This window comes from Liolophura sinensis, chromosome 9, assembly GCF_032854445.1.
Source record: "Liolophura sinensis isolate JHLJ2023 chromosome 9, CUHK_Ljap_v2, whole genome shotgun sequence".
Taxonomy (NCBI): Eukaryota; Metazoa; Mollusca; class Polyplacophora; order Chitonida; family Chitonidae; genus Liolophura; species Liolophura sinensis.
In genome coordinates this window covers 8,371,455-8,476,317 of record NC_088303.1, presented here as the reverse complement: position 1 = coordinate 8,476,317, position 104,863 = coordinate 8,371,455, and the positions used below count along the sequence as shown (strand labels likewise).

General features: G+C 39.5%; 4 protein-coding genes and 1 long non-coding RNA gene across 8 annotated transcripts; 3 read left to right on the top strand and 2 right to left on the bottom strand.

Moving 5' to 3' along the window:
* Positions 1 to 2,658: 2,658 nt before the first annotated feature.
* Positions 2,659 to 12,708, bottom strand: LOC135475376 (cytochrome P450 2E1-like). 3 transcript variants are annotated; one of them, XM_064755244.1, is made up of 7 exons: positions 12,601 to 12,708; positions 8,313 to 8,973; positions 7,057 to 7,269; positions 5,763 to 5,892; positions 4,428 to 4,693; positions 3,862 to 3,989; positions 2,659 to 3,463 (listed from the first exon to the last, which is right to left on the bottom strand). In XM_064755244.1, exons 2-7 carry the CDS (start codon positions 8,463 to 8,465, stop codon positions 3,244 to 3,246), a joined length of 1,110 nt encoding a protein of 369 aa, XP_064611314.1. In that variant the 5' UTR covers positions 8,466 to 8,973; positions 12,601 to 12,708; the 3' UTR covers positions 2,659 to 3,243. The 3 variants fall into 3 exon arrangements, with proteins under 3 accessions (XP_064611314.1, XP_064611316.1, XP_064611315.1); XM_064755246.1 differs by having other exon boundaries at positions 12,622 to 12,664; XM_064755245.1 differs by lacking the exon at positions 12,601 to 12,708 and adding an exon at positions 12,059 to 12,112.
* A 13,593-nt stretch (positions 12,709 to 26,301) lies between these two features.
* LOC135474807 (uncharacterized) lies at positions 26,302 to 27,359 on the top strand. Its single transcript, XR_010445010.1, has 3 exons — positions 26,302 to 26,376; positions 26,727 to 27,068; positions 27,311 to 27,359. It is a non-coding gene; the product is annotated as an uncharacterized LOC135474807 (long non-coding RNA).
* A 9,335-nt stretch (positions 27,360 to 36,694) lies between these two features.
* Positions 36,695 to 93,333, bottom strand: LOC135474759 (uncharacterized). Of its 2 annotated transcripts, none has more exons than XM_064754347.1 (32): positions 93,242 to 93,333; positions 79,586 to 81,058; positions 78,641 to 79,121; positions 78,349 to 78,530; positions 77,838 to 77,966; positions 77,223 to 77,389; positions 75,399 to 75,601; positions 71,756 to 72,016; positions 70,993 to 71,096; positions 70,225 to 70,446; positions 67,652 to 67,793; positions 66,401 to 66,883; positions 65,906 to 66,056; positions 65,230 to 65,362; positions 62,296 to 62,427; positions 61,390 to 61,473; positions 60,676 to 60,748; positions 59,952 to 60,064; positions 58,812 to 58,968; positions 58,030 to 58,269; positions 55,700 to 55,909; positions 54,824 to 55,005; positions 53,290 to 53,491; positions 51,788 to 51,939; positions 48,866 to 50,108; positions 47,934 to 48,184; positions 46,911 to 47,107; positions 44,630 to 44,793; positions 43,912 to 44,019; positions 42,309 to 42,428; positions 39,356 to 39,808; positions 36,695 to 37,984 (listed from the first exon to the last, which is right to left on the bottom strand). In XM_064754347.1, the coding sequence occupies exons 2-32, from the start codon at positions 81,002 to 81,004 to the stop codon at positions 37,494 to 37,496; spliced, it is 8,649 nt and encodes a 2,882-aa protein (XP_064610417.1). In that variant the 5' UTR covers positions 81,005 to 81,058; positions 93,242 to 93,333; the 3' UTR covers positions 36,695 to 37,493. The 2 variants fall into 2 exon arrangements, with proteins under 2 accessions (XP_064610417.1, XP_064610418.1); XM_064754348.1 differs by lacking the exon at positions 93,242 to 93,333 and adding an exon at positions 86,651 to 86,718.
* LOC135474920 (coiled-coil domain-containing protein 8-like) lies at positions 75,616 to 76,355 on the top strand. Its single transcript, XM_064754610.1, is given in 4 exon segments — positions 75,616 to 75,633; positions 75,694 to 75,849; positions 76,058 to 76,188; positions 76,190 to 76,355. Coding segments are annotated over 4 exon segments (471 nt in total).
* A 1,293-nt stretch (positions 93,334 to 94,626) lies between the features above and the next one.
* Positions 94,627 to 103,784, top strand: LOC135475858 (CBY1-interacting BAR domain-containing protein 1-A-like). The gene is made up of 9 exons (XM_064755803.1): positions 94,627 to 94,731; positions 96,831 to 96,946; positions 97,694 to 97,818; positions 98,235 to 98,303; positions 99,058 to 99,159; positions 100,223 to 100,327; positions 101,050 to 101,163; positions 101,880 to 102,035; positions 103,344 to 103,784. The coding sequence occupies exons 1-9, from the start codon at positions 94,700 to 94,702 to the stop codon at positions 103,431 to 103,433; spliced, it is 909 nt and encodes a 302-aa protein (XP_064611873.1). The 5' UTR covers positions 94,627 to 94,699; the 3' UTR covers positions 103,434 to 103,784.
* Positions 103,785 to 104,863: the final 1,079 nt, after the last annotated feature.

Below are 104,863 nucleotides of genomic sequence, written 5' to 3'. Positions count from 1 at the left end.
TAGAATTGATGGAAGCAATGCGGCAGCACACAGTACCTGCCGTGGGTGTATTCAGCCTATGGAGTGTGTATTTACTTCGGGCATCGGGGTATCGTTCACGCAGCTTCTCACATCCATGCATGCATGCTTGTATTTACTGTCCTACATACGTCGACAGAAATAGACGGGCGTCGTCATATCAACACCCGCGTACAACCAACACAGTATAGTACATGTATATATCCATCCACACCTTCATCGCATACACGTGTGTTAACTACGCTGAGTTGTCCCTCGCCATTCAGATGTTAAAGAAACGGACACGGACTACGCTAGAATACAGAACAGCATCTCTCCTTCATCAAAGGCTGATAGACGAAGAGTGAAAGCTAACGAAAATGGCCATGTAACGTAGCCTTTAGACAGGATCCTTGGCTAATGCGAAAATTAAGTAAGGGTCTACCGTTCAATAAAGATGCCTATCATTAATAAAGCTATGTCTTCCGCCGCCTTTAGAGGTATTATGCACAGATTACTAATATTTGTGCTTCACACTTGGCATCCCCTCTCCAATTGAAGATATCAGCTTGTTTGGGATTGGACTGGAGCCACTTTGCCAAAGGTTACCCATGATAAGTTATAGCGCAAACTGGTTCACAAACAAAACTTGATACTGAACACAGACAGAACAAGAATCATGCCCTGGAGTCTGTGGATTGTCCCTCAGAACCTCTGTCAGTTGTTGTCTCGTCAACACACAGAGGGTAACCTTCTTATTTCCCAGGGATCCATATTTCTCTATGTACAGACGAGGCCATAATTTGGACGGCGATCGGATTTCGTGTGAACCTACTGATGATTGTACCGGTACCACACGATCTTTGCTTGGGTGTTGATCGTCGCAGCAATCACATTCCTGAGATAAAGTTTTATCAAATGTGGTCTACTCTTTTAAAAAAACACAGTAGATTCCGTGCCTCTACACTGTACACCACATTCATAAGCACACCACCACCGGCGACGTATCGCTGTCGGCTTCTTCTGTAAGTTTGGTGGACATAATTTCCCTCACTCTTTGTGGTGTGAGCTCTCATACCCGTAAACGTATTTATAAAGGTACATGTAGGTTTATGCGCGACATTCTAAAAATTCACGTACCTATTCAGTAAAATAAGACAAAGTAAAATGCTGGGGTCAAATTTCAGTGAAGACAGTAATGTAAACAGTGGACCAAAAGTAATTTCCCTCTAAAATAATGTTAGACATTTACCAAGATATTTGGCCAATCGTTGTGAAAGTTTGCACACAGCATCTCAGCAATCAAGTCAACACACTGTAGCAAGGATTACCCTGTAGATACAGATGTGCCTAAATGAGTATAAACGCCCTGCGGGTCGGATTTTTAATATTTTATAACAGATTGAAGACAATTTTGACCACCTGTACGACCAGATAATGTTAAAACCTGGAATCACGAATGGACGTGACCGTACAAATGTTGAAATTACAAACTCCCGTATTAGATCACGTGTTCCAATTCAGCTCGTTCTGGTTCCACTGGAATACAGAATCGATTCTGATTGGCTGGTATGAGAGATAGGCATGTCCGGGCTATTCCTAACCTAAGTCGTCTCAATCCACAATTAATTACCCATTTACCGATTAATTTTTTCCCCAAATTAACACCTGATAGGGGTTTAACCCACCAGGTCAGAAGCCGGTAAACCAGGACTTTTCACTACTTTTGCCTAGTGTGCACCCGTCTCGATTTCGTGAAAAAACATGAAAGCTGATACCTAGAATGAAACTTACACAATGATGCCTCTTCACCAGCAGAAAAAAGAAAAAAGGACAGCCCAAAGGAGCAAAAGGAAATATAGCTACAAATATCAGGGCATTACATTCGTAATTTGCATCGATTCCGAATTTTAGGTAGGCCCATGGAAGATGTATTCAAGCGTGACCAAAGCTGAACGATTTAACCCTAGAAACCCTTGCTACACTTAGCCAGTCAATGTCTATTCTGTATCACTTAAAGGCAAGTGATTGGCGAGGTGTCTGACTAGGTTCCCAGGCGTATCGGTGAAATAAAGTACGACCTAAAACCCATCAATTAAATAAGAAATAAGTAAATGAATTTTTAAGATGCTGTACACCAGTCGCGTGATTGTGCCGATCTCCGAAAGTTAAAAAGTGTATTACATTACATGAAGCCGTGCATGATGTCAAACGCTGAACTGCCAGCTCTCAAAGTTCGAGCAATCAGACAAAAGTCTGAGATAAATATACTAAGTGACCGGATGTCTTCACTGGATATATTTGACCAGATACCCGATGTCACCTGTCATCGCTCCTTTGGTCTTTGGCTCACTTTTGGTGCACATTTTATGGGAACAGGCCTTTTTATGCTTCTGTCTTCTTATGCAACATAATATGCAAACCGTGAATATACAAACCAGGTTTGAATCACAGAGGATTTATCAAGGCAAAATACGAACCCAGCGGAAGATAGCAGTGTGGATCTAGGCATATGAAAACACATTCGTACATCAAAATGGACTTTTTGGGTCAATAATGGCAAGACTAATTTCCCAAAAATCGTTCAACACAAACCACCCAAAAACTAAGCAAGTATATATTCCTGGAATCGATGATGATACAAGACGCAAGTAATGAAATAAATTACTATCCAAAACGTGTGCCATGCTAGATGTCGTTAATCAAGACATGTATCTCATCTGCGCTTTGATTGCAACTGTTCATATAACCCCTAGCCACGGAACACTCAGCTGCTGGCAATATTAGGAAATATTGGAAATAGATATTACCGTACGGTGATTATGTACGATCATACTGGGTTTAAATCTACTTATTATGTGGTGTATACAGACTATTGTACGTTTGTTGGGCATTTCAGAGATTTAAGCGTTTTCTAAAAATTCATACAAAGCCCAAGAAAAAATATATTAAAGGAACAGACTGGTTCAGTTTATTGATCTGTTCAAGCCACAATGAACCGATAAGTACTTCTCGGTATCTCGAACCCATGCTTTTGCGCACTTCATCACTTGTATTCCAGAGACATCCACTCTTTGACATCACAGTTATAACTGCCAATCACACATTTCTCCTGCATATGTATAATGAATAATGAGTAAACAATCCCACATGTCACATTCTAAAACCCGTCTGAACCGCCTTTCCATTTTTCCGCCATGAATAACTTATAATCATCTAATTATCAATCAGGTATTTTGAGATTGGTCACGTTTCCGTCTCCCTGGGTACAGCCCTTAAACGGAATCTCTTAGGATGCAATACCAGGCCAAAGTCGAAACCCCTCGGGTCCATATCTGGCAAAGCACTATCCACTTCCGGCTTGAAGCGGAACTTCTGCAAGATGGAGGCGGCAAACAGGAACATCCGGTTCTTGGCCAAGGTTTCTCCCAGACAAACTCGACGGCCTGCACTAAACGCCATCAATCTGTCAACAAACAGATAACTCAGAGAAATGGAACAATGATCCCGTTAGAAATATCAAACTGATATTCTTATTCTGAGGTTTAACAAAATGTGAAAAGCTTTTTCTAACACGTGCCGTTTGCACAAAGATTTGTAAGATAATTCGCAAGCGTGAAATGCATAATGGCCAGATATGTTAAGTTTATCTCAGACGAAGGAATTAGTGGACCAAGGTCTAAACGTTTCCCACGCCAACTACTTTCTCTAGCACTATTGATCTCAGGGTAGTGACAAAGTTTGAGTCAACTCTGCTAGCAACGGCTGGAAATCTTGTGAAAACCATGGTTCATAGTTGAACATTTTCCCTGTTTGCTATCCGTTGATGACATTGTACTTGTCTCTATATCATTAAAGACGTACCTGCGTCTGTTAGGATGATCTGGCGATATCAATTTCCCTGATGAATTTAAGAATCGCTCAGGTATAAATTGCCATGGATCTTTCCAATAAGACTCACTATGGTGAAGCGACCACAGATTAATATATACCTGTGGAAAAAAATCAATAAATACCGATTAGAATTTCATGACGTCCATTTTGCTGTATTTACCTTTGTCCTGATTTCTTTGGAAGTGGTTTGATGTTTTGCCGTGTTAAGATTCGTACAAATTCTACATCCGAAAAGTTAAAGAACCCAAGCGTGTAACTGGTACATGGAAAGGTGATGCTTCGTATCACGAGGATACCATATCTTCACATAAGGCGTTTCTCACGCAGAATCGAGAGTGGATTATAAGGAATTATGAGTGAAATTAGTATTCAAATCGTGTGCCACACTATATGTAGTATATAAGTTGCCGATAATAAACTAGCATACGGATGTCCGAAATACTCGATGAATAGACTGCCCCTAGCCCCGGGTTAAGCCGAATTAGACCATAAACCATGAAGCCGAGCGCAAGGTACTTTAAGATCCATGGACTTACAGTTGTATTAGCTCGCACTGGATATCCACACACTTCGGTGTCTCGCGTAGTGGAGTGCGGCACTGCAAGCGGCACGTGGCTTATAAACCTACACAGTTCCATCAGCACTGCATCCAAATATGGCATCCTCTGTTTGTCAGACAATGTCGGCAGACAGCGCTCTGATAACACGTGATCCATCTCCTTATGCAAGCTGTCTTGTACATCCGGGTAGTGGAGCAAAATTAGCAGAAGACATGCCAGAGCAGTTGCTGTGGTGTCAGTACCTGGAAATTAAAGTGCAAAGAGTTGCTGATATCCTGGATTATAATAAATAGACCATAACGCATTTTTCATTTTGTATGGTTCAGGTTATGTGAAAAGGCTAAAGAAAAGACAACTCTGTATAAAGTATCCCACATACAATTTGAAAAAGCGTCCCTTTTATTTCTGTTATGTCGAATATATAACCGAGATATCGCAGTTGAAAGAAAGGAAAATCGTGTAAATTGAGAAAATCGAAAGCGCCTCGATGTTATCAATTTTAACCAAAGAGGAACGAAGTACTTTTATAACCTCAGAAGCAGTTTCCGCTGACGTCACTCGAACATTGTTTTGCGTGTTAGCCATATGGTCTTGAGGTACACGTGACGCGACATCATGGTTTAGGTTCTGGTTTCTCTAACACGGCGTATACTAAGCTGGTTCCCTCCCCCTGACGTCAGATGGCGCTAATGGCTCCAACGTACGCAGAATACCCAAGGGAACCAGACTAGGCGTATAACAGTCCATGGTCCAGATTAAAAGGTGAATTATTGAATTTACCGATAGCGCGTCAGCCTGTGTCCACCCCTCTATCTGTTGTCCTTTTTTTTTTTTAAAAAATTCAGTGCAGGTTATTCGGTTATATTTACCATGATGGGCTTCAGATTCGATGACAAAGGTTTGGCGGTGTCATTTAGTAGATGTGCGACAAAAGTTTCAACTGGATTTGATCGACGAAATTTAGTCAATAACATTAATGGTCTATGATTATTTTCTGTGATCACGCTGATGAAAGCATTTTGATAATGCTGCGCAATGGTGATTAATTTTAGTTGAAAAGGTTAAGCCTTTTCTGGAACGTATATATATACCTGGGTCATTGAAAACCTTTCCATTTATCCTATGAGCAGACGGTTTCCATTTCCGAGTAAACTAATTCATGGAGCCACTATTCATAGCCTCTTGTAACAAAGCGTACAAGAACTAAATCTGTGACAACTGTCTATTATGCCCTTAAAATGACTTAAATTACACTATCTGACTCTTGAATTATGACAGTAATGTAGACAAACAAAATATTCTGATGTGTACCTGCCAGCAAGAGGTTGGTGAAGACTTCCTTCACGGTATCGTTCGTGATGTCAACATCAGAATCTGTGGCTAGGTCTGTGTACTCCAACAAACTCTTCAAGATGCAATCATCCGCGCTACAATCTGCTGCCTGGATGAAAAAACCTGATCTATTAGAGCACAGTTACAGAAACATTTCAATATGAACAGATTTCATTCTGATTACTGGTGGACAATGGTCAGTACTTTGGGCAAACTAGATATTCATCAAGACGTGTTTTCTAGTCCCAACGACGGAACAGGCACACTGCATGTACATATTATAATGCATTTGTAGAGTTATAATTTTGATTGTGCTCATTTGTAAGGACATGATTTTTGCGTAACCTCCACCACTTATAAAAGTCCAGCCCATACTGGCCTCCTGTCCGGTTGTAAGTGGGAAAGCCAACCTGCGGATGGCCGTGGGTTTTTCCATATATATATATTTTTTAATATAATGCTGGCTACCATCGTATAAATGAAATATTCTTGAGTACTTCGTTAAACTTCCATCAAGTAAACAAACTAATCGAGCACTTACAAGATTTGTTCGCCCTTTGCAGGAACGAGCTGCTCACATACTTATGTAGCCTATATGCCAAGGCCCCTCAATCATGCCACACCCACTTTGTCGACTAACAGATTTTGCCTTCGCACTTCCCTGAAGTAATCTAATTACCCTAATTTTTGTCTTGTCTGAACTTGTTTTACCGTCCATCTGACTGACATTCTAACTACCTTGTACATTTACACATCCTTAGTCGTAGTATTCTAACCTTCTCCTAGAACAAAACTTTATCACCAACTACTTAATGTTCTGTCCATTGTGACTATCTTGCACATCGAAATGCTCTACATCATCATGCCTCTAACACTATAGGCTCATTATTTCAATTTCGATAGACGAAACAAATTTGTCGTTCTATTATTAAAAATCATCTAGTCCAAATGAATGGAACAAATTTCCGCTGCATCTGAAGAAAATTGAATCTCTTTCATAATTTAAGTCAGTTGAAATCCCACTTAATATCACCATTATTCATCACGTTTCGTTTCGGCATCAAAAATTAGCATTTTTATCTGACGAAATACATATAATCCACACCAGTTTTTTATAAGTATGTCAAAAAGTCAAAAATATCATATACGGGCATAGAAACAGATAGTCTTTTCCCGTCCATTTACTGTAGTTTTGTACTTTTCTGTTCTCAACAATGTATATACCAGGTGAATTAATCACAAAATCAAATCAAACAATTTCGAATGCGCTCACTTGTAAAGGTACAATTTGCTCCTGGAAGAATTTGTCGCGTAGACGCAGTGCACTGTGTAGTCGCTCTTGAGACTGAGTATTGTGAAGAGAGGCCCATGGGCGATAATCCAGTTCCAGGCTTTCCCCAGGACTGAAGAGTTGGTTAAAAAGTTTATTTATCTCCAAGACTTTCTGAAAATCTGGGTGGGAATGGCTTAACCGCTTCCCAAGAAGCTGTAAAAGGAAATGGAATTCGAATAGACCTTTAGTGTTGTTCAACTGCAAGGAATACCGGATAAGTTTTAATATCTAACCGGTTAAATCTATAATATACCTGTACGTTTAATCAAACCACGTTTCTTGTTTACTTATTTGATCGCGTTGTTCTCGACGACATTTGATAGAATGTTTCACATACATGGTACTTGTGGTTGTGAAACGGGACAAAATCTATGCGTCGCATCAGACATTCGTATACCAGTCGTCAACCTAGATGGACGTTCCAGGTCAATTCATAAAAAAGGTATAAAACTAGCCACCAAACTTGTAGCTTGCATCTTCAAACTATAATAGGTAAACTAATTCAAGTTTGAATTCACAAGTTACAACTTGTAACTTCTAACCAAAGGTCTCTATTGTCAAAGGTCTAACGCGTAAGCATTTCCATAAGATTTGGAGAACCTCCTACATACACGTCCTCACTCAAATTATTCACGAAATTGGTTGATAGTTCCTGAACCTTTGGTTGTAAGTTTTGTATCGCGCAGACGACTTTTACATAACCATATGGGATCGACCATATGTTATACTGCATGTTATAGGCCCTTATAGTGGTTTTGTACAAGAATTATCTGTTAATCAAACACCATCATACACAGGGGGTGAAGTACTATTGTAATTTGTTTGGTGGATGCGGAATGATCCAAATGCTGCCATGTGTATAGTGCTGGAACGTCATGTCGAAAACGCCTGACATGACACCCCACCCAGACATATTATACTGACACCAGACATGACACACCACCCAACCACATTACACTGATACCAGACACGACGCCCCATCCAGCCACAATACACTTGACACCAGGCCGTTCAGTACTTGGTTTTTCTTACGATATAGTCAGCAGCAGTTGGGTATACGCACCAACACTGGCATTTTTCAGACAGTGAAAAGGTCATTGATAAAGAGTGGATAATGCATGGTTTGTAGAAGATCTATTCTCAGTTCCGTTCTCTGTTCCGTTGCTAAGATAAACGTAATAAATTTGCGGGCTCACCAGTAAAATCATTACATTGCAAACAGCTGGATAAATACTATCCCAAGGGTCGAAGGCAGATCCGTTCGTATCCCTGAATTTTTTTAGTAGAAGTTCTATCTCTGGTTTACAACGCCCTTCCAAAATCCCCATTCCAGTCCCATAAACTTTCATATATTTCTGAACGTGCTTCCGCAGTAGTTGCAGTTTTGGAGTGTACGTCTGCCAGACAATGGAATGCTTACTCCTTCCAGAGTGTTCCGTGCGATACGTGCTCGGTCTTCCCGCGAAATCTCGTGCTTCTCAATCAAGGCTTCGTAGATAGCCTCGTAACTGCTAAGCACAACGATTTCTTTTTGAAAACTTTAAAACTGAAAACACCGCCGAGCTTCTCCGACCAGCTGTGCAGGACATGATGGAGTCCGCGATTGTCCACTTGTGTCGAATTTCCGATGACGGATATTTCCCTGGAAAAACAGATGTCTGAGCGTGTCCTTTTGGGCAAGGGATCTTGCCGTAGGTACAGTTCAGAGCGTTCGTCACCACGACAGTGAAGCCTAGCACCAACACCATCAACGCTATCACCGGCAGAGAAAACTCCTCCAGCATTGTCAATGACTGCACCTTTATCACTTTGGAGTTGTATTCGCCGTTGACTTCTCAAGGTAATGTTTTCTCAAATCTGTAACATTAAAACAGAGATATACAGGTCACAGTCACCTGTGTGGAAAAGCTGAACGCTACCGTGGCATCAGAGATCCCAAATGGTGTTCTTTTTTTTTAGTAGGCTTACATCGCGCTCACGTTTCAAAATATACTTATAAAATCATTGGAAGCACAGGTATCTTGCTTCCTTTTCGTTTTCTTTCTGATTGGGATAAAACGTCGTTTTCAGGGTGATTTCCATATAGATCATCACCACGATATATGATCATCACCACAATATATGATCATCACCACGATATATGATCGTCAACACAATATATGATCTCCCAGTAAAAGACCCATCATAAAGTCGGCTTACTGAGCGATGCCTCAGCGGAAGTCAGGCTGACGATTCTTAACATGAAACCCCTTATTGTTACAGATACACGATGCCGTTTCGACCTATACGCCCCTATACCTATATACTGCCCGAAAAGGAAAGACTGTCCATTTCAAAGCCTAAACCATGACCAACCTCGGGTTTGAGTCCCAAAGGCTGCAATTTTGTTCTTTCGGCAACCACAGAGTGGTTGAGAAGAGTACAGATAATCCCTTGTCCGTCACATTATTTGACAGTATTTCAGCTTTCGTTTATAAGACGACTTTAGTACCAACCTTCCCGAATTAAACAACGTCATCCGTTGAATTAAACATTTATCCACAATGCAATGATGTTATATTTGACCGCATCGTTTATTTCTTTAGATTAAAACGTCTGTGTCAGCTACAGGCCTCACCACACTCTGCCCTAGCATAAAGTCTCGTCCAGAACTTTTGTTGACTCAACAAGTCAAAGAATTGAGCCGTGATGTGTAGTCTGTACGGGTTCTTCAGCTCCATTCATAAATGTGTATTTTTTGTTGTCAAGTTGAGAGAATGAAGCCAATCAGTTGGCGTGTAGAAATGACGTGACCGTCTTAAGACACGTGACCTTGGCGAAACGGCGGCGACAAAGGCGAAAGAGAGAAATTCACGATGAGACGGTTCCGTTGATACATGAATATGAAAAAAAAAGCCCGCTTGTACAACACTCTCTCTAAAGACTACACAGACTGGGACCTGGTATGGTAAGGCGGGGAATCGGCCCCAGTGCCAGAAACTGTGAACCTCGAGTGGCGAAACAGACCATAGCTGTGAGTGGCAGCTGCTGACACACTCCTAAGGCTACTTCTTTCAATTCTGTTTTACTCTTCTTTTCCTGTTGTATGGCAAGCATACGACGTATAACGCTCTAAACATTCACTGAAGCGATGTATAGGTCATAAAATCGAAAAATTGTAGCTGGCTCCAGTCACACTGAAATACTTTTTGCATTAGAGACTGTAGAGTTATGAAAATCACCGCACTACAAATGTAACTTCTGAAAAACTCTTGAGCACGCAGTTATGCACCAATCAATTAAATAAATACATAACAAATGTAACTTTCAGCCTTATGCTTTCTCTACGCATAACATGTTAATGATAACTAGTGGACCACATGTGCTCTCAAACAAGATTCACGTATGATGTCGCCATAGTAGCCAAATGTAACGTAAAACCATTGCTTACCCAATCTAATTCACGATAATACCTATTTATTGCAATATGGCCTTTATCTTTACCCACACAAAAGTATGCTTCCTAAGAAAAGTGCCACGAAGATTCGAACTCTTCCCCATTTACAACCTTTTCTCCGCAGTCACTTCGTTATTCCACTGTACTGTGCTGGGTTGAACCAGGCAGAAATACTGGTTTTAAACGTGCTAAAATTGGACAAAACTCGTGGCTTAACGAAGATGCGTGCCGCCGCGTGTACGAAAAATGGCATTAGCGCAGTGAGAACGCCTACAGCGTGTTGACAACCCAGTGCATAGAATCTTTCACGGACGTAGCATGCATGGTGTATATATAATGGTTTTATAATATATAATGTGTTGACACATCTAACGCAGTGAGGGCTTGTTCATGCAAAGGAAATCAGCACATCCAGATGCTCACATGAATTTCATATTTTGCGCTCTTTTCAGAAAAAATGGTAATAGTTGCAATGTCATTTTTCTGGTACTACCACGGAGTGTGATGGGGACTTATTGGAAAATGATAGGGCCGGCGTCTTAGCTGAGGAAGTAGGATCTGTCTTACTTTAGGATGTCTTTGCCACCCCGTAAATCAGCAATGGCTCACTCATATAGAAACTGATCGCCATGCATTGCGTCCTCCTTACGATGTTACTACTAAATGACTGCCGCCACAGACATTTGAGAACATTCACAGTGAAGGCGTCCCCGGCCATTTAAGTGATTTCATCTCCATTATATTATATCTGTTATTTTTGACAATCGGTCTGGTTTGTGATTCACATGTGCAGTTATGAAACGCATCCAAGCGAAGAGGGTAACCTAACGGCTTTAAAATTATTATCGCAATATGCTGTGTATACCTGAATGCCATTACTTGCACCAGCACAAACGGCTACTACAACGCAGGCCTCGCTAATTACATGGTATACATAACACATTATTTACCATTTGAACTGAATATTTATTTATCTGATTGGTGTTTTACCCCGTACTCACGAATATTTCACTTACACAACAGGTTGCTGGCCGACCTTCCCACTCACAACAACCGAAGAATATGTTAAACCAGTTAATAATAATTAAGTACCGTTAAAATATGAAGTATATATATTGGGTGGGCATAAAAATCGAATGTCCGGAACATGCGTTTTTGACTATTTTGATTTTGGTCTCATGAACAGAAATCTTACAAGATGAAATTGAAATTTGGTCTGTTTACTTAGGACATAATGGCTTTTTTTCTTACACGTAGGTCTTTATGCGTGACGATAATATGGATTTCACAGTCAATACAGGCCACACTAAATACAGGCAAAGTACAACATGGAAAAGTATGTCAGTGTGTCCGTGAGCGCCATGAAAACATTAAGCCTGTATCGATTCCGCGGTAAACTACCGCGGCCGGATTGGACATGCTGTATAATTCTGTTCTATCAGTACTGAATCAGGCGTTATGATATGAAATATTACCGCGATCTTGTAGCCTTACTACATTATTTACCTGGATATCCGTGGAGTCGTCCATCTGTGTACGTAATTCGTGCATGTGAGGTGCTCATGCTACATGGCGACTCCATAATAATTAGCTGGCGTTAACATAGGAAATAATACCTTTGCACTCTGCCCCTGGTTGAATGCATGCGTAATACTGATACACTGTAACAGTCTGCTGTGAGCAGAGATATGGCCCAATGACCTAATGCTAAACAAACACATTAACTATACCTGCACACACGGCAAGACATTATGCACGTAGCCGCATGTATATAGGACCTACCGCCTTTCAGCTGGTCTTTTACACATACAATACCCCAGTTACCCTATTTCTTCTATTTTTTGGGACACCTGGTCCGCTCATTTTAGCCAACATATTTGTAATTCTAGAAGGAATATTGAGTTTATTTTTTTCTCACATGGTTAGACCATCTGATGAACTACATACTCATATCTTTACTTTTCTAAACGGCTGGTAAAGAAATGTAATATTCCACTATCAACACTACTAATACCTGTCCCCAAAATTAGAAGAATTAGGCTACGTACACTGTCCTCTCTCTCTCTCACCCGCGTGTACTGTATTCCGTCGCCCAGGTCATTGCCATGTGAGTCTATGGTTCCACGCACGATTCCTCACAGAGGTAGCCCGCCATTTCCAGCAGCTTTGCTATCCTGTCTGACGGCAGCGTCAGTGAAGGGCGGACTGCACAGATACAGCCTCAGCAAAATTCCGCATAGCCTGCCTTTTCCGGGCTGCACCGTGCGCAGGCCAGGCTGTCTGCTCCAGTCACCTTGAGCCGCTGTCACAGGACGTTCGATATACTGGGTACAAGCCCATTAAAACATTCAGGCACGTAGTCATTCTGACTCCGGACATGCAGCTCTCAAAAGAGCGTGCTTTACAACTCTATGACAGTTTGGGGCCTCCGTGGCTCAGTGTAGTGACCCAGAAGCCTCTCCCCAATGCGGTCGCCGTGAGTTCAAGACCAGCTCATGCTGCCTTCCTCTCCGGCCGTACGTGGGAAGGTCTGCCAGCAACCTGCAGATGGTCGTGGGTTTCGCCCAGGCTCTGCCCGGTTTCCACCCACCATAATGCTGGCCGCCATCATATAAGTGAAATATTCTTGAGTACGGCGTGAAACACCAATCAAAAAAAAAAAAAATCTATGACAGTTATTCATTGTATATTACCAAGTTGAGGCTAATATGCAAGACGTGTGGGGAAATAGCCATGTTTTCTGCAACTTAACCCCAGGTCAATCTCACGGTGGTCCATGCGTAATCTGCCTGAAGGGACTCTTGATGTTACATTTGTCAGCAAATGTACATATCTTTACTTGTCTGTGTCTATATCCCTATTTTACATCGCACAATAATCAACCCATGGAAATAATCCTCTTAGCACAGAGTAGCAGATCATGTCAAGCCTATGCACTAACTAAATCTTTCTAATTATATGGCATTATCTTGTAAGACAATGGCATATGGACTAGAACATGCAGAATTTTTTAAATTTTCATCTTAATAACCCAGAATATCACACAAAATAAGCCTTGTGTATCCCTCCAGGGCACCCTACCCGTATTTATGTAAATTTCTGACAATAGTTTACCTGTTTAGTGCTATAAAATATGATTATCATCAAAAATGACACGAGGATTGTTTTGCATTACATTTTATACATCTACATGGGAAACAGAAAGAGATATGCACATTTTACTCCATGCCATTCTCTTGGATGATAATTAGACTAATCTTAATTACTGATGGTTTCATATATGTTGCATATTGTCACTTGACACCAGGAGACCATTAATATTATTCGATACTGGACAGGTACTGATTTTCCTGTCCTAATTCACAACTTTCAGTTTTTAGTGCAGGTAAATGACAACAGCCTCTATATCTTCTTCCTATCCATCTCAAAGACGTAAACACGCAAATGTGCTCAGAGACAGGTGGCGAATCAAACCATAAACAAATAAATGATCCATTATATACCTAACCATTGTAGGATTCACAACTGAACGAAAATGTATTTGTGAAACCAAGGCATGCATGTTCCACATAACACCCAAAATCTTAAACAACGCCAGGGTCACTGGGATCACTGTGACGAGGCAGGAAGTGATGTCAGAAAACAGAAGAACTTTTTCTCAGCCTTTGTTTCTAATAATAGTTTGTACACATGCATTCTTTTTATCTTTATTTTTTATGCACAACATTATTCTAACCAACTCGCGAAACAATTTTATTGCTGAATGTTTAGTAAATAGTTCTACTGGAGGACACCAGTTGTGAAGCTAAGCCTAAAGAAGCCTACATGGGTTGCTCATGCGGACTCCAAAAGTCACGCTTGCGTAATGGTGTCAGTGATGTAAAGCGAGGGAAGGTGTTAAACTACAGTTACATAAATAGATAAAGGGCAAAAATTTTCTAAGGGGTCTGCCTTTTTAAGTCTGTTACACCAACATGAAAATACCGCAGTTTTACATCGAAGCACCCCTAAAGAGAATTTGGTCTGGCTTCAAAGCACATACTCCTGACAATTACTATACCATTACAATATTCTGGATCCATTATTATGAACTCCTGGTATTCAGCGCATTTCCTCTAACCTACCTGGACTAAATTCAATCACAATGCAAACTGGATGTATTAGCTGCTGCATGTGTGTATTACAAAATCAATTTGCTACATTCAACATATGATTAGAGACAGATTAATAAGTAAATTACATCGTTTTCACAGGAGAATATTGTAAGAGATTATCCACAACTTTTAATGTGCATGACTATGAAATAACATTTCAATTAGAAATAATACAAACAACTTAAAAGCCTTTTAAGCTTGTATCCAGATGGGATTTTTGGACTCTGTGCAACTAATTAAGATGAATGTAAATTAATTCCGTGTACATTTCAAAATGTCTTGGCTCAACATGCATTTTTGCATCATGAGCAGATGCAAAATTTGTTTTGATGACTGAAATTTGTTAATAAAATGCCAATGATATTAATGTTTTACGGGTAGAAGTCTTTTTAGCAAGATTACATTAGTTCTAGAGAAGCGAAATTAATATCTGATTATCATCTTATTCTAATATACCCAGCACTGCCTAATGAGGTTTTCGTAAATGGATCAGAATGCTTCCCCTTGAACAAGAGTTAGTCCCCTTTCTTGAATCCAGACTTGAGGGTACGCTGACTGATGTGTAAGTACATGGGCCCATACGGTCACAGATCCCCATTAATTTTCCATAAACGACAATGTTAACGTCTAGCGCTGTAGCTCAGTCCCAAACTGTTCAAGAAATATCCGCTATATTAATAACTAGACCCAGAAAAGCCCAATAGAACAACAGAAAAAAAAAACGCTTATTTTACTGAATAATGAAGACTTTGTGTTAAAAATGTCAAAAGAAATGTTCTCTACATTTTCTATGTAGTCACAGCTCAATTCCATGAAACTTCACTCTGACTGTATGGCCACAGACCCCTATTAATTTCCCATAAGCGACAATGTTAACGTTTAGCGCTGTAACTCAGTCTCAGGCATTCTGTGGCCAATAAGCTTTGGTGCATACCTGCCCCAGTCTGTGAGAAACAAACCATAACAATCTTGACGCAGCTTGACGCAAGTTTAGGCAGTTTCCAGCATTTTAATACCAAGCATGCACCTGTTCACCAAAAATGGCTGCCTGGGAGCAAAAAAAAGACTTTATACCCTAAAATACACAGAATTACGTTCGTCCCTACCGAAAGACGGAAGTTGTAATGGGGGTCTGTGTCCTATCACACCAGCCAACTTTTACGAAAATCAATAATTTTTGCACCACATAATTCCTGACACTTCTGATCCTCACAGACAAAATTAGGGCTTGATACATGCAAAAACTATGGAGTTGGATGATTTCAAGTTTGGGTACACCCATCTTGGACATTGGTCTTTTTCTCAGGGTAAAAAAACTCTAAAGGGTAAACTTTGAAGCTTTGCAGTGCATATACCGTTTAAGATATATCCTTAAGGTCAACTGGTTTGGAAAGACAAGAGTGAGTGAGAGCTTGGGGTTTAACGTCGTACTCAACAATTTTTCAGTCATATGACGACGAAGGAATCGTTAGCGTGCATGTACGTGTAATGTGCCTCCTTGTAGCAGGACGGATTTCCACCGCTCTTTTATTTAGTGCTGCTTCACTGAGACGACTTACCAAAGGCAAGTAAGCCGCCCCGCCTGAGCCATTATACTGATACGGGTCAACCAGTCGTTGCACTATCCCCTTCATGCTGAACGCCAAGCGAGGAAGTTACAACTTCCTCTTTTAAAGTCTTAGGTGTGACTCGATCAAGGATTGATCCTGGATCTACCGGTCCCGAAGCGGACGCTCTACCAACTGTGCTATCCGGGCCGGTTAGGGAAAGACAAGATGTTTATCTTCAAGAAAAAATAAAAAATCCCATTGACAGAGCAATTTAGACTTTTCAAAAGCAACCATTTAGAAAAATATGCATTTTTAAAAAGACTTTTCTACTCAGAGCAGCTTTAAAAACCAAAGTTACAAGCCAAAAGTGTCAAAGCATACATCAAAATATCGGCAGTTTATCTGACAAGGTCAAAATATAAGACATTTACTTGAGCAACTTTGTGAAAAAATTTGACTGACAGTGTGGTTATGGGGTATCAAAGCGGATTGTCACAATTTCCAAAAAATCATTTGTGACCAACATCAAGGCAAAAATACTGCCTCAAGGTGATGAAGACCTGCTCACAAGCAGTTTTTCAGTCGATAGGACTTAAGAAAAGACTAGTAGCCCTGTTCCCCACTGATTTACAGGATGAAACCCTTAAAAAGACCACCCAGCCAGGCCCCCCACCTCCCCCATGACTGCTGATTGGCTGACCAGCTCACCATGCAAAAGCATTCCTGGACCATTGCTGTTGTCTCACAGCAGGTTATTACTCTGCAGTCACATCAAAGGGTGTCACACTGGCATCTGCAAGAGATAAATAGAAAGAACAACATGAGTTTAACATTTCCAATCAGGCTCTCACCAAGTACACCTACATCTATGTGGGCCAGTCTGACAATTAACAAGGCAAACAATCTATCTTAAAACACCATGAAGGGAGACAGAAAGAGGAATCAGTCTAGATTTCAAGATGGAAAGACCCAGGAGTGCTAAAATAACCTGTCTGCAGTTACAGACATGCTGAATCCTCTGCCTGGGTGTTCCTGGATGGACACAGATTTCCAGCCCAATCAGGGGGGCAAAGAGGAGAGGATGACAGCACAACAGATCTGGCCACAGATGCTCGCTACAACAGCATTACCATAACCAGCCCCAAGAAACCAGGCCAGAATGTTTCACAGGCCATTTCTGTGGCTGTGGAGACATCAACAGACAAGTAATACATTGTCTCCGCTGCTCTGAAAAATAAATTTGTTGGACTGGGTCCTGGCTGAAAGGGAAAGGCTTCCAGGTAAATTGCCCTGGAGAACACGAGGAGTGCACGGCGGACACAAACCCACATGCCCCCTGGTCCAAGTATAATATGGGGAGCAAGACTGGCGAGGGATTGGCGAGGCAAGGTGTTTTAGCCAAGCACGTAACAAAGAATAGCGAGTCCTGGTCAGCCAAGGGAGTGGAAGTCAGCATCCGACTGGTCGAGCCATTCTGGGAGGTCGAACGGTCAGCTGACCCCACTAGCCTAGGTAGATCCCAGTTCAAGAAATGTAACCAGGCTAAGTTCAGCGATGCCATGTTCGAGGGACAGGGCCGAACGAGGGAAGCCAGGTAGAAAAGCACAGAAGGTGTTGAGCCAGGATGTTAAGGCCAGGTGTAGCTTGATATTTTCTCAACTTATGTCTGAGCACAGTGGTGACATGAAGAAAATAAAAACTCATCTACCCAGGGTTGTAGATCCAACGGTCAGGTGTTACGGTGGGGACTGTTCCAAGTGCCGCAGGAACAGTGGGTTTGCTCCGGAGGAGAAACCAGCAGCTGGTGGTAGAACTCCCTGTTTTTATCCAGCAATAAACTCTGCCCTTTCAACATTAATGACGACGACAGGAAACTATTGACCGAAGTACTGCACATGAATTTGATCGAGACATCCGTCGCCAGTCTCTAGATGAACAGCAGCACTCAATAGTGCGAAGCTGTCAAAAGGTCACTCAGTGTCTCCTTGCCCAAGAATGTAATCCACAGCAGAAGTATGGAGGGAAGGGCAGCGTCCACAATCCACAGACTTAACAATGGTCAGGACAAGTCCACTGCTGCCAAACTCTGAGCTGTCGGCGCCAGAATTTCGCCTAGGAGGGAGAAAACAGTACAGCAGATTGAAAGGGTGAACCAGTACCACAAGGTTTATATGAGACAACATACAGTTAAGGGGAGATCACTCCGCAACACAGCCAGAAAACTCCAACAGCACATTCAGTACAGGCTTTCAAATCCAGAAGAGAAAACTGACCATGTTAAGGGACAACTGGACAACACCCCAACAGATCACACATGATAGATATTTGTAACTGCCAGGTTTGTATATAATTTGTCAGTGCTGTTGTCGGTTATAAAAGAAATTAATAAATAAATACAGAAATTGAGCAAAACCTGACACATGTTTGTTTATTATTTTTAATGAGGGGAAACCAACCTGCTCAATCTTAAATACAGCATGCACCTTGCATAATGCCCATGGCCAAGACAGCGCCCTACGTTACAGCAGCGCTGCCTGTTATTGTTAATACCATGGGGTTCCAAGCTTATGTGGTCCACATTTACACAGCCTGTGTTGTGGCACACGTGTGCGCAATCAAGCTTGTAATCTAAATGTAACACTCCCTGCCTGGCCATATAAACAAGTCTACTAATGTGTTTTTTCTTCTATCAATGTGTGGTGGGGTCTTTGTAGGAGGTGAGGCCATATCGGCCATCCTTCGTCACTGGTTCAGTCCACAGTCGACAGGCTCCGTTTTCACTATAAACACTGCAACTTTCAATTTTTGCAGCAATTTCTGCTCTGAACTTCTCCATTTTCAAGCGTAGGAATACTAGAACATTGCATGTTGTTCATTTCAGAATGCCTATACACATGTTACCCTACAATGAACAGCATTTTACCAATTTTTCATCAAAATGGATATTTTCAGAAAATAAATAACCCGATGAAGCTATAAAATGGCTCAATCAATGCAAAACACATCCCAGACATACCCACCAAAAACCATCAGGCTGCTGCAATATCTGAGCGCATAGTGACACTTTTGGTGACTTTGTCAGTATACACCAGCCAACATTTATCAAAATCAATAATTTTTGCATCACATAATTCCTGACACTTCTGAACCTCACAGGCAAAATTAGGGCTTGATACATGCAGAAACTATGGAGTTGGATGATTTCAAGTTTGAGTACCCCCATCTTGGACACTGGTCTTTTTCTCAGGGTAAAAAAACTCTAAAGGGTAAACTTTGAAGCTTTGCAGTGCATATACCATTCAAGATATCTCCATCAGGTCAACTGGTTTGGAAAGACAAAATGTTTTTCTGCAAGAAAAATTAAAAAACCACATTTACAGAGCACTTTAGACTTTTCAAAAGCAACCATTTAGAAAAATATGCATTTTTAAGAAGATTTTTCTACTCAGAGTGGTTTTAAAAAAACCAAAGTTACAAGCCAAAAGTGTCAAAGCATACATGAAAATGTAGGCAATTTATCTGACAATTAAATGTCAAAATATTACACATTTAGAGTTGGGACACTTAGATACTCTGGAAGATTGGAAAGTCTCCTTCAGGAGACAAAACTTGACCTAGCTATCCTACACACTTATGATCCGGACTCCCACAAATCAGCATCAGCAATTTGCGCTGATATTTTAGACTATGATGGTGCACTTGAATCGAAATTCCAAATTCCAATGATCTACATCAGCCAGCTTCTTTCCTGTCAGGTAACGCTGCGAATTTGGGTCCACATTTATAACACAAAAATCCATGAAATTAACATGAAGCTGCCAAACAACCAATTGGACACTGCTGGAGACATGTGGGACTGATCTGACCACAAAAGCAAACTCCAACAAACAACGGAATGCACCTAAACACTCTAGGCCAGGAACTGTTCTACGTGCTGTCTGCACCGCCATGGGAGGCCACGAATAAAAACTGGAAAAGATAAGGAAATGAACTAACAAGGAAGACAGGAAAACAATAAGAAGACCCATGGGATGAAAGAAAATTAACACCAAGGAAAAAAAGACCAGAAACATGAAAGACATCGTAACAATAGGACCATCTCTTGCTTCAACTAAGTGGATGAGGCCCGACATCCTTGCTCCTTAATTATACTTAACACACCTTGTTACAGGTACAGGTTTCCAGTATGCTGGTTTTCCTGGATGGTGTCCGGTATAAGTGGAGGGAGCCCCTGAAATCCACGTCACTGAGGAGGAAGCAAGAGAACAAAACTGTTAACTAATAAATAAAAGCACTACTGTTGTTTTCTGTCTGTGTATATTTCTGTAGAGGCAACTCATTGTAATTCTGTAACGTAGATCTGTGTATTTCTAATGTAAAGATAACGCAAATCTCTGTAAATAGCTTACTATTATCCTCGCCCTACATTGCGGCAGCGCTGTCTGTTATTGTTAATACCATGCGGTTCCAAGCCTATGTCCATACGCACACAGACCTTCATTACAACTTCCGTTTTTCGGTAGAACGAATGTAATTCTGTGTATTTTGGGTATAAAGTATTCTTTGGCTCCCATGCGGCCATTTTTTGTGTACAGGTGTATGCTTGGTATTAAAATGCTGGAAATTGTCTAAACTTTGAGGAGGTATGAGCTTTAATGATGAAACTTTGAAATTCTGGGCAAGAGGACTTTTTATGGCTTGTTTCTCACAGGCTGGGTCAGGTATGCACCAAAGGTTATTGGCCACGGAATGTTTGGGACTGAGCCACAGCGCTAAACGTTAACATTGTCACTTATGGAAAATTAATAGGGGTATGTGGCCATACAGTCAGACTGAAGTTTCATGGAATTGAGCTGTGACTACATAGAAAATGTAGAGAACATTTCTTTTGACATTTTTAACACAAAGTCTTCATTATTCAGTAAAATAATCTTTTTTTCCCCCTTTTCTTCTATTGGGCTTTTCTGGGTCTAGTTATTAATATAACGGATATTTCTTGAATGTTCCTTTATTCAGTTCATTTCGCACACGAAACGTGAGTTCGTTCCCGATTTTAGGCCTAGATTTTTGTAAGGACCTGGTCGTTATAGCGCCCTAACAAAATTTGGTACAGACGTGCCAGACCCAAAAATGGGACATAACTCGAGGACAGCGAATTTCTAGATTTCTCTGCTCTCATGCACCGTCATGAAGATTTGGTGACAAAAAACGATCGGCGGCTCTCGTATTTAGGGCCATTTACTTAGTCTACCATTAACTGTATGGTGAACACACAGGGGGATGTGTGTTTAGGCTTTTAGGCTTTTTAGGCACTTTAGGCTGCCTGATGATCTGTCTGTATTTACGCGAGAATTCGTAGCAGTTCTTTTTTTTTGTCCATTTTCGACCTCTTAGAGTAGTAACTTTTTATGACTAGGTTGTGCTGTTCAGCCAATCAAGAATTTTGTGTGACAGAGTGCATCACCGATTCTCTGTGAAGTTCTCTTGCTGATATCTAATTTGTTTTCATGAGGAGTTCGTGGCATCGTGTAATCGCTTCGTGTCATCGTGCCATTTCTTCACATTATCGTGGCATTGTCATCATCGTACCATGGCTTCATGCCAGGGCCGGGCGATGGGACGATGGTACAATGGTGCGTTGATGGCCTTATCCGGCTTTCATATATGTTCTTTTCCAGGATTCTTTCAGGAATATGTCCATGATTGATTAAATTTACACCCTACACGACTATGTGATCATTGCGAAGTGAAGGAATCTTTGGAGCATTTTTTTTTTACTTCGTTGCAGTAAATTCAGGCCGTTTCGTTTTAAGCTGCAACAGTGGGTATCCCCACTTGGTGTTAAGAATCTTACAATGCACGGCTTGTTTGTTGATGTTGAACAACTGGACTAGAATTAAGCAGGCAGTTTTAGAATTTGTTGTAGCCTCTCCGGAAGATTTAATTTATTTCCTTTCCTTTTTTTATTCATGAAATATACTGAATGTGGTTGACATCCATGTGGTTGTGGAGTAAATCAGTCCCATTGGATGACTGGCACACGACAATATCCCAAACACATAATCCACTGGTACATAAAACATAAAACATAAAACACATAATACATGTCTCGAAGACTAATTTTTAATACGGGAATTAAGGGAGAGCTGTGGCCGTTGTAGTACATGTGATACATCGGAAACAGAATGTCCAGTGAACAAAAAATAGAGGTATTCTACAATTTAAGGATAGTTATGAAATTCTAAACACGTACACGGTCATTATACAGGGTGTTCCAGAAGTCGCGCACCATCCAGGTTGAGGTTGAATGCTTGAACTACTTACCGGTGTGTTGCTACATCTCTTCCAAATATTAAAACCAATTCAACTCTTTCTTGTAGGCCTACTGTTAGTTTATTAGCTATAATTAACTCTGTAAGAGAAAAAAAATTAAATCAGTATTAAATCTAAAACACAGAAGAAAAAAAAAAAAAATCAGGATGGTGCACGGCCTCTGGGACACCCTGTATGTATCATTATTGCCACAGACAACAAGTAAGACGGTCATTTTACCAGGGTGTATGTTCTATTTGTTTTTCCACAAAGGGAAAACAAAGCAACATCTAAAATTTATTAGGCATACTAAAAAAATCACAAAATTCTGAACGTAAGATTAGAGAGCAATTGAGAGCAGTATACAACCATAACAACGAAAATAGAAAGGTTGGTGGGGGGGGGGGATGCTGTAAAAAAAAAACAAAAAAAAAAACGAAATACAACATCAACAAGCACTTGCCTAAGGAAACATTTTTTTAAAAAATGTCGGTGTACAGTGACGTACAGGCTAGGAATGGAGCTGACCTCTGTAATTCGCATAATGAAGACGATTATAATGCGTAGGATACTAGTGTGTATCAGTCCCAATGAGCACTCATTCAAACCAGAACCAATATAACAGGTCATCACTGAATGCGAAATAGATATACATGTATATATTTAAAAAAATCAGTTTAAGAAAGCAATTAGTTCTTCATGCACCACAATATCCCTGTTTATATAAATACATAAATAAATAAATAAATAAGTAAATATTCAGCTACAAAGTTAATTTTGGGTCTCTATGGACGCTTAACTAACACCAATACACAGAGGTGATGAAATAATGAAGTTTTTACAATTAACAGGGTCTTACATATGGAAATATTGAAGTATAATTTAGAGGTGTTTTTAAAGTTGGGGTCACGGTGGCGTCCCTTTTTTTTCACAATATCGTTTTTTTGTCTATTACAGCTTTTTTCTCAATTTACCTTTTACAGACGTAAGTCATAAATTTTTAGAAGTGTCCTCAGTGTACCGAAGCGTGCAAATTTTCCTTAATTGATGTGTAAATCTCTCTAACACGGGTAAAACTGCCTTTGGGTAACTTGAGGTAGGTATGTTGAATGACTTCAGGTCACAGCTTACTATAATGTCTGATTCAGCTATTGTTTATTCAGCAGCACAGAATATCACAACCTCAGCATGATATTGAATATGACGAGCTAATCAACACTGAGCCGGGGAATATGCCCCCTTCACAACCACTTATAGCATTGTCGTACCACTGTATTACTTAGCCCAGGCAGTTCACGTTATCTGACAAGCCTGTCTCTGGTCTTATTTTTTTCTTCTTCTGCGAACTGACAGTAATTCGCCTTAGTTTCTAGCTGACCCCCGTCTTCCTGTGTATGCAGTCTTATTCTCTGTTTATCTGAGTGTTTACGAGTTACCCATGTATTAAACACTTAATGGGGAGAGCAGACAGTTCTTAATCTTTACACAATATTTATTTGGTTGGTGCTTTACGCCGTACTCAAGAACTGTCGACACGATATGCCTGCAATCCTGCAGAAGTCACATTAAGACACGATCATTCATTCATTCATATTATTTAAGTTTTATATATTTTTTTTGGACGATACGGTGTGTTTTGCTTAGGATAGATACCTGCACTTGTCGCTATTATCTGTAATAACTGGATTACCTGTTAGCCATGACAGCGAGTTCCTTTAAGTTAAACGGTTGTCTTTGATAATAATGAGTAAATTTTTTTAACAATACCGGTATCCTGTGTACTAAAGGCCACGTAATTAATAAAACAGAATTTTGACAACCGTAAAAATTTGCGAGCAACAAATGCTTACTCAACGGAAAAGAGGAATTTGTGTACATTAAAATTTATTGTGCTGAGCAGAATATGCTTAGCACGCTAGCCTAGCTACTGCTCACATTTTTAGCTAGTATTTTAGAGAGAAAAATTACGAAAAAATACAACGTAATCTTAGTCCAACTTTAAGATATGGAAAAAATATTTAGCAAACTGTGGAAATTTTTTCTGTCCACATGGCTGAACACACAAGGCTATTAATGTTCTGAGATGTCATACATCAGCGAAATTTTGCGACTTTCATAAAAATATTCATTCATCTATATAAACAGTAGAAACAAACGAGTAACTGTACAATTGCAGTTTCGGAGAGGCAGACGAGTTAAGAAGACACTGTGAGAAGCACTTTAATTAAGGTATGTCTATGTTAAGTTGCAATCATAACATTATGTCTTTATGACTTTACGAATATAGGTATATGTCTACTAGTATATAGCCTACCTGGCCTTGGCTGCCCAAATGCATGTTGGAGGGCTCATTCCCGGCCTGCTATCCTCTCACCAATGAGGTTTGTGTTGAAATTCAGCTACTGCTACATGGGTGTGTTTAGCGGCTTTTATATCGGAATGTTTCTCCCTTATACTTCGCTACATGTGTTTGCGGCTGTTTTGTTATGTAATATTCTCTGTGCTCTGTGATCCCCATTCATCACCCTGACCACTGTCTAGGGATTGATGGATTGCTTAAAAGACATAAAATTACGTTGAAATAAAGTCAGTTAATTATAATAAATAAATTCAGCTAATCTCATGCAGTAAGGTGCACCGTAAGGAAGCGGAGACGCGAGTTCAATTCCGGCCATAGGCAGAGAATCCATAGATAGAACCGCTGCTATTGTTCGTGGGTATTGGAGCCAAGGTACCATGTACATGAGCAGTTAAAATAAAACGCTAACTGAGGTAAATAGTTAACCGAATTTCATCGGTTTGGTGTGAACATTTGTCAAGTTCATATTGCACTGTCTTTGCTGCTGCGGTTTTACTCACTATTTATTTATTTATTTTATTTGATTGGTGTTTTACGCCGTACTCAAGAATGTTTCACTTATACGACGGCCGCCAGCATTATGGTGGGAGGTAAACGGGCAGAGCCCCGGGGAAACCCACGACCATCCGCAGGTTGCAGGCAGTCCTTCCCACGTACGGCCGGAGAGAAAGCCAGCATGAGTTGGACTTGAACTCACATCGACCACAATGGTGAGCGACTCCTGGTTCATTACGCTGCGCTAGCGCGCTAGCGCGCTAACAGCTGAGCCACGGAGGCCCCGGTTTTACTCACTATGATGTAGTCTTTCATGTTGGTGACTTTATCTCGGTGCATTGTTAACGTGATCCTTTGGTGACACCAGCACGCCACCAAACCACGTCAAGCGAGTCGCAATGACCAAGAGGCTTCCAGCTCATTCTGGCTTTCTCTCCGGTCGTACGTGGGAAGGTCTACCAGCAACTTGCAAATGGTTGTGGGTTTCCCCTTGTGCTATGCCCGGTTTCCTCCCGCCATAACGCTGGTCACCATAATGTGGTATACGTGAAACATTCCGGAGTACGGCGTAAAACACCAATCAAATAAACAAACAAATAAGTAAATAACATCGGTTGATTAAGACCACTTGTTTTGCACCAGTGTTGGGTGCAACTCTGTATGTCACTCGCGGAAGACCTTGAAAGTAACTTATCAACTGGGCACTGGGGTTTCCGCAAACATGAAAACTAACCACCGTCATGCCACTACCACTATAGCAAATTCTCGAATATGCCCTTAAATAAGAAAGAAATATTAAATATTTTCTTTTAAAATTTCGCAAAGGGTCATGAAATTTCTGCAGTATATACTTTTAAACTGTGGACTTATACATGTGTTATTTTTTTAGGTCCCAGCCATGAAATCCGAAACCTGTTTCATCGCGAGTTTGGCGGTTATCTTATGTGTTATACAGTAAGTTACATTAGCAAACCAATTATACATAGCAAAATTTATAACGCATCTAAATCATTCATAAAGGGCTCAAAACTGACTGTAACTGTACAGTTTATGACACACGTGACAAGCTATTTATTATAAATTGCTAGCAAGCTAAGAGTAGCTTGACTTTCATCTGATGGACAGCCAAAAACAACGCAGCTGTTTTTCATTTATTAATTTTATTATACTTTATTTACATATTAATGTATTTAAACGTTGCTTAAACAAGGGTCCACAAAAATGTCTTTTGATGGTGAGTAAAAAGAAGATTTTCTGTTTAATGGTAATGGTAATTTAAAAAAAAATGTAACCTTCTGTTTCAGAGTTACACTTGCAAAGGCAAAGGCAAAGTCTTCTGCTGCTAACCATCCGATAAGGCCTCCTTACCCTGACCCAGCATATTTTCCACAGCCACAACACCATTTTCCACACTTTCCCTATCCTCAGCCACCGACTTACCACCCGTACCCATATCCACCGCACCCACAGCCTCGGCCACCAACTTACCCACCGTACCCACCGCACCCACAGCCTCGGCCACCAACGTACCCACCGTACCCACCGCACCCACAGCCTCGGCCACCAACGTACCCACCGTACCCACCGCACCCACAGCCTCAGCCACCTCCTCATCCCAAAAAACCGTCATGTAATCTCTGTACCGAGTAAGTTGATTTCGTATAGTAAATTATTGGCGAAGGGACATAGATTTTTTTACAAAAGGTAGATACTTTTAACCGTTGTGAACAAAACTTCTCTTTCATGTTATATATGTATCATAGTAGACAAGTATTTCATACCGCATGTCTGCTAAAGGTCTCTTTTCTTAAGCATTGGAAGTTAGGGTTGATACTGGCATAACAATTCATAATTCTGTATACTTAAGGTTGTCGTTGTTGTCTTACAGAGTGAAAGATGGGCTGGAGGAGATCTTGGATACCTTACAAATGATAGAGGATCAGGTGACTCCGACGAATGACTGTCAATCAGGTCAGATATTTTTCTACATAACACGATTCCAATTAGCTGCAGAAAATAAATAGTTTAAATCATCTCCCAGTTCAGAAAAAATACACCAATCCTTCAGTATTTGTTTCGTATGGGGTGTTTGATGGCTTCTCTGTCTACATGACGCTATCACTTTATACAGCCCATGCATACAAGACAAGTTCACATTTGAGGTAAATCAGTTTGTATGTATCATTATAACAAACACATTTCGTCGTTCTTGAATGTTGGACATGGAGGCGGAGGGGCATGTCAGTCCCTTCTCACATAATATGCATCTGTACTAATCATAGTGTGAAAATGATTATTAAATTTATTACCGATTTTGATCAGTAACCCGTCCACAGACCAGACTGATATTTGTGAAAAGTAATTAATGCGGTTGTTCTGAAATAAAAACAAAAGTTCTCTCTAAATTAAAAGAGGTTCCATTGCGATTGCCCCTAACGGATGCGTGTTATCTTCTCATCTTTAATTGGTCCACTGGAAATCATCACAATACAACTTTTCATCTCCTGTTAATGTCCTGACCATCCCCATGATTTGTCAGCTGCCGCGCAATAGATGCTTATCCAAATGTTTTTATACACATCCAGTATTTACAAACAATCTTCACAGTACAATCAATGTTTGTCATCTAATGAGTTAATAGTCAGTGTTATTCACAAATCATCCTTGCAACATACGAATTATGGTCTCCGGTTTTAACGCGGATCCCTTCTTCGCCAATCCTTTACTGCCCTGTGCCTAGGATGGCAAATGGTAAAACTAACACCTGCATGGTACTGACAATAGAATAAGAAAACTCGGCTATTAATATAAGCAACCAATCAAAAACAAAATAGTAACTGAACTAAAAGAGCTTTTATTGCGACTATTTGTATTGAGTCTGTCAGGTGTATATTAATATTAATACGGTCCAATACCGTCCATAATTAATAGGAATTTAATCCATAATGCAAAAGCCATTATGTTCACAATTTAAACTGGATTGGGGAGAATCGAAAATTTCAGAGGGTGAGAAATCAATTCCAATATAACCAGTACAGAAAAACGCAGCCATCACAAACTAAAACATAAATTATCCTGTTTTTATCCTGCTGCACCTTTGAAGCCCTGCGTCTTTAACATGAAGGCGGCTGAGACTTTTATCACTTAAATTCTGATAAAATGTTTTAATTTGTTAGATTTCGTCTCTTTGACTGGTGAGGCCAGTAATAGCCCTACCTCCCCGTCGGAAGCGACGTGTCCAGCGGATTTTGATGTGATCGACTGCAGATGTGATGTAGAAAATAACGACTGCGACGGAACGACAGTCACCGGAAAAACGTGCTCAGCCACAAAGGCCGCCTCCGGTGGAGGAATTAGAGTGAGAATTTTTCTCTAGTATCTGAATTGAATTTTCCACTAGCTTAGAAACAGTTTACGTCAAAAAGCCTGTCAGGGACATTCAAGTGCCACGTTTGTCTCTGGGCTCTGTCAGTTTTCTTCAATTAAACCATACATCTGATATTAAAAAAAATGTGGTAAAAAAAAACTCATTTTCTTGAATATAAATATCTAAAAGTCAGGGAACATGATGGTTCAAAAACACAGATATATTTTTAATCGTATCGCTTAAAACATAGCGATACTGGGAATCCTTCATTTTACTTCCCGATTTAAGTATCCACTGAGTATCGACCATGCTTTCATTTATCATCTTATATCTTTACCTCTGACAAATATTTCTTTTATTTCCTTCAAATGCAGGCTCAAGTCACTTGTGTACCCAGCTGTGCCGGAACATTCACCTACAAAACATCACCATCTGATGGAACTTTTGCCCAAAATCCACAAGTCGCGTGTGACCCAGGCACTGAAATCGTTAGCTGCTGGGCTCTGTGAGTAGCAATAATTTTCTTTGGCGTGAAACTAAGCATGAGCTTAGTTATAACTTCGAGAAGAAAACTGACAAAAATACATGTATAAATCCGTGAATTGCTAATTATCATGGGCTGTCGCTCATGTTTGCATTGTTGTAAGAGGCCATGTGCTTTTGTTTGTCTATCGAATGGTGCGTGCTGTGATGCGTAATCGAAACAGCTGAAGTATACACTCAAGGCTTATCGAGTATACTAAAATTTCGCTTCCCTCACCTGATGATGTCAGTTTTATTCGCTCGTTTATTTTATTTTTGTAATGTTGCGCAACGGAGAAAAATCAGAATAGGCTAAATCGCGCGGCACATGGAGACATCGAAATTATCACCTTGTGTCCTATTTGGACCAATCATCTTACGTTTTGCAGGGCGGAAGATTATCTCTGAGTGATGCTAGAATGTATTATGTTACTATATCACCATATTTTGTGGTATTTTACATAATATCGTGTGAATCTTATAGAGTATCTATGTTGAATTAACAGAATATGCGTGTTATATTTAACAGAATGATCTGTGGAAATAGCAGAATACATTCTAGCATCACTCAGACCACAAACTTTGTGTTAATGCAAATGGATTAATTTGTTTATTACATGTCTCTCGTTGTGAGCTATGTGGGATGTTGGAAGCCATCACTGCTATCTCGAGTTAGATTGTGGACGTGAATCACTCTGCCGTGCTCTCCAGTACAGCGCGGATCACGCATTATGGTTTAGAGATGCACAGGGTCATAGTATTTCAGTATTACCTTCGTGGCTTGAGACCCACTCTTGTAAAAACTGCTTAACTGTTGAATCAATCAGCTTTGATCAGTTGAATCAAAAAAGCAGTGTACAAAAAGGTTATCACCTCTGCACGATCACACCTCTCCCTCAATACACAATGTCAAACTCTCAAACCATTTTATGTCGCATTGGGAAACGCTGACAAAACAATGTAATTATACTGATTTCTTATGTAACATGACCTGTCAAAATGCAGGCCCCAATTCAACTGGCCAGATTTCTCGATTGCTAGGCATCTATTCAAACAACGACATGTAAGGTCAGAATTCTCGATTGCTAGGACTCAATTTAAACACCAACGTGTAAGGCTAGAATTTTCAATTGCTAGGACTCAATTTAAACACCAACGTGTAAGGCTAAAATTTTCAATTGCTAGGACTCAATTTAAACACCAACGTGTAAGGCTAGAATTTTCGATTGCTAGGACTCAATTTAAACACCAACGTGTAAGGCTAGAATTTTCGATTGCTAGGACTCAATTTAAACACCAACGTGTAAGGCTAGAATTTTCGATTGCCACGGTCCCATTCAAGCAACAACGTGCAAGTCCAGAAGTTTAGATTTCCAGGGTTTCCCTTCAAACAACTACGTGTAAAACACTGTCAATGATTCCTAAAACCTTTGCTTCTTCGCATTGCCAGTTAGTTATTACCTTCTTGTGATTTTTTTTTCTTAAAGGTTGACATCATAAATAATTTTTTCCTAACTCGAATAGCATGGTCCCGAATTTCATTAGTCAGTTGAAAAATTAAAAGGTCGTACACAAGGAAAATGGAGTACTGTCAAACTTTCACTTTAGACGCTTGACTTGTTAGGCTTCCGAGTGCTGTATGTACTAAAACACATTGGAAGCTAAGGGCGACACCTGTCTTGTCTAATGAAAACTACACAACAGCATATATAGTGTTCTTATCCATCAACGTTGCAGTTTAACGTTGTGGAACATGGGCTGTTGTTATCGCTCTTCACCAGAACTACGGAAACAGATATGATCAGACATAGATACAACAGCAGAAAAAAACCGTTAAAGCTTGATATTTAAAACATTTTGAATTGTTTGTATTTTGCAGTGATAGAACCAGTATCTTCGTTGGAACAGACATAGATGTAGCAATGAACAGATGTACAGCAGCACGGGATTGTGGTGACCCCAATAGCGCTGAAGGGTGTCAAGTCCAAATCGTCTGCCAGGCCAGCACACCGTAATCATCGGACAAGAGTGATGGTTCCCAGAGCCTATGCTCCAATTTGTACATTGTAGGTGGAAGGTGTGAGCATTATTGGCTCAAAAATGATGTTTGAGAAAATAAGTAAAACACCATTTGGACGTAGCCCTTGTTTTCATGTTCTTCAAATTAAATAGGCACATATTTGAACAACGTTTTCAAGGCCTGTATATTCTGTTACCTATAGTGCTATTGGTGATTTTTACAAGACATCAGACCTAGCATTTTGTCAATAGGCTTGGAAGAAAAAAATCGGCGAGTCGTATAATTTAAATGTAAAGAAAGTCTTGAAAAAATGTGTGCGAAATATATGGTTATCGAGTGGAAAGTAACGAAACAAACCCGCTGTATTATCATTTCTTGTGTTCTCAAAAATAAACAATAGAAAACTAAATATTTCCCTGTCTTCCATACTTGTATTTTCGTGTTTGTTGTGTTGATTTATTGAAGCCGAATAAAACACGTCCATGATTAACATCTTGAAAGCTGTAAAATATTAAAAGCTGTATTCGAACAGTTGACCTCAGTACCCAACGCAATTCCTCTTGCATCAGAACCCTGACTCAAGAATCAGCGTGTAAGTGAAACATTCTTAAACAATAACGAAGTAAGTAAAAAATTCACGAAATGTAACTGTTATATTATGAGTGCAAGCTGTCAGTGTTAAGGTAATAGTGCACAATACCGAAATAAGTGAACATTGTTAGGTTTCAATTCTGTGGCCTATTTATTACAAAGTGAAATAAAATATGGAGTACAAAGATATTAGTTTCTTGAAGCCATTAAGATAGCCGAAATTCGCCGTATTTCGGTTGGCATACGTGCTTTTAAGTAAACGAAGAAATTGTATAAGTTATAAGAATCTGGAGATGGAGCAGCGTACCACCCCTAACGTATCACCTCCACAATTTCGGACACTTGTTAACATTCAGACATCGTGCATGGAGCAAGGGGAAAGATGCAGATCTACAGCTGGTTACTTTACCGAAACAATTTGATCAACTTAAGATTATGTTCACCAATTCAGTTACGTATGCACAATAGAATAGGAATTAGTTATGTGCCAGCACTAAAAACTGACATGTGTATGCGTTTATTTATTTATTTATTTGACTGGAGTTTTACGCCGTACTCAAGAATATTTAACTTATACGACGGTGACCAGCATTAAGGTAGGAGGAAACCGGGCAGAGCCCGGTGAAAACCCACGACCATCCGCAGGTTTTTGACAGGCCTTCCCACGTTACCGCCGGAGAGGAAGTCAGTCTGAGCTGGACTTGAACTCACAGCGACCGCTAGCGGGCTAACGAACTGAGCGACGGAGGCTCCCTGACATGTATAGTAGATGGAAATGGTGGTGTCGGGTATTTCGGTACACATTGCAAGTATATTTGTTAATTTATTTGACTTGTGCATAGGGCCGTATTCGAGAATATTTCACTTGTACGACGTCGGTCAAGATAGCTGGAGAAAACTCGATTGCTAAGAGTTAACCACTACTGGTAACCAAATATAAATAACGAACTTCAGCACCAGTGATGCACGTAGGTTTTATCCGCACATGCCAGACTGGTAGGGAGTGATCACGGCGGCTTGCTATCACTGTAACTGACGAATCTCGAAAATTCCCTGGCTGGATTTAATTAGCCTTAACAAGCTGGATTACTGTTAAAGGATGGTATTTCATGCTGGCTTCGACACATCTACACTTCGGATGACTCAGGGAAGAATGAGTGCATACCAACTTTAAAGACAAGTACAAGTTGTTATTTTAAGTGAGTTTTCCGCGTGGAGGGAAGTTGGACCGATGCTGATCATGTCCTAGAATTGACCCTTGGTATACTCATAATATCAGCGAGTATATCTAATCATTGGTCTATCTTTGAGTAATGAGATAATTGTACACCCTCTGATATTATATGCGTTTATGTAAGGCACAATATGGTGCCTCAAACTGCTACAACATGAAGGCCCGCTGCCGGGCAAAAACGCATGAGGGCATACACACTTCTGCAAGAGGGAGACAAACGTCCGGCTAAATCGTCTTAGTATATGATCCTCACCAGCATAATACAAACACACAAAAACTAATAAGTTAATATTATTCTTTTATAATAGCTTAAGGCTGTCATATTCAACATAATATAATGTTGGTCTATTACATGATCTTCATTTTGAATTAATAAAATATGTGTGGCTTATTTGATACAATAACCTTCTGCAATGACAGAATAAACTGCTGTTATTAAATGACATTTTAACATCACCCAGACAACGGACTTTCTGTTAAGTTTAACAAAACATCATCAGTTGATGAAACCCGCGGGTCATCCAGGATCAAAATCGAAAGATTTTGAAAAATGTTTTTTGACTTTACCCGGATTCCATTACCATTGCTCCAAATATAAGCAAATGTTTTGTCATTCATAACTTTGATGGACAGGAAACAGTACTTAGTCAAAGGAAGCATCGTTTTGTTTGAGTATATTATTCCGATATTATATGTGATCACATTCAAATAACTTCACGTATACTGTGTTACAACATACCAGTTCGTTTCACCTTAATTAAACTGGATGTCAACGATTTTTGTCGGAGTTTCAACGAAAGAAAACAGAACGCGATGATAAGTCAATACACAACGTTAGACGGAAAGGCGGGACAATATTGACGTATGAATGCATTTAAAACTATGAAAGCTGTGAAAATATCTGTGGGCTCACTTTGTCAATTATCGTGATATTTATTATTTATTTACATAATTGTTGCTTATACTGTTGTTTAACTCCAGTATTGAACTGGAATGTAAAAATTACCATTTTTAATTAGAATATCTCAAGGAATCTGTTGGTTAAACAATTTCCTCATACGCGATATAGCCGATAAAAGTCATAATTAGCGTTAATTAGGTCGTTCTTAAATGGATTGAAGCATGGGCTGTGAACTTACAAATTGACTTTTAATGATTAAGTTGTCGTGAGGAATGTATCAAATGAGTTTGATTCTCGCACAAAATTCGTTCAGGGGTACTTTTAACCTCTGCTAGCTGGCCACAGACCCCCATCAGTTTTCCATAAGCGACAATGTTAACGTTTAGTGCTGTAGCTCAGTCTCAAACATTCCGTAGTCAATAAACTTTGGTGCATAACAGGCCCAGACTGTGAGAAAGAAGCCAAAAAAATCTTGACATAGGTTGACCGTCAAAATCTGGACCTTCTATGCCACCAGCTGGGAGGGGTGCCTGGCGACGCCAAGGGGACGTCACTCGCAGCCTCATCACCACCGGTCTCCTTGTGTCCTCTTGTCCAGAATTTCAAACTTTCATCATTAAAACTCATATCTGCCCAAAGCTCAGACAATTTCCATCATTTTGATACCAAGCATGCACCTGTTCACCAAAAACTGCAGGCTGGCAGCAAAAACAGACTTTACACCCTAAAATACACAAAATTACATTCGTCCCTACCGAAAAACGGAAGTTGTAATGGGGGTCTGTAACTTGAGCTTCAGTATTGTTACCGACGCACAACAGCAGCAACAAATTCCTCAACCGTCCTTGCAGAAGTGTGTATGCCCTCATCCATGAGTTTGTCACGAAACAGGACGTTTTCCAATACGGTTTCTCGTATTGAATTGAAATATATAGCGTTTGCGACTTCAAGATTTTCGCAGGTTTAATTTCGACAAACCTTGTCCTTTTGTGGACTCAAAACGATTTAAAAAACAGTTGGTTAATATTTATTTAAATGTTGTTTTACGCCATACTGTGCTTAAGAATATTTTATCCATATGACGACGGCTAACATCATGCATGGTGAAGATGAAAAAATGAAGATCTGTACTTGATCAATCTAATGACCAGTTTTCAGCTTCATGGCTATGACTGTTTCCCCTCACGTGACATTTGAAAAATGACACTGAAATGAGCTACAATTGCAGTTTGAAGAAAAATTATACATCGTAAGAAAAATTTAAAACCATGATTGTATTCAGCAGGCCAAACTACATCTAACTGCTATCTTGTTTTTTTTTTCAAAATTCATCCACAGGCCATCATTTGACTGAAATGACCAATAATACCAAGCTTCCACATATCTCGACCAATTTTCAAAAAAATCTCAATCCTGATACTCCCAGTAGTCTTGTACATGCATATGAATTTTCAATGGAATCGGATCAGCGGTTCTGAAGAAGAAGCTTTTCCAGATTTCCATACTGCTCTAATATGGCTGAAAAGTAGGTAACAGGTGAATACAGTTTTATGCTCCAGCAGGTAGCCCAAGCGATTTTTAATGAACATGTGTAGAAAACTAAGAATTGTGACACGCAGTTTTCTCACAAAACGAAAAAAAAATAGTTGTCAGAGAAGAAAAATAATCTGTGTGAAAACAATAGTCTTCCAAGCCTAATAAATAATCTTGGATTAACTCTCTTGCTTTAGGGTTGATAACCAAATTACTAGGATGAATGATGTTGGTTCATTGGTTAATTGATTGATTTATTGCTGTTAAACATCGTAATCAAGAATTTTACACTTCATATGATGGTGGTCAGTTTTATCCGAGGAGTAAACCAAGGTGCACCAAGCAAACCACCGACTTAAGCAAATTACAGATCAACTTTTCCACCTGTGACGTACAGATATGCACACAAAAGTTAGTGGAAGAAAAGTGCTCTACAGCGGATTCAAGACCATGCAAACACCTGATGAACGTTGTCGAACATTATTGTCACCAAGGTCACAACAAAAAGTGGGAAAGAGAAGAATCTGCAAAGTCCCTTTCCATGGCCAGGATAGAACTAGCATCAACTGTGCCTTGTGGTTATGTGCTATATGGAAGCAGGAGTCAGAGGTGGAGCTTAATTACTTACGGAGGATTGAAATCATTCGTGAACTTCCCAATTTCCCCTTTTTACACTTCCTTTGGACTGATGATCCTGAAACGCAGTACCTTACGAGATACAAACAGAATTACATGGCAATTTAAGGTAACCAGTCGAACAAGATCGACAAATGGTTTGTACTGTACTTTTCAGTACAACTGTACAATCGTGCGGTATAGCGTTCTCCTCATCCAGGAAGTGTGAGAATTTCATAAAAACATTCTTCTATTTTCACTTAAATTGACAAGCCTTTTAGATTAAAAACACAGCAGTATCTTAGGTTAATATAACTCAGTATCTTAAGGGATTTAAACCACATGTGCCTACATTACCCGTTTACTTTCATGGGTGAGGTCGACTAAAAACGGTATGGGATTAAACAGTAATGGAATTTATCCCACGGGTAATGGCTATTGAGCTGTCTGAAGAATAAGTAGGGGCCAGGGCTATGCTCTGAAGAGAAACACAGAACAAAAACAACGTAGACCAAACAGAGTACTCTTACATCACAGGTACATGTATTCACCATGAGCAGCCTTGTTGATCGACATGCATACAAAACACCAGTAATGGTACCCAAATTCAGTAACATCAAAGATATATTAAAGATAAACATATAAAAGTACACAGAAATACTGGTTGCCATTTTCTGTATGGTCATGTCTAAAGCCTAAAGAGACAAACGAAAAATCAACAAAGTTTATTAAAATGGAATGTTTACATTTGTTACTCAACACTCACATAAAAAAGTCATTAACAGCTCAGAGAAAAGGACCGAAAGAAATATTTTATGCCACAAAGAGTGGCATGTAAGAGACATGATGTAAGAGTGTTTAAAATTTTAATAAAAAATTCTTCATTCATTCAACCTGTAAAAGAACCATGTATATTACCTGAATATGAGTTCATCTTAAAGTAAGACTTGTGTTCCAGTATGTTCCTTCTGTAAATTCCTCCCAATGACATCTCTCAAATGTTGTATTAATACAAACACATGTTTGTAAGTATTTCCCAATATTTAGGGACACAAAAAGGCATGATTAGGTGATGAGTATATTTAACATTGTAAGTCAGATTCAGCAAAAAAAAAAAAAAAAATAGAGCATAGAGTCATGTGTAAAAAAAAATTTGCTACATTTTCTCATTAAATTACAAGATGTTGACAAAATTATACTTGTGAAAATTAAAAAAAAACAAACAATACACTAGACATACACAAGCCATTACTGGATGAGGAAGTCCTAAACACAGCATCAATAAGCCTCAAATCACCATATAGAGTCGTAGTTTTTTCTTGTCCAACTGCCATGGCACATTTGTGATACGCACTAGGCGAATCTGTTCCTTGCTGCCAGCACTGTAGATACGGTAAAGGTGAAAATTTTCCTTGTGATCAAGAGCAAAGCGTAGTTCTTGTGCAGAAATTTCAAAAGTTCCCTTGTCACTAGACAGTGTTGTTTTAACTTCAATGAAGATTGACTTTTGACCGTCAGGGGTCTGAAATATGACCTCAAAGTCGTAAGGATTCCCTTCATTTCCAGTCTCTTTTGACCAAATCACGTACTGTATCGATCTGTCTGTCTTCTGCAGCTGTAACAAATAGTTCCTCACCAGACGCTCTCCCCAGTCACCAATTTCCTTCTCTGGTGCACCGGCATCTATCTCCATTTCCTCGGGTAACTGTAAGTCACTTCCCGTGCCAATCTCTTCAAAACTCATCTCAGACATGGTCTGCTCATTCCACACTGGTGCATCTGTTACAACAGTTGCCACATTACATACATTTGTGGTTACTGGAGATATAACATCCCTCTTGCCATATTCAAATCAAATGCGTCCCCTTCGAGCTATGAAACACCTGACAACTTTCAGTAGCATTATGATATCTAGGTGCCTTGATTTTATTTAAATGACTGGTGTTTTACCCAGTACTCATGAATATTTCATGAATACCACATTATGGTGGGAGGAAACTGGGCAGAGCACAGGGGGAAGCCCACAACCTTGTTGCTGGTAGACCTTCCCACGTGCGATCGGAGAGAAAGCCAGCATGAGCTGGAAGCTCCTTAGTCTGCGTCTCGCTTGACGTGCTTTGGTGGCGTGCTGAAGGATCACGTTAACAATGCACTCAGATAAAGTCACCAACATGAAAGACTACATCATAGTGAGTAAAACCACAGCAGCAAAGACAGTGCGATATCAACTTGACAAATGGTCACACTAAACTGAAGACATTTGGTTAAATATTTACCTCAGTTAGACATTAATCAGAAGCCAACATGCGGTTGTCTCTGCTTTTCTTTCACTTTACCTGCATACTGAAGACTGATCAAACCAATGATGAATAAACTCTCGCTTTATTTTATACCCACCGAGCCCTATCACCAGAGTTTACATACAAATATTTAAAACCTAATTTTTCCTCCCTGCTGTTAAAATTTGGCTGTCTGCCAGCATTTCTTATCCCAACTCCCGCCAGCCCAGCAAAGATTTGCCTGTGTTTGGTCGGCATAAAACCTGCCCCTCTTGTGCCATGAATCCATGCCTTCCTGAGGGCAAAATAGTCTAGAAAAGCTAACTTCAGGGTTATTCGATGACCTGTTTTTACAACCGTATGCAGAATAGCAAAGCACTTCATGGAGAAATTTGATATACTTCTAAAATCACTTGTGTGGCTTTTTAACACTGAACTAAATGGGGAAGCCCTGACAGCTTGTAAAGCTTGGACTTGTACTATGATGTTTGGCGGTGAGCACCAAGTGTATAAATCCAGACTCACCATCTAGTGATTTTAATGCCATATTACTGCGCTTTTTCCAGTATTTTTTTTACACTCAATTTAACAATATATACAGTGGCAACTAATTATGAATTACCAGTCTGGACATTAATCCTTTAATGGCAATATTGGTGGTACATGTAACAGATTACGTAGTACATTTACATACAAATCCTTCTATCCCATGTTTCTGACATCTTATCTGAATCTGTGCACATATCTCACAGAACTTATTCTTAAATGACACATAATCTGAATTATCTGAAAATATTATCAGACATTATCTGAAATATTTAATCATGAGGATAAGCAGAACATAACTGATAATTTTATATTTAAAACATACCTAGTTGGAGAGATGGCTTCTTGGGGCTGGGTGTAGCTATTTCATCGGGTGGAAACCGCTTTCTTCCCATTCCGTCCCTGTTTGGGGAAGCCTCCTTATCCTGACTTCCTCCTGGTGCAGTTGCCTCCCCTGCTTCCATCATACCCTCTTGGGTTTTACAGCTCCCTGGCACTGAATCACTCTCCATTTGCTTCTTCCCCTCTGAGTTCTCTGCCCTTGCCTCATTGCTGACCCCTGCCCTTGTTTGACCAGTACTTTCACTGTCTTGTTGTGCCTGTACTGACTTTTCTGCAGGGTATTCATCACTTCCTCTACTCTGCTGACCTCCCCTCTGACCAGCACGGGTCTGTGACACTGCACCATCCCCTGGCCTCTCTCTTGGATCAACCTCTGCATTATCTCCTCTTTTCTTCTCATGCAATTCCTCAATCTTTTCGGATTTTGCCTCATCCACTGGATGGAATAAAACAATACATATAAAATCAGTCTCTCATCTGACACGCCTGACAGCACCACCCCGATAATCAAATGAAAAAAATGTGAGTATCTGTCTGCTCTTTTAAACAATGTTTCATTTGCACCAAACTTCACATTACAAGCACAACTAAGGACCCTCACTGGTCCACTGTTCAACACTACCTTGAGATCAGAAATTATGATCAATAAAGTGGCTTGTTTAAATAGCATTCTTTCTGGCTTTCGTACAACTTTAATATGTCCCCTGGTTTATTAGGGCACACTTGTGGACCTGGTTAAAACATACAGGGAGAAACTGCACAGTGAAGGTTGAACACTTTAAATATTCCTCGAGATCAAATATTTATATTCTCTTCTCTTTGCTGCTAATATTTTGACAATATGATGATTTTGTGCATCTGAAAGTTTTTAGCTGTAGTCTTGTTGCATGACAAGGGAATGTTAAAGTTAATTAAACTTATACTATGATGTTATCCGGCTGAGCATAGATTGGAATGCAATAAATGAAAATCATGGTTTGAAACGCCAAAATACCAAAAGGTAAAAACAGAGGTGATATCTGTCATGTGAATTAACAGTTTTATCGATGAAGGAAATCCTGACATTTCACTTATATGTACATAATAAAATGGTTTCCTCCTGGTTTTACCACACTGCCTTCTGGCTCCATGAAGTTTCCATTTCCAGCTCTACCAAGTTGCCCCATGGCTCTCTGAAGTTTACCTTGCAGGCTCTACCAAGTTGCCCCATGGCTCTCTGAAGTTTACCTTGCAGGTTCTACCAAGTTGCCCCATGGCTCTCTGAAGTTTACCTTGCAGGCTCTACCATGTTGCCCTCAAGTTTTCTTTGGGTTCTACCAAGTTGCCCTCAGTCTCCTTCGGGATCTGTCTAGTTTCTTTAATGCTCTATCAAGTTTCTCAAAGGGTCTACTGAGTTGTTATCGTGCTCTAACAAGCTCTACCAAGTTTCCATCAGGCTCTACCAAGTTGCCCTCAGGCTGTAACAAGATTACTTTTCAGGTTCTAACATGCTGTCCTAAGGCTATATGAAGTTTACTTTTCAGGCTTGACGAAGTTGTACTCAAGCTCTATGAAGTCTCTTTCAAGTTCTACCAAGTATCCTTCAGGATCTACCAGGCTCTACCAAATCTCCTTCAGGCTCTACGAAGTTTCTGTCAGGCTCTACAAAGTTTCCTGCAGGCTCTACCAAGTTTCCTGCAGGCTCTACCAAGATACCTGCAGGCACTACCAATTTTCCTGCAGGCTCTACCACGTCTCCTTCACCTACACGGCTGACATGAATCACACTGTATCTTCTGCATATAAACATCAATCAAGAGACAGCTATAAAGACCATAGCTTATTGGAATGGGACACATTCTGAGATACCGGGAGAATTGCGCCTACCCTGTCCAACAACATGAGCCCACAAACACTAATCACAGAGAGCAAGCGATAAACCAGACATATATTGAAAACATAAACTCAGAAAAAAGCTTCTTTACAAACTGAGTCCCCAACACACCCTGTAAGAGACCTGCCTACAGTTAGTGAATGTAAGGTGTACAAAAATGTGTACATATACAAATTAGACTTTATGTGTACAATACTGCGACAACCAGTGTGGCACATATATTTTAACACTATAAGCCTTTGAAATTATTTCAAACAGAAACACCTAAACAAACTAAAATTTTACTTAACCGTTATACTTGTGTCACTAAAACTGAGATGTTAGGAATTTCAAAAAAACCAGAGTAAGGTGCCATGGAGGGAAACAGAAGACATGTTTTGTATCTTAGTTTGGGTCACTGAGAGGAAAATTCTGCATGTTCTTGTCCATGCTTGTGTATTTAAAGATAATGACGCAGAATTAGCGATTCTTCAGCATGTTTAAGCATGTATAATGTATAATCTTCCCTCTGTTCTGTATACTTTCTGAGGCTTATTTCGACGGGTTGCTTTCTGTAGTGTAAAAAGAATTTGCACAAATGTCACTTTAAATAATTGTGACACTATCAATCTTGAGTTCATTGAGTTGAAGTAACTTGAACAGTGTACAAGGCTGGCAGAAACAATTCTGAGAATTAAAGCACATTTGTTCAAGAATTTTTGTTGGGGAAAAGCATGCTCAACGACAATTGTGGAAATAAAGACAGAATAAACAAGTTGCTCTCCAGAAAACCTTGATGACCGACATTTAAGCCATATTAATTCACAAGTCGGTGGGTCCTACTGCATCTTCACTGTAACGGGAATACTAAAATAGTGGATCAGATACTAAAATGGACTTGCAGAAAAATAAAAAATGAAATCGGACTTGATTTTATTTCCCTCCATGTATGGCGGCTAAGCATATTTTCTACATCTTTGGGGTAAAATCATATTTTCTACATCTGTGGAGTTCAAAATACGTCAAAATCATACAAGTGGCTGCGTCTGCCATAATGGCTTGCCACTGAACATTGATATCGTACCATTTTCAACTCCATCCATGGGTGGTAAGTTCTGGAATCTGGGTGGAAGTTCTCGAGTCTCCATGTAACTTGGTGGTTTGGGTGGGGGCCAAACTTTGGAAGTCGGACGATCTGTGGACCCTGGAAACATAAGGTGAAAAACACTGACTAAAGTCACACTGACCTTCCTAAAGTTGATTAGTGGAATGGATATCTGTCCCATCAAATACCACTTTTCGGCGACTACAGGTCAGCATAAGGCTAGCAGAAAAAAAGTTGACTACTGTATAGATGTTATGCATAAGCAGAAAAAATGGCATTGTGGTATTCACTACTGTGATGTAAACAGAATGTTGTATACAGAAAAAACATTAACCAAATATTGAGGGCTTTACCAGATGATCATCTGTCATATATACACTAATTCTCCTATTTTTTAGGACAAATTTTAGTAGCGCTGAAAGCAAACAATTACGATTCTCTCCTAGTGTTTTCGAAAAGTAAAGGTATGCCTGTAAATACATGTATGCTGTTCATTAAATGGACTAACAATGTGAGAAAAAAAAAAAGAAACTAAATATTTCTGCTACATATACATGTATGTTGGCAGATCAGGTGTCACAAAAATTAGAAGAATTAGGTACATGTTGTCATATTTTTTTTTTCACCACTATGTGAATGCAGTAGGTGTTCCTCGATTTTGATTTATTTTGGTACAGTAAATTTGCTGCCAACATGTATCATGTCCAGCTCTTCACATGTTTCTTAAGAGCAGGGAATCTGTAGATTTGTGAAGTAATATGTCTTACGATCATTGTGTGACAATGTCATACAAAAGGCTGCGTTTCATTCTGTTTAGCCAGAAAAGTTATCAAAATGAAATGACCTGAACAAAAAATGAGCATGAACCGCAACTTTGACTCTTTGAGAACTGAAGTACTGCTGTAGTATTACTTAAAGGATACATGAAATGATAGTTTTTTTATTTCTTAATACGAAGTATGTGATGTGGTCTAACATAGGAAAGTACAAAAAAAGCTTTTCAGCATTCTTTTTGGTGCATCAAATGGATGTAGACTTAAGTTTTCTTAGGGCCGCCGAAATCAGTCCGGAAATCAAGTAGCCTGTTGTGGTGATCTCAATGGGGAAAGCTTTCAAATAACTTTGTTGGGGGGAGAACCTGAATTGGGGTGCTAAAGCTGGTCCTGAATTCTCTTAATGTTCATCAGGGATGAAAAATATGCATAAAATAGAGGGGTTATTAAGAAACCTAAAATATGACCCAAAAATGAAATACTTTTTTTCTCATTTTTTTTCACCATCTCTCTTTTCATTTTTCTTAAAATTATTCTTTTTGTTTCATAGTACCTTTTTACCTACTGTTACACTTCATATACTGTAATTCTTCAACCTTTTCATATGTTTGCAAGCTGTTTATTCAAGGATATTCTGAAGGCATTATTCTCTTGACTGATAAAGTTATACTTTTGTGAAGCCCTAAAACTGGCCAATCCAACCAATGTAGTTTTGTCTCCAAATTAAAAATAAATTCAAAAATGTGCATATATTGCACTGAAAGTTTGTCTGTCATATGAGAAAAGATCGAGGAATTAGGGTAACTGACCTTTCTTCACAGTGCTTGTGGCCTCCTTTGAAACCAATGAAGATCTTGGTGGCCAAGCTCTTAGTTCATCATCATTTGAAGCTGAGCCTTCTTTCTCTGGTTTAGATTCTGCAAAACATTTCACAGAAGGTAACAAACAGTCGCTAAACTTTGTGAACTAGAATAAAGAACATCCTGACAAGTCACATGTACGTACATGATTCAACACAAAACGGTAAATGGTACATGTAACATAAATGTAATCTCAGGCTGGCTCAACTTGGAAACTTGTGGACAGACAAGCATCACGGTCTGAATGTACATGTAAGACAATAAGACACCATAGGCTCCTACGCCGACTTCAAGAATATTTCACTTATGTGATGGCGGCCAGCATTATGGTGGCAGGGAACCGAGCTGAGCCTGGAAGAAACCCACAACCATTCACAGGTTGGCTCAGATATAACACTGTAACATAATGTACATTTAATGTAATAAAATCTGATCGCCTGAAAAACTACAGATACTATGTTACACCAAAATCCTTCAGCTCAATACATCACTGAGAAATCCACTTCAAATAAAACATGTACACATACATGTTCAGAGGCTCAAGTTACATGCCAAGGCCACACAAGCAGTAAGAGCAGGGGTGCTACAAATTCCCTGAGCAAGGTTGGGTTTTGAACCCTCACCTCAATAACAAAGCTATGAATAAAGTTTCCTACAGCGCATGTACCTTTGACCTCTTCTTTCACGGGCTGAGGTGCCATCTGAATCTCAGGCTTGGCAACATGCCATGGCGCATCCTCCAATGGAACAGACATCAGATCATGACGATCTAGCAACTCCTGAACATCACCAGAGGTCTGAAATATCGAGGTCAGCTCAGCAAGGAAACCTCTGAAGTAAAAGAAATTCCCTTATGAAGTTGTTACTAAATTTGTCATGCTTAACAAGAAACTATGTGAACATGCATATGGGAAGTGTTGCCATTGTAATACATGTTCCCTACCAGTTCAAACCGTAAGGATTATAGCCATGTCAAAGTCCAGAGCAGAGCAAGAACGCCTAGAATTTTGTCACTGTGAATGAAGGGAAATTTTGCATGTTACAAAGTTGCATGTTTTGTCTGATTCTGACCGTTCTGTTCATCTTAGAACGGTATTCATACAGTGTTGTAGGACAGGTCTGTATCATTTATGGACCATCACAGATGTAAATTCAGTTGATTTACAATATAATGTTTAACAAGAGTATCAAAAATTACGTCACATACCACCAGTATACCTACTCTTAACAGTAGCATATCATCTCGGCCCAAACCGCAATCATTTCCCCAATAGTCCCTATTTAGTCACTCTCTTCAAATTATACAAATACATTTTTGTTGTTCAACTTAGCATTTAGTCAGCAGTTTCTAAATAACAAATATCAGACAGTGCTAAATTCATTAGGGATGCCGAAGGTTTATGGGAATGAAAAGACTGCATCTCATCGGACAAAACTTAAAATTAATTAAATCTTATAATATCATTTTTTTTCTGAATTTATTAGAACTGAAGAATTTAAATTTTGCTCCTTTGTCTTTCTTACATACAAGAGATGTTTTTTCTGTTTTCTTTTATATAATACAGTAAAGTTATTCTAACGCTGTAATCAAACCGAGGGAATCCAGGGGCAGTTGAATGCCTAGATCAGCCTCATTGGTGCTTAGATTTATTTCCATTTGTTTCACAACTGAGCATGAATCTAGTTGTATACCAATCCTGTTGTAATTTTGAAAACATTTAACAGGGTCAGATTTAGTGAGACCAGCACAACCCCTCCACAGGTTGAGCCCTGAACAAGGAATACCCTGGCAGGCTATTTTAAACAGGGTCGCTGAAGTTCCTTGTGAATGAAATAGTAGGCCTACTTTATCAACAGTTCAAGAAGTGGAAGAAATATTCTTCCAGTATGTCTAATTTCCAAGAAAGATATTTATCACTTGGGCCTTCATTGATACTATGTTTCAACACAATACAACGAACCATTTTGAAAGGAAATCTGGAAAAGTAATTGTTGAAAGAAAGTCAGACAAAATAATTTGTGACAGGCCGACAAATGGTTTGTAAAGTTAATATCAGAATTACAACAAAAGATTACCATTTACAACTTTTGTGGAGCACGCAGACCTGATGTATTTTATCTTTCACAGGGTAAGATACTCCACTTACACATAAATGATACCGTTAGAACTGGGATGAGGAGACCAGGTTGAGCGATGGATATTGTACATTTAATATAAATGACAGCAGTGGAACTGGGATAAGGAGACCAGGTTGCATGATGGGTACTCTACACTAACATATAAATGACAGCAGTGGAACTGGGATAAGGAGACCAGGTTACGTGATGGGTATTCTACACTAACATATAAATGACAACAGTGCAACTGGGATGAGGAGACCAGGTTGCATGATGGGTACTCTACACTAACATATAAATGACAACAGTGCAACTGGGATGAGGAGACCAGGTTGAGTGATGGATATTGTACGTTTACATATAAATGACAGCACGGGAACCGGGATAAGGAGACCAGGTTGCATGATGGGTATTCTACACTTACATATAAATGACAGCAGTGGAACTGGGTTAAGGAGACCAGGTTGCATGATGGGTACTCTACACTAACATATAAATGACAGCAGTGCAACCGGGATAAGGAGACCAGGTTGAGCGATGGATATTGTACGTTTACATATAAATGACAGCACGGGAACCGGGATAAGGAGACCAGGTTGCATGATGGGTACTCTACACTTACATATAAATGACAGCAGTGGAACTGGGATAAGGAGACCAGGTTGCATGATGGGTACTCTACACTAACATATAAATGACAACAGTGCAACTGGGAAGAGGAGACCAGGTTTGATTCTCCATAAGGATTTATAAGAAAAGCAAATTTTACATGGCAGGGATCTTCCTGGAAATAAAACTAGGGTTAAACAAAGTTTAATACACAAACTGACCTCAAATCTTTCATACACTGTGCATCATTGTCGCTGAAACACTTGGCAATTTCCCGGTTGATATCCGGGTACTTGTTGACATGTTCCTTATGAAAGAAGAATGTGTTGTTCTCTTGGTCATACGTGCAGGCCTCTTTATTCCTCTTAATGGTTTCGGGGCTATGTCTCAATGAGTACACAACCTCTAGTGTGCCAACCTACAGATGAGGACGAGATAGATATTGTATAAATCAAAATGTTCTCACGACAACCATTTATACACCTAGGAATAGGAATAATGCATATTCAGGTCGTGGGTTTCCCAGGCCCTGCCAGGTTTCGTCCCACCCCACTGCTGGCCATTGTGGTATAAATGAAATGTTCATGAGAATAAAATACCAATCCAATAAATAAATACATAATTCTGCCTGTACAGAATATTTTGTACCTTCATGTAAATGTTTCGGTTCAACAGATCATTACCTGGTAGATATACTTCCACATGTTGTTCCTGCTTAGTTACAGATCTATTGTCACCTTCCATTTCAGAAAAATCTCACATGTATAACAGCTTCCGGTCATGCTAATTTGTGTATATCTGTACGGTACATGTAATTTGGGTGAATCCCAAACTTAAAGGCACAAAGCCAATACAGTGAAAAATGTCAGTCATTTCAGACAGCTAAGACGGGCATATTGTATTTGGGGCACATCCATTACCATCTGTGGCTGAGTAGTATGCTATTAAACGTAGCATAATGACTCGGCAGCCACTCAATGCGGTCATTGTGAGTTCAAGACCAGCTCATGCTGGCTTATACTGGCATCTATAGTCGTGCATGGGAAAGTCTGCCAGCTAGCTGTGGATAGTCCTGGGTAAAATTACATGAGCCCCTGGTGCTTGACTTCATCCCAGTGCTGACTGCAGTTGTGAAAAATTCTTGAGTACAGCATGAAACAATAATCAAATAAGTAAATAATAAACTATCAATGAAAAGGAGTAATCTGAGGCCCAATAACAATTCATCAACCATTGCAACCAACCTGCATAAAAGACATGGTGAGTAGCCTGGCAGCCATGTTGGCAGTAATCAGTCTTTGGTAAACATCAGGAAAGTGGTTGTAGAGATACTGCTGAAGGAAGGGGACTACTTTATGCATGTACATCATCAGCACTGGACAAGGCTGCGATAACTCTGTTACCTCCATCCTGTCCACACTGGAGCTCAGAGGTGCAACACCACACAACAATAACAACGGCTTTATTGCTTCGCTTCGTCTTTGGTCAGTATGGTCTGTATGGACAGACAGACAAGCAGACAGACAAATGCCCACAGTTATATGGCCTGGCCAAACTAGTATTCAGCAATCAGGGCAATGCAATGTGGCCTTGACAACCACACCACAGAGGAAAAGAACATATATTACACTATCAAAATAAGACATAATAAAAGGGCATATAATGATCACCATGTATATAGTGAGTACTGAATATACAGTTGTTGGGTTTCCATGCCAGTCTCCTCCTACCGTAAGGATGGCTCATATACATGAATCTGAAATATTCCTGAGAATGGCATAAAACTCAAATCAAACAAAGACAGAAAAAAAGGAAAGTAGTTGTGGTTGTAACATCTGCTCATGCTTATCATTAGGTGAAAAATAGTGTGTAGCCTTTAGACTCACTGAACTATCTGTACATGGCCAAACATTTTTCCTCTATATAAATGTCTAGAGCATGTTTTACTCATGAAATCACATCACAAACATTCCCAATTTGTCTGTTCTGAATTTGTCCGTTCTGAATTTGTCCGTTCTGAATTTGTCTGTTCTGAATTGGTCTGTGCTTTTGTCTGTTCTAATCTCTTTTTTATTGCCATGTACCTTAGCTTTATCAAATGCTACACTACCCTGATCCCCCTTCCCTCCATCTACTGAACCTACAGCCTCACATCATCAACATTCCCAGTTATTACCTCCTCTCCTTCTTCTCCTGTCGGTTGTATTAACTGCTTCTTCCAGGTTTAGGAAATGTACAACTTTATTCTCCTCAAACATCAGTTCCAGTTGCCGGTCGTCTGGGATCATTGGGTGTTGGGACAGGCTGACCCAAATGTTCCGTTTTGATGGGAAGATCTTTTCGTTTGAAATCAGATTTTTCAATTGTTTTTTTTCCTCTTCAAGAAGCAGTTTGTTAGTTGCGTTACCAGAATCTTCCTGCAGTAAACAATTTCCAATCTGTGCCATAAGGCACAAAACATCGTGATGAGTATGGTTTTCCCGAGATAAAATCTCTGTACTGGCGATATGGATCCAAAGTTTGGCGTACTCAGTCATGGATGGGCGAAGTTGAATTCGACCATACCTGCCTGTGAAGAATTCCTCCATGTCAGCATAAATGGCCCGAATAGTTCGCTTGCAAGATATATCAGCGTGATATTCTTTCAGGCTGGCTTTATGTTTGGAGAACAGTCCCGTCGGATCCTCCCACCACACGTCATCTCTCTTAACCATGTGACCAGCTACAATCTGTTCAATGCCCGCATTGTCCTCAACTGGAACGAATATCACTGGATGTTCATGTAGCAAGTCCTGCGCTTCTTTTGCCGATAAACGGTCAAACAAAAACTGGTAAACAGTTTTGATGTGCTTAATAGTTGTACAGAACACAGCAGGTTCTTTGTGGTCCTCTCGTTTGGCCCAGGATACCAGAGAACCTAGGACTGTTTTTGTATCCACTGATGCCCGAACTTTCAAGAATTTTCCAAATGAACTGTTACCTGCCAAGCCCACAGCCATGTATGGTACTGTGTGGCTGAGAAGAGTTTTGATTTCTGGAACGCTGTTGTACAATAAAAATGGCTGAGAAATCATCAAGTTTTCCTCCAATCCAACAAAGGCATTGTCTTTGACAACTGGTTTTATCAGGAGACAAGGAAACCAAGACGTGGCATGCAGATGGATGCTGAACGAGGACTCTGTGTCAAAAAGCCTCTCACCAGATGTGTTGGAGACGGATGCAATTTGGTACTGAGAGTAATATCTGTCCCATTCTTGATCCAGCAATGTTGCCAAGGCTTTCATCTGAGAAACAATGCTCTCTGGTTGCACATTTTCCATTAGCAGCTTATGGAACTCTTCACAGCAGTAATCACTGACTACATATCCATCAGGCAAGGGAGGCCATGTTTCCTTGAGAGGAGACCATGGGCTGGAACCCTGTGTAACCATGAACAACAAACTGATACAGTAAGATATCTTTTCAGTTCAAGCAGATTCTACAACATGACAGCTATAATAAAGTGAAAAAACAAAACAAATAAATCAAAATATACACTGCAACACAAAGAACAAAACTGAATGCAATGCAGACAGGGTGAAATTCAGAGAGCAAACATGCCAGTGAATCTGATATACATGTACATACATATACAAGTTTCACAGTGGCATCAAATGACGAATTCTACCAACGTTTGCCGTATTTCCCACCCCCTTATGTGCATCTGCCAAAAATACTAAGGCAATGCATTAATTACCCCTCAAGCAGAAGCTCTTTGGCTTCTGTAGTAGTTATTGCTCAATAATTTTAACAAAAGTGGACAAGGTCACAAAAAATGAACCGGCCAGGGTTCTTTGCAATGCCTAAGTGTACATGTGATGTAACTTTGATAGACGTGGCTACAAGCATGACAAGCGTTCAAGAGATAGTGTGTTCACAAAGACATGGACAGAAGAACAGCCAACTGATGGCTGCCAGCTAGGTTGATGACTGTCACACTGACCTCTATGACAGGAGAACAGCCAACTGACAGCTGCCAGCCAAGTAGATGACAGTCACACTGACCTCTATGACAGAAGAACAGCCAACTGACAGCTGCTAGCCAAGCAGATGACAGTCACACTGACCTCTATGACAGAAGAACAGCCAACTGACGGCTGCTAGCCAAGCAGATGACAGTCACACTGACCTCTATGACAGAAGAACAGCCAACTGATGGCTGCCAGCCAAGCAGATGACAGTCACACTGACCTCTATGACAGAAGAACAGCCACTTGACGGCTGCCAGCCAAGCAGATGACAGTCACACTGACCTCTATGACAGAAGAACAGCCACTTGACGGCTGCCAGCCAGGCTGATGACGGTCATTTTACAGGTTATTTTACTAAATTATCACCATATTAATGTGCTGAACATATCAAACAGTGGAGGATAGGTAAAATGAGAAAAACGTTTTGTAAGAGCTTGGATCTGCCTATAGTATCAGGCAGTAGCTGTACTTCTAGCTTAGTGTACCATAATCTAGATGAAAAGGATTCCACTCTGCTGCCAGACACAACTGAAATTTCAGTGCTGTTTAAGGTCATGTTCACTTACAGTACATCATGGCTTCTAACTACACCTCACTCTTCAAATTTCAACCAGTCAGATGTTAATGACAAGTGTACAGGTAAATACAGGTACAGAAATCGGGAATTCAGTAATTTACAGTATGCTGGCTTCCTCTCCGGCCATACAAGGGAAGACCGTGGTTTTGTTCCTCCATAATGCTGACAGTCGTCAAACAAGTGAAATATTCTTCAGTACAACATAAATAAATAAATCAATAAATAAATCAAAAATTTTAATTACGTGGCAAAAAATATGAAAACAAACAAATGAAATACATCTCCAATGTCATTTTTGTTAATTTACTTGATAGTTGTTTTAATACTGCCATGCATAATTTTAAGAGAGGAAACTGGTATGCTTGAACTAATAAACAACACACCACTTTGCCCTTTGGAAGAAAAGCTCACTACAATTTAATCTGTAGAAAACATGCAAAAAGGTACCAAAATACTTTGCCAAAAGACAAATGAGACTCCTGATAAAAAGCTAGAATCCCAAATAACTCACAATATTCTCTGCAGTGAGGTGTATCTTGCGTGGCTTAACGGACAGGAAATCCACCACTCCTAGTTTTGTGAAAAATTCACGCCAGCTCTGCAAGTCTGAGGCTCCGTGCGCAAAATTAAGGTAGACAGGGTCCAGGAACACCCAGTCATAGCCTGGAGGGAAAGAAAACAGTAAACCATATTAACAGACTGCTGTGTGGTCAAGGGAAGGAAGAAAACAAGAATCACTCCCCTGCACTTATTATCAAGTGCTCTCCAGTGTAACTCCTTTCACTAAAGGAGGATGCCAATGTTTTTATTTTCATACTAAATGTGCCCTAGACACAATCTGTTTGCCATCTTAGTATGTAAACTGCATTTCAAAAATTATTATTTCAGCTAGTTCACTAGTTAAAAAAAAACCCACTAAAGTTGGAAGGCCTTCCTATCTTGTCTGCCATGGAGCCCTGGTCGGGAGATGTTGTGCCGTGAAGACCTGCTGGGATTATGTATTGAAAAGCCCTGCGAAGCATTGACAAATCCAAGCACTGGTCGTGCCCACTGAGTGCTTTTCCTGAAGCGATTTTATGACTTAATCTATAATTACCCCGGTGTGTACACCTCTTAATTAGCACCCTGAAAATCATACCATTTTTCTATCTTCACATCTTTTTTATCTTCACATGGCAATTTGAAGTTACACACTGTGGGAGGAGTTGCATTGACAACTTAAAACGGACAAACTGAGGTCAGACTGCCAATATAAACTCCACCCCCCCCCCACTCCATCTCATAATAGGCCAGGGGGAGGGGTACAAAACTTCACAGTAATCCAATGCCAAGTACATGTATTTCTTCAAAGAATACATGTTCGATGGATTTCAGGTACAGTGAGATTTAAGGATAGGAATTGGCCCAAACGATATAATGTTACAACCACACCTCCAGTTGTTTATTCACAAGGTTACCTCCAGGTCCTTGCTTGGATTCAAACCCATTTGGTTGGATTCAAACCCATCTGGTTGGATTCAAACCCATCTGGTTGGATTCCAACCCATTTGGTTGGATTCAAACCCATTTGCTTTCATACTTTATTTCACCTAAAGCCGAGCTTTTTTCAAGTGACCCATTTTGCTTGAATCTGATTGATTTACGCACCTCAAACTGTGGAGTAATAGTTCTTTGTAAAGTTGAATTAAATTTCAGATCAGAAGAATCAAAAGTATCATTTTAACACCATTATGTGCTTTTGAAAGTGCATCTGGCTGGGTCAAACTTTAGAAGAATACAGTTATTCCCTACAGATACCAATCCGCATGGTATAAAATTCTTAAAAGCAGCCACTTATGGGTGCTTAAAATTTTCAGGAAAGACAGATCATAAATTCACTCAACAGATTACATGACAATAATGATGAAAATCTCAATGTGATTAGCCAGGCTAGTCTGCCGACACCTGTGCTTCCATGCAATCATACGTGTGTGGCCAATGTTTTGGGGTTCATAATTCCCGCTGCACACCCACCTGGCAGGGCATCCCTCAGGGAAATCTTATTTCCGTACTGCGGAGGAAAATGGATGGCATCAGCAAATGGGTTTTTGATGCCATGGCTTGTCACAATCTTCACTGCATCTCTTAGCTCATTCCAGTTCACAATGTTTGGATTTTTCTCCATTTCTTGCTTGATGTATACGACGTAACAGATCAGCAAATCTTTAGACTTTTGCTGGAAAAAAGAATAGAATCACTTCTATTATTTGCGAGATATAAATGAGACATACATTGTCAAGGGTAGACATTACCTTATGTAAAGTACCAATCTGATTAACACAAGGTATCAGTAAACAATACAAATCCCTTCCCTGCCTTCTCTGTCACTACTAGTGGTGCATGTATATTAGAGCAGACCATAAAATTTGACATTTTTACCTACTCCCTGCAACTTGCCATAAATCAGTCCAATGAATTAATCAATATGCATAGTTTTACTTAAACTGCACATTTTATTTATTTATTTATTTGATTGGTGTTTTACCCCGTGCTCAAGAATATTTCACTTATACCACAGCAGCCAGCATTGGGCAGAGCCAGGGGGAAACCCACAACCATCCGCAGGTTGCAAGCAGACCTTCCCACGTACGGCCGGAGAGGAAGCCAGCATGAGCTGGACTTCAGCTCACAACGACCGCATTGGTGAGAGACTCCTGGGTCATTACGCTGCACTAGCGCGCTAACCAACTGAGCCACACAGGTCCCCAACTGCACATTTTAATAAGGTAATTGTTATACATGTACACTCCCGAATTTATAATATTTCCTCTGTTACAAGTTGGGTGAGCTGTGCACTAAAAAAAATGTGCCAGCAGGTCAAAGAAAAATAAGGTTATGTCACAGTTCCTGATTAGCCTGTAATTAAGGTGAATAGTATGCGTAAATGATGAATTTGCAACACCCTCACCTTACAGGTCTGGTGAAGTGTATAAATAATGTCATATCATTTCAAGCAGTAAACTTCTATAAAAGTGAAATCTTCCGAATATTACAATATTACATGGCTGGATGTTAAGCGTTAACTGTTCACAAAGTTTCATGATAATTGGGTGAGTAGATTGGGGTATGAACTGATGATTTTTAAAATAAAGCAAGCACCATGTCTTAGATACTGATGCAAGAATAACAGAAAGTCTGGAAAATATTACCATAAATGATCTAATCTTGGGGCAAGGGAGTATCTTTAAGTGAATGGGAAGGTATGATTTAATTATTCAGACCGTCGTGTACTGAACAAGAATTTTTCACCTATATTAAGGCCAGTGCCTGCCTACAACCAGCGTTTGGCAAATCATTGGCAAACTTTCTCACATGTGATGTACAGATAAGAACACCATATTGGTGGTAATGAAGTGGTTATCAATCCACATTAGATTGAGCAGCGAGAACATCATGGGCTACTTATTATCACCAAATCTTCAGAGGCATGAGGGACCCTCTGGCGGCGTATCCAAGGTACACAAATACCTGGAGCAAATTCTGTTATGAGTAAAATCTGATTCTTTACCTCCCAAGCCGGTGACTTAAGAACTGGCATGATGTGATGACCTATGACCTCTACAGGTGACAGATCTTTGACCCCTAGTTCCTGGAGTAGCCGTTTCACCTGGGAGTTGACCACATTATCAGGTGTGTTAATGAAGTCAGGGTGGACAGCAAACAGGTCAGTCTGCAGGGCCATGAACGGATCTGTAAAAATGAACGCACATGACATAGTACATGTTACATTTACATGAAAATTACATGTAGTCCAAATATTTCATCTTGGCTGCTCACTTTATTTCTTTTATTTAGACATCGAACGAATTTGATTAACGAAATTACAGGTGGCCAACTGTAGAGTTTAAAAGTGATGGGGGTAATAATTATACCATGGTACTGTTACTAACATCACTTTCTGAATATTAACATCAACTAATTTGCCAAACATATACCAGATTTTTGGTTTTGGGCTTTAAATGAGTAACAAGTCCGTCCTAATCATACTGAATTTTTACCATTGCTTTAGTTGAATGCCTAACATGGAGTCCACCAGAGTCACCGAGAAGACAAATACACACATGAGCCAAACTCGAATTACAGAGAAGTGTAACTTGAAGTTTTAGGGATGCTCCACTTCGCACTTAAACCCAAGATTCCCAGCAATAAAGCAGATGATCTAAGCCCTGGGGCAGGTGTTTAGTCCAAATGACTGATCCTGAACAATTGACAGAATGACAACAAAACTTCACGCCTACCAGACAAGGACTTTACCCAAATTCCTCAACCTTTTCACATATGAAAGAGCAACTTTCGGTCCAATATATGCACATTTTGAAGTTGGTTTTGGAGACAAAACTACATTGGTTGGATTGGCCAATTTCAGGGCTTCAAAAACACTTACCAGAGGATTTTTGTTTCTTTGCTGATGTTGTTGTCTCTGCCACAGGAAAAAACACTGTGGTGGAATCCAGGGAGACAAATTTCCCTTCACTCAGAGGTATTATGTTCATGGCTTTTAGAGATGAGAACACCTCTGCATCCTGGAGCTCCTCCATACTTCTGTAGACACACGCCATCCACCGAGCCATCAATACTACGTTTGTCTGGTAATCTGGTCAAAGTTTATTAAATCTGCTGATTAATTTGACTGTTGTTTAACACCATACTCAAGATTTTTTCATTTCTACTCAGTTTCATGGTTGGTGGTAACCAGAGTGCCCAAGGAAATTTACGAGCATCTGTTACTGATGACCTTTCTCACATGTGATGTACAAATATGCAAACCTTATTGGTCATGTTGCTGGAAGACAAGTGATCTAAAACCCAGGTTAAACTTCACAAATGTCCACATGAGTGTCCACTGTATATTGTCACCAAAGCCTACTGAACAGTGTCCAGGACTGGGTTTGAGCCAGCATCCCATGTGCCTTTGCGACTGAAAGGTATGCACCTTAACCACTTGGCCGCAGCTGGCCCCCCAACAAGAGCAAAGCACTCTGATAAATCCATCACGTGCTCACTCAGAGAAGTATGTATGAACATGTATTCTGGGGACTCTTTTTTTTTTTTCCCTTCTGAATACCACATTTGCAGGTCTAAGTGGTGCATTTGTTTATCAACTCAAGCTCTGGAAAGCCCTGGACCAGTTCAATACATGAATTTTCTACTCAGTCAAGAACGTATGAAAGTTCAGTCAATTATGTTTGTCTTTAATCATTATCTGTAAAACAATTCCAACAAAATGCACGAGTGAAGCAAGGCTAAGTAGGCTTTTTTAACCATGTGTCCATGACACATGCTTTCGTAAAACAAAATGAAGACACTATGAGACACTATCAAGGAAAATAACCTGCTAATCCAGGTGGATTTTTCCTGGTTTTCAACACTTAAACTACTTCTGCGCCGTATTTCACCTGAAGCATTTTTCACGTTATACATTTTGATTCTGATTTATTCACCTGCCTTACATGAGCAAGTGTTTTGTAAAATGTGATTAATTTCTTGTCACAAAACCTTAAGTGTTGACATTAAAAGTAGGATTTTAAGGCTTTGATGTGCTGAAAGTGCATATTTTAATACTAAACAGGGCCCCTGTGGCTCTGTTCGTTAGCACGCTAGTGCAGCATAATGACCCAGGAGCCTCTCACCAATGCGGCTGCTGTGAGTTCAAGTCCAGCTTATGCTGGCTTCCTCTCCAGCCGTTCGTGGGAAGGTCTACCAGCAGCCAAGAGATGGTCGTAGGTTTCTGCCATGCTCTGGTTTCTTTCCACCATAATGTGAAATATTCTTGAGTACAACATAGAACACCAATCAAATAAATAAATAAATAAATACTAAACTTTAGGCGAAATACAGCAACATATGTGAAATGAGACAATCTAGAGCTTTACTATCATTTGAATCTACAAAAGATGCATGTATCTGACACACAGTGAATATTTTAGGACACAAAACAGAACTACTGCTCAAGCCTAACAATATACATGTCCTCTACGACTATCATCCGACCATCCTGATCCCATCTTGATCGGATGCGGTGTGGATCCTATGACCATGATGGGCAGCCCATGTACTGATACTGGCACCGTCCTGATCGCATCTTGATCGGATGGGGTGCAGATCCTATGACCATGATGGGCAGCCCATGTACTGATACTGGCACCGTCCTGATCGCATCTTGATCGGATGCGGTGTGGATCCTATGACCATGATGGGCAGCCCATGTACTGATACTGGCACCATCCTAATCCCATCTTGATCGGATGCGGTGCAGATCCTATGACCATGATGGGCAGCCCATGTACTGATACTGGCACCATCCTGATCGCATCTTGATCGGATGGGGTGCAGATCCTATGACCATGATGGGCAGCCCATGTACTGATACTGGCACCATCCTGATCGCATCTTGATCGGATGCAGTGCGGATCCTATGACCATGATGGGCAGCCCATGTACTGATACTGGCACCATCCTGATCGCATCTTGATCGGATGTGGTGCGGATCCTATGACCATGATGGGCAGACCATGTACTGATACTGGCACCGTCTTGATCGTATCTATCATACTTGAATCTTATGCCCATCATATGCGTCTTGGTTCTATGATCTGTGTTTGATGTGAACATCTTCCATCAGATATTCCGATCCACATCCACGCCAGATACATCACTTGACTCGAGCAGTACTGTATTTCAGAAATTTAACCTGCAAATATAATCAAAACTAACCTGCATCTCCTCCAGATTGCAAACCAAGGGCGATCGCTTTTCCCACATGTAACAAATGTTGTGTTGTGACTGTTTCAATTCCCAAAGTCAGTGTCAGGCTGGGATTCAACATGGCTGCCAGATCACCATGGAGATAGAAGAGGTTCAAATGCTTATGAAGCATATCAGGGTTTACTACCTCCTTCACAAGAGAGTCTCGTGTCGTTATCACCTGAGATGGCTTCTTCATGTACACTTCACCTGATCAACACAATGTGATAATGAAATAATGAGTTCAGTTTGCAGCTGATACTGACTAGCACAACAACAACAACATTTTTTCCCACTCATGAACAGACCATACTTGGCATCAGCAGATACACGTTACTTATTTACTGAATACTTTGCTGCCCTTGAGAGTGTTTAGATGAAAATATGTCAGCTTTATGGGTGGAGCAAACTTAGCCAGGCAGCTGACCTAAAGTTGCAACCAAACCAGTCAAAATTGGGGCGGAGCATGTAAGCTCACTGGTCATGGCCAATCTGTTGTGGTGAGAATTAACTCAATTGCTTTATTATCATTTAAGCATTTGAGTTACGACTGACTTGTGAACTACAAACAATAAAATCAGCCAGAATGAGTGCTAATGGCTTAAGCACCTCAATGACAGCATTACAGTCATTCTGTAGCAAAAAAAACTTGGCAGTTAAGGTATGTACTGGTTTTTCTCAAGTTAAGAAACCTCATTATGTAAGCAGTCATTGTTTTTTTACATTTTACATTTAAATTTTATATTTCTGACCTTTAGAGTTAGGGTGGGTCGGTATGCAGTTCTTGCCCCGGAGTTTCTGTAAGATGTGGGTAGCCACAGGTTGGAAGAAGCCCAGAATCTCGTCCTCGGTGGGAACCATCTGCAGGTAGCTGCAAATCGCTTCCATCAGCGTAAAGTCTTTGTGTGCCTACAAACAAACAAACAAATATATGAAATACACAGAGAGGCTGTCCATTTTAACAAAGTGGCTGCTTAACTCTGATATGGTGATTAACTTCATATTTCTCTTCAAAAAGTGTTTTGTCAGGGAGGAAGAAATGTCATAAATTATTACTTTCTCTGTTAAACTTTATTTTTTCTGGTAGAGTATCATCCATCCTTCTGTCTAAAACATCTGTCTAATATGAATACAACTCCCAGAATCCATCAACACATGCAACTCCGTTGTGGCGAAATGTTGTGCCATTTACCCCATCATATGAAATAGCTGTCTTAATTAACACAGCTTTACACTTATGGTAATAATTCATGATAGCAGGTCTCACGTGAGGTAAGGTATGCCCTTTGACCTAGCAGGAAACTTTTTAAATCAGGTGTTTGGTATACAACTAGCACTTTTATATCCTGAAGTTCACACACCATACACATAATTTACATGAATTTCTCACCAGATTTACAAAAAAACAAGAAAATGATCAATGCAATGTCATCAGTACAAACAACAGTACCTGTATCTGTTTATTTATTGGGTGAAAATGTCATAAAGAATCAAAAAAAAAAAAATTGGTCATTCATCTTTCTTTTCAAAAATCTGATTATTGATCAAGTCAAAAAGTAATTAAATATCACACAAAAAAAGAAACAAAAGTGTATCATCATTGGTTTTTCAGAGATCTACCAGAAATGAATGATAAACAAAGGTGTTTCAGAAAGGGCTTTGGTAGTCTATCAGAAAAAAAGAGCATAATGTGTTTCAAGTGGGTTAGTACATGTAGAATTCTACCAGAAAAAAAAGTTTCATGACTGCGTTTTAGCAGTCTATCCAAAACAAAAAAAAACATGAAACAAAAAGGGATCTTAAATTGGGTGTTTTTATTCGTCCATCAGATGCCTATTACATGTACGTCTATACTGAGTTTCCTTTTTTGTAACATTAGTATGTGTACATACTTTGAATGCCTCGTATGCTTCAATGAACAGAGTGGGGATCTCGGTCCTCAACCACTGATTCCAGGCACTGTCTTTGTCCACGTCTTCACGTGATGATGGCACATCAAAGTCACCTAAACATAACCCACACATCCAGTATACTGTTAGTTACAGTGCTACTCCTTGACAGGATACATATATGGTGTTATACTGGACGAAGTGGCAGCAGAGCCTAACCAGTTTAAACTAATAACTCATCCCCCAACAGAAAATCTACTCTGGTTTTCATTGGACAATATCAGTCATGTGGGGGAGGTGCACTGCACTTTCATACCCAGGAGGCAATGTCATGCATTTAGATGTACGTGTCTGCTGACTAGGTTATCTCCCTTCCTTCAGCTTATGTGACTGTATGAAGTCTGATGTCTCTGAAGTAATTCAATGGCACAACAGCAAGTGTTTTAGTGGAATGAATGGATTTACAGCAGGATAATTTCCTTACACAGTCACTCTGTGACAGGATAGGAAAATATGGGGGATTAAACAACAGTCAAACGTATAAATAAATAAATACATAAATAAATACAGTCTTAACGGCCTTTGGGTGATGATACGGGAGCATTAACTCGAACTGAGGATCTCCCATTTCTCAAGTGCTGGCCAATCAATGACAAGTCTGTCAGCCTTCAATCTCTTCTCACTTCTCACGCTGAACTGTTTTCTAGTCTATAACAACCCACCATACCTTGTATAATGAACCTGAAGCCATAGCTGTGCAAAGGGAGGAAGGCAAAGACTTCCTGCTTGGGGGGTAACATCTAAAATATAAATATAAAAATATGGTCATGTGCAAATCACCAATATGATCCACATACTTTCACAAAATATAAATTTAGATAAGATGTGCCATGAAAACAATTTTAATCCAATCCTTTTTAAAGATGTACATGTATCAATCCAATATCTGTCTAAAAATCGGTTTTATGCTCAAGGTGAAAAATACAGTGTAATTCATTTCCCTATCTCACTTAGTGAGATTTAGTCAATTCCAGTAGTGATTTCATTCCTGCATGTTAACCTTACATGTACCTGCAAATATCAGGTACAAAACATACCTAATACATGAAAGACAAACAACCAGTGGAACTGGAAAGTGTTTATTGTGAAAGAGAAACAGGTTTATCAGTAACCAAACCACAGAAGAAGACCAGTCACAAATGTTTTAACTGTCACAATATGTCTTTTGCCTCTATCATTTCAAAATTCCCCCAATTCTATGCTTTGCATTTTCAATGTGTGTCGGTGCAGAATTCATCCCAACGCCGTTTGATTCAGCCACGGAGGTTTTGCAAAGCTGCACAAATGCACCCAAGTACCAGTGAAATACAGGGTTTAAAATGATGATTATCCGGCCACAGGTGTGGGAGAAAATTTATTAGTGTAATTTCTGCACGTTTACCTGTGACAGTGATGTCTGGCCAGGTGGTTTCAGTGGAAAGGCCAGCGCTATTTCTGTTGATTCCACTTCCACACCTGACTTAGCCTGGAATTACCAAAACAAAATTAACTTTTCTGTCAGTTGCAGATTTTTGAACTTAAACAAAAAGAATTAATTTTCTAAACAAAATGCCAACAAGATGGTGATTAATAGAAGTCTTTCCACCAGAGGAATGTTGAGAACTTTCTTATTTTCTACAGACACAGAAATAACTCTGATATAACAAATGACATGACATGATTACATATACTAAAAATCTTTAATATCTCCCAGAAACAAATGCGATCTGTAAGGGCAATACTCTGGGAGCAACAAAACAAATACACCCGACATTAAAGTTGAGAATTTAATCATCATACTGTCCAACAATGGAAATAGAAGTTTTCACAAAGAAACTAAGTTCTGTGTAAGTAAGGAACTACAGAGTTTAAAGGATTATATCAGGTGTATATTTCCATGTAAGAAACTTGAGCCTATAAAGTGCACCCAAAGTGCAAACGTTCAAGGTCTAGCCTCTGTGTGTCCAGATATGTGTACCTTTCCTACACACTATCCATAATCCTACATCACATCACTCATATTATACACTCGCTTTTTCACAATGACTCTTCGTAAAATGAACAATATTTTAAAAAACTGTGAGGGTATTGTTCAATTTACAAGTGTTGTGAAGTGGGTTAATATCTGACTTATATCTAATTCTGAGAGGTTTTAATATTACTATTAAACTTTATAAACTTTGGACACTAATTTATCAAATATCGCGAAACCTGTGGAGTGGAAAAATGAAATATTTTGTTGTCTCTGGAGAGTCTGGAAAGTAAATACCAGAGCTTGTTATGCTCCACCCTACATGAAAAGTCTTACCTGTAAGGAAATCTGGGATGCATCCAATGCTTTTCTGACCACCAGCCACAGGTCTGTGGTTTCGTTATGCTCTATTTCCACTACATTATTATCAAGATCTCGTCTTTTCATTGACACAATGCGATTCTCAACCTAAAACAACAACAAAATTGCGGGTTATTAATATACAGTACACTTCAAACAAATAAGGATTAATTAGGTATTAGGATTAATATGAAAGTTTGTGTTAGTGTAAGAGATCTTTTATTGTCAGAAATCTAAGGCCACTGTTTTTGAAGACATCAACTACAACAAGATTCAACAAAATGTTATTTAGAGCAGAACATCTTGCTTCGTTGACCAATGGTCTGGGAACAGAGTAGGCTATTCCATATCCAAAAGAAAAAGCAGTAAGAGCACCAGGAAGTCACTTACAACAGATTTACTGTCCTGAACATGGGTAAGGAGAGCACCAGGAAGTCACTTACACCAGATTTACCGGCCTGAACAAGGGTAAGGAGAGCACCAGGAAGTCACTTACAACAGATTTACCGTCCTGAACAAGGGTAAGGAGAGCACCAGGAAGTCACTTACACCAGATTTACCGGCCTGAACAAGGGTAAGGAGAGCACCAGGAAGTCACTTACAACAGATTTACCGGCCTGAACAAGGGTAAGGAGAGCACCAGGAAGTCACTTACAACAGATTTACTGTCCTGAACAAGGGTAAGGAGAGCACCAGGAAGTCACTTACAACAGATTTACCGGCCTGCACAAGGGTATGGAGAGCACCAGGAAGTCACTTGCAACAGATTTACCGGCCTGAACAAGGATAAGGAGAGCACCAGGAAGTCACTTACAACAGATTTACTGTCCTGAACATGGGTAAGGAGAGCACCAGGAAGTCACTTACACCAGATTTACCGGCCTGAACAAGGGTAAGGAGAGCACCAGGAAGTCACTTACAACAGATTTACCGGCCTGAACAAGGGTAAGGAGAGCACCAGGGAGTCACTTACACCAGATTTACCGGCCTGAACAAGGGTAAGGAGAGCACCAGGAAGTCACTTACAACAGATTTACCGGCCTGAACAAGGGTAAGGAGAGCACCAGGAAGTCACTTACAACAGATTTACTGTCCTGAACAAGGGTAAGGAGAGCACCAGGAAGTCACTTACAACAGATTTCCCGGCCTGCACAAGGGTATGGAGAGCACCAGGAAGTCACTTACAACAGATTTACCGGCCTGAACAAGGATAAGGAGAGCACCAGGAAGTCACTTACAACAGATTTACTGTCCTGAACAAGGGTAAGGAGAGCACCAGGAAGTCACTTACACCAGATTTACCAGCCTGAATAAGGGTATGAAGAGCACCAGGAAGTCACTTACACCAGATTCACCGGCCTGAACAAGGGTAAGGAGAGCACCAGGAAGTCACTTACAACAGATTTACCGGCCTGAACAAGGATAAGGAGAGCACCAGGAAGTCACTTACAACAGATTTACCAGCCTGAACAAGGGTAAGGAGAGCACCAGGAAGTCACTTACAACAGATTTACCGGCCTGAACAAGGGTATGGAGAGCACCAGGAAGTCACTTACAGCAGATTTACCAGCCTGAACAAGGGTAAGGAGAGCACCAGGAAGTCACTTACAACAGATTTACCAGCCTGAACAAGGGTAAGGAGAGCACCAGGAAGTCACTTACAACAGATTTACCGGCCTGAACAAGGGTAAGGAGAGCACAAGGAAGTCACTTACAACAGATTTACCGGCCTGAACAAGGGTAAGGAGAGCACCAGGAAGTCACTTACAGCAGATTTACCGGCCTGAACAAGGGTAAGGACAGCACCAGGAAGTCACTTACAACAGATTTACTGGCCAGTTGTCAAAGTTTGTCCTTTTTAGTCAATGAACCCCTTCTCAGATGCTCATTGTGAAAAGCTTGCTCCTCCATGAATTGATATCACCTAACTATGTGATTAGTGCCTATTATAAAGTTGACTGAACATTTGATTCATGTAGAAACAGAGTTGCGAACATTAACAAAAAGGCTTACTGACACCACTTTCACACACACTCACAATATCTCACCTTACTTCATAATGACAAGCTAAAACAGTGCATTACTCTCTCTTCAGCCAAAAAGCTGGGAAAAAAATGCCTCAGTTCCAAAGGTGAAAGGCTTTGTGAGGTGATTCTACCTCAGGTACCAGGAACCAGTAACCTTAACTTGTCAAGAATGTTAATGTGTCGTGTTTTCAGCTGATTTGATTACCCGGCAGCTTAGATGTACATGTAGATGGATAGACTGGTGGCCTGTGGGGTTTCAATACAGTAGAGACGGATCCTAATCTCACACCCATCTGATGGCCCGTGTCTGTTCACGAACCATCAACCAATCGGGTTACCCTTCCCATGCGGATATTGACACAGTCCGCTGGAGATCATATGCGAATGGCCCACGTATCTTGATCAGAGTTCATTATCATCACAAGGTCAAATGGCTATAAGTTCCAGCATGTGTTCACCTTTCTGAACATTTGCCCAGCTGTACTGTATATCACTGATCATTTTCATCATTAGAGAGACTACTAAAATCACATGTGTTGACATATGTTACCTGTATTGTATATTACAAGCTTACTTATAAACCTTGCACTGGGGTCCCTGAAGCTAAGTGGCTAGCGTGTTAGTACAATACAATGACTCAGGAGTCTTCACCATTGTAGTCACCGTGAGTTCAAGTCCAGCTCATGTTGGCTACCTCTCTGGTCAATCTTGGGAAGACCCATCAGTAATCTGCGGTCTTGGGTTTCCCCCTTGGCTCTGCCTGGTTTAATTTTATCATAATGCTGGTTGCCGTTGTACAAGTGATATATTCTTAAGTACAGCATAAAATATCAATCCAAAAAAAATAATAATAAATAAACCGTGCAAGACGTAGAAGGCTTGCCTTGTTAATCACAGACAGCTGACGAAGTCGATGGAGAAAAAGCAAGAGGGATGGATGGATGTCATTGAACCTGGCTGCCAATGTTCGAGTTTGGGCTTCCTTCTTGAATGGGAGTATAATCTGAGTCATCCACCTGAAATTGATAACAAAATTGATTAGGAAAACACACATGTAACAGCAACAAATTTTATAGGTGGCATAATTTAAGAAATGAACAGCTTTCTGTTATGAATGTCACACATCAAATTTTTCATATTAATTTTCTTTTTTAAATGCAAGTTTATTTTTCCTAATTGGTGTTTTAAGTTGTATTTGACTACTAATTGATGACTGTGTTCTAATCTAAAAAAGAAAAATATCTAAAAAAATTTTTTTTCCCTTTTCACAGTCTCTATAGAGATAAATTCATAAAATTATAATAAAGTTAATCCAATGAGTAACCACTTGTCATTTGTAAATTCAATTATAAATCAATTGAAGGATGTTTAAAATGTACAAGAAGTTGTTCAAACAAGTTATAACCAAGACAACTACACTTTCAATCATTCAAAGAAATTGCTGATCTTGCAAATATTGAAATAAATCCACACTTTACTAATTTCTTATATAAAGTGGCAAATTAAGGTAACCATTTTAACATAAACATATATTTCCCATCAAAAATCATGTGACTGACTTATCCATTTCGGGAGATTCTTCCATCCAATGAGGAAGAATATAGCCAGTTGGTCCACTGTTGACATCAAACTTTATGTGGAATCCATTTGAGTGAACTTCTGGACAATCTGTCACTCGGAAAACAGATTTAAATCCTATTCCCTTTTGGCCTGAAAGTACGCATGTGAAAGCTAGAGCAAATCTGATATAATCATTTATATGCTTTGGAAGAAAACAGATAAAGCACAACAACAATAAGTAGTCCACTGCATAACAAAATAAAATTCATTAGTATTCAGAATTGCTTAAAATAACATTTAAAGAAATAAATCAATTCAAGCAGATTTCATAAAAAAAAGTTCTTCTGATAGTGCTTGTAGAAACTAATGATCAAAAAAAGGTTTGCAAATTTTTTTTGGGAAAGAATAATAACATCAGTTTCCAATTTCCATTCTACATAAGAAATTTTAAATAAAGATTACAGTCAAACATATTCCATCACACAAAAACATACCAATATAGCCAAACTTGTGCTTGCCCTTTGTGCTTCGTCCCACATCACAGATTGCACGAATGTTACGTTCCTCAAATCCGGATTCATTGTTGCTAACAACAACTTTTGTGGCATCTACAACAAACTCGACAGCAGGGCAAAAGTCTTTGCTTTGATCTGTATCCACTGGATACTCATTGTCATCCGCATTTTGTACCAGCTCCAGAACGAAATGGGTATCCTTGCTATAGAGATCCTTGGAAAGGCGATCTAAACTGCGGCCAAGCCTCTCTTGCTGTACTTTCATCAGTTTTTGTCCATCTTCACTCAGCTCTACCCCAATACCAAACTCTTCCTTTCGAATCTGGTTGATCAACTCTTTACACTTATCAGTATCAGAAGTTTCAGAGTATGTGATGTCTGATGATGATGAGGCGTCAGTTGTCTCCCCTGATTCGTCCTCTTCTTCCACAGAAGTGGATTTTGCCCGTTCCTCTGAAACATCTGAATAGAGATGCCGGATAATTTGTAACACATCTTTATATATATTAGTGTCAAAACTTTCATAGTGTAAACAAACACCTAGTCTATACAATAAAAACTTCTGAAGTGCTAGTTATTTACTTTTTGTGTCAAATTTCTTAGACAGGCATGTGAAAAAAATTTTCCTCAGAAAAGTAGTCTGAAGTATAAATAGAATTACAATCTATTTAGTGTTGAAATATCACCACATCAAAGATGATGAGAAATGAATACAACACTGGTATGAATATTTATACCACGACAGTCACATATATTTATAACTATTTTTACTGTGAAGAGACCTAAAGTACCATACACACCAGCTACAGTACATCTGTATATGGTTCATACAGTCCAATACAGAACTGAGACATTTAAATACATTTAATTATCATCAAAAAATAAAAAAAGGAAATAAATGAAAATCAACTGTTCGAATTATACTTCTAAGGTAGGATTTATAGACTGCCAGGCGAAGAGTACACGATGTCAAATCACCTCCCATTCTTTATATCCACCTACAGATAAAAGTTTTGTCAGGAATTTAGAGTGGGACAACTTCACTGGTTATATGGTCCATAAAGCCCACCATAGAAATCACACGTCTGAATGCATCTTTCTAAAAATTAAAATAAATGACAGTATTCTCATGCATAGTTTTCCGTTGTCAGTCAGGATACCCTTTAATATTTCAGTTTTTAGATTTCTTCCACTTTAACAGCTTTGTTTAAAACCTGGCCCTGGCAATACCTGTCTCCCCAATATTTGTGGTACTGCTGGGCTCTTCCTTGTCAGCTTCTTCAGGGTCTGACTCAGACGAGGAAGACTCATCAGAGCTATCCTCAAGGTCACTTTGCTCAAGGTCTTCCTCCATCTCCATTTCTCCTGCAAGCTACAAGACAGAACAACACATTATTGATCAGATTTCATTAGCTCTTAGTTGAATTATTATTGGACAGCAATGGTCTGGTGGTTTATGGGTGTAGACTCAGCAGTGCCTTCAACATCAGCAGGTACATGACAAAATTTGACATAAAACAGAAACAGAACAGTACTCTTAAGCGATAAGGGTGTAAAGCTACATCTAGAATGGGGAATACAAGGAGTCTTTTGTTTTATTAATGAAAGATAATTCAACAGTGCACTCTGAAAGGACCTTGCCAGTGTGGCTGTAATATATATGTCTGAATTCACATTATGCACTTTCACTTAATTACTTATCCAACTGTTGTGAAACATCATATAATAGATTATTTTACTTCTATAATGACAGTTTTAGGGCCTAAATGTCATTGTAGATTATTTCACTTCCATAATGACAATTTTAGGACCTGAATGTCATTGTAGATTATTTCACTTCTATAATGACAGTTTCAGGACCTAAATGTCATTGTAGATTATTTCACTTCAATGATGACAGTTTTAGGACCTGAATGTCATAGCAGGTTATTTCACTTCTATAATGACAGTTTTAGGACCTAAATGTCATTGTAGATTATTTCACTTCTATAATGACAGTTTTAGGACCTAAATGTCATTGTAGATTATTTCACTTCAATGATGACAATTTTAGGACCTGAATGTCATAGCAGGTTATTTCACTTCTAGTTTCATGACCTAAATGTCATTGTAGATTATCTCACTTCTATAATGACAGTTTTAGGACCTAACTGTCTTTGTGGATTATTTCACTTCAATGATGACAATTTTAGGACCTGAATGTCATAGCAGGTTATTTCACTTCTATAATGACAGTCTTATGATCTAACTGTCATTGTAGATTATTTCACTTCTATAATGACAGTTTTAGGACCTAAATGTCATTGCAGATTATTTCACTGCTATAATGACAGTTTTATGACCTATCATTGTAGAAGAAACCAGGCAGGGATTGGGGAATTTTTTTCAAATAACTATTTTTTTAATTGACAGAAATAATATAAAAAAAAAAGGAAAAAAGTTACTGACCAACTGATCCCAATTTTTTGGATAGGCTCAAACCCAACAAAGAATACAACTCTTTTTTGAAGGACAACTCAGGCAGAGGCCATTAATTCAGCCAGTGAGCCCTTGAATCTGGGCATAATCCACACATTTTGGGACAGGGAACACACAAGAAGACACAGTACATGTACTAACATCTAATGACTCCTCATCATCATATGACTGAAAAATTGTTAAGTACGACGTTAAACCCCAAGTATTCATTCATTCATTCATTCTATATAAATTATACCTTGCACAAAAGGTGTGCCATCGACAGGTGAAGATAACAGGACAAAGTGTGCACATCATAAGGTACCTCACCGATTACCAAAATACTGGGCTTGGATAACAGAGAACAATGGGGTGAAGAGAAATAACTTGCATAGGTTCATGAAGCTTGCATCTTTTTGCACTAAAAAAAAATCATTTTAGCTGTTTTTTTATAATAACTGTATGTATAAATTTCTCTGAAAAAAAAAAAAGTGCTGTAGAGGTCCAAAAAGTTGGAGTGAGTGAGTGCTTGGGGTTTAACGTTGTACTTGACAATTTTTCAGTCATATGACGACGAAAGAATCCTTACAGTGCATGTAATGTGCCTCCTTGTTGCAGGACGGATTTCCACCGCTCTTTTATCTGGTGCTGCTTCACTGAGACACCTTACTGAAGGCAAGTAAGCCGCTTCTCCCAAGCCATTATACTGATATGTGTCAAGCAGTCGTTGCTCTATCCCCTTCATGCTGAATGCCAAATAAGGAAGTTACAACTTCCTCTTTTCTGGGTGACTCGGCCCAGAATTGACCTTGGATCTAGCGCAAAAAAGTTGGAGATTACAGTAAGAATCACACCTTATCATATTAACGTCAGACAAGACCGATAATCACACCTTGTCATATTAGCGTCAGACAAGACCGATAATTACACCTTATCATATTAGCGTCAGACAAGACCGATAATTACACCTTCTCATATTAGCGTCAGACAAGACCGATAATTACACCTTATCATATTAGCGTCAGACAAGACCGATAATTACACCTTGTCATATTAGCGTCAGACAAGACTGATAATTACACCTTGTCATATTAGCGTCAGACAAGACCGATAATTACACCTTGTCATATTAGCGTCAGACAAGACCGATAATTACACCTTGTCATATTAGCGTCAGACAAGACCAATAATCACACCTTGTCATATTAACGTCAGACAAGACCGATAATCACACCTTGTCATATTAGCGTCAGACAAGACCTGGTTGAATACATCTGCAAAATCCTTCCAGGCACACCTACATGTATGTGTGAAACATGTTTTGATTCCATGACAACACGACTCACCTCTTCCACTTGATCCTCCTTGTTGAACTCTGTTGCCAAGGTGACAGCCTGAGCTGGAAGGCGGAGTTTGGTGTGAAACTGTTCTGTCCACTCTCTTATCCCCAAGAAACAACCCAGCTTCAGCAAATGAGACATATAGTCTGTGTTCTCCTCAGCAGCCTTCAGTAACTGAATCTTGGAGTGGCGTGACCCTAGCACTTCACCAAGAGGGGTCAGGAAAATCTGGGTGAAAAAAAAAATAATATACAAAGCCAATGAAATGTAACACAGTACACCTCCTTACTGTCATTTTGGTTTCAAACATATATGTTTGCAACTAAACTATTCTTGTTGTCTGCAGGGCTCTTTAAACATCTGAAATAAGTAAAATAAATTTGACTTATTTGTTATTCTTGCAAGCCACATCTACAATATGGATAGGGTGATATTAAAGCTGTCTACAAAGGAACAAACTCAAAAAACAAACATATGTACCTCTAGTAGCAATGTACAGTTTCAAGTATCTCTCCTAGTCTTTTATCTTATCAAAAATCATTCAAACAATACCTGATCTTTACCAAAATCTAATCACCTATATCTAGTTTCAATGAAACTGATGAATAATTTGCCAAATACAATTAACAAACATATACATGTATAAGGATAAAAACATAAAATTCTTCCTGGGCAATGTAACAAAACAACTGGTGTCAATTATTACGAAAGAAACTAAAGGGCAACACCAGCTGAATATTTTCACAGAAGAAATCCACCATATAAATATCTTACCTGATTTGCCACAGAACAACAGATCCTGATGGGCAGGGTATTCAGACAACGAAGGACAAACTCTATGGCTCTGTTTGTAACACCTGTCCTCTGTGGAGGACCACCTGCATTATCATACACAAAAAATATCAAAGCAGAGTTAACATACTTATTTGTTTGACTGGAATTTTGTTGTCATGCTCAACATTTTTTTACCTTTACAACTGCAGCCAGCACTATTGCGAGAGGAAACAATGCAGAGCCTTGGGGATTTCCATTATTTCCATGACCATTTGAAGGTTGAGAGGAAACCATCATGACCTGGGCTTGAACTCACAGCAACCAGTGAGAGGCTCCTCGGTGACTGTGATGTCCTAGCATGCTATACCATTTATTCAGAGAGGCCCCTAATTTCACCATATGTACTTGGGTATCCATAAATGTAATGAACAGGAAAGCGTATACAAAATATATTTCCAACCATAAGGTTATGTGCAGCATTTCTGTTGAACCAAAAAGACTAGGTTCAACATAGGTTCCTGTGAATCTGTAGGAAATATAAAAAATGGACATCAAATTGTGGCAATAAGGTGATGAGAACAATTTTTCTTTCTCAATTTCGCCAGAAATTAGCAAAGCCAATCAGTTTGACCATTAGTCATTGAGTATCTTTATTCAATACACCTTGCTTATTTAACACACATTGTCAGATAAAATGAGAGATCATCTATATGCAGAAGATTGATTTTGACACAAGCATAGACCTAGATTTTAAGTTTCGTACCTGGAGTTTCAGTATCCACAGAACTGGCATTCATGGCGTAGAGTGCTGATTTCACATGATTTGCCAACAGGGCTACAGAGGTTTTAGCTACACCTTTATTGGCAACAATCTGCGACACAAGATGGCCACAGCTCTCTCGTGGATCCCCGCTTTGAACGGCCTTTTCAAACTCTTTAACCGATGTCTGGGATATAAGTTTAATCAGCTGACCTGGTCTTGTTTCCATGGCAACAAAATCAGTGATTGCCATTTTGTTTTCACCTGTATCAAAGACAATGGTCAAAAAAGCATTCAACGAAACTCATAAATAATCCTTTGTGTCTACAGGTGCATGATGTGTCAATGCGGAGGAGCTCTAGTGTGAAGCATGACATTGAGCCATTGTTACATAAACAATGGATTGTAGCACAACACCTCTATGTTACAATGGTTCATTTTCTGCTGTAACGTTGTTCTGTCTTTAAAAGATTAGTGTCCAGATTTAGCTACTGGCCCTAATTATAAAGATAATAACCTGTTTAAACAGTTTGCTATCGCGAGCACTTCTGAGAAACATAATAATGACTTTAAATCCACCAAAAACAATAGATTTACTGCCCTAACTCATGGCGCTCAGTGGGTGACGTCATAGATGGCCAACTCAAGCCTAGCTGGCCTAAATAACCTGGGGATTCATGTCAAACTGGTGTCATTTTCGAGATGGATTTTAGCTACTCAGAAGCAAATATATTACTGTATCAATTTGAACCCATAGTGGACGACACTGAAGTTCCGATTTATGACACTGACATCGCTGGCCAGATTCTGAGTTTTCACACTTTGAATGATCTTTGTCCAGGCGTTTCCAACCACATTGGCAACATATACGGACTGGTAAGCTATAGCTTTACCCTGTGCTACACTGTGCATTTCGTGTGTTTATTTTAAGATTTAATACTTATTTACTATTCTTTCCCTCTTTCCACTTTACAATCATTCTGTTCAATGAGGGGTTCAAAATTCATTCCTATATGCGAGGACAACTACCGGTACATGTTATTGTCAGCATTTTGAATAGAGTAGTGTACAATATAAATACAGATAGGATGTGGACGGCGGCAATATAGTGTACAGAGCTTTCTTATCCACCAGTTTTCAGTTCAGTTAATAGTATTCCTGTGTAGAGGTGGGGGTGTAGAAATTCAGCCGGATTCCTGTCGTAGCTTTCAGGTGTAAAATGGCGAGAGCAGATACGGCTGTTTTCGGTGGGTACAAAATCTTTCCTTTCCTTCTTGTGCTGTAAATCCACCCCTTCGTTAGGGCCAAATCGTCTGGAAACTTGAAAAATCTCCAGGGTCCTATGATGACCTGTTTTTACAAACGTATGCAGAACGGTAATCCATTTGAGGTATTTGCTGTCACTCTTGTAGCATGGCGACGCTCTGACAGCTCGCAAAGGGCTTATAGGATGTAATTCTGACGAGACTACTGAGTGCTTGCCGAAAAAATGTTCACAACCTGCCTCATTATCTAGTGATTGTAAGTGCCATATTACTCAGATTAATGTACCCTTTTTCAATATTTTTTTACACTGAATTTAACAATATATACAGGGGTAGCTACTTATGAATAAATAATGAATATGGACACTAATCCTTTAATATGATGACTTTATGCCGGGAAAGGAACATTTGAAGTCAGTTTGATCTTTGACGGGTTCTCATTAAATAAAAGGCAGATGCCCATAAGTTTTGCTTTTTCTGGAAGTAAATTCACAGAGACAGAGAAAATGTTCTCTATCAAGGTATTCCTTTTCACTTATTTTGATCACCGTGACTGTTTTTGTGTAAAATCATCTCTCAACAATATTTTGTTCTTCTTCACATTTGCTGTGACATCAGACTATTGTCTGCACAGTTGATTATTTTTCAACAATCCACACTTCAGAGTCTGTGGTTTGGGTGGTGATGGGTGACAACTTGTACCAATCGAGTGTGTCTTTAACTGGTGTACAGTAGAGCAGGATTCAAACCCATGAACACAAGGCTTTAAAACATTCCAGCATCCTACTGAGCTATCCGGCAAGACCATACAGCCTTCTCCTTTTCGACGACTTTGAACGCTTGTTGTGACATCAATCTTTTGCCTAACCAATCATAAGAATGTTATATATGAAGGGTACATTTGTTTCTGATCAATGTGAAATTCATTTTTTAACAGTTTTGTTCTTCTCTTCATTTCGTAATTTCTCCACTACATACATAACATATATGCATATTAAAACTACACTGATGCTCTGTGACCTGTAATGACTGACTCTCTTACCACCTCACTAATGAAATGTAGATGAACCAATGCCAAAATGAACCCCAAACTACAAGGCCTAGTTTCATGAAGCTCTCTAGACATTACAAGCTCGTAACTACCATAACCACGTAATGCCTACAGTACTGGTTGCCGTGGTAGTGAAGTGAACGTAATGTTAAGAGTGCTTCGTGAAAAAGGTGCCCAGGTGAATTCACACTTCCCTTTACCGTCAGCTGAAGTATGGAATGTTAAGATGTAGACTGTAACTTTGTAAGGAGAGAAGATGTTAATAAAGTCTTGAAATATGGTTGGAATGTCACGCATCTGAAGAGCTGTTGGTAGCGTATCCCATTCCTTAGGACCCAGTGGTGCTAAAGAAGGAACAGGATAGGTATGCTTTGTACAACGGCTTAGGAAATCTCTATGAGGTTTGTCTCATGTGTGATAAGGATTTATATATTATTGTTTACTAAGACAAGCATTTACACTAACTGGGATGGTACCTGGTACATAGAAAAAATAAAATACTTGCTCCCAAATCCAAATTAATGTGGATAAATTATAGACTTGTTTTTAAGATACTAAAGGAACATTTTTGACAAGTTTTTCAAGAATTTTACTTAAGCATGACAGCACAGAGATAGCTATCTTATTTTTGATACACTTAAATCTTGCGAAACTTAGGAATTGGTAAAACTTTTGCAGTTTTTAGATAATGTGGTATTCTTCTAGAGGATATGGAAAAGTTCATGGTGTGTTCTATTAAAAAGGTGTAGATATTTGATCTGATAACATTCTTATGATGGACATACGCAATCAATCGAACACCTTTGAATTATTTATTTTAGTTCAGATATTACAGACTGAATAATGGTTGGTGTAACCTGTGAGAACTTGAAATGTGAACACGTAGCCTCTCAAAGAAAATCTGTAAATTCAACATCCACTGAATCTGTTTCAAAGTTATCCATTAGGTTACAAACAAAACGCATGCATTACCATAAACGATCTAAAATTTCGCCCCTGCCTAAGATGGGCATAGCTGGTTCTGAAATTTCTACTGATCTGAGAAAAGTGTTTTGTGGTCTGATTGATAATACTGTGCATATTTATGTATATATGAAAATACTTTTCATATTTCCAACTGTGTTCCACAAGACCCAACATTCTTTCATACAGTCAGTAATGCCACGTTTGAAATGTAACAATTCATACATGATGATGCTTCTCTCATTTCTCACATTTCAATGAAATATTTTTTATCTGGCATGCATATTATTTGCATATATTACTGACGCCATGTCATGTTTACACTACGTGTTATTCAAACAATGAGGAGGCCCTATATCTAAAGTACCTTCCAGCTGGAATTGCTTGAGGCCACCATATTTCTGTACGAACTCCTTGAGAGTCCCCAGCTCGGGTTCAAACACTAAGGACCAGTTGCTCCAGGCCTCCATGTCCTCCATCAACGGGCAGTTGTTCAGGCAGAGACGGGCCGATTCCTTCGTCTGATGACCTAGCAAACCTACATGAGTCTGACCACTTCCTGTGAACTGCCTTCAACCAGAGAAATGCAACGACACGAGACTGTAGTGCAACAGCGACATGAGGGTGTAGTGCAACAATGACACGAGGCTGTTGTGCAACAGCGACATGAGGCTGTGGTGCAACAACGACACAAGGCTGTAGTGCAACAACGACACGAGGCTGTTGTGCAACAACGACACGAGGCTGTAGTGCAACAACGACATGAGGCTGTAGTGCAACAACGACAAGAGGCTGTTGTGCAACAACGACATGAGGCTGTAGTGCAACAACGACATGAGGCTTTTGTGCAACAACGACACGAGGCTGTTGTGCAAAAACGACGAGGCTGTAGTGCAAAAACGACACGAGGCTGTAGTGCAGCAACGACATGAGGCTGTTGTGCAACAACAACATGTGGCTGTAGTACAACAATGACACGAGGCTGTTGTGCAGCAACGACACAAGGCTGTAGTGCAATGACACGAGGCTGTTGTGCAAAAACGACATGAGGCTGTAGTGCAACAACGACACGAGGCTGTTGTGCAACAGCAACATGAGGCTGTAGTGCAACGACACGAAGCTGTAGTGCAACAACGACACAAGGCTGTAGTGCAACAGTGACGAGGCTGTAGTGCAACGACATGAGGCTGTTGTGCAACAGCGACATGAGGCTGTAGTGCAACAACGACACGAGGCTGTAGTGCAACAACGACACAAGGCTGTTGTGCAACAGCGACATGAGGCTGTAGTGCAACAACAACACAAGGCTGTAGTGCAACAATGACACGAAGCTGTTGTGCAACAACGACATGAGGCTTATGTGCAACGACACGAGGCTGCTGTGCAACGACATGAGGCTGTAGTGCAATGACATGAGGCTGTAGTGCAACAGCAACATGAGGCTGTAGTGCAACAGTGACATGAGGCTGTAGTGCAACAGGGACATGAGGCTGTAGTGCAACAATGACATGAGGCTGTAGTGCAACACTGACATGAGGATGTAGCGCAATTTAGTCAATTACTTTTTTACTTCACACCATGAATATGATGTTCAAGCAGAGAAATGCAAAATTCACATTCAACTATATTATTCCTTCACCTTTTCTACTCTGATGTTGTACTAACTGATTTAGTTACTACTTGGCTGTTGATTAATGCCATACTTAGTTTACTTATTACTGTAGTTTAATTTCTACCTATACACCCGGGGAAATCCATCGACCCTCTGGCAAAGACAAAGAAAAGACTAACGTGAAGTGTATATCCTACATAAACAGTGAGAGTTGGGGGGGGGGGGACACAAATTCCCTGTCCAGCGGCAGTATTGAACATGCAACTAGTGTGCAACTGGCCGTCAGGTTTAAGAGTAGATGGAATTGGACTTAGTCTGACACCATTACTGAATACAAATGTGACAGAGTTTCACCTCACAGCCCACGATTCGGCCTTAGTATTATTCATAATCAACATCCCTTTGTTGTATGGTCTGAAGCATATACATTTACCATAATGAAGGCTACATACTTATTTGTTACTCCTCCATTTTTCAAATGGTGTAACGACTAGTACTCCTTTGCCTACAAACCCTATTCCCTGGGGGCTTTCCCTCTATCTCTATCTCACCTGCTGTTTCCCTCTATCTCTATCTCACCTGCTGTTTGTACACAGCGTTGACTCGTAAACCACCAGGTTCTCTCGCATGTGGTGTTTGCCAGACTTACTCGCAGCCTTCTTCAAGCGGTCTAGCATACCGTATCCCAAGATACGCACGTCTTTCACACAGAACTGACTGCACACTGCTTCCTCTATTTGTGGCAGCTGTCCCAAGTGAAATACATATACATTATCATAACTAACTCTAGACTTTCAATGAAATACTGAACACATAATATAATCACTATAGAACAAGATTACTGTGCTGGGTATAAAGTGTCTCTGATTGATGCTTAATTCGACCCAGCTGCCCGCAAAAGTCTTTTTACTTTGCTGGTATTTCAGATATCCTGGCAAACATCTATAATCTAAATTTTTCGCCATTTTAAAACCCCTGGACTTGAACAACAGAACGGACAAAAATTTCGCACAAAATTAATACTGCTATGTTGACAATGAATAACTGTTAACAATACCAATGATCAGTCACAATATAGAAATACTAATTCTGACATGACATTTTCGTTTTTAGTTTAAGGAATTTGAATTAGGCTAGACATACATATACAATGTACACTAAAGCAATTGATCTGTAACTTGTGTCGCCACTTACCTCTGTGAGACCACACCCCTCTGCCTGACGCACCACCTGTAAAACGTCTGTGTACCTGGGCTGGTAGAAGCTGATGTTACTGTGTGCTCCAGATGACCCCAGAGTGACGCCACAGTTCTGCTCTAGCAGCTGAAGACAAGAATTGGGGGGCAGAATTTCAGTAATTGTGATATATTTGTGTTATCTCACCAATAACATACCAGTATTAAGTGTTTACATACATTACCCAAAATTAAGCACTTATATCATATATATAAAATATTGGCTAAAGTTCTTTTGGAATGGACAACTTTGTTCATGAGGTCAAACCCTGAAAACAAAGATGGTCGCCCTCTTATTGATACAACCCTCTGTCTGCAACCTGTGGATTGTCATGGGTTTCCTACCACTATAATGATCGTGTAAGTGAACTGTTCTTGAGTACGCCATAAAACTCTAATAAAATAAATGTTCATGAAAGAGTACTCTAAAGCTTTACAAAGTTCATTTTACTACAGTACATGTATCTCACCATCTTGGCTTCTCTGTAGTTGAGAAGAAATCCCAGAAAACTGAACAGACCCATGGAATGGAATGAAGGAAATTCAAAATCTCGTAACAAGTTCTCTTCAATCTTCTGCAGATCTTGTAGTGTCACTGTTCCATGCGTAAGACAACGGTCTAAATAAGACTGCAGTTTCTCAACAATTTTGGCTACAACAAAAACAAGATGAGACCCAACATAAGATTGTGAGTGTCAATGTCATAAATATGTGTACAACTCCATCAACAGCTGAGTAGATGTACTATATTTTTGTACTCACCAACAGGTGGCGGTCTCTTTATTTGCTGCGGAGCTGATGTATCACCCACGGCATCAGCACTTCCTGTCTCTGTCATAAAGGAATCCTTTACCATTTCCTGCAGCTCTATTACCCCAACACAAACTGACAAATGAAAAAGCTTTGAGGCAATCTCATCATCACGAATCGTTGTCAAGAAATCAGCCACAGCACTCAAAACCTTTGTGTGTCTTTTCCTCGCTCGGTTGTTTTCCGGTACTTCTAGTGACATCAGTAACTGAAACTTGCTAAAAATCTCCACGATAACAAGCTCGGGTGCAGTCTCTAGGTAATGTTTTCGGATTTCCATGCTACTTTCTCCATTCGGCAAAGTGACAGATTGCAAAACAGATGCCCGGAATCTCTGAACGGCACCTTCAAGATCTCTCTGCAAATCCTCTTTCAAGTTATCAAGGACAGCCTTACGGGAACTACCAGCATCTCTTTGTGCTTTCTTTAACATCTGTGAGAAGAAAACATTTGGATTGCATACAACTACATTAACATTATTTACAAGAAAAACAGATTATGAAATCTTCCATGACTCCAGTGTTATCTTGTCAAGAAAGGTTTTAATGTAACAGAAATCCTGTAAATACATGAAGACTGTAAATACATATGATTTATTCATTTATTTCAGTCTTGCTTAACACCATTCTTAAGGATTTTAAACTTATTCGACGACGGTCAGTTCTGTGGGAGAAGAAAACTGGGTTATCCAACACAAACTTTCCCGGATATACACACCACCATGGTGGAAGTGATTGTCCACAACCCTCATTGACAGCTTACTGTCACCAAGGCCCCACAAGCAGTGACAGTGGGGTAAATACACATACATGTGTATAATACTAACAATGACTATAAATGTAAAGCTACGAGTAGAAGCAACAGTAACCTCACAGAACAAGAACGGGCTCAACTTACCTGAACAGCCAATGGCAAACTGCGAATTCTGACACCTAAATGATAGGCATCAGGGACTCCATATCGTTCCACAAGGTAGTTCATGGTGGGCTCCATCTCCAGTTTTTCTGTCCATTTGTTTTCTTTGGTGAGGAACTCACGAATGTGTTGCAGAATATCCATAGTTGTGATTTTGGGAATTGTGACAACCTCCGGTGGGAATTTGAACAAATCATATATTATGGGCAACTTTTGTAGTGGACCCAGCTTAAACGATTCAAAGTTCTGCTTGACAGGTGCATAGTCAAGGAGGCTCTGTTCTATCTCGTGTAAAGTACAGATAGAACGCACCTGGATAAAGGCCTGAATACAGGCATTCACTTTACACGCTGTTCTCTGATGTTCTCTCACAGACGGTAAATGGTCAACTGATCGCACCTGCTGCAACTGGAGATCTCTAATCGTCTTTCTCTGCAAACGTTGCAGCAGCAGCGCTTCAATGCGCTCTGTGCAGACATACTCTCCAGCTTCAGACAACTGGTCAATGCAAATCTGAGCATAGCTGTCGACCTGTTCCTTACTCAGCCGACCTTGCACACGTGGTTGTGGATTGGTCACTTGATAAGAAGGTACATGTATAGGAGGGGATGGGGAAGGTGAGGACACATGAGACCTTGGTGATGGGCGACCTTGACCTTGATGACCCATCACATTACCTTGGCTAGCCTCCCTGGATGAATTAGAGTTGTGAAAGATCAAGGCTTGTCGATGTCTATGGGTCATTCCTGGATCTGCTGCAAATTCCTGTTGTTGCACGCGTTGCTTTGCTGCGGCTGGGGATTCCATTGCTCCTTGTTGCAGGGTTGGCCAATCTCCCAGGAGTCCAGAATGGGCATCCATTCCAGGTGTGGACATAAGGCGAACGGGCACTGCCATAAGTGGAGTGGGATGGGCTCCTAGATGGGCACTATCATGTGTTCTTGGAGGTCCTGTGACTTGCTGAGCGGGGTGTTGAGGCCTCTGAGGAGCTTGCCACAAGGCTGGTCCCAGTAACTCACCAGCTAACAGCCCTGCACTTGGCGGAGCCGGGTGACCACCAATTGATGCTGATCCTAGATTTTTCGAAGACATTTCCTTCCGCTTGTCTTCAGCAGCAGGCTGTGTACCCTGACTTGGTAATCTTTTCCCCCCTTTCTTTTCCTTTTTTGTTACTTTCAATCGAACACAGAGTTTTTGATTAACTGATACCTCTTCTAGGAAAGGACAAAATTGAAGGGCATCACTAAGCTTTGCCACACCCAATTTTTTCTTCGTGAACTGGCGTTGTCCACGTGAAATGTCATTCCATAATTCATTTTTTGGATATCCTTCAGGAAAACTCTTCAGAAAGTTTTTCAACACTGAACAAAATTCTTCTCGAGTTTCATCAATGCCTGCCATTGTTCAAAGTACTCTTCATGTTCATTTCAAGCATATGGAAAGCTTTCACTCGCCCTAGAAAAAGAAACAAATAACATACATCAAGTGAAATTTTCACTCACGTCTTCCCTTGCTTAATGGACATTTTAAAACTCTAAGCTGATGTATCAGCTTTCTATGTAAACAGCAGAAATGGCCAAACCACAATATAAGGAACATTTTATGACTGACTGACCTACTGACAGACACATACTTCTCAGCATCACCTAGTCAACCTGTATTAGCAGGCCAATGACAATCTGCTGTAAAGTTAACACTTACATAAATGTCCAAGCCTTTCTTAATATCACCAAGTCACCATGCATTAACAGGCCACAGACACTCTGCTGTAAAGTTTACACTCAGATGAACGTCCAAGCCTTTCCAACTCACCATGCATTAACAGGCCACAGACAGTTTCTGTAAAGTTCACACTCAGATGGATGTCCAAACCTTTGTCAAGGTCAACAGGTCACCCTGTATTAACAGGCCACTGACAGTCTGATGGAAGTTTACACTCAGATGGATGTCCAAACCTTTGTCAAGGTCAACAGGTCACCCTGTATTAACAGGCCACTGACAGTCTGATGGAAGTTTACACTCAGATGGATGTCCAAACCTTTGTCAAGGTCAACAGGTCACCCTGTATTAACAGGCCACTGACAAGTCTGATGGAGGTTAACACTCAGATGGATGTCCAAACCTTTGTCAAGATCAACAGGTGACCTTGTATTAACAGGCCACAGACAGTCTGATGGAAGTTCACACTCAGATGGATGTCCAAACCTTTGTCAAGGTCAACAGGTCACCCTGTATTAACAGGCCACTGACAAGTCTGATGGAGGTTAACACTCAGATGGATGTCCAAACCTTTGTCAAGATCAACAGGTGACCTTGTATTAACAGGCCACTGACAGCCTGATGGAAGTTTACACTCAGATGGATGTCCAAGCCATTCTCAATGTGACCAATCAAGTTACCTTTTACTAACAGTCTGATGAACAGTTAACTGTTCCCTGAATGTTATCTGAGCTGGGTTACTGTCACGAGCTGAAGTAAGTTTATCCGTTATCACTGGATACTGTATCACCATTCCTATAGTTTGTTTTATAGCTTATTAATATTTTAGTCACAGCTAACAAACACGTTGGCCTGTGTGTGTAACAGCCTACTACAAACCACTCGGAAGTGCCACAAGAGCAGCTCTTCATTTTCAAGAGAATCTCACAACAAACATTTAACCAACAGACCTAACAGGAAGTTAGCAAGGCCATCCTTTAAAAAATTTTGTTGGGTGCAACATGATCCTATTACAGGAAAAAAAAACAGGGTCAGTTGATAGAGAATTCTTTTCTTTTTTTTCATTCCGGCTAATGAAAAAGACACAAAGTTTAAAGAAATTAAACTGGAGAGAATTATGAATAAAATAATCTTCTATCAGTATCCCAATAAAATCTTCAGCGTTGGACCCTTTAGACAGGGTTGGTTGGGTTACACCCAACACACATATATTTAATGATGGCTCAAGTAAAGATTTCATAACATTACACCTGTACATAGCCATTCATAAAGACCTGTTATATACATGTCTATGTATACATTATTAGGGGTCAGTACTACAATATACTACACATTCTCAGAGATACAGATTACAGTACTCCACCGGCAATCATTACCCCAGTAATACTGTCCTTTCTGGCAAATGAACAGATAATATTAATATCTGTTTATATTATCTGGGAAGAGATATTAATAGGGAAGACAGGAAATGCTTTGTGATAGTTGGCCAGAATGTGTACGCGTTTAGCCTATTTATGGCACATCATGCACCCCACTCCCCCCAATGAGAATTGGTCGATAAATACAATATTTATACATCAGGGTTAACCACGGAGGATATATATACTAAAACTGAAACCAGTCTTTCTACAGGTTTCCCTGTACATATACAAGTGTATTATGTATGAATATGTGCGCTTGAGTGTTTACAGTTGCTGGCTGACACCTTCACTAAACTGTATGCTATGTACATGTAACTGGTTGACACCTTCACTAAACTGTATGCTATGTACACGTACTTGGCAGACACCTCCAATTAACTGTACACTATGTATATGTACCTGGCTGACACCTTCACTAAACTGTATGCTAGGTACAAGTACCTGGCTGACACCTTCATTAAACTGTATGCTATGTACACGTTCTTGGCAGACACCTCCAATTAACTGTACACTATGTACATGTACTTGGTTGACACCTTCACTAAACTGTATGCTATGTACATGTACCAGGCGGCCACCTTCACTAAACTGTATGCTATGTACACGTACTTGGCGGACACCTCCAATTAACTGTACACTACGTACATGTACCAGGCGGCCACCTTCACTAAACTGTATGCTGGGTACACGTACCTGGCTGCCACCTTCACTAAACTGTATGCTATGTACATGTACCAGGCGGCCACCTTCACTAAACTGTATGCTATGTACACGTACTTGGCAGACACCTCTAATTAACTGTACACTACGTACATGTACCTGGCTGACACCTTCACTAAACTGTATGTTATGTACATGTACCAGGCGGCCACCTTCACTAAACTGTATGCTATGTATATGTACTTGGTAGACACCTCCAATTAACTGTACACTATGTACATGTACCAGGCGGCCACCTTCACTAAACTGTATGCTGTGTACAAGTACTTGGCAGACACCTCCAATTAACTGTACACTATTTACATGTACCTGGTTGACACCTTCATTAAACTGTATGCTATGTACACGTACTTGGCAGACACCTCCAATTAACTGTACACTATGTACATCTACCAGGCGGCCACCTTCACTAAACTGTATGCTGGGTACACGTACCTGGCTGCCACCTTCACTAAACTGTATGCTATGTACATGTACCAGGTGGCCACCTTCACTAAACTGTATGCTATGTACGCGTACTTGGCAGACACCTCTAATTAACTGTACACTACGTACATGTACCTGGCTGACACCTTCACTAAACTGTATGTTATGTACATGTACCAGGCGGCCACCTTCACTAAACTGTATGCTATGTACACGTACTTGGCAGACACCTCCAATTAACTGTACACTATGTACATGTACCAGGCGGCCACCTTCACTAAACTGTATGCTGTGTACAAGTACTTGGCAGACACCTCCAATTAACTGTACACTATGTACATGTACCAGGCGGCCACCTTCACTAAACTGTATGCTGTGTACAAGTACTTGGCAGACACCTCCAATTAACTGTACACTATTTACATGTACCTGGTTGACACCTTCATTAAACTGTATGCTATGTACACGTACTTGGCAGACACCTCCAATTAACTGTACACTATGTATATGTACCTGGCTGACACCTTCACTAAACTGTATGCTAGGTACACGTACCTGGCTGACACCTTCATTAAACTGTATGCTATGTACACGTACTTGGTAGACACCTCCAATTAACTGTATGCTATGTACATGTACCAGGCGGCCACCTTCACTAAACTGTATGCTGTGTACAAGTACTTGGCAGACACCTCCAATTAACTGTACACTATTTACATGTACCTGGTTGACACCTTCATTAAACTGTATGCTATGTACACGTACTTGGCAGACACCTCTAATTAACTGTACACTATGTATATGTACCTGGCTGACACCTTCACTAAACTGTATGCTAGGTACACGTACCTGGCTGACACCTTCATTAAACTGTATGCTATGTACACGTACTTGGCAGACACCTCCAATTAACTGTACACTATGTACATGTACCAGGCGGCCACCTTCACTAAACTGTATGCTGTGTACAAGTACTTGGCAGACACCTCCAATTAACTGTACACTATGTACATGTACCTGGTTGACACCTTCACTAAACTGTGTGCTATGTACATGTACCAGGTGGCCACCTTTACTAAACTGTATGCTATGTACAAGTACTTGGCAGACACCTCCAGCTAACTGTACACTATGTATATGTACCTGGTTGACACCTTCATTAAACTGTATGCTAGGTACACGTCCCTGGCTGACACCTTCACTAAACTGTACGCTATGTACACATACTTGGCAGACACCTCCAATTAACTGTACACTATGTACATGTACCTGGCTGGAACCTTCACTAAACTGTATGCTATGTACATGTACCAGGCGGCCACCTTTACTAAACTGTATGCTATGTACAAGTACTTGCCAGACACCTCCAGCTAACTGTACACTATGTATATGTACCTGGTTGACACCTTCATTAAACTGTATGCTAGGTACACGTCCCTGCCTGACACCTTCACTAAACTGTATGCTATGTACAAGTACTTGGCAGACACCTCCAATTAACTGTACACTATGTATATGTACCTGGTTGACACCTTCATTAAACTGTATGCTAGGTATACGTACCTGGCTGACACCTTCACTAAACTGTATGCTATGTACACGTACTTGACAGACACTTCCAATTAACTGTACACTATGTACATGTACCAGGCGGCCACCTTCATTAAACTGTATGCTAGGTACACGTCCCTGGCTGACACCTTCACTAAACTGTATGCTATGTACATGTACCTGGCAGACACCTTCACTAAACTGTATGCTAATAAGGCCTTTTTGAACCACTGATAACATTTTGCACTCACCTTTCCAGCTACATGTACACATGATACAAAACTGGTTGGTTACAAATAAGCCTACCTTGTACATGTATGATGGTTGTAAACTCTTATCAAAAGAAGCCTGTCACTTTCTTAGATGTATGAGACAAACATTTATACCAATACAGTACATACAACACTCCAGTTTCTGGGAAATGAGAGAGCAAGTGGAAAGTAGCCTAGTTTTTACAGCTACACATATGCATAAGCAGTAAACATAGAATCTTTTGCTGATTTGTGCTAACTCTCTTGAAATGATTTAGTCGTATGTCACAACTCCAGAGCTAGATGCTGCTGAATTCACAGGCCGGATTTGTGTACAGAACTTTTCAAGGGCTGGCATAAACACAGACTGCCGAAGTGCACCCTGTCGAAACTCTCTAAGTGAAAGACAACCAGTCTCTGTTCTTTCTTATACATGTATTTGTACATGCTCATAGCCACAGGAATTTCTTAGATGTCAATAGAACATTATTATATGTATTTATATCATCAGAAATAAAATCTATAGGCAAACATGCATTCCTTGCTAAGAAAGAAATTTAGGCTGGAAACTCTGGTCCTATTTTTCACATACACAGCTGTAGGTACATTCCATTAGATATCAAATAAATTTATTTTATCACTTTTTTTTAATATTTCCAAGATTGAAGGTTATATGATGAGCAATCTGAAACTGGATTTGACAACTGACAATGTGCCAGCATCATCCCCACCTGTTATCAGATTCACATAATTATGCAGAATGGGTACATGAAGGTCACTAAATGTGCACAGAGACATAGTAGACTGGGGCCCATTTCAAAAAGCCCACATAGAGCTACATTAATGTAACTAATATGGCAAAGTAATACCTACAGTAATGGTCGCCATGGAGGATAAGAGCATGTAAGGCAACGTACACTTTGTGAAACAGACAGATTACTAATTCATACTGCACTTACCTCCAACAGAAGCACAAAATTTTCCTGTACCAACATATCTCAGTTTGCAGATAAAAAGTAACAGGCCAGTTACATACTCATGTCCGGTCTCTCTGGCTTTGACATGCACGTCACAGTGTGCTGCTATGCATATATGGTGTAGTATTCCTGAACTATCCTGCATAGCCAGAAGAACTGACCTATAAAGGCATCCAGACCATTAACCAAAAATACAATTACAGCAACACCTGTCTAAACACATACATGCAGAGGTGAGTTCTGAGAAGTGAAAATGAAAGTAGTTCGCTCACAAAGACACGGTGACACATGGTTCATGAAGTGCTGTCTCCATGCAATCACTCCAGAATGTAACTCTATCTGCAACGTCACACGTATGAGTCATGCTCCACCTGAGAAGATATTTTTAGCATATTTTTATTTTTAATACAAACTTAAGCCAGACACATATGGTTGGTTTCTGATGAACAAAAAGGGGTTTGAGGCAGGCACTGCTAATGTAGCCATTCTCCCTTCTAGAGACACCCAAACAGAGAGTAGCGGCTGAGCACCTGACCTGCTGCAGGATCACATTAGTTTGTTGTGCATTTTTCCTGGTCAGTAAGAACTCGATTTACTTCTGGGTATCCAGAGCTGTCACCTTGCGAAAAGTGATGCTCCATGAGAGGGACTGCATCATCAGCATGACAACCAATCGCAGGTTGCTGGCTGCTGAGGGAGCCACCATCATTAGCTGGATGCACAGCGATAGCACACAGAATGGTGAGAGGCTAGTACACTAACCAGAATCCCCCCAGAATGGCTGATGACACCACCTTGAACATACATACATAAAAGTTTTTGTAGTTTAAAAGGTAAACGGAATCGACATTCACTGACGGTGGAGGTATAATTTCCTGTGTTCATTTGGTCACGCTGAAATAGACATGCCATACCTAAAATCTAGCACAGCCTAGACTTGCCTGTCCCTTTAATACATCAGACAATCAGAGATGACTGTCAATGCTGATTGGCTCACAGTGAAGATAGGATTCCCTGGGTTAAACTCAGTGGCCACGCACCATAAATGTAGTGTACCTAAAATAAAGCTTAGCCTAAGCAAAGCCTGGGCTTGCCTATATCTCTCACATCAGCCAATCAGAATCAATTCTGTTTCCCTTTAAGATGACCAAAACTCGAGAACTGTGAGTTATGCAATATAGCACCTATCAAGGTACAAATCACAAAGTCTGTCTAGAAAGGACTGATGACTGGCAGAAATATTACAGTTCATTTCACTGCGGTGGTAAAAGACACTGTAAGAAGTAAGTGCACAAATTTAGCACAAACAGAGGTCTATGATAGGCAAATCGTGAATTTCATTTGGCTATCCATATGCTATGGGAGGCAAATGCAACCCTGTGAATAGCTGAGCAAAATGTTGGGCTATGAGGTAAGACTTCCTTGGTCTTGGATATGCAAATCGCTAGATGACTGGCCAAAAACTTTAACTGAACTGGACACCGACACCACCCCCGTCACGGATAGCATCTAATCCCCCTATCACAGCAATGTGCATATTATGCATTGAGTAAAACCCTGAAGGACAGATGAAAGCACCCGTGGAAGAAAACGTAACAAGGTCCATCTACGCTTCATCAGTCAATACTAGATGAGAACTCTGGACAACAAGGGCACATCTCAGGAAAAAGTGATCTGAAAATTCTAACATTAACTACATATAGTAAACAAGGCTCATACTGTCATTTATATTTGGGTCTCAAATTTGCAATCTACCATATCTTGGTTTATTTTACACATGAATCATCAGCAATGAAATGCTAAAACCAATTCTTATCAAACAGCCAATATGTTTGTTTGTTTGACTGCGGTTTAATGTTGCATGCTTTCAACATTATTTTGGTCATATCACAACAAAGTATCCTTGTAGTTGCAGAGTGGATTAGCTCCCATTTCAACTCCAGCAGCTCAAAGGAAGCGGAGCCTGGCCTGGTCACCGGGTGTCGCCTGTGTATAGCTTTGGGGAATCCCCACTGTTGCCATGACACTGCAAGGTCGAGTCCGAGTCTAAAAACTGAATTATTAAATGAGAAAAATAAAGGTCTCCCTTGCTAAATTATAAGTAAATCTTAATTCTGTAATGATGGCACTTTCCAGTCCACCATCAGTTTGGCACAACAGTACCAGGAATAATATGTGGGTCTATGTCACCATACTCCTTACAGTTCATGTGTTGCTCTTTACCTTTTGCTTTACATCACTGCTACCAATAACAAATTTTGTACAGAAATCTTGAACAACGCCGAGGTCAATGGGGTCACGGTGATGAGGCAGGAAGTGATGTCAGAAAACACAAACAATCAATCTCAACCTTTGTCTCTGATAATATTTTATTCACATGCATTCTCTTTATCTAGAGTATGTACAACATTATTCTGACCAAAACCTTAAAACAATTTTATTGATGACTGCTGTTTAAATAGTTTTGCAGGAAGGCACACGTGCTGAGGCTAAGCCTAAACAAGCCTACCTGCGTGTCATGGACTCCAAAGGTCAAGCTTGTCTAGTGGTGGCAGTGATGTCATTTCATTGAAACAACAACAACCTAGAGGTTATGACATTGTATATTTAGGCTACACATGTGCAGTATGCCATATTAAATGAGTTTGCTCATTTGTTTCTAGTGGATGGAACATAGTGATTTTATACAATGAACACATAAATAAGTTGGGCACACGTATCAGCAGCAGTTTAACCATGTAACGTGTATCATGTATGATTAACGTGTATCATTCAGGGGGAAAAAGTCCTATTTCATTTTCACAATGAACTGAAATACGTGTCTATTTTCTTACAATTTGGCCGAGCAGAATCCAAAATAATTATACCTTCAGCTTTTGCACACTATTTGAGAAATGTTTCAACATCATGAAATAATCATTTGATAATGAGAACAATCAAGGGGATAACAACTATAGAAATTTTAAAACCAATACTTTATAAATTTTCTAAAATATCTCAATGAATTAAACTGAAAAAATCCAGACAGAATCAAATTTTTTGTTAACACACCAAACAAAATATTCATTGAAGTTCTCTTCTCAATAGATATATTTCTATTCTGAACCATCTTGCACACATTTGTTAAGATACAAATCCTGAAAAATACTGAAAAATCCAAGATAGCGTTAGATACCTTGGTATTGTAAATAATTCATGTTGATCAGGTTTATCTTGTATCATGACTACACAGTTATTTGGCAAGTTTTAAGCAAATCAGAGGCGATTTTGTAAAATGGCCTAGATGCCAGCCTTGAGCTGCTACAGAAGAGTTACCGTGTGAGACAGCCCCGAATTTGCCGACTTATGGTAGCAAACATTTACTGCTGTTTACACATGCACTAACACTTCCCTAGCATAAAATCGACGTCAGCTGTGTGTTGTCTGAAAGTAACTAACCTGTTGTGAGATTGACGAAGCAAAACAATCCATGGTAATCAGGAAAAATAATCACAATAATTTTGAAGCATATACCATAGCAGTTATTGAGCCTGCCTCCATTCTGCTGCCTTAATAAGACCAATCTTGATGTCATGACCATCATCGGCAGATTTTCCTCTCACAAAAGGTAGCGCTAGTGTGAATTAGCGCTTGCACGTCACATTTCTTCTGTTTGCGTGATGCAAAACATGTTGCATCCTGCGGTTTCATCTGTGATATATTTGTTCTACACACTGTGACGTCACACAGCTGACCCTGCAGTGGAATGTCCAGCATCACTGAAACGATGTAATACAGCCCTTCGGATTTCTCCTGGTATCCCATTAAGAAAACCATATCAAAATGGCTGTCGCAGTGGGGTTGACCCTGAAAATTTTTTTTGTGTGAATTTGTATGATTGCAATGAACTATTTATGGTTAGGCCGATCTAAGAACAGGTTATTAATTTGTAGAAACATTCGCTTGACATCAATTTATGTTATGGAAGATTTAACAACAGTGTGATCAGCTGTAAATGTTCCTTCCTGTAAATTTCGCAAATTTGGAACTGTTTCACAGGAAACTCTTGCAACCGCACTGCTTAAAATGAGAGTTACCTCACTCCGCAACTAGAGCGTCCTTTTAGCAAGTTGTGCCCGATGCTGACATAGTTATAACTATGCCTCATTGGAATCCCGAATTGCAATGCCGAAGACACCAGGCAAGGCACCCAGTCACATTATACCAACACCAGTCTGATCGGTACTCAGCCTATTCCTCCTGTGCAGAGTTTTGTGCAATGTGAAGGTCTGACTCAATTCAGGATTGAACTCCTGATCTATTGTTTACTAGGTAGAAGCTCTATCCACTACGCCAATCAGAAAGCCAATGTACACAACATATATAAAACATTCAGTAATTTGTGACAGAACTATGTGCTAAGACATAAAACATTAAGTAAATGTGCTGATCTCTTTGTATGTCTTCTGCATATCAAGTACAACTTATGTCAGAGCATAATCCTGCCATGTGCCCATCTAGCACATCCCTCCCTGCTTTTTGACAATATTATAGTTTATACCACTGAACATCTCAAGATGTAACATGGTGAACCGGATTTTTGCACATCATGTAATCTTCCACAACCTTTTCAGATTTTTATCTTCTTACAACACATTTTTCAACAAATATCATTGCACACACTCAAATATTTCGTGAGTTTGTATCAACAGCTTGACTCGAAGAAAAGATCCCAACAAGAACACATCTGTGATCCAACTTTAAATGCATATCTTACTTATTTGAACTGAGGAGAAAAATTTTCAGAAAGTAAACTGAGCAAGAGATTCCTTTTCAGCATGTACAGGAAAGGTTGACCTGTTCAAGTGGAGCTGTGACCTTGTTTCTATATAAGGAACCTAACCACGATATATGTGCATCAAGAAATCGCATCTCAGGCACTAAGACCAACACAAACATGCACGCTACAATTTCATATCTTAGAAGATTGCCTCAAAGACTGTCGCCCCTTATGAAACGAAACATATTCATCAAGATGGCCATGGTGAGTGTAAACAATGCCGTCTCAGGATACAGGATGCGGCTGCCATTAGAGGTTGGTTTCATTTTAACATGGGGGGATGATCTTTGCGTCCAACAATCTCCTAAGGAATGAAGGTGAAGCCGCCGAAACTGTAGCGTGCACATTTGTGTTGGTGTGTACTTTTGCAGGAGACATGAGAAAACTCCCTGAGGTGTAAGTTGGTAGAACTCTGGCACTACTCAAAGACAATCAAATAAAACATTGTTTAGCTCTAGCCTCTAGTGTGAGCGAAGGTGTCAAGGTAGGTGGAGCTGGCCAACATTAATGCTTGAACTCAAGTCTATGCAATGATGTGCATGTTTGTACAGAAAGCAATTGCTTGAGACGGAATACATAAGTTTGGCATTGTTTGTACCACTAGTATCGATATGGCACACTAACCAAGTGTAACCAATTGTAACCAACTAAATTTAATTGCATAACTTTAAAATTTAAAGGTTAACTATTAATTTGTACAGACACTGGCGTGTGGTTTAAAAAGCTCACTATGCTCCTCAAGTACTTTGCCTTGAGGAATGATTTATTTATTTATCTGATCAGTGTTTTACACCGTACTCAAGAATATTTCACTTATACGACAGCGCCCAGCTTTATGGTGGGTGGAAACTGGGCTAGGGGAAACCCACAACCACCCGCAGCTTGCTGTCGGACTTTCCCATGTATGGTCAGAGCTGGACTTGAACTCACAGCGTCCCCATTGGTGAGAGGCTCCTGGGTTCCTGCATTAGTGTGCTAACCAACTGAGCCACAGAGACCCCCACTGAGGAATGCAGAGTTTTTATTTGATCAATAAATAAATGCTGAGGTAGCCGCAACTGCGCCAACGGTTACTGAACTAAGGTATGTACCATCCTTACAAATGCTACCAGTTCAAAGCTTGAAGTTCGTCCCCGCAACGTTCAGGTTAGGTCAGGCGTAATTAAAACTGTGCTCCACAAGGAAGCTTGTCATCTAATCATATCTTCCTCACATCGCAGCTGTACCTCACTAGCAACGAAATACCACCCACTCGCTCACCTGAACAGGTCACTGGTCACCATGTTGTCATCCTCACAATCCACGAATCGCCAAATTCAGTGTGATGATAGATGTGTACCTTGTCACTTTTGCTGTTGGTGCAACATGTGCCGTGAAGGGAAGTTGATTAGTGTAAGTGACAACATGGTCACCAGTGACGTGTTTACGTGGGGGAGGGGGAGGTATTTCGTTGCTAGTGAGGTAAAGCTCACAGCTGCGGCTAAATGTTGAGGGAGGTTGAAAATCTACCTTTACTTTTAATTTCATTGAACTAGAGTGTTCTGACAGTTATTTTAATGGGTTGATTACTGAAAAATACCACATATGAATAGGATACTCCAAGTAAATGTTCACAGATCTAACAGCATCTCCTATTATTAAGTGTGCAGATACCGTGACCACAGCATGATATATTCACTGATGAACTATTCATCTCAAAAGACAGTTAAGACACAAATAACATGTTAGTAAGAGCTACAACATTTTCAACAAACCTCAAAGTAAGTATAGCTTCCGATGTTACATTTCAATACCACTGGATGCATTTTTCTTGGCTTCTTGACAAACCGAAAGTAAAGCGGCCGAGACTCCGCGCCATCCGGACCACGTGACCGGTGCCTATGAAAACTGTAGGTTTGCCTTTTCTGGCGGAAGAAAATAGATAACCCTGAGCAGAATTAAATTCTCTGGTTTAAAGTAGGGTGCGCTGACAACTGTGCACCCGCCTGCCACAATATCAGTTACTTTCAAAAAATTTTTATGCAGACAGAGAAGAAAAAAGAGTGGAAAAAAAAAGAAGAAAAAACAACGGGAGAGAGAAACATATTCCATTGATACACAAAAAAATAGAAGTCATATTATACTTCGGCCGTTATGTTTGTTCTATCATCAGTAACAGTGAAGAATAGATAGGCTTACATCTGATGTAGCTCAGCAGGTTTGAAATGCTAGCAGGCCTATGTAAGCCTATATGTATTCTTTACTGTACATGGACGTATTTCCTGATGATGGTACGAACATAATGGCCGAAACAGAGATTGACAAATAACGTCACTGAATATTTGTGGTTACTTTCAGTTTTTCCACAGGTATATTTTAACCATGCAAAACTGATTTGTGGAACCATTGAAGTGGGCCTGTTTAGACACCACATCGAACTAATTCAGTCTAAAGTCAAAATAATAAGTACCAGTACCGGTAATAGTCATAATTGTTATTACTTTTACAAGCAAAACCAACGCCAAAGGTTAATTAAATCTGAATGAGTGAATGAAGTTTTATCACTACACAAGTATATATTCACCTCGATCTTCAGCAGGCGTGCAGAATTCATTATTATGTCTGACCTTTGTTTATTAGTACAAGCACCAGTACCGAGTAGTTATTTTTTACTTGTGTTCAGTAAAACATGAAAACTGATATCGGTAGGGCCTACGTTGTGCTACAATGTCATGTAATTTATCACACAGATATTCATGTAATATGAACCAGATTTCCCCAGAATGTAGAGGTTGGAGTTTTTAAAAGTGCAGGTCTAGACTACATAGGCCTACATGCGTGTCTGTTTCACTGCATGGATTCAATCTATCGCAGGCCTGAACTGAAGCAATAGGTACTTCTCGATCTTGAAGAGTGGGAGTGGTTACAGTTAATCAATGACAATCACGTAAGCAAATTTTCCCGCACAGTGTTAATTTGAGGGATTCGTCAATTAGTAGGTTTCACTTTATTAGACAGTGGTACAGGTATATTCATTTACACCGCAGCAGGTGTTTTTCAGGTGCTAAACAGAAGGGGCGTAACTGTTGTGAGCTCTCTAACGTTTAGGGTAAAAATGTATATGCTGTCGTCAGGACGCTCAAATTCAGACTTGTCAAAATTTGCCCGCACAAATAGCTTTCGTTCAAGTTCAGCATCATTTTATCCGATTTAGATCGACTAATAGGTGGGAGATGAATCGAAGTAGTACGACGGTTAATGGAAGGTTTGTTGCTTATGTGGTTTTTCGCGGTTTGGTGATTTAACTTGGAAAGCGAAGGTTGCGTGCCTGGTCGGGGCATTCTGCTTCAGAGCTTGTTTAACTGATCTGTGGGTTATTCTCTGGGAAATTAGAAAACCGGCAATGTGCACTGCTTCAGTTATATATTATTACGTCATAACAGTTGCTTGTTGTTCCATTTTAGGCTAAAACATTTGTTTGTTTGTTTAGACGCATTTAACTATTAAGGACCCAGCAAACTACTCGTCAAGGTCTTCCAAAAATAAGACACTCTCACGGTTTCATCTGTCATTTGTGTCAACCCAGTCAGGCTTCTGAAATTTGCTTTTCATTAAGATCATTATCTCAAAATTTGAGCGTCATAAATGTGCAGTTTAGCTCAGGTGACTACATAATTATAAAATTTTCAGCATACCTGTTAATTGTGGTCACACATCTGAATTCATGTCTTCAGCACCAACAGCTAGCTGTAAAATTGTACTTGAAACAAGCCTTGGATGATTATCTGCCAATATTTACACACTGAAAAAAGCTCCCACCACCAAATAACAAAAGTACAGAAGGTGTCGTCCTGACGCCCATATCATTCTTCGTCATCCTCAAAACAATAACAGTATTCTGAGAAAACAGGCTTATTTAATATTGTGGTCCTGTACCCAACTCGGCTCGTATGAAAACAAGTGTTGCGTTTTAATGTTCTAAAAGCATTGCCTGGCTAGAAAACTGGCTGGCATGACCTGGGGTATGCTCTGTGCATAAGTTTGACTTCCATAAACATTGTAAACTTATAGTGCCACGAAATCACAAACCAAGATGGCATGTCCTTAGAAAATGGTTTTGGAACTGTTGCTGTATTTAAATATTAGTAGCATTGTGTAGACATTCATTCAAAGATTGGTTCATGTGGATTTAACTGTTCTTAGGAGCTGCATGGCCAGGAGCTTAAACAGAGCTATCTGTGTGTTCACTACAGCTGGGACTAATCTAACAGATCTGGGACATACCTGTTGTATTAGTCCCAGAGTATAGGCCTGTTGATAATTTTTTATTTCTGTTGTCATGTGAGATAAACTCTTCATTTATGTTGCAAAATTTTTCTTGTCCAATGATCTTCATGGTCAGCAAAGTTTCAAAGTGTAAATGGTTGAGTTAAAAAATTACAGCTGAAACAGTGAGGATGCCTTTATTTTAATTGAAACCGATAACTGAGTTGTAGGTTAGGTTTTTTGTGTGTGGACGCATGCAATTTTTTAGCCACAACTGCACTGATGGATACAGAACTAATATATGTACCATCGCTAATGTAACTGAGCTCAAAACTGGAAGTTCCCCCTCTCATTTCCGTTCTGCCTGGCTGTAAGCAAAACTGTGCTTTATGTCAAGCAGGATTACTAAGACCCACCCTCTAATCATATTTCCCCACTTCACCATTGTAGCTAACTGGGAACAAAATATCGCCCACTAGTTTACCTGAACAGACAATGTACGGTCCACAATTCTTTGTTTCATGACACATCACTTTGTTTCTTGACACATCCACAATGCTTTTTTTCCCATCATTGGTGATCATGTCATTCGAGCCTTTTGTGGATGTGTTTTAAAACCACTATTGTTGCCAAGATGCACCTGAGTTTGTGATTACAGCTTTAATGATGAATGTTGTGAGGGTTTTTGATCTTGCTCTTTGATCAGATTGGCATGAATTAAGAAGTTTGTTTGGGGTATATAACCCTTCCTACCCAGTGCAAAAACCACTGTACCCACAAACAAAGAATATGGTTTAAGGGGCAAAAAGATGCCAAACAGAAAATAAGAAAAAAAAAATCACTTTTGAGACATATTTTATATTTCTAATAAACCATCTATGTTATGTCACTATAGCAACATATCTAATTTCTGGATTTACCGTTGGGACGTTAGGAAAACTAGTTTAAAGACTTTTTTTATGCCCCAAGAAGAAAGCTGACAGGCTTTTTTTTGTATTTCAATATGTAAGGCCATTCCATAAAAGTTTATGGAATTTCCTTTTTTGGAAAAAAGCTTTAATTAAGGACTGAAAAAAAATGTTGTTTCTCTTCTTGCAGTGAAAGGCAGGCCAAGTTTGTCCAGGATAGGATTAATCAAGTGGAGAAGTACTTTGGTTTCCTGTGTCAAACATTTGGGTCAATCACAAGGAAGAATGCTCGATTAAGAGATAAATGTAAGTTTTGATCTCATTGTTAAAGAAAGATTATAATTTCTGTCAGAAAGTGAAGGAAACCTATTTTGTTGAAGCCTGGGTTGCTTTTTAAGCAATCCATATATATATGTATATTAATGTAAAATGCAATACAGGTGCTTGAAAAAATAACCGATAATAAATAACATATTATTCCCTCTTTGTAAACATGATATGTTTGCAATAATGGCACAATATTCTGGACTGCTGTGCTATTTAGTTGTCATTTATCATTATAGTGGGTGGGTAGTACATGCAGTAAGTGCAGAAAATAAACGCAGAAGGTATTTATATGTAACATGTGTGCTGTAGTTTGGATTCAATCTACATGATCTCAATTTGTATCATTTAAACTTCATTTTAGGATTCTAGGCAATTGTCCACATTATTCTGTATTTGCTGAATACATGTATTACTTCGTTGCAGCAATGTATTCCATATGGTACTTATGCCTTAATATGTATTTAAAGTACAGATACCTGCTGTAAATGGAGGTATATCCTTGCTGGGACTAATTATTGACAGATATTAGTCCCAGATCCTTGCAAAGGGAAACAACCTATATATTCTGCAAATATTTAATTATGTATATATTTGATTGGTATTTTAAGCCACACTCAAGAATATTTCACTTATACAACTGTAGCCATATTCCGTAAATAAGCAATAAGCTAAGTCTTAATTGCAGCTTAAAGTGTGGCGAAATGTAAAACCTCTTTCTTTTGACAGCTGATATCCTGACCACACATGTCTTGAGCTACGCTGACAATGAGAGCATAAATCACTCCACTCGCAAATGTTTGGTAGAATTTGCTGGCAATTATGGCACAGTACAGGATTACAGACAAGCTCAGGTGAGTTGTAAAAGTTTTCTTAAAGTTTACATCTAGGCAAAGGGTTTTGGTGGGGATGGGTTGAGCTATTTGGAGGAGTGGGTGAAGCCACAAATAAGGCTGAAAGTTAATTATTTTATTTATTTAGGATGGTTTGAATTGCATGTTTCAAGTTTTTAAATGACACTATGTGAGGTAATTGCCTCCCTTTCCATTGGTTTTGAAAATCCATGTGACAGTGCCCATGTATCTGACCTGGAAGAGCATTGTCATTCGTCATTACCCATTTCTCTTTTTTATCAACACAAATTGAGCAATAAAGTTCATCTAATTTCTCTTTGTTTATCCTACTACTCATTTCTACCATGCATATGTGAATGATTCAGTATGAACGTTCACCTCTCTCAGCAACACTTCAGCAAAATGTATTGTTGTAGGTGGAAAGACTGGAAGCAAAAGTCGTCAAGCCACTGAGTAATTATGGGAACGTATTCAAGAAACTTAAGGTTGGTATGTTTCTTGATACTCTCTGTCACTGTTTTGAATTTTTTTTTTCTGTGAATCCTTTGGAAATAGATTAGGTTGTTAATTTGTAGGTGTTCACAAAATTTTTTTTCTGATAGAAGTTTTGGAACCTTTATTGTCACCAAACCCACAAGCCCTTGACCTGAAAATGGTTTTCAATCCCTGCGGCCTTAATTGTATAGGCCGAATTAAATTTTACACGCATGTGTTTTTTTTTCTGTTTTCACCTATTAACATTTTACAGCCATCATATGTCTGGAATGTTAGCTATCGTACAGTCCAATCAATGAATGAATCAAATAATTTTCTGTTGACCACTTCACATACTCAGGACCAATCCTTGTGACTTATACTTGTATAATGTTGTAGGTTTTAAAGGCTAATTACCATTGAGCACAGTGTTAGTCAACCACATTTTGGGACATACATTCTGTGTTGCATTAAATATTTTACAAGAAAGGATTTCATCAGAGTTTTAAAAACCTTTTTCTGGTCTGTGGTGTGTGTTCAAGGTTTATTGATTAATATTTCATGTGTGAAGAATTCAATGCGCACATTCAAGCTGTGGTAAAATAACTTATTTTCTGTCAAATTAAGTATCAAAGTGTTAAAAAGTATTGTTAATTTTATGACTTTACGTGTACTGTACTAACATTTGTAGATGTTCTTCATAGCATCCAAGTGCTTTCTTAGCTGCCTGTGTGGTTATAACTTTTTTTTTTGCTTCCCTCAAAGGCGGATTTAAAAAGAGCTATTGCTTCAAGAAAGAAGGAAATGAAGCAGCAGAAGAGTCTACAGACAGCCAAGGAAAAGAACACCGGAAACCCCAACCTAATTGTATCCTTCAATCCATCAGCTTTTCCATTTGCATGCTTTGTGTGCTGCAGTTAATCTCCCCATTATTTTATGTGGCAGAGCATCTCATTGTCAGTCCATATTTGCCCATATAAAACATGAAACACAAAACAGCTTTGTGTGGATGTGCATGCTTCTCGCTATCAAGGTTGAAATTAATCAGAAGTCAAATGTTTTGCCTGGCTTAATTTATATTTACTTGTTGTGTAAAAAGTATTTATTTTCTCTTTGTGCGTGACTGTGTTTGTTTAATGCCTTGACCCTGGTCCAGTCTCAGGTACAGTTTGGTATTGTGAAGACGTGAAAAACTTCTACATCACCTCCAGTTGTGTGATTTAGTATCTTTTTCTTTGTTCTCTGTTATTTTTTGTCTCTTTTGTTCATTAGACCTTTAAAAATGAGATCCTTCTGAATGGAGAATTGTGACACCACTGAAATGTAGTTTTGTTGCATGACTATAGCTGAGCAGTTTTTAGATTAAGATACATTGCAGGATGTAATGCGTAAGAAAAAGTGTTTTATTAAGACTACAGACTGAAACACATTTACATGTTTGTGTGAGCTAATGTTCCATTTTGCTTTCAGTGTCGTATAACAATTTAACATCTCTAAATTCATGGGCTCTGTTTTAAACGTCCAGCATTTTTCTAAAAATGTTCATTCTTCCCTTTTAATCACCAAGCTTTGTCTTATTTTATCTTTGATGTTTTCAGTCCCCAAAATAAGCAAGCTGTATTAAAACTAACAAGTACATAGAACAAAATATGATGGTTTAAATATAATAAGCTTAGTTTCAACTCAGATTTCCCTTCAAAACTTAAAGCTCTCAGAAAGTATCGTTTTAAGGTGCTTTTTCTATAATTTCTTTATTCAAGATCACAATTTCACTCTTGATGTTTTGCATCAAAACCTTTATATTTTTTCTATATATATGGTCCTGTAGAGCTGAGTGTAGATTTGATTTTGAAGCAAAGAAAAGTTACATGATATGTGTGTGTTAAATGTGTTAGTTGTATATTTGAAAGTTCTTGATCTGATGTTACAGGCTGAAAATGCTTTACAGCATGCCAGTGAAGATGCCAGCAGGTCAAGTAAAGAACTGGAAGATAGCATGAACAGATTTGAGAAGAACAAGATCACTGATTTGAAAGTGAGTCCAAGTACAGAATCATGAGTTGCTTGAAACAGTATGGAAAATCTATTACATTTATTACACTATTCTATACCATCATTTCTTGTTACAAAGACTTTGTCCTGTATTAACAGAAATGTTTAAATACTTTTATGTATACAATGCTTTTAAAAAATGCCATGTATATTAATGGAAAATCTCCTGTGTACAAATATTTGTATTACCATTCTGGTAAGTTTATGTATGTACATTGTATTATTATTGATTCTTATTGTGTTATTTCTAATCTCTTTAGCGAAGTATTGTTATGTCTGGTGCTTCTAAGAAGTGGCCGAAATACATACTGTGGGCTGATTGGGGCTTCATGGTAAAGAGCCTTGTCTTTGAATCGTCACATTCGCAAGGCCTTGGCTCAGTCCATGCCTGGGACAGGGAATTTGCTGGAAGCCCTGGCCTCCTCTTCTTTTAGGGCTTTGGTGACAATGAGATGTCAGCATTACTCACTGGGCCATACAAGAGATATGACATAAAGTTTGTTGCAGGTCAAATACACCTTTCACTTGTTGAAAACCTGTGCATCAAATGTGGAAAAAATTCATGAATTATTTAATTGCTAAAGGGGGCTGGTGTATTTTTGTGCATAGGAGTTTTCTTAGCAGTATAAGTTATATATTCTTGAATGCAGCATTGAAATGCCAGTCAGTTGATACATGCCTTACAAATGTACTTTTCTATTTCAGAAAGTTCTGAGTGATTATGTTAAAATAGAGATGTCCTTCCACAGTAAGGCATTGGAGTATCTCACCAAGTGTTCCCAGAATCTAGAAGCTATAGATGAGGATGAAGATTTAACGGTGAGTTTTATTATTACCAGTAATAGTTAAAGCTAAAATTATTGTTATAGGCTGGTAGGAGAACTATCCTTGGGCAATTCAAGAGCAGAATCTGGTTTTGTCCAGGCTAAAGGAATTTTAAGTTGGCTAATTAAAGTTTTGACTGATGAGGTCCTGGCCATTGAGATTTTACTGCAGCTCAAATCCAGCCAGCAAAGGTTTGTCTGTAGATTACAGTTAGCAGATTTCTTATTTATCTGAGAAAGGGCATTAGTTTACACTCAATATTTAATTGTCATGATTGTGCTTACATGTGCTCATAAACCGTGACAGCCATTGTATACATGGAAAACTTGTATTAAGCATGGTGTTGCAAGGATCACCATTGAAGTAAATAAAGTTTCAACACCAGTATAGTTTAGTTTGGTGATCTCTAGCTGTCACTGTGATTTTGTCCGTTAAAGTTGAGGCTGTATTTATAGTGTCAGCAAGTTGGTTAGATGGATACTGGTGTAAAATTAGTAAGTTCCTAAATGTTTGGTCAGTCCTCTAGCAACATGTACACTGTATCACTATCTGAATAATACATATATGCAATTATTTCTCAAACGTCTTCCCTATGCTCACTATATATGCATGTACATGTATGCAATGCTTTCTCAAACTTCTTCCCCATTCTCACTATATGCAGGTACATGTATGTAGATTAATATCTATGGTTTTGCCTTAATTCCCAGGAGTTCAAGAACTCATTGCGTGAATTCCGTGGCGTTCCTTCCATCTTGCCCCGCCAGGGCGAGATGTCAAATCAGCCGGGCGTGTCCAGCAATGTTAACCAACGCCCAGGGAATACCCTTACCAGCACAGCCAGGGAACAGACCCTTACCTCCAGTGTAAGTCAGACAGACATGAGGTGCCAGTTTGGTGTACATGTATTACTGGGTATTACTATGTGTAAATGGTTACATCCTGGAATAGCACACCTGCATGATACTACAAAATAACAGTTCAGTAAAACCATAAATACCGGTACTGTTGTGTGTTTACCACATTTACAAGCGTTCACAGTTAAGCTTTCTCCCTCCTCAAACTGAATATGGTAGACATGTTTCTAGGGTTAGTCAAATTCTACTTTAATTCCAAGAGAAACTAGGTGGTATAAATATTAAAATTATATGAAGAATACCCCTATAGAACGGTGTTAAAACCATGTGTCGTCCAGATTTGTGTTACAAATTCCTTTAAAACAAATATTTCGGCATTTTCCGCACTAATGTTTTTTCTGATGTGGCGTAATAATAATACATAACTATGTGACGATGAATCAAGCATATATGGCATTGAGTAAGGTATTTATGCTGGAATGAGAGTTTGAATGAAAGCACAACATCATAGGTTTTTCTCTGACAGCTTGTATTCATTTTGCAGTAAACATGGAAATGTACAAATTTGATATCAGTTATATTTAATCTGATTTGAAATTAAAACCTTTTCATAGTAGAACTTGCTTGAGGTTATTTTTCAAGAATTCTTAAATAGTGTAAATAGTGCTAGTGCATCAGAATGACTCAGGAGCCTCTCTCCAATGCAGTCTCTGTGAGTTCAATTCCAACTCATACTGGCTTCGTCTTCAGTTGTAAGTGTGAAGGCCTGACAGCAACCTGATTGTCATAGGTTTTCCATGGGCTCTGGTTGATTCTTCTCACCTGAGAGGAATATAGCTGTATAATTGAAGTATTCTTATGTGTAGTCTTGAATACTGGTCAGATAAATAAATAACTGAGCAGTGTAATTAAACATAATAAAAATGTATTGAATTGGTAAAAAAAAATCTCTGCCTAAATTAAAGTTATTATCAGGCCAAAAAACTTGATAAACTTTTCAGTTTTTAAAATTTGGCCCTGCTTTTTATTTTCCCCCATGTCCAAAACCTGACAATTCAGATTTTTAAGTGAAGTAATACCAAGCGTAGAGTATGTGGATGAAAGCAAGAGACATTGGGGGCTGCTGGGTTTGGCCCAGATTTTAAACATAAAATATGACTTAATACCAGTTTTAGCTAATACACCTTTTGAACAACTGGGCCCTATTATTTTGTAATCAGAAGAAATTGTATTAAATAGCCATGGTATGACAAATGTTCACACGATGTAACCATACACATGTGTTCTAATTCTGTACTTATAACAATGGCTTTCCAGGGGATGTACAGCACAGATGGCATTGATGATGACGATGATGATGATGACTTGTCAGATGATGATGATGATGGCTATGAATACAGGCGATGATCCACAATGACATTCAAGTCCTTCATTATACTCAGTCATCATCAGCTTCATGTACCATGAGTTTATATTCAGCAATGGTGTCCTCTGTTAATGATCAATGATGAGAGTTTATAAAAGAACTTCATAGATTTTGGCATATAGACTTTTTTTAGATGATTATTTAATTTAACATATATAACATTCAGTAACTGTGATGTAGAATATTTTGTGGATAATAATTTCCATCATATGCCATTTTGCATGTGAAACTTACCTATTAGTTTGTTCCAAGATGCTAATGTCTGCAAAATGTTAAAATGAAATTGAATTTAAAATTCAGTTAGCTTTGTTTGTACTGACACTACCAATATTAATATATTAATATTACAACAACAATATATATTAGATATTAATATATCTTGAAGATGTCGATGGTTATCGATGATTGTACAAAAATTGCTGCTTGAAATATTGTTTATTTAACTTTGGTATATATGTACTCATTAAATTACCCCTATCAGCACTTAACTATGTAGTTTTTCTATCAAAATGGGAAATCATAATTGTTTTGAAGGTGAAATATTGAAACTGCCTTGTTAGTTGTTTGGAATGTGATGTAAAAATGCATTCACAATTGTGCTCCAGTGAAGATAAGCTGCCCCGTTATTGTTTTTATCAACAAAACTAACTCGTCATACCTGGGATTTTATGTCAGGTGTACCATTAATACCTGTGATACAGATGTTATGTGACATTCTGATCATAAAGTAGGGTCCATGATTCTCTTACAATGTTACATTCATATAAATCGGCTGCTACCATGTAATGTTTGTTTGATTGTCAGTTTTAAGTATCCATGATTCTTGATTGTTAGAATATGTTATTGGGGTATTGATGCCATGAGTGTTTTATTGTCAAGAAGGATTCGCGAATTTCCATCATGCCATGTTTGTTTGCTTGTTAGTTTAAAATCTATGATTTCTGGTATCTTGCCATTGTTTTTGTTTTTGTTGTTGTATTTGATTGCTTGTTTAAGATCCATGATTCTGGTATCATGCCACGTAAATTGCTGGTCATATTAATATCCGTGATTCTGCGTGGGATAACAGATTCTCCATCATGTCATGTTTGGGTGTTGAGTTGGATCATATATTCCTCCATCATGCCATGTTTGGATGTTGAATAGGATCAAAGGTTCTCCACCATGCCATGTTTGGATATTGAGTAGGATCAAAGGTTCTCCATCATGCCATGTTTGGATGTTGAGTAGGATCAAAGATTCTCCATCATGCCATGTTTGGGTGTTGAGTTGGATCATATATTCTCCATCATGCCATGTTTGGATGTTGAATAGGATCAAAGGTTCTCCACCATGCCATGTTTGAATATTGAGTAGGATCAAAGGTTCTCCACCATGCCATGTTTGGATGTTGAGTAGGATCAGAGATTTT

Bases quoted from the DNA above. Each gene is read 5' to 3' on its own strand.
- LOC135475376 (XM_064755244.1), bottom strand. From the start codon at position 8,465: ATGAAAGTTTATGGGACTGGAATGGGGATTTTGGAAGGGCGTTGTAAA. The intron at 7,270-8,312 runs GTGAGCCCGCAA...TTCCTTTTACAG, and splicing joins GCAATGTAATGATTTTACTG to CTTCTTGGGAAGCGGTTAAG. The intron at 4,694-5,762 runs GTACACATCAGA...TTTAATTTCCAG, and splicing joins CACCAACCTCTTGCTGGCAG to GTACTGACACCACAGCAACT.
- LOC135474759 (XM_064754347.1), bottom strand. From the start codon at position 81,004: ATGGCAGGCATTGATGAAACTCGAGAAGAATTTTGTTCAGTGTTGAAA. The intron at 70,447-70,992 runs GTAAGATATTTA...TTTTTCACCCAG, and splicing joins GTTGTTCTGTGGCAAATCAG to ATTTTCCTGACCCCTCTTGG. The intron at 60,065-60,675 runs GTATGGTGGGTT...GGTTATGTTTAG, and splicing joins CTTCAGGTTCATTATACAAG to GTGACTTTGATGTGCCATCA.
- LOC135475858 (XM_064755803.1), top strand. From the start codon at position 94,700: ATGAATCGAAGTAGTACGACGGTTAATGGAAG. The intron at 101,164-101,879 runs GTGAGTTTTATT...CTTAATTCCCAG, and splicing joins ATGAGGATGAAGATTTAACG to GAGTTCAAGAACTCATTGCG. The intron at 102,036-103,343 runs GTAAGTCAGACA...ATGGCTTTCCAG, and splicing joins AACAGACCCTTACCTCCAGT to GGGATGTACAGCACAGATGG.